The 123529-nt window shown below is 48.5% G+C and overlaps 2 protein-coding genes and 1 long non-coding RNA gene across 11 annotated transcripts; 1 reads left to right on the top strand and 2 right to left on the bottom strand.

The window, feature by feature from the left end:
- The first annotated feature begins 4558 nt into the window (after positions 1-4558).
- Spop (speckle type BTB/POZ protein) lies at positions 4559-78999 on the top strand. 7 transcript variants are annotated; one of them, XM_063251373.1, is made up of 12 exons: positions 4618-4835; positions 15498-15580; positions 24227-24340; positions 59568-59710; positions 60512-60633; positions 62528-62679; positions 62793-62920; positions 69518-69695; positions 71991-72046; positions 72479-72601; positions 76408-76550; positions 77787-78999. In XM_063251373.1, the coding sequence occupies exons 4-12, from the start codon at positions 59633-59635 to the stop codon at positions 77929-77931; spliced, it is 1125 nt and encodes a 374-aa protein (XP_063107443.1). In that variant the 5' UTR covers positions 4618-4835; positions 15498-15580; positions 24227-24340; positions 59568-59632; the 3' UTR covers positions 77932-78999. The 7 variants fall into 7 exon arrangements, with proteins under 7 accessions (XP_063107446.1, XP_063107443.1, XP_013005003.1 ...); XM_013149549.3 differs by lacking the exon at positions 24227-24340; XM_013149550.3 differs by lacking the exon at positions 15498-15580.
- Positions 78781-87301, bottom strand: LOC106027063 (uncharacterized). 2 transcript variants are annotated; one of them, XR_002790468.2, is made up of 3 exons: positions 86348-87191; positions 85114-86234; positions 78781-84366 (listed from the first exon to the last, which is right to left on the bottom strand). It is a non-coding gene; the product is annotated as an uncharacterized LOC106027063 (long non-coding RNA). The 2 variants fall into 2 exon arrangements; XR_001200639.2 differs by having other exon boundaries at positions 85114-87301.
- A 4803-nt stretch (positions 87302-92104) lies between these two features.
- Nxph3 (neurexophilin 3) lies at positions 92105-97929 on the bottom strand. 2 transcript variants are annotated; one of them, XM_063251378.1, is made up of 2 exons: positions 97776-97929; positions 92105-93651 (listed from the first exon to the last, which is right to left on the bottom strand). In XM_063251378.1, exons 1-2 carry the CDS (start codon positions 97797-97799, stop codon positions 92944-92946), a joined length of 732 nt encoding a protein of 243 aa, XP_063107448.1. In that variant the 5' UTR covers positions 97800-97929; the 3' UTR covers positions 92105-92943. The 2 variants fall into 2 exon arrangements, with proteins under 2 accessions (XP_063107448.1, XP_003466929.1); XM_003466881.4 differs by lacking the exon at positions 97776-97929 and adding an exon at positions 95747-96091.
- Between the last annotated feature and the right edge of the window lie 25600 nt (positions 97930-123529).

Raw genomic sequence — 123529 nt, forward strand, 5'->3', positions numbered from 1 at the left:
CAGTTCCGTGGCAGTGCCCAGCAGCTGGACCTTCTTCCCCGATGGTCCTGCTAAGGAAGGTGGTTGTTTTGTCTCTATGAGCTCTTGTTTTCTGGCTGAATTTCCAAGTCTGTCACTGCTGGGAGTCAGCAATACAGTATTTCTTCAGAAAATTCTAGTTCTTCTGGGTGTGGTGGAACATGCCTGTCATACCAGCACTCGGGGAGCTGAGACAGGAGGGTTGTTGCGAGATCGAGGCCAACCTGGGCTACAAAGTGAGCTCAAGACCAGCCAGAACTGCACAGTGAGACCCTGTCTCAAAAAAACAAAAAAGAAAGGAAAAAATTCTAGTTCTGGTTGTGATAACCAGACTTGGTGTAGTTCTGCCACCAGGAACCTTGGTGGGAAACTGGCTCAGAGAAGAAGAGCTTGTTGGGGGCCATGGCCAGCGAGGGGTGGTGCTGGGGATAAGGAGTTTGTGAGGTTTCCTTGACTTCATGCATCCTGCAGAGTCCTAAAGAACACAGAGCTGGGGAGTGAGCACAGTGAGGGGTTAGAGTGGAGTTCGAAGACCAGAGGGGTTCTGAACCCTATCCCCAAACCCATAACTTCACAATATATTTTTTTTTCTTTTTGTCTTTTTGAGACAGGGTCTCACTATGCAGTGCAGGCTGGCCTTGAGCTCACTTTATAGCCCAGGCTGATCTTGAACTCACAAGGATCCTCCTGCCTCAGCCTCCTGAGTGCTGGGATTATAGGTGTGTGCCACTATGCCTGGCTTTCACAATGAAATTTTTTTTAAAGCCTTTTTTTCCTTTATTATTTATTTAACTTAGACATCTTTTTTTTTTTTTTTTTTTTTTTTTGGTCTTTTGATCGGTACCGGGGATCAAACTCACGACTGCCTGCTTGCAAGGCAGGTGCTTATGCTGCTGAGCTAAATCCCCAGCCCCTTTCACAATGAAATTTAATCAATCAATAAAGGTTTCTCCACTGCCAATTTTTTTTTTTTTTTTTTTTTTTTGTCTGTTTGAGACAGGGTCTTGCTATGCAGTTTGGGCTGGCTTTGGGCTCACTTTGTAGCCCAAGCTGGTCTTGACTGTGCAAGGATCCTCCTGCCTCAGCCTCCTAAATGCTGGGATTACAGATATGAGCCACCACCGTGCCCAGCTCTACTGCCAATTTTTTTTTATTTGTATTTTTTTTTATTTCTTTGAGACAAAGGCCTTGCCATGTAATTCAGACTGGCCTTGAACTCACTGTGTAGTAGGCTGGCCTTAGACTCTCAGCGATCCTCCTGCCTCATCCTTCTGAGTGCTGGGGTTATAGATGTGCACCAGCACACCTGGCTCTCCTGCCAGTTTTCTCTTACCCTCACCTCGGCTCCAGCGTAACCTCATCCATGTGTTCTTGGGGTATCTCTGTGTACGCCTCTGTCTGGAGCACGTCATCTGCCTCCCTCCCTGGAGGCTGTACCCAGGACTGTACTCCCACCTGGCAGCTTTCTTCCTGTCTGCCCATCTCCAGTGCCCACCAAGGTTTTCCAAAGCCACCGGGTTGGTGTCCAATTGAAAGCTGGTCATTGATTGACCCATGAAAACCCTGTACAGAGAAGAAAGACTTATCCTCCCTACAGAGCTGAGGACACAAACCAGGGTTTGTTCTTATCTTTTATTCTGTCCAGACTGTCTCACCACCCCTATAGCTTCAAAAGAGGCTTCGATTTAGACTTTATCATCATTATCAGCAAACTTCACTCCACTGCGCCTTGGCTTACTGGACTACAAAATGAGCCGAAGATCTTCATTGGCAGAATAAATAAGTACCAGACATCTCACGGGTTTGGGGACAGATCCCTTGCCCAGATCTGGCTCATGATGGCCAGTGAACACTTTGTCATTTGTGTTTTGGATTAGGAAAATGGGTTCTGCCTGTCTCCTACCGTTATGAGGAGCAGGGAATTGAATTGGTGCCATTGTAGGCTTGATTGTTGTTGCATAGATAAAAGCCTCATTAAGTCCCTCATGAGGAGAAAAGAATTTTATTCTGAGGAGAGAGGGGCGAAGAGGGCTTCTGGCTTGTTGTGGTTATAACAACAAAACATTAAATGGAGGAAATAATTAAATAACTGCAATTTTTTTTTTCTTACCCAAACCTTCTCAAGAGGCTGCATGAGTTTTTAATTAGTGCTGCATTTTCAATAAATCCGTATCTGTACGTGGGGCCCGATTCTTTCCTGGATAAGGAAAAGATATAATGAGAATCCTATTTTTCAGTCCCACACTAAAGGGATGCCTGGTATAGTTAATCATGCTGTAGAAATCCTGGCAGCTTTCTCTGAGCCCGGCCTCTGCTCTAATTACATTTCTAGATTTTAGTAAATTGAAAGGGAAAATGTAGGAACAAAATAATTAAAACCGAAGAGGAAGTGCATATTAAAAAGGAGAAGCTGTTTAAAATTCTTCCACATAGTGTTCCAAGGACATCTACAATCATTTAATCAGCTCCACACCAAATCAAAGTCCTTTGTACAGAGACTGGGAGGGTCACCTCTCAGGTGGGCAGGCCGGTCCCTCCAGGAACACAGCCTTAGTGCGCAGATGGGCCTGGGACCTCTTTGCCTTCCCAGGCTGCTGGAGGATTCAGGGCCAGCCTGGACCAGCTGCTGGCACAGAGCTCCCTGTGCTGAGGAGTCCCCTCCCAGATCCTCGGCAGAATCTGGCTAACCCGAGAAGATTAGTCTCTCTGGTAAGGAAGCTAAAGCAGGGCGGCCCTGCCAGTGATTCCCCTTCTCTTTTTCTTTCTTTCTTCCTGACAGGATTTCACTGTGCAGTACAGGCTGGGCTTGAACTCACCTTTGCAGCAATCCTCCTGCCTCAGCTTCCCGAGTGCTGGGATGACAGGCTTGCACCACCACTCCCAGCTAATTCCCTCTTCCTGCACCTCTTCCCCAACCCTATTGCCGAAACTGTCTTTTCCTTCCTTCCCTGCTCTCCTGTGAAACCTCAGGGGAGGGGAACAAGTAACTGAACAGCCTCAGTGAGGCCAGGAGCCTAACTGGTTAGGGTTATGGGTGCACCTCTGAGGCATTCAGAATTTCCACTAGAACTCTACACCGTGCTGGCTTCAGTGAAAGGCGTGAATGTTAAAGTTTGCAGTAAAGATGATAAACTCTAACCGGATAGCTTCATGCATCTACTTAGCAGGTTACTCAAGTTCTTTCTGTTTGGAAGTAGGGCCAGGCACACTATTATTGTAGAATTTAGGATTTCCATTAGAAAAAAATCTGTATCTAAATATATCATTTTGGCTGAAATATAGGTCATGTAATCTCTAGGAGTTGGGCATGTTTTGTTTCCAATTCCTAGAAAATTTTAAACTCGGGGATCCTAGGGTCCACCTCTGCCACTGAGAGCCTGGAGAGTCAGCCTGGCACTGCTGGGGCCGGGGGAGTCTCTCCAAAACCCCGCGGCTTTGGTGGTGGCTGCCAGGCTTCCCTGCTGAACTGGCTCACCAGCCACCTGGCGCCAGGACACATGTGGCAGGGGACAGGGCGCGCTCTGTCTCCTGGAGACGGTCCCACAGGCCTGGCAGGCAGCAGGCTCCTGGAAGCTGCTCCCCAGGCGGGGGGCACATGCTCACCCCAGAGCCCGCGGGCGCATGGCAGGGCTGTTCTTGAGCCCCCAGTGCCCGGCGCCACTGCCTCTGGATTATTCTACTCCATTCAGGAGTAAGTTTTAAAAATTTAAGCTAAAGCTTAAGAGTCATAGATAGCAACGACAGATATGTCGTCACTGACATTATTACTCCCAACACAGGGACAACTTTTTTTTGGTTGTTTTTCCACTTAGGTCCAAGCTGTTTTGAGACTTTCACTCAACACAGGAAATCTCTTAATGGCCTACGGGAGTTCAGATGTGAGGCAGACTGGGGACTCAGGTGTCCAAGACAACAAATTGTCACCAAATCAGTTTCCTTTTGGTTAGACCACCTATATACCCTGCCTTCTCTGGAAAGAAAGAGTTTTATTTCTGAATACTAACTTTTATTTTTTTCAAATACTAATTTTTTAAATGGCACTTTAAAAAGAGTCTCTAGCATTTGAAAGTTAAAAATGTATGTACTTTTGAGACAAGTCGGGCTGGCCTTGAGTGTAACCCAGTCCGCTTTCAAACTCGCGGCGATCCTCCTGCCTTAGCCTCAGAGTGCTGGGATCAGAGATGTCAAACCACCACGGCTGGCTAAATTCAAAAATTCGTATGTAACTGCTGAGATTGTTTTTAAAAGGAAATGCATATAAAAGTTGTTAGTCACCTATAAACGGCCCTTCAACATAAGCTCCTGCAACAAAACATCTTTATTGCTGCGCTGCCCGCCGGGACCCACGACTCGGCGCGTTCGTTGGGTCCTCGCACCTCCGCGCAGCCTCCGGAGCCCTGCACGCGTCCCCTTCCGAGTTCCCGCCTCTTTCCCTCAGGCCCCTCTCTCCCCTCCAATCCCCAGTTCCTGGCTGGGCCCTGGGACGCCTGCGCAGTAGGGAAGGTGGGCGGGGTGTTGGGGCGGAGGGAGGAGGGGCAGGAGCTCTCGGAGAGGGGGGCGGAGAGGAGGAGGTCGCGCGGGGTGGGGCCGGCGGGTACGCGCTCGCTGCGTCGACGTGCTGACGCCAGGACGCCGGCCGGTGTGTCGGGGTGTGTGTGTGTATGTGTGTGAGTGTATGTGTGTGAGTGTATGTGTGTGAGTGTGCGCGCTCCGAGTGTGTATTTGTGTATCGGCGGTCCCGCAGGTCCCGGATGTTGCGGACAGTATGAGGCGAGCGCAGGGGGACGGGGACCAGCAGCTGTCGCCGCCGCTCTCAGGTGAGTTGGGGGGAGGAGAGTCGATGGCGGAGGATGTCCTGTCGGGTTGGGGGGCGCCTCCCGTGAGAGGTGACTGACCCCACTGCCCCCCTTCTCTGTCCCATTTCCTACACCCGGACTACGTGGCCTGCGAATGCCACAACCTAGTCCACCGTCCCTTCTCCCTACCCCAAGCATTCAGCAGACACAAACGCGCCCCCTGCCCCTAGCCCCCCCCCCATCTCGCCCAGCCCCATCCCCCTTGCCAAATAGTGAGCTGTCGCCTGCGGCGAGATGGGTGACTGCGCATGCGTGAGTGTGAACGCGCTCAGGTTGCCTCCTCGGTGCCCTCGGGGCGCATGCGCATCGGCGTGTTGCAGGGACCTGCGGGATAAAGAGCTCCAGCGCGCCCGCCTCCTTACCAGGCAGTGGGCTAGGCTTGCTGCCTGCCCAGCAGCAGCCCTTCAGCTCCTGCACCGCGAGGGAGGTTTTAAATGATGTGAGGGCCTTAAGGACCAAGTATCCGTGAGTGCGGTGGTGTCCTGGAGACTCCCAGCTACCAACATCTCCCAGAGTCGGCGCGTCCCACGCTGACCCTTTTTTTGAAGCTGTCACTACAACTTGTAGCTCCGTGATTACTTTTCCGTTCCTCCAACTATCTTTGTCACGCTGTACATTTAGCACAAACTTCGCTGAAATTTAGGAGTAGGTGCCCAGCCTGTTTATTTTGGCAAGGGGTTGGTAGGGACTAAGGGGCATAGAAAAAAAACTTAAGGAGGACAATTCCTTTTAGTAAAATTCTTACTCTCGGGGCTGGGGATTTAGCTCAGCGGCATAAGTAAGTACCTGCCTTGCAAGCAGGCAGTCGTGGGTTCGATCCCTGTTACCTATAAAAACGAAGAAGACAAAAGAAAAAAAAAATTTCTTATTCTCCTGGCACTGGGTGAGGAGGAGATAAACAGTGGACACAATTAAGGCGGAAGGTTGTAAACTGTGAATCCAGACGTCAAGATTTTTCATGAACCAGGCTTCCAATTTTGTGTGACCTATTTGCCTAACTTCTTCCTTAGCGCTTTCATTCTAGCTGTGTGTTGTTGATGTCTGTGACTATGCGTGAAAACAAAGGCAATTTAATGAACAATGCCTTGTCTGGTGAATTTTTGTCTTTTTTTGAGACAGGGTCTCACTGTGCAGTTCAGCTACACAGTTTGAGCTCACTTTGTAGCCCAGTCTGGTCTCGAACTCGCAACAATCCTCCTACCTCAGCCTCCCGAGTGCTGGGATTACAGGCGTGAGCCACCACGCCCGGAGTCTGGTGAATTTTTTAAATCATGAGATTTATGTCTTACTTCTGCCATCAGAAAGAAAAGATAAACGCTTATTAGCAAAAAGTTCGCAGAAGAGTGTTGAATAGCTTATTCTTGTAGGTGGCGCACAGAGGGGGAAGGGGGAACATTTTCTTATTTTTCAGTTATCCTTGCTACCCTTATCTTCCAACTCATTGACTGGGAATTTCCCATTTTCAGTTTCTCCCTTTGTGTTCTACTTTCCTTTTCTACATCTGAGGTTTTTGTTTTGTTTTTGGCTACTATTTCTTTCTTTCTTTTTGTTTTTTTTTTGGCCTTTATTAGGGTCTTGCTGTGCAGTTCTCACTTTTTAGCCTGAGCTGGTCTCCAACTTGCATTGATCCTCCTGCCTCAGCCTTCTAAGTGCTGGGATTAGTTGGCTACTGTTCTTAGCCCTAAGACTGTAATGGTAAACCTTTTTGAGCTTTCTGTGATGACAAATAGCCCACTAAGTTTGCCACTGCTGCTTTGGGACCACGTGCTCTTGGGCCTAAAATAAATAGACAGACATGTTTTTTCATTAACTCTGGCCTTTAAATGGTTCCGCTATCTTTTGTGATGTTGTTGCCATGTTACAGGTGGAGCTAAAACATGATAGGAAGCATAAGGATTTGGGATGCATATATCATTCTGTGAGAGTTGGCGACTTTTCCTTGTGTGAAGACTTGTTACTGCAACCACTGGGGCAGTTGGTGTCCATTTGTTAGTTTGGTGGCTTCTCCTTTTAGAGCAATCTTTACAATAGCTGATTTGGTAACTGATAATATTGAATGTTGCCTGATGTTCAACTGGATCAAGATTCTGGTAAAATGTAGACGTGAGACTATTATGATAATAAATGCCTGTCTTTTCTGTTGGCTTCTGTGGTCTAGGCCACTTTGTTCGTATCTGGAAACCTTTCAGCTAGCTGAATTCACTGAAGCCTCATTTAAAATTTTGATGGTACAAAGGCATGGAATGTTTTTGGGATTAAGATAAGTATTGTTAATTACTCGCATTGATGTAAGAGCCTTGTTTAAAATCACTCTTTAAAGTGGGTAACACATGTGCATACATATGAAACAGAGCTGGAAGGTGCACAGTGAGAGGGAAGAGTGTCCTGGCGCACTCCTTCCACCCATCTCGGGCCCTTGCAAAGGAGCATCTTGTTTATCCTTCCCGAGAGCGGCTGCAGCCACCAGCGCAAAGCCTGTGTCTTCTTCACTGGTTTTTGTTTCTGTTTGTTTGCTTTACACAGATGGTGGACACTGTGCCTTTCATTAACTTGGTGGTCATTCTATATATTATACATAGTTTCTCCACTTTTTTGAAAGATGGCAGGTATTTTTGTAGTTGTACCATTAAGTCAGCCAACCTAGTCTGTCTGTTGGTCTCTATTTATTTATTTGGGGGGGGGGTTGAGACAGGGTTTCACTATGTAGTTTAGGCTGCCCTTGAACTCTTGATGTAACCCTGTTAGCCTCAAATTTGCAGCGATCCTCCTGCCTCAGCCTCAGACCTTTAAAGAGCTGTGGAGGAGGAGAGAATGGAAAGATGTGTGTATCTAAAGGAGCTCACAGTCTTACTAGAAAACCAGTTGATCAGATGTGTAAGAGAAGACCTTGCAAAGGCATGATCAGGAGCATTCCCTTCAGAAGCCTTCCTGGAACAAGTACATTTTGAGGTTGCCTCTCCCCCTTTTGGCAGTACTGAAGATGAACCCAGGGCCTTGCATATGTTAGGCAAGCTTTCTACTACTGATCTATATCCTCAGTGCTAATTTATTTTGTTATTGGAAGTTGGACACAGGGCCTTTGCACTGAGTAACATCCCCAGCTCCTTTTTTATTTTTTTAGATGGGTTTTTCTTTTTCTTTTTTTGTTTTTTTGAGACAGGGTCTCTATGCAGTTCAGGCTAGCCTTGAGCTTGCTTTGTAGCCTAGGCTGGTCTCAAACTCGCAATGATCCTCCTGCTTCAGACTCCTGAGTGCTGGAATCACGGGTATGAGCCACCACACCCAGCTCAGACAGGGTTTTTCTAAGTCACTAAGTTGCCGATGCTAGGTTCAAATTTGGGATGGTCTTGTCTCAGCCTCTCAGAATGATGGAAACATAGGCATGTGCTAGAACTCTTGGTTGTTTATTTTGAGATAAGGTCTCACTAAAGTTCCCAGGCTAGCTTTAAACTGTGATCCTTTTGCTTCAGCCTCCTAAGTACAAGTATGTGCTATTATTAGCAGCTTTTTTTCTTTTAATTAAAAACAGAAAAGCTGGGCATGGTGGCACTCTGGCGCCTGAGGCAGGAGGATCCGATGTGAGTTTAAGACCAGCCTGGGCTACAAAGTGAGCTCGAGGCCAGCCTGAACTGCACAGTGAGACTCTGTCTCAGAAAGACAAAAACAAAAACAACTGGCCATAGTGGCACACACCTGTAATCCCAGCTTTGGGGAGGTTAAGGCAGGAGGATTGCTCTGTGTTTGAGGCCAGCCAGGACAACAAAGTGAGTTCAAAGCCAGCCTGAACTATATAGTGAAACCCTCGCTCCAAAAGACAAAAAAAAAGAATAGTACAATTATACCCTGTAATCATCACTTAGATTCAGTAGCTGTTCATATTTTGTGTTTGCTTTATATTTATATGTACAGATGGGTTTATTTTATGTACACCTTTATTTTTGGTACTAGTAATCAAACTCAGGATCTTATGCTTGCCGGGTAGGCGCCTGTGCTGCTGAGCCAAATCCCCAGCTACATATGGATTTAGATATGTAATATATAAATTTTTATATTGCTGGTCAACAACAGTGCTGCCATACATACTTTAGATGCATCCTCTTGAAATAGTCATTATTTTACTTAATTGTTATTATAATATTGTCACAGTTAAGACAATTAACAGCAGTCCTAATACTCTCTAGTATTCAATTCATGGTCACCTTTTTCAGTTGCCTTGAAGGTGACTCTCTTTTAGCTGTTTGTAGTTTTTTCTTCAAACATATCTCTTTAGTCTTTTAAGAAATCTCAGTTTAAAACTCATACAACATTGTTTTTTCCAAGAGACCAGACCATTTGTATTATAACCTGTATTACTTCTGGAATTTTCTGGTTGTTTCCTCACACAATTTCATTTAAATTGTTCCTTTATCTCTGTGTTACACAGATGCTTTTTTTTTTTAAAGACCTGATCTTGCCGTGTACTTCAGACTGGCCTTGAGTTCACTCAGTATCCCAGGCTGGTCTCAAACTCAGTGATCCTCCTGCCTCAGCCTTCTGAGTGTTGGGGATTACAAGTTTGTGTTAACTCACCAAGCAAAATTTAGATTCTGATGAAACATTTTTGCTAAGAGTACTGTTCCCCATTCTCATACTATGAGAAATATGTCACAACCCTCTCTCTACTAATGATGCTGTTGGTTTGATCGTGTGTTTTGGTGACAAATACGAGCTCTTTTCATCTAGAGGCGTTGTTTTCTCTTTGTAGTTAGCAGCGTTATACTTTATACTTTTTATCCTTTTCCAGGAGCGTTTCACCAAAGGATGATGGTCCTTGCCTGAATCAGTTAATTCACTGGTCGTTCCAAAAATGATTTTTTTTTTTTTTTTTTTTTGGTACCAGGGATTGAACTCACAACCAGGCAAGTGCTTGAGCCACTGAGCTAAATCCCCAGGGCCAAAAATGATTTTCTGATTTTTTTCCACACTTTGAGTATTGATTAGTTTTCAGTCTCCTATGAAGATTTCCTCATCTGTTAAGAATAAATTATAATTCCTGTTAAAAAGTTGGGACTGCTGAGCATGGTGACATGTGTAATTCTAGCACTCAGGAGGCTGAGGCAGGAGGATCACTGCAAGTTTGAGGCCAGCCTGGGCTACATAATGAACTGAAGATCAGGCAGGCCAGGGGTTTAGCTCAGTGGCACAAGCGTCTGCCTAGCAAGCACGAGGTTACAAGTTTGATCCCTGTTACCAAAAAAAAAAAAGTTGGGAGAACTTAATTTTTTCCCTTTTCTATTTTCTGAGAGAGGAAATGGTGTAATGGTCATCTTTAATGGAAGTAAATGAATCATCTCTTTTTTTTTCCTTTAGTAGTATCATGAACTGATGGATTTTAATTTATTGTGCTTTACCAGCAATTACAGGCAGTCTTTGCGGTGCACAAGATGTTCCATATTTGGCTGTGGGAGCCCTGTCAGCTCAGTGTATGTATGAGTGCTTCCTTGCTTTCTGGCACAAGAAGTTCCTGGGTCGCTTTGTACTTTCCTGTCCCAGATGTGGAGCCCTTGCTTTACTTTTATATCTGTCTTCGTTTTCAGTAAATTAGGTTGTTCATCTTCATTGCAGAGCTTCTGGAATCAAATTCTAGAAGCTGCAGCTGCCTTTATCTTGGCCCAGTGGACCTGGTGCTTGGCTCACTTCCATGCCACTGGCCTTGCTGGTTTCTTGACCTTAGAACTCGGTTTCTCGGTGGAGCAGAGGTGGTGAATCTGGAGATAGCGTGGCTCTTACTCCCCCTAACAGAGAGTAGCTGTAGAAGAGGTGGAGAATTTTTTTTCCTCATGAAGAAAATCTGTTTTTTCTGGAATGAAAAATACACTAAATGAAACTTAGAGAAGGACATTGTGTGTTTACAAAGCTCTGCTGGGGATTTGGCATTTATTGTTATATAAAAACATTTTTGTGTGTATCTGCACCGGTGTGTTTTTCTTCTCTTTTCCTCATTTACACGCATTTCTTACACAGTTGGAGTGTTATGTAAGATTAGCTGTAATAGCATATTTTTTTTCATTATCACTAGATTTTCATCATAAAAAGGGAGGCAGATGAATTGTTCTTAATGAGGAGAATTTTCAGCTAGGCCGTGAACTCTCATATCCAGCAACTCAGAATTTTGAACAGTGCTGAATCCTGTGAATTTCTGTGCTGTGCTGGGCGCTCAGGAGAGGCGCTGTGCTTCCCAGGTTTTTGAAATCCACCCCACTAATGAAGGTTGCACAAAGGATTGATGCAGTAGGATTGCATTCTACAGCTGCTTTCAGGGCTGGACTAATTCCTGTCCTAGTGAAAATGCGAGACTCTTGCATGCACACTGGTATTTTGACTAAGCTTACTGATTTCAGGTGACATAAAGCCATACAACAGCATTCCAATACTTACCAAAAATTCATTTTTTGTTTTCTTTTTACAGTGCTGTCATATTTACAGAATTATTAATGTCAACCTGGTTTCATAACGATATTGGCTCCATATTAATTGTGGTTGTTTTTCTGGGGAAGCACACCTGTTTCTTGTGTTTGTTTTCAGGTATGGGGAAATCACCTCAAAAGGCCATGCTGACATATTTTCTAATAAGATCTAGTAACTTATTTTAGTTTCTGTAAAGCTCACATTACAGGGAAAAAATTCTAAAGTATAAACTCTTTATGACATGCTGGGGTGATCACTTTTCTTCTTTTTTTAATCTTTTTGAGACAGAGTTTTCCGTGAAGTTCAGGCTGGCCTTGAAGTCACTTTGTAGCCCAGGCTGGACTCATTAAACTCCCAGCACCCTCCTGCCTCAGCCTCCTGAGTGCTGGGATTATAGTAATGTGCTACCTTGCCTGGCTTGGGGTGATCACTCTTAAAACCATAGGCACGTTTAGATCGAACTGGTGAGGTGTACCCACTGCTCCATATGGCAGAGCTGGCCCTGCAGCTGTGGGAAAGTTGGAGGCAGGCCTCGCAGTGGAAATGAAACCGTTTTCACAGTCAGTACCTCTTGCCCACGGAGACCTTTGTACATGGCTAGTTCCAGGCAGCTCTTGGCGTGAATCTTCTTGCAGGGCAGGTATACCAGAGAAGTACTTGGCAGTTGTTTTTTGAAATTTCTTTAGTTTCTCCTATTTGGGTATCTATTTATTTGTAAGAAGAAAAATGTATGTGTAATAATTCATCTTAAATTGAGATTTGTATACTCTGTTATTTGACATGCAGAAACATCATGTAGAAGTTTGTTGTAAAAAAAAAAACCCAGGGGCTGGGGATTTAGCTCAGTGGCATAAGCGCCTGCCTTGCAAGCAGGCAGTCATGAGTTCAATCCCCGGTACCGATAAAAAAGAAAAAGACAAAAAATAAAACCCAAAAAACTAAGTTCAGGGTTGGGATGAGGGCTGAAAAAGCCCCCCAAAACTAAGTTCTTCAGTGTAGAACATCATTTATGCTGTCTTAGGTTTTAAAGTATGAAATATTTTAAACATACAGAAACATATAAAGACAAGTCATATACCTATCACCCAGCTAGAATAAATTTTCACGTTTGTTACATTTGGTCTTAGATTTTTTTTTTTTTTTTGTCTTCTTCCTTTTTATCAGTACCAGGGATCGAACTCACGACCACCTGCTTACAAGGCAGGCGTTTATGCCGCTGAGCTAAATCCCCAGCCCCTTGGTCTTAGATATTTTGATAAGTAAAACATGAAGCAAAGAAACCTTGCTGTAACCCTGTTCTCTCCCTCCTGAGAGATAACACCTGTCCTGAATTTTTTTAATTTTTAATTTTATTTTTTGTCTTTTTTTGAGACGGGGTCTCACTATGCAGTTCAGGCTGGCCTTGAGCTCACTTTGTAGCCCAGGCTGGTCTCGAACTCGCAACAATCCTCCCACCTCAGCCTCCCGAGTGCTGAGATTACAGGCGTGAGCCACCATGCCTGGCTGTCCTGTCCTGAATTTGATGTTCATCATTTTCCAACTGTGCTATGATCCAATAAGTGCTATAATCCTATATGTAATTAATATTGTGTTTGAGATTTACTTAGGTTGATACACATGACTTGAGTCTATGTTAATTATATAGTATTTTATCACATAAATAGTAAGTGTTATTATTTATCTATTTTGTGCTGTCATTTGAGATAGTTCCAATTTTTTTATTACTTATAGATTATAGCATATTATACCTGCTAAACAGCTGGTACCCCTTTACTTTGTATCTCTAGGAGTCTGATCATTCTGGCATCTCAGCCAAGTGGAATCATACAAAATTTGGCTTTTTTGTATGGTTGTTTCACTTAGCATAGTAACCTAAACATTCATGGTATAGCATGTGTCAAAATTCCTTTCATTTTAAAGGCTGGCTAATGGTTCATTTTGTTGGTCTGTTCATCTATTGATGACTGCTTGGGTGGTTTTCACCTTTTGGGTATTTGAGTAATTCTGCTGTAAATGTGGGTGTCCAGCATTTTTCCAGACCCTGCTTTCAGTTCTTCCAGATACATTCCCAGAGTTGGCAGTTCCCACACCACACAGACTGTCTCCCTTCCTTTCTCTGCCTTTCTCTTTTCTTTCGCAGTGCTGGGGTCAAACTCAGGGCCTAACATGTGCTAGGCCTGCCTGAGCTACATCCCTCACCCCTATTTATAGTTGTTTCAGGGTCCTCCAATCTCTTTTCCACAATGACTGTACCATTTTATATTCCCTATCTCCAGCATGTGTAAGGTTCCAAATTCTCCACATTTTCACCAGCACTTAATATATGGTATTGTTTTGTTTGTAGTAGTCATTCTAATGGGTGTGTTTTAATTTGCTTATCTTTTATTGAATTTGAATTTAAAACGTTAACATAATTAGATTATGTTTCCCTTTGTGGTTTGTTTTTTGTGTCCTGATGAAGGAAATCTCTCCTGTATAGTACTGTGGTAATAGTTATGTCTTATATTTTCTTCTAAAAGCTTTATAGTTTAGATTTTCACATTTAGGTCTCTAATCCACTGGAATTTGTTTGGATAGTTGATACGAAGTAAGAATCACAACTTTTCTTCTGTGCCAGGCATGGTGGCACATTCCTGTAATCCCAGCACTTCGGAGGCTGAAGCAGGAGGATCACTGCAAGTTCAAGGCCAGCCTGAACTGCATAATGAAACCCTGTCTCAGACAAAACACAAAACAAAACAAAAACAAAAACCAAACAAAAAACCCCACTTTTCTTCTCTCAGGATAATCCTGAAGTATGTATCTAATTTTCTTTTTAGTTTTCCATAAGGAAAACCTAATGGCCCAGCATCATGGTTTGAATAGTTCACATGCTCCATACTGCTTTGTGTGTTTTCATGTAGATGAAGGTTTTTGTCTTTGCTTTGTCTATTATATTCTGTTGGACTGTTTAGCTCTCTTACACTGGTACTATACTGCTTTAATTATCAGAACTTTGCAATAATTGTTCTTATCTGAAGGAGCAAGACTCAGTACCTTTTTCTATTCATCAGGCTCCCTGAGAAACCTGGTCAACTTGGTGCATGCTACTGAAGCCATTTGCTGCCTAAATGCATTCATGGGATGTATGTACAATCTGCTGGTCTCCGAGAGAGACAGACAGACAAAAAACCTTCCTTATCTAGCAACTGATTACTTACACTGAGTCTATAATTTCCATTTAAGTATGAGTTTTGCCAGGTGGTATTTAGTTTTATCTAGGGGTGCAATGTTCAAATGGAAGGGCCGCATTGTGTAATGGTGTCTTGAATAAAGACACCAAACAGAATAGTTTTTGTAAAGACATTGAAGTTCCATTTCCTCAAGAGATTTCTGGCCATAGGGTAAGGAAAAGCTAAACAGCCAGCCTTCACAGAGGGCTGGAAACAAGGCTGACCCAGGAACCTGAGTAACAGCGGTTAATGGGCTCTCCTTGTTTGCAGTAAGTACAGTCTGGTCTCCAGGAAGATTCATTCAGATTCCTGGGGAGGTCTGCACTGTCAGGCTAAGGCGTGATTTCCCCGGGGCAGCTCTCTGCCCCAGTGGGAACTCCAGTTGTAGGTGGTGGAAGAAAGTTTGGTACACAGCAGTTTTGGGCATGGCTGAGAGCAGATACAAATAGATTTTCTTAAAGCAGTGATGCTCAAATGTTGCTTTTAGGATTCTCTGTGCATGCCCTAAAGATCGTGGTTTATGTGGGGCACATGTTGATATTGATACTTACAAATCAGAATTAAAGCACAAAACATTTTAAGAATATTACTTTAAAAATACAATAAACTCAACTGGGGGTGGTGTCACATGCCTGTAACCCTAGCACTTGAGAGGCCGAGAAAGGAAGATTGCCTCGAGTTCTAGGCCAGTTTGGACTACATAGCAAGTTAAACCAAGAAGACCCCCAACAAAACCTATCCTGATGTCCACCCCAAAGCCTCATGGGGTCATTGGTGGGGTTTTGGGGAGGTAATTGGATCCTGGGGGATGTTCTCATCAGTGGGTTCTCCACTGCAAATGGACGGCTAAGTGGGATTTGGGAGGGGAAGCCTGATTTGAAGAGGTCCAGGGATTTAGCTCAGTGGCAAAAGCACCTGCCTAAAGAGGTGGTTCATTGAGGTTCATTGGCTCTGCCTCTTCCAGCTCCCACCTTGGTCTCTCCCTCTACTCCCTGATTGCTGTGCCACCAACCTTGGAGCCTTGGACTCGACTGAAACCTACAAACTGTGAGCCTAAAAACCTTTCCTCCGAGCACTGTGGGTGTTGGAGACTGTGTTCCAGTGATAAGAAAGTAACCCAACACATCATCTCATATTAGCGAAGTGTATGTGTGTGTGTGTCTTTTTAAGACAGGGTCTATGCAGTTCAGACCAGCCTTGAGGTCACTTTGTAGCCTAGGCTGGTCTCAAACTCACAATGATCCTCCTGCCTCAGCCTTCCGAGTGCTGGGATTACAGGTGTACGCCACCATTCCTGGCTAACGATATATTTTTTATGAAAAAACATCTTGAAAAAAAAACTAGTGGGAAGAGTGCCTTTTTTTTTTTTTTTTTTTTTTTGGTACATTTTTGCAAATTAGGTATCCAGCTTACTGGAAGACAGATTCTCATGTCTGCTTCAAATCTAGTCTGATGTGATCGATTTAATTGACGTATAAAGAAAATATGGCTTCAAAGGCTGTGTAAAGGGTATGTGAAAAAAATATAAAAGATAATTGGACAACTTTATAGCCTTTTAAGACATTGTGCCCATTCTCTGATACTGTACCAAAACTTGACAAGTGTTAGTTTCTTGTAAGTTGCAGTGTAGACTCTGACATTATTTTAACGTAAGGTATCATAGTGAAATCAACATGTCTGTCTTACGCTTGAACGGATTATTTTGCTTAAGGAACAGGGTCCTGCTGCGTTGCTCATGTTGGCTCCACTACTGAGAACCAGTGGCCCTCCCGCTTCACACTCGCGAGTGGCTGGCACTACAGGCACCTGACTGAGTGGGTCTTTTATGGTGGACAGTACAGGCTCAGGCAATAGTCATTTAGAAAGTATTGGTTCATGGAGGTTAGCAGATCTTCCAAATGTTTACACATTTCATAATACAAGGTCAAAACCCTACGTTAGTTAGTATCATCACCCATTCCATGAAAAAAGTCTGGCAGTGCTGCGAAGCTGTCAGGAAGCTACAAGTTTTCCAAAATTGTAAATTTTTTCATTAAAACCTTGAATTTTATCATTGGCAACAAATACTGTCAGTTGTTTTCCCTGATGTGACAGACTTACTCCGTTTTCAAGAAAATGTCTCTTAAATATTCATGTCTGAGTAAGTCGTTTGTCCTTTGTTCTAAGAAAAAGTAGAGTTCCATGGAAAAGTAGCAGGTTGAGCTGGCAGCATAGTGCTTTTCCTCGAAACCATTGTGCTGGAGCACTCTGCGGAGTGCTTTGCGCTGAATTTCATTACACAGAACACTTAAAAGCCCTGTAGTGAAGAGCTCAGATTTAGTAGAATAAGTCTTGTTTCATCAAGAGCGTGATCACTGCAGACGACTCTTTCTCTGCCCTCTCTGCGTGGTGGTGAAAGACGGTGACCACTCAGCTCGGTGCGTTACCTGGCTTTATGCTAAAGCCCCTGCAGATTGACTCGTTGTCAGTCATGTTTACGTCGTCAGAGCAGAGGTCACACAATCAAAACGGCACAGTTTCTTAAGAAGTGCTGTGAAGGTGGTTTTGCTTCCCAGATCCTTTACAGGCACTCAGGGCTTTGTGGGGCACACGCAGAACTGAAGTCCTAGAGAAGGAGGTGGGGTAGATGGGGCCCCGAGGCCTGCATGGGAGGGACCATGGCTGCCGCATGGTTTGATTGACCTGATTGCTAGCACAGTCGCTTAACATCCCTTAATGTGATGTCAGGATGAATGGAAGATTTTAGAAGAGCTAACAGTTTCAAGTTTCTAGTAGAACAGAAATGTACCCTCAGGGTCTACTATTTCCAAACCTCACAGTTTAGACTTGAGATTTTCAACCAGGTTTTCAAATACATAGTAGTCCTAGCATAAACTATTTTAGTAAAACTCACGGCATTTGTGTCATGCAGTAATACACACTATTATAATTTTTCAAGTTTTATTTTGAAGTAGGGTCTTGCTATGAGGTTTACCTTGAGTTCCTGGTGTCAGACTGCCCTCCTGTCTCCACCTTCTGAGTGATTGGAACTAGAGGTGTGCTCCCCTTACCTGGCAATTGGATGTATTTTAAAAATTGCCATTTGAGCTGTGCACAATGGTGCATACTTGTTATCCTAGCTTCTTGAAAGGCTGGGGCAGGAAGACTCCAAATTCTAGGTCCTCCTGGCCAATTAAGCAAGACTGCAGGGCTTGGGCTGGGGGATGTTGCTCTGTGGTAAAGTGCCCCAGTGTGTAATTTCTAGCACCCCGCTCCCCAAATTGTATTTGGGAAAATTTGGTCTAAAATTTGAATATGGATAGGTCTTGCCTTTCCAAAAGAGGCATAGAAAAAGAAAGATAGTGGGAAGCCTGGCAGTTCCTTCCACTTTATGCTTTTTGGACGTTAAAGGGTCTTGCTAAAGAACAACAGCCCCCTCCATGAGAATGTAAGTATGATTTATAGTAGGAAGGAAGTAGTGATATTAACTGACTTCATTTCGGCAAATATCTCAGGAACAGCTGACAGCAGATGGCCTCCACGGTCAGGAAGGGGCACTTCTGAGGGGAGTGCAGTGCGAGACAAGTATATATATTTAGTGCCTAAAAAGAGATGACTTAATTAGGGAAGCTGAGGTGTTTATATGGGCTTCCAAAGGTTGGAATTTTGACTGGCAGAAATGAGAAAGGGAATTCAGACACAAGGTATGTTGTGAGCAACATTGTTAAGGTCAGAGTTGTTGTTTGGCTGGGGATATAGCTCAGTGGCATAGCACCTCCTTGCCAAATGGGAGGTCGTGAGTTCATTTCCTGGTCCCGCCCCCCACCAAAAGAAAAGGAGTTGGCGAGTTTACTAGGACAGGGTGTGTATGAAGAGCACCCACAAAGAGCATGGTGTCACAGAAGCAGAAGAAGTGTAGGGTGTTGGGAGACAAGGCTGGAAAGTCAATGGGCTCAAAACTTGCAAAGTTTTCTTCTGTACGAGACATAGTGACCAACTGGTAAGTCGTGGCGAGACATTGAGAATTCTTGGTTGAAGAAATAATGTGATTGGAGTGTACTTTCAGAGCATTTATTTGACCTCGTTCATTAATTCCTTCACTGATTAGATTTTGAATAGGTGCTCTGTGCTCTGTAAGTATAAGGCAGGGTGCAGAATGGCTGACCAAATCCAAAGTCTGTACCCTCCTAGAGCCTGCGGTCTAGGAAGGGAGTTTCAACAAGAAAGCACAATGACAAACAGAAGTGTACGAAGGAAAGGCATGAACTGCTGTTAGAATAGTGGAGTCACAGTGCCTGCCTGGCAAACACAAGGTCCTGAGTTTGATTCCCCCCAAAAAATTATAGAATAGCGGAGAGACTGGATTTCTTTGGGGAGCCAGGGGAGACCTTCTGGGTCACAAGTGTTGAGCGCCTGCTGTGCATCAGGTGCTGGTCTTGGCCCTGGGGATGGAGTTAAAGGGCAGAGCAGGCAAATGCGCCGACTGTGGGGCTCGTATTGAGCAGCAGCAGGGTGGATAGCATGTACATTGTGGTGACAAGACCCAGAGGAAACGGAGCCCAGAATAGGTGAGGGCTCGGGGCGGAAGTGGGGCTGCGGTGTCGGTACGTGCAGGCCTGTGAAATCCCTGCAGCAGCACTGTCTGACTACACGTCTGCCGGAGGAGGAGTGAGCTTCCGTCCAGGTGGAAGTGTTGGCAGGGCAAAGCCGTGAGGTGCCTATGGGCCTGGCGCACTCAGGCCTCCAGGAGGCCAGTGTGGCCGGAGTGACATGAACAAGGAAGAGGTCACGGACGCAAGCCAAAAATTAAAAGTACAGATCTGGTAGAGCAGAGCCTGCAGAGCAGTTTGTGAAGTCCAGATTCTGTGGTGCTAGCATCGCCTGCGGAGTTTTTAGAACTCTTGATGCCTGGGCTGCACCTGTACTGCAGAAATAGGAATCTTTGCAGGTGGGATTCAGTGGCAGAGGAGATGGAGAGAAGTGGATGGATTTGAAAAGTATGTTAGGAAAGAATCTGTTTAATTATAGATTGAATGTGGGGGTTGAGGGAGAAGAAAGTGTCAAGAATGACTCCCAGGTTTCTGGCTTAAGCAGCTGGATGGGTAGAGGTGTCACTTACTTAGATGAGGGTGGGAGACGAAGAGGAATAGGAAAAGTAGGTGTGGGATCGGAGGGAAGATCAGAACTCAGGAGTTCAATTTTAGACATGTTAAATTTGAGATGGGAATGAGGCTAAGTATAAATATGTTCAGTAGGCAGATATAGGAGTGGAGCTTCGAGTAAATCAGTTTGAGGTTATAGATTGATATATAATCAGCTTATTGGGGGCTTTAAAGTACCTAAATGACATAGGATGAATCTGATGGGGGAAGAGCTGGAGGTGTGGAAACTAGTTAGCCTGTTCCAGTGATGTACACAAAAATTGATGTTATTGTGAACTAGGGTAGAGGTAGTGGGACTAGAGAAGAGAAAAGCAGGCTGGAGTTCTGAGGGTCTGTGGCGCCTGAATCAGAGGAGGTGGACAGAAGGCAAGGAATTAAAGCTGACACTGAGATATCACACTGGGGTGCATCCACATCCAGTGGCAGATACAAATCAGAAGGAGCTGGCCTGGGAAACACGAATGTTCAGCCTGGGGTGTGTTGTGTTTAGGAGAGGTTCCCCCTTCCCCCACGCAGGCCATCGGATCTTTCATGTTGGGTGATGAGAGAGGAGGTGAAGTTGGAAATACAGATTTAGAAATTCATTTTCATACATTGAGAATGAAACTAATTTATAGGAAATCGATGCACCTGGGAGCAGCAGAATTTACAGTGTTTACTGTGGCTTGGGAGCCCTGTGTGCTGTGTCTCTGACTGTCTAGTGTAGCACAGTGTTTTCCTTTGGACGCCGTGCTTCATCTGCACTCCTGTCTTCAGTGTACCCAGCTGGGTCCTCTCTCAAAGGGCTTTTGCACTATTCGTTCTCTCATTTTGACGCTGCCTTTTCTGTTGGAGGAAGGGGAGAGATGCAGAGAGAATTCAGAAGTTAGTGTCTGGGAAGTGGAAGAGGTTCTGAGATAATGGAGTAAGAATGTGTATCTGAAGTGGAAGGATTCTGGGAGCCCGTGAAGTTGAACTCCTGCCAACACAGTGATCTAGTACCATGTTGGTCTTAGTGTACCCCTGAAATGCCAAACAGTAATTTGTGATAGCAGTGGTGATCTTTTTGGCCTGTTCTGTTTTTTTTTTTTTTTTTTTGTCTTTTGCTTTTTTATCGGTACCGGGGATCAAACTCACGACCACACACTTGCAAGGCAGGCGCTTATGCCGCTGAGCTCAATCCCCAGCCCCTGGCGTGTTCTTTTTGTTTGTCTTTGGTTGAGACTGTTCTCCTATGTAGTTCAGACAGACCTTAACTCAGTGTGTAGCCCAGGCTGCCTTGGACTTGGGGCAGTCCTGTCCCAGCTTTCCCAGTGCGGGAGGCGGTAAGCTTCTGGAGGGTAACTTGTCTTGGTGGTGACTTGATATGCTGCCATTCTTCCTGTTAGTGCTAATAGAAACATCTGGATAAGTGAGAAACTTTATTTAGTGAAAATTATGTCAGTTTGCTTAAACTTCTAGCTTGAAAAAGCAAAATGAAGACAGTAGGGAATTTAGTTATGTACCAACCGATACATTGTTAGGGATGACTGCTTTTTATGGGCGATGTCTGCCCTTCAGTGGTGGTGATAAATGAATGGAAATAATATACTTACTTTAAAAGTGTTGCATGCAATTTAAAAATCTGGCCTGTAGCCAGTCATGGTGGTACATACTGTAATTCCAGCATCTGGGAGGCAAGGCAGGAGGATCACAAGTTCAAGGCCAGCCTGGGCTACATAGTGAGGCCCTAGATCAAAACAAAATCTACACTCTCTATATATTTTGAAGTATTTGCTTTTTTATTATAAAATTAAGGAAAATAATAAAATTACACAAGATCCCATTACATGGTGTTTATTAAAATTAACTTTTTTTTTTTTTCTGAGACAGGGAGACAGTCTCACTAAGTAGCTCATATTGGGCTTGGACTCATTGTATAGCCCAGAATGACCTAGGATCTGCAATAATCTTCCTGCCTTAACCTCTCGAATGCAGGGATTAACAGAAAGGTGCCATCATGCCTAGTTTACAATTAACATTGCTTAAAATCTTACTGGAAATTTCTCTAAATATATATATGTACGTGTGTTATATATTTGTATGATGAGATACCATTACTGGGTTATATGTGTTTTTTTTTTTTTTTTAATCGGTACCGGGGATTGAACTCACGACTGCCTAATTGCAAGGCAGGCACTTTATGCCACTGAGCTAAATCCTCAGCCCCTATATGTGTTGTTTTAAAACTTGCTTTAAACATTCAGTGTATTGTGTGACGCTGAAAAATTTTAAAGCAACTATGACCAGGTGTGATGGCACACGCCTGTAATCCCAGCACTTAGGAGCCTGAGGCAGAAGGATCTTTGTGAGTTTGAGGCTTATATAGCCGGGGCTATATAAGCCAATCCAAGGCCAGCCCACACTATGTAGCAAGACCTTGTCTCAACACCTCCCCCCCAAAAAAGCAGTATTTAGAAATCTGTTACATGGATATGTTATTTTATTTTGCTAATTCTCTACCAATTAACTTCTTCCTTCTCCAGTTTTGTGCTTATTATTGGAATGGTTGTCCTTGCATATAAATCTTTATATACTGATCAAATTGACTCCATAGGATCAATATCAAAGGTGGTATTACTATATTAAAGAGTGTGCAAGTGATAATTACATTTTTTCTAAATATTCCTTAAACATTTTCCTACTTGAAAAGATAGCAGTAAAAACATTTTTTTTTCCCATTTTCTCTGAGATAGGGTCTCTCTATGTGGCCAAGCCTGGCCTCAAACTCAGCAGTCCTTCTGTCTCAGCCTTCCAAGTGCTAAGGTTTTCAGGTGTGTCCTATGGCACCCAACAGTAAAGACGTTTTAATAAAAGAAAAAAATCAGGGTTGGGGACTTAGCTCAGTGGTAAGGGCTTGCTTGGCAAGTACAAGGTCCTGAGTTTGAGCCTTGGTACCAATAAATAAATAGAAGAATTTTTAAAAAATCAATTCATTCTTTTTTTTTTTTTTTTTTTTGTCTTTTTAGCATATTTTAAGTTGTGCAGGGTGGAACTATAAAATAAAGCAGATAGGTAAATGTATCTTAATCTTAAACATACTGTGTACTTTGAAATAACTTTTTATGAGAAATATAAAAGGGTTGATTATATGTGAATTACTTAAATAATGAACTTCCCAGTGATAAATTTATTTTATTATTTGATAGCCACGTGGCAAATTTTGTGGATCTTAATTTCTTCTATAAAATCATATGGTTTAATCAAGAATGGTGGCATATGCCTGTAGTTCCAGCACTTGGAGGCTGAGGCAAAGATTGCTGTGAGTTTGAGGCCAGCCTGGGCTACATAATGAGTTTGAGGCAGCCTGCACTACATAGCGGAACCCTGTCTTTAAAAAAAAGGTGGGGGTTAGACAAAGGTTTCTGAAGTTCTTTTTGGATGTTGAGATTATTGCATAATCTTTGAAGAATAATACCTTGATTTTATGAAACAAGTTGACCTGAGTCTGTTTAGTATGCACTTGTAGCTCTGTAGGTGTGTTATACCCTCGTACCTTTGGGAGCAAGATCCTATTTGGATGTTCTCTAATGGCCTGATAGACATGGGCTGACACCTTAGGAAATTCTGTCTTTCTTCTTCTCACTCTTCCTTTTTGTTTTTCCTTCAGCACTGGGGTCTTGTGCAAACTAGGCAAGCACTCTCCCACTTACCTACAACCCCACCCATTTTTATTTTGAACACAGGGCCTCGCTAAGTTGCTCAGGTTATCTGGATGTGGTGGTGTATACCTGCAGTTCTAAGACGCAGGAGGCTGAGAGAGTTTGGGGCCAGCCTGGACTACATAGTGAGTTCAAGGCCAGTGTGAACTATGTAGTGAGACCCTGTCTAAACCTCTTTCCTCCCACCTCCCAGTTGCTCAGGCTGGCCTTGAATTTGTGATCCTCCTGTCTCAGCCTCCCAAGTAGCTGAGATTATTGTTTTGTGTGGCACCTGGTTTATCTTTTAGTTCTAAGTCTCATCTTACAGATTTTCATTCGATTTTTTTTTGGTGCTGGGGATTGAACTCATGACCTCGAGTTTGCCAAACAGGCATTATGCCACTTGAGCTAAACCCCCAGCCATTCGAAATAATTTTGTAACTAAGATTACAGCAAGAGGATGCCATGAGGTCAAGAGGAATTTTATTTGTTTTGTTTTTTGAGACAAGGTCTCTCTATGTAGCCCGGGTTAGCCTTGAACTTGTGGAGATCTTCCCACCTCTCAAGTGCTGGGATTGTATTCATAGTCCATCATGCCTGACCTTCAAGAGGAATTATCATATGATAGTTTAATTTATTCTTGTGAAATCATCCATCAAAATTTATCCATGCTGAACCAGATGTGGTAGTGCACACACATCTTAGCTCTGGGGAGGTTGAGGCAGGAGGATTGCCATGAGCTTGAGGCCAGCCTGGGCTATGTGGTGAGTTCAAAGCTAGTCTGAGGTATATAATAAGACACTATCTCAGAACACAAAACAAAAACAAAGAGACTAATGCTGGCTTTCTATCTTCTTTTTCTTTTTCGTTTTTTTGGGTTTTTTTGAATGCAGGGTCTTGCTATGTAGTTTATGCTGGCCTTGAACTCACCTTGTAGCCCAAGTTGGCCTTCCTTGTGGTTGTCTTCCTGCCTCAGCCTCCTGAGGTCCTGAGCACTGGTACTACAGGTATGTGCTGCCATGCCTGGCTTTTTCTATCTTTTTTGAATTTACACCTATGGTGTCTTTAATGTGTGTCTAGGCTGTGTACATCTTTTTGTTGTTGTTGTTGTTAGTATAGCCAAAAGATAATTTTGAATGTAAATCTTTAGGGAAAATGACACAGTGCATTTAAAAGCAAAATTTAGCTGGTATGGTGATCCATGCCTATAATCCCAGCACATAGGAGGCTGAGGCAGGAGGATCACTGTGAGTTCAAGGCCACCCTGGGGTGGATAGTTCAAAGACCAGCTTGAACTACATAGTGAGACTTGGTCTTACAAAACAAAACAAAATAAAACCAAAACCAAACAAACAAAAAAAAGAACTTAGTTTTTGCTTTTTCAAATTATTTATGTATTCTTTTTTACCTCCTGGATAATTGAGGATTAGTTCTTTCTGAAATTTAAGAGCTTTCTCTTTAAATGCATAGTCATGTTCATGAATGCTAATAAGTAGCATACTTTAAGTGTTTCTCTTCTAGTACCATGTTCTTTGACTAAATTCTACTGTTTTTGACCAAAACAGTGCATTTTAAGAATTAATGTAAGGCATCCTAAGGTGACAACAAGGCCTCCCGACAGGTGCCCTTACGGTGCTATTAACAGAGGGTCTTTTAGGTTCAGCCTTCAAGCCTCAGTTTGTTGGTAATAGTTTCTTCATTGCCACTAGAATTGATAGGTATCAGGTAGAGTAAGTGACTGAACTCATAAGATAAACCAGAATGCCATTTTAAAATGTATTTTGAGGCGTGTTCTTCTCCATGACAGGGAAGACATATCTGATGTCCGTTCCCTTCCTAGAGTCAGGATATTACTCAGAAATGAGGGCCACCTGATGTTTACTGAGTGTCGCCGTGGCAGACAGTGTGGTAGACATTTCCCAAATTCCTAACCCCTGTTTCCATGTCTGCATTATAGACAGGGGTTTACAGCACAGGCTGGTCCTTAGGGACTTGCCTGAGAGCCAGCTAGCAGACACTCTGCAGCACCAATCAGAAGTCCCTTCAAGGGCCGAGATGCGTGGCTCAGAGGAAGTGATACTAGCATGCATAGGGGCCTGGGTACAGTCCCCAGCACAGGCCACATTGTTCGGTCAGTGGGAGTCTTAGCAAAGGGAGGTAAAGTCCGGCAGGCCGTTTTGTCCACGTTTAGTCACTCATCCCGTTTTCAGATACTTGGTAAGCATCTGTTATTTGCTAGACATGGCCACACATCAGTGAGCTTAGTGAGGTTATTATAAGGTAGCAAGGGCTCTCCAGGGACTCTCAAATCTCTTGGGAAAGAAAAATAATTACAACAGCAAGGGATTTACACGATGAGAGTGAGGAGGAAGCATTTAATTCTATTTGGAGAAGTTAGAAGAGCTGTTTGCGAAGGTGAAGCAGAGGCATTCTGGGTAGATGAAACATATACAAAGCTGTCACGGTGAAAAACAGTCCACCGGGCAGGAATGGACAAGGAGGGTATTGCATTTCATATAATGTGGGAGTTTATTAATAAAGTCATCACCTGGGCTGGTCATTGGGTGTAGGGACCAAAACAGATGAGTTTGGGATATGTTTCTGAGGTGAGATTGATGAGATGTGCTTACTGAATGGGGGGACAGTGGAGGTGGAGTAGCGACAGAGAATGGGGAGTTCAGGCTGCCTTCTAGGTTTCTTATTTGAACACTTGCATGAATGGTAGCATCACTGGAAGATAATCAGGTTTGTGGAGGAAGATGGAGTTTTGTTTTGGACTTGTGGAGTTTGAGATGTCTGTGGGGTAACCTGCAGAGGCTGAAACAGGAGAATGGCTGTGAATTTGAGGCCAGCATGGGCTACGTCGGGAGTTCAAGGTCATAACAAGACCCTGTCTCAAAAATCCAAAACAAAACAAAAAAATTAAGTAAATGCTTTAGATAACTCAATATTATGATGGTTTCCTAAAATTCAGCCCAAACTGTTTTGTATCTTGATGGTGGTGGTGGTGATATATGTAATACTTCATTTACAGAACTGCATACCAAAAAAAGTACATTTTACTGTATTAAAAGTTAGGAAAGGAAAATGTGTCTGTAGTGTATACTAGAATTCAGGGACACTCTACTTTTTGTGCCCTTTTTAAAAGTTATGGTTAGCCCTTTTTATAATGAAAAAAAATCTCCTTTTAACAAATTTGTCTAATTTTGTCACCAGCCTATGTCCAATTTGGCAAATAAAAGAACAGGCGAATTTGAATATATCTTTTCTCTTTCTGCTTGGTGGTACATAAGAGAGGCAAGCTCGGAAGGACCTTTAAGTCCACAAACTGTAGGCACCGTTCAAACTCCAGCCTTTCTTTACAAATAAACTGTGAATTTTTAACATAGATACCTGTAGCTTGTTTTTGTTTTGTTTTGTTTTTTTTGTCTTTATCGTTTTTTATCGGTACCAGGGATCAAACTCAAGACCGTCTGCTTGGATGCAGAGAACATGGCGGACAGACAACAGCAACTTCTGAACGCTCTCTAAAGACTCGGCTCAGAGGCCAGAAATGATGCGGACTAAGGAGATACGAACCAGTAGAGATATGCTCTGCTGACTCAGGAAGGAACTGGGCTGAGAGAATCCAACTTGGAATACAGTCCTGGCGCTAAAATAGGAACAGAAAAATCTCGGTGTGGAGGCTCGACTCCGCGCCATCGGAAACCGCGGTTTCGATTTCCCGCCGTGCGGCGGCCGGCTACCTCCACAGCGGCTCAGCAAGGAGAGAAGCGACCGCTGAGCTCTGGGAACGGGCGTCTGGGAACGGACTCTGAAACGCGACGGACAGGAAGGAAGGCTGACTGGTGGCGAGGTGAGCGAGGAACTGACTTCCTACCGCAGTCTGACTCCAGCGGAGGATTTTCTGGGCGCGGGCAGTCCTGTAAGAGCAGGGCGCGGTGGTAACTGCAGCCGCGCATTTTCCTCTCGGGCGGGATTGGTGAAAGGTGCCTGGCTGGAGAGACGCTGCTCGCGGACTCCCTAGGCTGGCCTAGCCCAGATCCCAGAGCCTGACGGGGGCCCGGGAAGCGACCGACTTCCGCGTAGGCTGGCTCCTCCGCAACTCCCTGGGGCGCAGCGGTGAGCTGGAACAACTAGCCAGCGCAATTCGATCAAGCTGTAGCTGACAGGCAGGGAAGCCGGGCCTCCTGTGTAAGATTACAATTTATAAGGAACAGAAAATATGGGGAAAGGAAGCAACAAAAAAGGCTCCTCGACCCCCAATCCTGAGAATCAGGCAATAGCGGACACTGTACCAATATACATTAAGCGCCATTTAGAGAGCCTCATAGACCAATTCAGGAATGAAGTTATCAATGACCTGAAGCTAGAAGTATGCAGAATAGTTAGAGAAATGCTAAGCACCACCCAGGAAAAAGCAGATGGTGGAGTGGAAGAACAGAAAAAGAGGGGAGAATTGCTTGATGGAGAAAACAGAGAAAGCATTGAGTATGTGAAGCAGGTGCAAAGGGACTATCAAGAAATCAAGAGGTCTACCCAAGACTGGCATAACAGCTTGAAAGAAACTAAGGACAGACTATCTGAATTGGAGGGCAGACTTGAAACATGGGAGAATGAAATGAAAAACGTCTTAAAAATAACAAAGAAACACACAGCAATAATACAAAGACAAGAAGATGATAAGAGGAGCCATAACTTAAGGATTAAGAACATAAAAGAAGAAGTAGGGACACAAACAAGTGAACTACAAAAGCTACTCACAGAAATAATCCAGGAGAATTTTCCTAATTTAGCAAAAGGTAAAGATACTCAAATGTATGAGGCATACAGGACCCCAGCTACCTACAACCCTAGCAGAGAAACACCCAGGCATATAATAATAAAAATTCCAGAAATTCAATACAAGAACAGAATATTAAAAGCTGTAAGAGACAAGAAACAGATCACTTACAAGGGAAGACCCATCAAAATTACAGCAGATTTCTCTTCACAAACCATCAAATCACGAAGAGCATGGGGAGAAATAATTCAAGCTTTGAAAGATAATAATCTACAACCAAGATTGAGATATCCTGCACAACTGTCCCTGGAAATTGATGGAAAAACGAGGTGCTTCCAAGATAAAGAGGAACTGGGGGAATTTGCAACCACCAATTCAACCCTACAGAAAGTATTGCAGGATATTCTAAAAAAAGAAAAATGCAAAGAACCCAGAAATAGGGGCGGGGAGGCCACAACGATTAGAGCAGAGAACAAAACGAAGAAGACAAACTGACAGCTACTGACAGAAAAAGAGCTCAACAGAAATGAGACAGAGAAGATTGGATGATAGGAACAGCTTTTTTTGGAGAAAATGACATCTTAATAGGTAATGCTGATCTAGTACCATCTTGTTTTGAAGTCTCATCTAGCTTTTATTCTTCTGTCTCCAATGGTCTAAACAGGTTATATCTTATTGGATTTTACTATGTACGATAGTATAAGGAAAAACCTTTTAGAGACAAGGAGATTATACAGAGACCATTGTTCATTTTCTGTTAGTCGATTCTAAATACTCTATAATGCTGTCATTCTCTTAAATGGATTTACATGGTTTTGATATACTTAATGCTACAGTATATGAAGTTATACTCAAGGACTTCAGGGAGGGAGTCAATATGGTAACTATTTTTGGGTCAGGATTAGCTGGTGGTGAAACACTATTCTGCTTAAATAGTTATGTTTTGATCTGCCCTGTTTCGCTGTTATGCCCTCTTTTTTTTTTTTTTTTTTTTTTTCTCAATCTCCACTCCATTATTTACTTTTTTATTTTTATCCATTTAATTACAGGGAAAAATATAGCAGGATATAATATAGTAACCCACTTTGACTTTCTATTATCTCGATTTGAAGCCCTGTATTACTCTCACCATCTTGTTTTTGACTGAGGTTCCTATATTCTGTTTTGCTGGATAGTATCAGGTTCGAAAGTTTAGGCATCAGCTGAGAAGATCATGAGATTCATTATAACGCCCATTCTCGTTGACTTTTATCTGCTTCTGAGGACCTACAATGTCTCCAATATTTTGGTTTTGTCGGTTTTATTCTTTACGGTTTTGTTCAATTGTATTACAACTAATGATATAGGCAATTCTATTAGAAATAGCGGGAGGCATTATGGTGGCCATTGTTGATCACCTTGTATTATGTTTTTATATTATCTATTATGTCCACCCTTTTGACTTGACCGATTCTGTTCTGTTATGTCACATTTGGTTTTACTCTCTTCCAAAAAAGCAATAAGAACCGTGGGAGCAATGAAACCCAAAATGTGTAATAGTCATTGTACAAAAGAGAGGAAAAGAAAGTGCTCTAAACTATATAACTGCATGTATATTTAAAAGTATAAGATAGAAAATGATATCACAGAGTTTTATTGGATCATTGAACAGAACTGTTTGCAGTATCATTGATGGAATGTCCACTTTACAAGCTTTAATTTTGTGACTTGAACAATTATTTCTAAGATGGCAATATGTAATCCATTAACTAGTGATTTCCTACTGCGCATTTTTTTATTCTGTAAATCTGTATAACTTGTACCCCTTCAATGTTTTTTTTCCTTTCTTTTCTTTTCTCCTTAAATAAAAATTAAAAAAAAAAAAAAAAAAAAAAAAAAAAAAAAAAAAAAAAAAAAAAGACCGTCTGCTTGCAAGACAGGTGCTTATGCCGCTGAGCTAAATCCCCAGCCCCTCCTGTAGCTTGTTTTAAAATAATTTTTTTGAAATTTCTTTTTAGGTAAGATTTCATCTCCCTCAGCTATGCTAAGAATTGAAATAAAGATCATAATTTTGTTTCAAAATAAAGAATGAGAATGGCACTGTCATCTTTATTGCCAACTACAATATAGAGATGCTTTGAATTAGGCAATACATTAGCCTCCGCTGTGAGAGTCATAGTTTATATATAGATCTATAGATGTGACTGGGCTAATTAAAAATAATATGAGGGGCTGGGGATTTAGCTCAGTGGCATAAGCACCTTCCTTGCAAGTGTGCAGTCCTGAGTTCGATCCCTGGTACCGATAAAAACAAAAAAGACAAAAGAAAAAAATAATAATATGAAATTCACAAGGACATTGGACATCAATATTAAAGCTTCAGACAACTTTTGGAAGTTACTTGCATCCATGGTAGACTTTGCTGGCAGCTGTGGTCAGTAACCAATAAACACTTTGGTTCCCAGCTGTCGGTGGCCGATTATGATGTACTTCCTTTTATGTCATAGTAATTTGCATTTAGCATAGCAGCCCAAGCAGACGTTGCTTAGTTTGTTCTGGACAGTATCAGCAAGCTGTTGTTAAATTGAATGTCTTTGGTTTGGATTTTGAATTAGTTTCTTGTAGTCTTTTATTTTTCTCTCCTTGATCCATTGCCACTTCTTTTTTTTTTTTTTTTTTTTTTTTTACCGGTACCAGGGATTGAACTCACTACCACGCACTTGCAAGGCAGGCACTTATGCCACTGAGCTAAGTCCCCAGCCCTGATCCATTGCCACCTAACACCAGTCTGAAGCCCATGAAACAGATTTTTTTTCCCTTGAAACAAGAGTTTTGTATGTCTTGGAAACAGTAGATGGTATGGGGTATAATTACTTCATTCATTTCAGGCCTGCCTCTTTATCATATGACTAGGATATTTGTTTTTCTTTGAATTTAAAATTTTTATTTGAAAACTCTTAGCCTTAACGTTTTTATCTGTTAATCTGGAATTCAGTCTGATAGATGAGATGTTGAATCTTAATAGGGTAAAATTTGCCAGCTCCTAGAAGACTTTGATTTTTGCTTGAACTGCACCCAGTCTGAAAGGGCTCACCCATCTCAGATACCTGCAGGTAAGGGTTTATTAGTAATAGAGTTTGGAGACCTCCCAGTGTTTTGAACCAAGTAACCCTTACTTGTCATTTCACTAGTGCTCTTGTTTGTCTGCTGGTGCCCCGCTGGATGCCTACAGCTCTCTGTTGTGAGCCTGGTATCTGCAGTTGGGCTCTGACATTAACCCATGGGGTAGTCACGGCCAGTTCTAGAAGACCAGGCTCATTTTGAAAAGAGATTTTTCGGCCTTGTTTTGGTTAGTTTTGATTTTTGCAGTGCTAGGGATTGAACCTAGGAAGTGCTGAGCTACATCTCCAGACCTTTTTAACATTGTATTTTGAGGTGAAATGTCAAATTTGCAATCCTTCTGCCTCAGCCTCTGGGGTAACTGGCATCATGGGTGCGCATGTCATCCCCAGCTTGCTTGGCTAGGTTTAGGTGTAGTGCATGTAGGGTTGGACTTTTGAGCGCTTCCTGTGAACGCCTAAAATTGTGAAGCCTGGGCTTTAATGAGCGTCTGATAAAATAAGCTGTGGTGGTGTGTTGTATGTAGTTTTTAAAAGAGATTTGATGTTGTATGGAGTAGGCTTAGTTGGGTGAGGAAGGACGTGGTAGGAATAGTCTTATACTGAGTCCTTGTGAATTACATATATTTTCTCACTTTCCTCTTTTTTTTTTCCTTGTATTTTTGAGACAGAGTCTCCCTATGCAGTTCAGGCTGGCTGGAACTCACTTTGTAGCCCAGGCTGGCCTTGAACTCACAGCAGTCATCCTGCTTCAGCCTCCCCAGTGCTGGGAACAGGTGTGTCTTACTTACCACACCCACTTAATTTTCTTAAAAATTGAGAGGGAGCGTCTGCTAAAACAGGTATACTACTTTAAATGTGTCATGGTTCCTAGATTCTAAAATGAAATTTTACTTTAACATTTCAGTGTAAATTTTTAAATTTTCCCTCCAAAATTTGGTACCATGCTACAGTTGAAGATGTGACAAATATTTGCTGTTGCAAGTTACAGGAAAGTAAACTGGAACTGTGTATATTTGTTTTGTCTTTAAGAACTTATGTGTCCCCTTCCTCCAACACACACACACACACACACACACACACACGCACACACTCACATACACAGAATTTCTAGAGTTGCTTGATGGTTACGTGGTTTTTTGCCAATACTTCCTTTTGGAATGTAAGTGGTGATTTCTAAATGGATACCACAAGTTAATTTAACTACTGAGTATCTGCTACCCAGTGCTGGACATTGTACTGATTATTTAATTCAAAAACTAAAGATAGTCCACGTTGCTTTCATTTGCTTTCTTAGCATATTTATCACCTCTGGAACTGGGCACTATCCCATTTTAATTTGAAGGTAAACCACGGAATTAAGAAGGATCCTTCATTGTGACAAGAATAAGAAACTAAATTTACTTTTCTTAGTGGTAAGAACCAGCTCTGGGAGTAGTAGATGATGTGGAGAGGAATTTGACCAGAATCTTTTAAAAATTGTTTTGTAATGCTAGGATTGAGTGAATGCTAGGTAAGTGCTTAGGTACTGAGCCACCCCCTAGCCTGCCGTACGCCCCTTTTTCTGTGAATGTGGTCCTACTAGTGCAGTTTGAGATGCTGGAGAGTCCTTCTACAGATGCTTTTAGGTCCTTACTGTCCTAAACAAAGAACTGATCAAAACAAGCAAAAACAGTAGCATGGTTTTAAATTTATTAAAGGTAGGAAAAGAAACACCTGCTGCAGAGCAAGTGTGGGGCAATTAAAAGTCAGAGAAGGTGAGTGGACCACTGAAAGGAAGAGCTGATGGGGCAGCAAGGTTATTGGCCACCACTTTTTTTTTTTTTTTAATCTCTTCCCCTCCTCTGACTGACAACAGATCTGTGCCATCTTTGCAAAAACCTGTGTAGTTTCTGGTGGGAAGAGTTGAAAATAGCACTTTCTGATTGGTCCCAGGTACAGGGCTTGTAACCTCTGTGTGTATCCTGGATTTCTGTTTGGTGGGTCATTCATGCCCACTTGCCCAAACAACTGGCCACACTAATCTCCTGCCTCAGTGCTGGGATTGAACTCAGAGCCTATGCCCTGAGCTCCCCAATTCTTGTTTTTACTTTTCTTTGGGGGTGGGGTACCTAGTGTTTTTACTTTTTATTTTGAGACAGGGTCTTGCTATGTCTCTAAATTGCCCTAGCTGGACCCTTGGATCCTCTTATCTCAGCCTCCCAGAGGGCTGGGAATATAGGTGTGTGCCACCATACCTGGCCCATGTACTTTACTAGATCTACCTTTGGCGCTAAGACAGAATTGCACTTTTTGGAGAATCAATAGACTTTGCAATATAATACCTATTTTGAATAGAAATTTATTTTCTGTCAATATCCTCTGTAAACACCAAGCACTACAAGAAAACATCTACACTTAAGTCTTAGAAACAACAAATACCATTTCATGTATGCTATAGGTTTGATTAGAGTTTATCCATTTAATTTGTATAAGATATTTCTGGTCTTTTTTTTCTTTTGGTACCGGAGCTCAAACTCACGACCTTGTACTTGCCAGACAGGCACGTATGCCACTGAGCTAAACCCCCAGCCCTCTGGTCTTTTTTTTTTTTTAATTTTTTTAAAGTCTAAATCTCACTGACTCTTCTACTTAAAGGATTTTTGGTATCTTTTTTTGGGGACTGTCCCTGGCTTCCTTTATGGAAAGTACTAAAGAGCTGATGCTCAATGAAGAATTACCCTGGAAGTTCTATATATCTTGATACATTTAGGAGGGCAACTTGACAGTAGCTATTAAAATAATTAGTATGCATGCTCTTGGGCTTTGGGTACTTATGTTTAGATATACTTACTTGTTACAGTGTTTGTAGTAGCAAAATGATGGAACCCTCACAGCTGGGTAAATGGAATCTTGTAAAACCATTAAAAAGAATAGATATGGGCCATATTTATTTGACGGTATATAACTGTTAGGGCTTGTATCTAGAGGTCCCCGCAAAGCCTCATGTGCTCATAGATAGAGTTTTGGGAGGTGGCTAGATCACTATGTGGCAGATTTTACAGAAGACAGATTTTGGTACTGAGAAGTGGGGTCATTGTTGTGACACTCTGTGGCCATGTGGTTCAGGAGCCTTTGGACTGACTTGTGAGAAGAATTTAGAAATGCCAGCTGGAGAAGCAGCCCTGGAATGTACTAAGCCAAACTGACAGGAGACTCAGAGCTCAGAAGACCAGAATGCTGATAGAAATGCAGCTGGTAAAGACGGGCTCAGGAGGTCTCAGCTGACTATTGGACTGACTATTGGACTCCAGGCCATGTGTCTTATGCCTTGGCAGAAAATTTGTCTGCATTTTGCTGTTGTCCAGAGACTTTGCAAGAGACTTAAAGTGCGGTGGGCTAGTCAATCTGATGGAAGAAATTTCAAGGCAGTCTAATATTGAGACAGTGGCATGATAACTGTTGGGGACTTTTAGCCAGATCTGTGTTGAGAATCAAGAGCAAAGAGCCCCAGCAGAATAATTTTAAAAGTTTTGAGTTTGGCAAGAAAAAAAGCTCTAGTAAAGTTGTGGCCTACACAGATGAAACCAAGAACTTGGTTGCTAAAAAGATAAGCAGTAAAAGCCAAGTATTTTGGAACATCACTGTAGAAAAGATGACCTGAGGGTATCACTGGGCAGGACTCCCCCTGTGCAGCCCTGAAATTGCAAACCTGAAAGACTTTGCCTTGAGAAGAGAACCCCAGGGCAACATGTTCTAGAATAGCAGTGGCCTGGGGAAGTTGTTCTCTGGGTGGGCTCATAGCACTCAGCCATCCAGGCACTTAGCTGCTATAGTCAAGAGAGAAGGCCTGGCCTAGTGCTCCAGCTGGCAGTAGACTTCGGCACCATGCACATGCTGCTGGTTTTAGGGTATCCAGGATATGAGGGTGTGGGATCAAAAAGGTGGACCCAGATTTCAGAAGAAGACCTGGATGTGAAGCTATGAGGGTGAAGTCAGAAGTGCAGCGGAGACCCCAGAAATTTGGAGAAGTCACAAACTTGGATTATCCAAGGAAAGCTGCAAAGAGGGAGCAGAGCTAGACAGAGAGAAGCCAGGAAGGCTGCCACCACCGCATGCAGTAGTGTGAGCCTTCTGGAGTTCATGTTTTACCAGCAGTTGCCTTGAGTGCTGGACGTGGAGCTCCAGATCCAGGCGTTGCCTTATTGGATCTTAGTTTTGCTTTGACTCCATTCCTTTCTATCCCCTATTTGTACCTTTTGGAGTGGGAATGCTTTTCATGTGCCATTATATGTTGAGAGAATTTAATTTTCTTTTCACCTATACAGGGGCTTGAAACTTAAGAGTTTGCCTTAACTCTCAGTTGGACTTGGACTTTTCAGTAATGCTGAAACTGTTAGGATTTTGGCAAATCTTAGAGATGGGCTAAATGCCATTTTACATAATGGGATGTGCCATGAGTCTTTTAGGGGGCCAGAGGCAGAATGTGTCTAGATATCCCCCCAAGGCCTCATGTACTCATAGCTGGGGACTTTTCAGAGGGCGCTGGATGATGGGTGTGTGGTGCTGGGATTAAGGATGTCTGATAACTAAGTTAACCTACTGATTGGTTTAACAAAATTCTGGGTGTGGGTGCTGGAGGCCCTGCCCTGGCTGTAGATTAGGCAACAGTTAAGCTTGGTGCTAACTCAGAGGAAGCTGAGTGCCCTGCTCCCTGCCGCCTGCTGACTGTGAACTTGTACTGAACCCTTCAGACTCTGAACTGAAGTAAACCTTTTCTCTTTTGTCTTGTGGGTGTTGGCTATTTCATCCCAGCACTGAGAAAAGTAAGGCAGCGCCTTTGTGTTTTGAAGATGTAAAACGGTGATTGGTTTTGGTTTAGAGAAGGGTTTGGGAGTTAAGAAGGAAACTGACTTTTCCCCTAGCGGTTCCTGTAACTTTGTGATTATTGTTATGTGTTTTGGTTTTAATTTTAAAAGCATTCATGTATTTCCAAGGACAGTAGAATTTTAACACTGGAAGAGACCCCTGTACAGTTACTTATAATTTAAAGATAAGAAAATTGAGATTTAGAAAAATGTGCACTAGAACTCAGGTCCCAAGAGTAGCAGTAGTTTATGAATACATTGACTTGTCCCATTCTTATCTGAGTTGATTTAACTGATGTGTGTTTCTCACTGTGAAAAATTGATTTTGGAAGACCCAATAAAATTTGATCTTTGTAAGACAATTTATTTTTCCTGTTTTTGAGACAGGGTTTCACTGTGCAGTTCAGGCTGGCCTTGAACTCACTGTGTAGCCCAGGCTGGCCTCAAATTTGTAGTGACCCTCTACCTCAGCCTCCAGAATACTGGAATTGTAGGCTTGTGCCACCATGCCTGACTTATAAGACAATTTTTTTTTTTTCTGTCTTTTTGAGACAGGGTCTCCTGTGCAGTTCAGACTGGCCTTGAGCTCACTTTGTGACCCAGGCTGGTCTCGAACTCGAAACAATCTTCCTGCCTCAGCCTCCATAGTGCTGGGATTACAGACATGAGCCATGATGTCTGACTATAAGACAATTCTTAAAGTGACTGTCTCAGGCCATAGAGATAAAATGGTCTGGGTATCTAGTGTGACTCATGTGTAATACCAGCAAGATGGGAGGCTGATGCAGGATTATAAATTTATTTTCCCAGCTTGCACAGTCTGTGATTCAGCAACTCTATCTCAGAAAATATAAAGAGGGCTGGGGAAAGTGAAGGGAGAGGGAATAGCTGTTTAACTTTCCCTCACATTTTTTTTTAAACTCTGAAGAATCCCTAAAGAGTGAATCTGAAGTCTTAAGTATTATTTGAAGTGAACTTGTATCCCAGGTTCAGAACTTCTGTTTGACTGACTAGTCTAGATTCTTAAAATTGGTTTACTGTATTTTTATTTCATCTGGGGGCCCCCAAAATGGAAAGAGAGTCTTTGTGACTTCTAACTGGCTTGCTGTTTAAAGGCCACATTTGCTGTAGGGGATAGTAGGAAATCATCTAGAGATAGACATTTGTGTATGGAGGGGATACTCTCACTTCTTGAAAATGTGGGTAGTTCTTTTAATTATAAGTTTACTTTTTTCCTGGCTTCTTTTTTTTTGGTACTGGGAATCGAACTCCTGACCTCACACTTGCCAGACTGGCCTTTGTACCACTGACCTAAACCCCTGGTCCCTTTTTTTTCTTGGCTCTTTAAGGCCAGAAACATTTTCTGCTTATTGAAATGAGGCAAACAAATTGGTGATGGTGAGACTGGCAGTTCATGGTGAGACCCAACATTCAGACTGCATTCAGTAAATGTTTCTCAAGGTTGACTGGCTTTCAGGCTCAAGCAGTAAGCACATTTACTAATGTTACCATTTGCTGTTAAGATTTAGGATTAAAAATTTACTTGTGACTGTCATATAGTTGGGAAAACATGCTTTTCCAAAATTTAAGGGATTTCTAGGCCTATCTCAAAATGAATACTATAAATAATTGATCATTTTATTAGGCTGATAGGATGGATCTTTGCTGTGAAGCAAAAAGTTTGCAGGCAATAAAGAAGCCCTTTAAATCTTATATGTTAAGGTCAAATTATGTCTGTGTTGCTTTAGTCAATAAAGATTTGGTTAAATTGAAAGGGAGAAAAGGTTAAAAGGGCCAGGAATAAGTAGATTCACAGATACTTCTCTGTAGTTCTGTATCCATAGGGGGAAATCCAGTTTGTATAGCCACTCTGGTTGGTTTTGTTCTGAATGTGGTGGAGCAGTGGAGTGGGCAGCTTAGCAGTTGAATCCGAGCGGTGACCTAAGGTAAGCATGGGGAGCCAGGCACGTGTTTTCTGTTTGTTTCTAGTATCCTTGCTGGTGAAGGAGCATGCGGTCCATTTAGATTCCATGGTAATTGCAGTGCCTCACGGGTCTTTCTTGCAATATTTCAATTAATCAATCATTGTCGAACTTGCTGTTGGTACAGTCTGATTGTGTTTCATAAATGTGTTTTCTTTCAAAAGTGAAAGTGAAGACTTAGCATTGAAACTCTGGAGCCCAGCATCTCCTTTTCCTGACATAACTGGGCTGAGAGTGGGGTGGTAGTGCAGTAGCCGGAGTCCTGCTCACAGTCCTGGTGTTGGCCTTCTGTGTATCAGGCGTCACCTCAGGCAAGCCGCTGAGCTGCTTTTGAGTTTCAGGTTTCTGATCTGCAAAGTAGAATCATGTGGCTGCCTCTGTAGAGTTATTTTATGCATTTATTCATCAGTTATGAAACACCTTCTGTGTGCTGTGCACAATACAGGTTGCTCTAAGTACAGAAGTACAGCCACGGTAATCACTTTGTTCAGATGATCTTACTCTTTGACTCCGGAGATTGAGGGTTAGTAGATTTTTTCAAGTTTTGGTATCAATCCATATAGTATGGATGTATGAACGTGCTTTTTGGGTACTGAAACTCAAACTCACGACCTCGCACTTGCCAGGCAGGTGCTTGTGCTGCTGAGCTAAATTCCTTAGTATTTATTTAAGTGGTTGGAATTTTTTAGATCTACAGCTCCAAAAAATACTCATAATTCTACCTTTTATTTACCTATTTGTAGACTAGATTCGTATCCTAGAAAACAGATCCCAACACTCTGCCCCCAGTTTGATCAATTGTTTTCTTTAATTGAATACAAAAAAATTTATAGCGTATGCAGTAAGTTTGAGTCATCAGAAAAATGATACATTCCCTCTGTCTTGCAGAGCTTGAGCCTAGGGACTGGCACATGGCAGAAAGAAGCACTCTACCCCCTGAGCTGTACTCAGGCCCTAACCTAGGGACTTGAGGCAAATGCACAATACCATCTAGAGGTGTGATGTGATTTTAGTAGAAAACCTAAACAACATTGTAAGAATATTTTCTGAGATTAAGTATAGTTTGCTTAAAGTTTTAATGTCCAGAGAAAAAGAAAGCTTAGTAGAGTTCTCCTGTGTTAAAAAGAAGGACCAAGAGGCTGCTCCTGTCTAGGTGTGGGCTTTACCTCAGCAAGCTCAATATGAGGTCTGGTTCTCAGCTCTGCAAGAACAAAACCATTTTTATAGGTGGCCCCATTGATGACCAGGCTGCACACTTGAGATCAGAGTGGCTTAATTCACACGAAAGAATTCATAGAAGGGTAGATGTCAGTTGCTACTTTTGATTGTAGTCAGAGAAGCCCACCAAGAGGTGACTTTTAGACCTGAGACTTAAATAACAAGCAACTAGCAATGTGAGGATGTAGGAGAAATGTCTTCCAGGCTGAGGGAAGAACAAGGAAAGCCCTGAGAGGAAGCTGTGCTCAGCCGTCCCCAGGAGGCTGCCCGTGTTTGGAGTTCGGTATGTGGTAAGGGCAGGGTGTTTGGTGGGTCAGCTCTTACTTAAGGACCCTGTGAGGTCAGATAGGGAGGGTGAGCTTTACTCTAAGGGGTTAGATAGAGGAGTGACATTATTTGGTTGACATTTTAAAAGTTTGCTGTGGCTGCTATGTGGAGAGTAGATTGGGCTACAGAGGAAGCCGAGAGATCTGTTAGGAACTGGTGACCACTGCCCGTGGGAGAGACTGGTGTGCGCAGGACTGGGTAGTACTGTGTGAGGTGTGTCGGAAAGCAGAGCAGCTGACAGGGCATGGAAGGCTTTTGGCTTGAACACTGGGTTTGAAGATGGTGCCAGCCAGTATTTCAGTCATATTAGACATCTCCAGAGAATGTAATTAAGGAATTGTGGGGATAGTGATTTTTAATCCTGTACACTTGTGGCAGAAGACAAGTGAAACCTGCTGGAAGGAAGAGCAGTGATTTCCTGGAACCTGAGATTAGAAGATTACTTGGGCTTGTTAAAACTATAGACATTTTATTTTAAAAAATTAAGGCTGGTGTGCCAATGTATGAAAAGTCACTGGGAATTAGGCCATGGGCTCTGCTCCCTGAGTCTAGCCCGGGAAGTAGCGTGAGCCCCTCTGGAACTCACTGAGGGCTCATTCATAGTGGTGCTCAGAATGCAAAGAACCAAAGCGCTTGCTTTTCCACCACGCTGCTGCTCAAAATGGAATGAGAATTAGAAGCTAGGGTATATCAGTGGTCTTTTCTCAGATACTTACATATTGATTAAGATTGTCAGATTAAGAATCAGGGTATCAGAGGATTACTGTGTATTGGATTAGTAGTTAAAAGCCTAGGATTCTAATAACTCAAACCCCTTAGTAGCCATGTGACCCCAACAAATAGGATCCTCTGCAGTCGTTTCCTTATTTGTAAAATATTTGTTTGCCTGCCTCACAAAGCTGTTAAAAATCCCAACTAAGATCATGAGCAGTGCTCTGAAGGTGTAGAAGCACTGAGTACACAGCTGCTTTTGAGAGTTATGTAACCCTAGAGCGATTGGTTTAACTCCAGAGGTCCCAGGAAGGCCTTGCAGGAGGACGTGTGCAGGCAGCGGCTTGCTCCGGGAGTGTTGAGGTGATGTTTGCAGTCGCAGTCCTCCCTGTGCAGGCCTGTTCTAAGTGATGTGCGGTGCTCAACGAAGTGACTGAGGAAACAGATGACCCTGGATAAATTTTAGGTTGATAAATGTACAAAGAAGTTTGACTTTTTCTTTCATTTGATAAATCCAACTTTACTTCTAGCCATAATACTAAAATGAAAGGCAACCAAATATGGTTAGTAGCCAGCTCTGTAATCTTAGCACTTGGGAGGTTGAGGCAGGAGGATCTCTGAAAATTTGAGACCAGCCTGGGCTATGTAGTGAGTTCAAGGCAGCCTGAACTATTTAGTGAGACCCTGCTCAAAAAAACAAAAATAAACAGTATTTGTTTACTTTTCAAGTATTCCCCCTTTTATGTTACCTTTGGGCCATGGAATGAAGTTTTGTTTGATTTACTTGAGAGTATCTTTTCCTCCAAGGGAAGAGTACAAACTCACTGGAAGCTTGCTGTAAGTTGAAACAATGGAAGGAAAAAAAGTGTTTGGAGATTGAGAGCAGAAAGAAAGGTGGGGACAGACTTACCTGAAGAGGAGAAAAGGCTGAAATTATTTTAAGGAAGCAAAAGAAGTCTCAAGTCTTCTTGACACTAAAATTTGAGGTTACTAAAGAAGAAGGGATTAGTTCTTGGAGGGGAATGAAGGAAGGAAGGAGAGATGGATGAGTTTCTTCAGGAAGTTAGCGTGAAAGAGAAGATGCCCTGTGGCAGCAGATTCCATGTAAGGGTTCACAGACTTGAAGAACACAGATTGTTGTGAACATTTTTATTTCACAAATACTTCCTTACTCACGTGTGTGAAAATCAGTCTTTACTCCCTTTGGTTAAGTGCTGTGCTGTATAATTCCCATCAACTATGGGAAAAATATGTTACCAACATAGGGTTTTCATTAAGAGATCTGGACTAAATTCAGTGGCTTTTGGGGCTTGATTCAAATTACATTATCTATGTAAAATGCTCTGGCTTGGGCATAGTGGCCAGCGCTTATAGTCTCAGTTACTCTTGAGGCTGAGGCAGGAGGATCACTTGAGCCCCCAAGAGTTCAAGGCCAGCCTGGTTATGTGGTAATATTTTAATCCCCTCCAAAACACAAACAAACCAAACAAGCAAAAACAACCTTGATGTTGTTTTGTTTTTGGCTTTTCTAGTTTACCATTTTCCCTGAGTTTACTGTTTTAAAAGACTTTTATAAAAAGTCAAACAAAAAGAAATTATGATAAATACTGTCAGCTGAAGTTTTCTTTATTTACTTTCCTCATTCTGTTTCCCAGAATGCCTGGCAAGTGCAAGGTCCTGAGTTTGAGGGTTGGTTGCCCCCCCCCATTAATACTGTTTCCCACTGTGGCTCTGCAGACAAAATCTGCTGTTACAGTTATGATGGTGTGTGTCTTTCAGTGCAGCGTAGAAGTATGTGTAAAGGTGGATTACTTTATTTATTTTTATTGTTTATTTACTTTTTATTTATTTATTATTTATTATTTAATTTTCCTATATGCTGTACTTTTATTTTGGCTTACTTACCGGCTTTTTTTTTTTGTACAAGGATTGAACTCATGATGTTGCACTTACCAGGCAGGCACCTGAGCCGCTGAGCTAAATCCCAGGCCCAGCGTATTACTTTATGTCTTTAAACTTTGCATAATAAATTAGACTTATACATGTGAATATGTGTGCGTATCTATCTGTCTATATATCTATATGTGGATAAATTCTATAGTGGTTTTGTTTTGAGACAGGGTCTCGCTCAGTTCTCCAGGCTCTGGCCCCAAACTTCTGGATTCAAGCTATCTCCCTGCCTCAGCCTCCCAAGTAGCTTGGAACTACTACAGGCAGGCTACTGTACCTGGCTCATTTATTTTTGTATTCTAAAGTCTGTCCATGTTGGTACACATAGACTAGGTCTCCCATTTTAATTGATGTAGTTTTATTTTGCAGTATCAGTATTTTAGCTTTTCTCCAACTTCTTGGATGAATAAATTGTTTTCATTTCTTTGTTTTTCTAGACAAGACCAAGAAACAACTTTGTATGCTCCCACTTTGATTTTCTTCTTCCATCCCCTCCCCCCACTGGTGACTTGATTTTTGTCTTAAATATCTTAGTGTTGAATTCCCCCACTTGGTCCACCACTTTGTTATTTGAGAGGAAGAAGGATGAGGAAAACCTTTATAATTCGAAATATCAGTCCTCTTTCACCAGGGAGTAAGAGGCTCTGAAGTTTTGTCCTTAAAGACTTTAGAATGTGATAAATGTAACCACTTTTCACTTAAGCATTTTGCATGTATGTCCCATATCTAATAGCTATCTTTCATCAACTTCAATAACTATTCATTTTTTCTTCCCCTCCCCTTTTTAATGTTTAAACTCCTAGGATTCCTTGACCCACTAAATGTAGAACTAGTTAGTGATTGCTGGTCTAGTTTATATAATTTTCATGTTACATTAGCAATTTAGTATGATCTGGACTTAGCTATTTAACAATTTATTGGGGCATTCTTAGCCAAAAGAAGCATTTTAGCTGGATGTGGCACACACCTGTAATCTCAGCACTCGGGAGGCTGAAGCAGGAGGATTGCTGCAAGTTTGAGACCAGCCTGGGCTACAAAGTGCGCTCAAGGCCAGCCTGAACTACATAGTGAAATCCTGTCTCAAAAAGACCAAAAAAAAAAAAAAAAAAAGCCTTTAAAAATGCCTTTCTGTTGATACCTTTCATACCTTATAGCAGCTGCCCGCGTGGAAGGAAAAACAAAACTCATGTCATTTGTGTTCTAATAAGAATGTAATCTTTATCTTCTGAAATTTCAGGTAAGAGTGTACCCTCAAAGGACAGTGTGTTTCAATGGCCAGTGGCTTTCATTTCGAGAATTTCCTCTAGAGACCTTAAATCTCCGGTGCTTCCTTCTTTATTGTGAGGATGAGTATATTTTTTATTTTCACGCTCCCATGTTTTTTCGCCTTTAAACCTGGATCCTGTTCAGAGTTTCTAGCACTTGGAATGCTGAAGTGTTACAAACGAAAACTGTTACTCCTGGCTAATAACACACTGCCGGCCTCGAGGAGGCCTTCCTTCCTTAGCAACTATTTAGGCAGCCACTATCTCAGGAACATATGAACTGTCTGTAAGAATGTGAGGAGAATTTGTATATTGGTGTTTTTTTAACCACTAAGAGCTTAAAATGGAAATCAGAAACAATGTAACTCCAATTTCAAATGTCTGTATGTTTTTCTATCAGATCTGTTCTCAGATCCTAAGCATTGGCTGGAGATCGCCTTTGAGCTCGGATCCTGAGCCTTGTGGCTGGAGAGCACCTTTGCATCTAGGCCAGCTCTGATTTTAACATGCGTGCAGTGGCCCAGCAGGAGTACGCATGTCGTCTCCCTGCTTGGACCTCTGTACTGGTTCTGTCACCCTGGGGGAATCTTACATGGCACACTGTCTTCCGTATGCTATTGGAATCACTAGTTTGAACGGAGTTGGTAACCTGCTCTTTATCACATCTTCCCCACATTTTATGTGGCAGAGAATATCCTACCTGAAATCTTCCTTTAAAAGAATATTATGTTCTTATTTGGAACACTATACCATGGAGTTTCTTTTTCCTTCTACTCTGGAAACTGCTATAAACTTTTTTTAGTTCTTCAGTCAAAAGTAATTTTTTTCTAACTGTAGTTACCCTCTTAGGGTATTTCATCTGGATACATAACAGAAGACTTTTGCTTCTATGGAAGTTGAAATATAATGTGAAAATTTTTCTTCTTGAAATTATTTTTTGTTGACATTCATTCATCCTTCTTTGTTTTTCTTTAAAACAGAAAAAAAAAAATAACCTGTGTTATTAGGCTGACGTTGAACTCACTGTGTAGCCCAGGCTGGCCTTGACCTTGGGACAAGCCCCTCTGCCTCAACCTAAGTTTTGGGATTACAGCCTCCTCAGATGAAGCACCATGTCTGGCTTGATTCTTTCTTTTAGAAACATTTTTTCTGTTTATAAAAGTAAAATGTACCCATTTATTACACACTTTGAAAGTAACATAAAGTATAGAGGAAGCGGCACATGGTCTTAATGTTCTGTATTACCAAGTAGCTTCCATAATAGGCCAATTTACACTGCGCCAACAATACGTAAGTTCCTGTTTCTTTTTGCCTTCAACAGCTTGTTGTAATTAAAAACAGACGTTCCACCTTTATTAGGGAAAAATAGAATTATGTTTATATCAGCTTTTTCGATGTCTTAATTGTAGCTCAATAATAAGATAAACTTGAAACTTGCTGGTAAAGTTTGTTAAATTGACTTCCAGAGGGAGGAAACATTAGTAATTTTGTTTTGCTTTGAGACAGGGTCTTGTTGTGTATTCCAGGCTGCCCTCAGACTCAGGGATCCTCATGCCTCAGCCTCCAGAATGCTGGCAGTACAGATGTGCACCGCCACACCTGGCTGGTTTTTGGTTTTTTGGAGGTTTTTTTGGTTTGTTTTTTGAACACGTAGAGTTACTATCTAATCTTTCAAGGATGGAATCCAAAAACAAAGATTAATTCAATAATTTATTAAGTTTGGGTTTCCAGCCTTCCATGTGTCAGACGGTGTCCAAGTACAGCACAAAACCCAAGACTCTGCCTTTATGGAGCTTATTTTTCAGTTAGAGGAAGCACTGTAAGAAAGAGAGTAGAGTAGATAACTTCGTGTGGAATAGAAAGAAATAATGAGGTGGAAATAGGATTGTGGCTGCAGCAGGAGGGGACTGTATTCTGAGGGTATTGGGGTGCTACACAGGGGTGACCCTCCCTGAGAACACCTGGGAGGCAGAAGGCGGCCCGGGCGGAAACTGGCCATCTGGGCTGAAGCAGGAGTGGCCAGTTCTGTGTGAGGGGCCAGGAGGCCAGTGTTGGGGGGGCCTGTCCACCATGGCACCAGTGAGACTTTACTTCAGAACAAGACAGGAAGTTACTGAGGCCCCAGCAGAGGCCTGAACTCATAAAACTAAAAAACACTTAGGTTTGGCTCTACTTTTTCAGAGGCTGTTTTCTTCTGCTGTAATCTGAGTATTAACTGGTGCTTCTTGGTGATGCATAAACTTGGCAGTAAGAAAAGTTTCCGGAAATACAGATCTTAGGTTTACCAGTAGGAAGTATGATAGGGTAGCCTGTCTGTCGGCATTAATTCTTACTACTCTGGTCCATCCTGAGTGGACACAGAAAAATGCATAAAATATAACTGTAGTTTAAAGAGGAACTTTGAAAGCACATACCCATAACAGTCGTTGGCTAGACTTAGAAGCCTGTCCCTCCCAGCTCTAAGACCTTCGTGTGTGTGTCCTGTGGCCCCTAACCCTGCCGTTGCTCAGAGGTAACCGCTGTTCTGACACTTTTGGTAATACAGTCTTTATGATTTTACCACATAGATTTCATTTCAGACTACTGCAGTTTAATTTTTTACCTGTTTTTGAACTTTGTGTAAGTAGATGAAACAGTATGTGGTTCCTGCTTTAAGAAGCACATATTCGGAGCATTTTCGTTTGTTGGAGTTGGCTGTCTTTTCCCCAGCAGTAATTCCTCATAAGGTCCTGAAGGCATTTCTCTATCTCCCTCAGAGGGTCAGGAAACTTGTCTGTGTCTTTGGCCACTTTGTCTCAAAAAATGCCTGCACAGTTAGTGCTCAGCAAATTCCTGTGGGGTGCATTTGACCTGACTCTTCCTCTTACCTGAAGTCCCTGGGATTTCTGTAGGCTTGGTTTTATGGTATCTGATCACGATGGCCTTTTCATGCTAGTGGTTCAGCAGTTGTTGGTGTTCACTCTTTCCGTTGCTGATAGTAACCAGATTTGGTTTGCCAAACTCTAGTGTAGCCTTATTGGAATGCTATACCACGAAACTTACTTGTACCTATGTACTATAGTTGATGTTTACATTTTCAGAAGATTTTTTTTTCAGGTAAGTCTCAGTGGTCCAGGCTTCAAACCCAGGATCCTTCTGTCTCAGCTTCCCAAGTACTGGGATTACAGACAGGTACCACCACCTCTGGCTATAGAGGCTGTTTTCAAAGATCACTTTCCAGTGGCTTATGGACTGCTTCATTTTCCCAGGGAAGATCGTACCAGAATTTTTTCCTTAATTAGTTTCCTGGAAGCCTTCCTGGAGGATATGTTAGACCATTAGAGTGGTGAAGTTGCTTAGTCAAACTATTTCACAGTTATCAATAAGAATTTTTGCAGGCTGGGTGTGGTGATGTACACCTGTAATCCCAGCCTTTGGGAGGCTGAGGCAGAAGGGTCCTTGCAAGTTCAAGGCCAAACTGGGTTACATAGTGAGTTAAGGCTAGTCTGAATTACACAATGAGACCCTGTCTCCAAAAAAATTTTTTTCTCCATGCATAATTTGAACCCAGACTTTGTTGGACATCCCCTGCATACACACACACCTTAATTAGTGTTGCTGCTGTTTCTTAAGACTGTAAGATACATGTCTTCGTTTAAATGTGTCTTGCTTTGGAGTATTTTAACTACAGCACTTTTTTTTTTCTTGGTCTGTTGAGACAGAGTCTTGTTAAACAGTTCAGGCTGGCCATGCTCTTGAACTTGGGAGGATCCTCCAACCTCAGCCTCCCAAGTGTTGGGATTACAGGTGTGCACCACCACACTCGGCCACACAGCACTTTTTAAAAAGGATATTTTACAAAAATACTTCATCGTAATTCTTGTATCTTGTTAGGAAGCTGGACAGAAGTAATCACTCCTTTCATAAATATTGACAGGCCACTTATTTCATTTCTTTCTTTCTTTTTTTTTTTTTTTTTTGGTACCAGGGTTTGAACTCATAACCTCATGCTTGCAAGGAAGGCGCTTATGCCGCTGAGCTAAATCCCCAGCTCACCTATTTCATTTTTGCTGCACTTACAGACCAGTTCATTAGAAGAAATAATTTGGATTTTTCTAACTTTCACTTTTAAGTATACTTTTTCCAACCATAACTAAAACTGTCATTCATAGGAACTAATAAATATAAGAAAGGTAATTTTATTTTGTTTTTGTCTCACGGTATAGTTTAGGCCAGCCTTGAGGTCACTAGGTAGTCCAGGCTGGCCTTGAACTTGCAGTGCTCCTCTTGCCTCAACCTCCAGAGTGCTGAGATTTTAGGCATGCACCACCACGCCTGGTTTGAATATCGTTTTAACCAGTCAATTTTTTTTTTTTTTTTTTTGCAAATTTACCAGATTGTTGCCTTTTAAGAATAGCCAAAGTGCAGAGCTTGATGGCTGACCCTTGTAGTTGCAGCACTTTTGGGGCTGATGTAGAAGGATGGCCGTGAGTTAAAGGCCAGCATGGGCTACATAGTGAGTTGAAAACCAGCCTGAACGATTTAGCCAGACACTGTCTTCTAAAGCAAAAGAAAGCCAAAGTAAGAACCCTGTCACAGTCTAGTTAAGTATGATTCATCATCTTTTCCTGCAGAATTTTCCTGTTAGACTAGACAAAATAGTTTTTCTCCTTCTTGAGTAGTAGAAAGTAGTTTTCTACTGATACGGTAAGTTTTTAGGTAGTTTTATTTTAAACATAGTTTAATTGTGAAGGAAAAAACAAAGTGAGATATTTACCATGGCTTTAAAAATGCTTATCTTGACTGCAATTTATTGTTTCATTTCAGTTCAAATGGTATGTCAGGCACAAGTAAGTGTGTGATATTTTTAAAAAATAATGAGCATTATAGTGGGTTTTTTTTTTTAATAAGTTTCTGCAAACCAGTTTTAAATATCTGTATCTGGAGGAAAGCAGAACTTTATTCAGACCTTTTCTGGACACACACACACACACACACACACACACACACACACTAGGGTAAGGCTGTATCCTGGTGGTGGAGGGAAGTAAAGATATTTGGGTTTACGTTTTTAGTGAGTGATTGATCATATATGATATGGAGATCCTAGAGTAAGATTATTTTTCTCAATAGAAGCCTTTTCCAGAGAAGTTACAATTAAAATTTCTAAAAAGATAATTTATAGGCTCCATTTTAATGTATAAAAGAAGCTTAGTTTTGAGCAGATTGTCTTTGTGCTTTGTACCTTAAAGATCATCTCTTTATAGGTAACTTAAAAAAGTTTCTTTTTCTTTCAACATGGTACTATCTTAAAATTTTTACTTTGCAGGTTGAGAATTTTACTATGTGATATGAGAGTTTCACTCAAGTGCTTATGTGTGTTTTTGTAGTCTTGTCGGGTGAAATAGGTGTTACTGTATTTTCATCTTTTAAATTCTGGCAGCTCATTAGGAGTCAGGGAAGTCTGTTAAGATAGACTTCCTGTCTCACTCTCTCCTGTTTTGTTTGCCTGTGAGGTTTTCACTTTCTCCTTGAGTTATGAATTTTGGAATGAACATTTAAAACAGAGAGCTTCCTGTCCAGCCTTTGTTACATTTAGTTTACTTAGAACCTTAACATTAAGATAGAGTTTGGCTTATTTTTAATAACTGTAGAAGAGGGCATTTATTTTCTGCATATGACTGCCAGGTTAGCCACATGGGCCCAGATAAACAATAGTTAGATTAACTTCAGTTAAGGACATAACAGGAAAGATGAAAAGTGTACTTAAACTTCTGTCTCTGTCCTAGAGGGAAGAAGTTCTTGTCCTCTTTTATTTAAAAAAAAAAAAAAAAAGTCTCCAAAGCATACTGTGTTCTGGACTGCTGGAGAGTAGTTAATGCCCAGAATAATTGGTTGCCTTTATATAATATTAAATTCTCTAGACCAGGTAGGCCTTTTTAGTATCCAAATTAATGAACTTATTCCAAATTGTATACCCTAAGACTAATTTTAGACTTTGCCTTTGAAATCCTGTCCTTGGACCCCATTAGTAGCCAAATAGTGTTAGCAAAAAATATTCTTTAAAAGTTTCTTTGCAGTGTTGGCAAACCTATGGCATGGGTACTGCATGGGCTGTTGGTATCATTGAAAGCTCTAGAAGTTTGCCGTCACTGGACTGAAGCTTATTGGCCAAAGGGAAACATCTATTGAATTTCACATCTGTAAGCGGCTGGGCCCTGTGAGATGATGCAGCCTCTGCTTGTTTCATGAAATGACTCTTCTGGTTTTTAATTCCTTGCAGCTTGGACGTGCTTAAAAAGTATTTCCATGTTTGCCATTTAGATGTTATAGTGTTCATAGTCATAGTAAGGGAGATGATAAGACCTTGGCTTCTCAAATCTCGTAGGGGATTTTGGGGATATTAACTATACATTAGACTAACTGAATAAGTAAATAATAACAATAAATAGCAATAGCATTAACCATAAGATTTTCCTCCTTTTTTCTTTCTTTTCTTTTTTAAGAATTCTTTTTCTAGATCTTGTTTAGAGTAAGTAATTTTTCTCAACCTAGAGAAATCTTTGACAGCATGTGGGATGTGTTGAAATCTTCACCTCCCCGTGGTTTGCTCTTTGTGGCCCTAGAGACTTCTGCCTAAGCCGTCCAGCGAGACCAGCAGGATTCTAAGTTTTGAAAATGGAGGCCCCACAGATTGTTTATTTTTGCCTTTCTAACTTCATTTCTAAAGCTGTTTTCTTTTGGAATTGAGAAGTGAAACAGCCCCTTTATAATCAAGTTTGTTTCTTGATTTGAATTCATGTTCATTTCAGACATCTCCCAGATGATAGATTTTGAAAATGATGTGGAGATGAACCCTATCTGTTTGCCTTTTTTTAAAAGCAGCTGGTAGAGTTGTTCTCCCCAGCAGGGTTTCAGTAATTAGCAGTTGCAGCAGCTCATCACCTGATGGTGTTAACCCAGACCCGTGCCTGTTGCAGCCCGGCTTGTTCTGCCAGTTCCTCTGTCCAGGTGGAAACAGAAGTTTCCTTGTGCTGTTCCATGGATGTATTTAGCTAAGTAGTCATCTGTGCCTAAACTGTAGTTGTTCTGTTTGTTTGTTTGTTTGAGACAGGGTCTCAACAGTTCAGGCTGGCCTTGAGCTCACTTTGTAGCCCAGGCTGGTCTCAAATTTGCAATGATCCTTCTGTTGCAGCCTCGTCCTGGGATTACAGGCGTGAGCCACCACGCCCAGCTTGTGCCTAAACTATTTTTAACCTCTGTGGAGTTGCCACTGTCGATAGATTTTAGGGGAAGGGAATGGTTCTCCACCCTTTAAATTAAGTTGGTAATAAATTATTCTGACTTTTTAAAAATTTTCACCACCTGGACAGATTGCATCCGAAGTGAGAATTATTCCATGTTTTAACCTTTGAGCTGAGTGCTAGCTCTCCTTGGGGACAGGGGCAGTTTGTGGTTATTTATAACCTGTGAGAAGGGCAGCACGGCTGTAAACAGCCGGCACACACCAGGACTGGGGAGCCAGTGGCATTGCTCTGTGGCTCAGAGACTTGTGTGTGGCTTCCTGTGATCTGCAGCCCAGCTTCATCTGCAGGAGCCTCAGCAGCCAGCGTGTTTCTGGAGAACTCTGTCTGATGTGACAGCTCAGATGGCAAAGGAGGAGGAGCGGCTTTAATGTACAACAGCACATCTGGTCCTCACAATCATTTCACAACCTGTACTTGCCCAGGAACTGTGTGCCAGCTGGGAAGATCTTTAAGTGCTGACCTATAAACTTAGTGGTACTTGTTTCTGAGTTTGCTTTTTATAAAATAGTGGCAAGGACAATTTAACCAACTTTCTTTTCTTTCAAAATAGGGTTCTGCTAAGTTGCCCAGGCTGACCTCTCAAGCTCTTCTGCCTCGGTGCCCAGATAGCTGGGACTGTAGATGTGCCCCCACCATACTCAGCTTTAAGTCTTAGAGAACTATTTGGCTACGCCAGAAATATGTCTGACATCTTAGCCCAGTCTAGGGGAAGACTTAGTTATGTGCCTGCATGTATTTTTAAGATGTATCTACATACATACATATTTACATGTATATGTATTTAAATGTTTTAAGGGAATTAACTGAGTGTCCAGTATTAAAATTACAGATCAAATTTAAGTAAATGCAAAGGATCTGCCACAATTTGCTCTGTATGTTAGAATTTTACAGAATTTAACTTGAAGAAACTTAGAGGTTTAGTCCCTGGCAGCTGCCATAATGCTACTTTCTGTGACAGAATTGACTTACACTGGGGAAATGTGCTTCTCTAAGCCTCGTCTTGTGGATTTAGAAACTCCCCACCATATCCTTGCAGGTTTCCCTTTTGTCCTAATTGTTTCTGGAATTAAAAAATTTTTTTCCATCAAGAAGTATAAATAATTTTGGGACTTCATGGGATTCCTTAAAATAGGAGTGAGACGAACTGGTAGTTTTCCTTTTCGGATGTTTTATTGTATGAAAGTATGCCTAGGTTTCCATAGCTCCATATGTTCAGCGTCTTCTAACCTTTAACAGATTAGCTGGAACTCACGAAGGAGAACCATGTCCCATGGAGAAAGAGCCCACCTGACGAGGCACTGGGAATGCTGTGCTTCCATAGATGGAAACTTCCAGTGGGGAAGATGCAGACTAGTGAGAGGATAGAAACCATTTCAGGGAAGGGGAGAAAGAAGGAAGGAAGAAGAGTGCAGAGAGGACCAGACAGGAAAGGAGGGCACCCTACTAAGGGAGAGAGCTCTAAGGGTATTACCCTGACAGGAGACCTCAGAGACAGTGACTGTGAGCAGATCTGAGGAAACACCGAGCTTCACGGTCTGCCAAGGGGCCTGTGTGCTCTCGTGGGCCAAAGCCACTGCTTGGCACTTGGTGACCGCCCACTGAGGCCACTGAGCGGTACGTGGTTTGTCTCATATATGTTCATCTGTGAGCCTTCTTGCAACGTGGGAAAATTAATTGTAAAGGGCTGTTAATTCTCTTTTAAAGTTCTTAATATACGTGGGTCAAATTCAGAAAGTACCAAAAGTAATACAGTAGGAATTCTTCCCTGTTAGATACTTGTTTTCCTTCCTTGAAAGCCAATGCCCCAGTCTTGTGTAGCTTTTTAGAGATGTTCTGTATAGTTTAAATAAGTGGGTGTTTGCTATTAAAAATTTTTTACAAGGGGGCTGGGGATTTAGCTCAGCGGCATAAGTGTCTGCCTTGCAAGCTGGCAGTCGTGAGTTCGATCCCCGGTACCGATAAAAAGGAAAAAAAGACAAAAAAAAAATTTTTTTTTTACAAGCATTTATTATTACATCATATATCTGTATCATAATTTAATCCACTGCTTGTGGACTTTTAGATTATGACCGTTTTCTGTGTGTTTACAAATAATGCCACAATGAGAACCTTTGTGCTGTTAATCATTTTAAATATGCCAGTGTGGGAAATGTCAGGAGTGAACTGCTAGGTCAAAGGGCATTTACACTTCTTATCCACACTGCCTTTCACAGAAATTGTAGCAATTCGTGCTCCAACCAGAAGTGTTCTCCTTGCTTTGGGCAAGTGCTGTCAAACGTTTTGATGTTTGCCAATTCAGTGGGCGAATCAATGTGTAGTTTAATTTGCATTTATCTTGATGTGAATGAGAGTTGAGCATCTTTACATATATTTGAGAATCACTGGTATTTCCAATTCTATAAACCATTTGGTTTTGGTTTCGTTTTAGTTTTTGCTCATTTTTGTTTTAAGCTATTGGCTTTTTTCTTGGTCTCTACATTCACTGACTATTGCTAAATCTTTCTATAAGTATATTGACTAAGGATTTTTAAAAATGAAAACAACCAATTATCTTTAACTTGTAAAATTTTATAAAGCGTGAATCCAATAAAAGACAAGAGAATCCCCATTCTTCCCTTTGCTTATCAAGATCTCTGTATTCCCCTTTGTTTCATTTTTCTTTTCTTTTTTTTTTTTTTTTTTTTTTGTCTTTTTCCTTTTTATCGGTACCGGGGATCAAACTCACGATTGCCTGCTTGCAAGGCAAGCGCTTATGCCGCCGAGCTAAATTCCCAGCCCCCCTTTGTTTCATTTTTAAGAAATGTCTCTAAATTTAAAGAAAATAATGTTTTGTTAGATTAGATTGAACTACAGAAAGTTTACTCATAACAAATGTTCAAAAGTCATTCAAAGCTTGCAGCAAAAGAAGTCAGTCTGACCCGTAATAGCTGACCGTGGAGTAATGAGAAAGAAATTACCTCCTGGGCTGTGTGTGATGAGTGCCCTGTAACAGAAGAAACGGAGAGCGCCATCCGGGTCACTCTGGTTTCTCAGAAATAACTATGCCCAGGTCTTTTATAGTTTCTTTAATCAGCAATCTTTGGCATCATCTGTTTTAGAAAATGCAAATGTCTCTCGGGTTTAAAATAGATAGGACACTGGGATTTTTCTTTACTTGGAAACTGTACAAGGGTTTCAACAGACAGAGAACAGATGAGGGAGTGAGAGCACTGTAACCGCCCCTCACAAGCCTCGCTCTGGGAGTACCTGTTTCCTCTCATGCACAGGCAAGTTTTTATGTCTTACTGTGAAAGAATTCTGATTATATATGAGTTTCACCCAAACCAGTTACCGATTTGTGTTTTTAGAATGAAGGAAATTATAACTAGTCTTTTCCTCCCTTATAGAATAAAAATGTACTTAATGCTGGGTGAAAAGCTCATTTTCAGGCCAGGAATTTAGCTTAGTGGCACAGCGCCTGCCTGGCAAGCACGAGGTCCTGAGTTCGATTCCCAGTACCAAAAAAAAAGAACCAGAAAAATTTATTTCCAGCAGAGCTAATATTTGAAGTGCTAGGCTAAGTTCGGGGCTTTGTATATAATTTATCTAAAAGATCAAGTTAATGGTTCTTGTTACATTGCAAATTTGTTCAGCATTGCTCAGAAGGCTGCTTTACAGGTACATGAAATAACAACAACAAAGTAATAAAAGTTAAATTTGAATGCAATTAGATAAGTGTTTTAGTCATCAAAGTATTTTTACTGGGTACCTTTGGTGTGGGCAGTCTTTTCTAGGCAGTGAAGGTACAGACACAAAGAACAGTTCCAAGTTCTGCTTAAATAGCTTAAAGTCTACTGGAGCTGGAAGAGTTCATAGGTGTAAAAGAAGTGTATATTCAGCTTCGACATTATTTGTACCTTGGGATGATGGAAGCAAAAATATCACAAGTTTGAGCCCAGTCGGGGCAACTTAGTGATTTAATGAGACCCTCTCTCAAAATAAAAAGTACTGGGGATGTAGCTTAGTACGAAGACCCTGGACTTAATTCCCAGCGCTGAAGAGGAAGAAGAAGAAGGGAAGAAAAAAAAAAAGCAGTATGTGTGCATCACGACAGCATTAATACATATTATTCTTTGCCCTCCAAAGCATAACCTTCTAGTTAGAAATCAAAGGAAGTGATTGATTTAAATCTCTTGCTGAAGATGGTTTGGAGTTCACGGTCTCGACAGTGTCTGCTAGGAAGCATTCCGTTGGTGTTCGCCCAGGCTGCCTGTGTAGGGGCTGACAGTTGACACTGATGTTTTCAGTACATTTCTTGATATGACTCGGAGGAAGTCTTCCTTACAGGTCAGGGCTGATACAACAAGCAGGAAACTAGATGGAGTATGTAATAGGAATGTTCAGCCTCATTTGTCAGCATTCTATAAAGTTTAGTAAGCGCTGGAAAAAATGTCTCATTAGAGAACCTGGACAGTCTTCTCTTTACTTGTTTGAAGCTACAGGCAATATATTTTGGCTCTGACTGTCTCCTGCAAAGATCCCCAAACTCTGACCCTCAAATAGCGCTCCTTTTTTCCAAACTTTTTCTGCTGGGCATCTATAGCAGTCTACATGAAATGCTAGAGTGCTCAGGTAGCACCAGCTACTTTGCTGATGAACACCTTGCCAGAGGCACCTGCTGCAAGGGAAATTCATTAGACTTCTGCTCTCCTGGTCAGTTTCTCCCAGCAGGGCCCGTGCTTAGAGCACCTCAGAGTCTGAGTCTTAGTTCTACTGGGTGGACATTTTTAAAAATTTGAAGACAGGTGGTAGTACATAGTTTTAAAAAAGAGAAAGACTTGGCTGTAAAATAAGTCAGAAAGCCAGGCATGGTGGTGTTTGCTTGTATGCCTCGCACTCAGGAGGCTGAGGCTGGAGGATTGCCATGGGTTCCAGGCTATTCTGTGCTACATAGTGAGTTCAAGGCCAGCATCCACTGTATAGTGCAACCCTGTCCAAAAAAATTAAAAAGTAAAAAATAAAAAAAGATCAGAAGCAGAAAGGATGGGAAACAATGGCCAAGACCAAAATAACATTTTCACCCCTTGGTTTTAATAAGGGATCAAGAATCAGTAACAGCAGTTAGGGGATTAAAATTATCTAGTTTTAAAACTTTGACCTTTTGGGGGTCTTAAAAAATTTATAAACTGTTGTTAGAAAACTTTGGAGTTTTTTTTTTTTTTTTAACTTTAAAATAAGCTCAGATTAGTATTCTGTGCTGGCTGCAATATACAAACTCCAAAGCCAAATTTTATGCTCTGAAAACTAATGTGTAAAATTCACATCTTTATTTCTACCCTGCCCAAAAGTAAGAATTTTGAAATTTAATTCTGGCCAATAATGTTAACTGAGATTTGTAAAACTGGTATATTTACTTGTTACTGGGCAAATAAACAGTTTTTGGGAGAATGTTTTCTGTCAAATGTAAGCCTGTTTGGGAGGGGACCAGGGTAGCGTTTGATCTCTTTTCTTGATGTTATAATGGAATCAGGAACTGCATGAACCAAAGCATCGCAATGCGATTGCAGCGCTTAGGCTGCTAGTGTGAGATAGCACACCATGTGTGTGAGGCTGTTACCTCATCTGTGCTCGAGAGACGCTTCGGTCGTAAGTGCTCATGGACAGATGCTCATGACCAATGGGAACAACAGTTAATTCCATTCATCAGCAGTTTTACTTTTTAAAGGTGCGAGTGTAACTTATTAGTCCGTGTGAAGACTTGTTGTTAAGTAGTCAACAGATACTTGTGAGTTGAGCTATTGTTGAGTAACTTATTTATACCTCTTTATACCAGAGATTGGAGGCAGATTTCAGAAATAGGTCACATAAGAAAATAACAGTTCAGGGAATTATAGCGAATGAGATAATGAAGAAACTCATCAAACTGATACGGAGAATAGCAGATGAGCCTGTAGTTTTTGTTTGTTTGTTTGTTTGCTGTTTGTTTTTAAAGCACTGTAACTCTTCACTTCTGCGTCAGTGCATAGACCCAGCAGACATCACAGGCCAATTCGTCCACAGCTCCCCAGTGCACTTCCTCCTCGTTGATGCACGGGATGCTCCTTAGGAGGCACTGTGTGCTGGGACACACAGCGGGTATCACAAGTTAAAAAGAATCAGAATCATACCAAATGTCTTCTTGGACAGTAATGAAATAAGTATAGAAAGAAATAATAGAAAGTAACTTTAGAAAACATACCAGTATTGCAAACTAAACAACATACTATTGAATTAACAATAATTTATTGAATAAACTTAAAGGAAACTTTTGTAATTTCTTAAAACAAATTAGAGCCTATAGTTTTAAGAGATGAGCCACAGATTTGTTTTAGGGATTCCTAGTAGCCAAGTAAAGAGGGCAACAGGATCAGTTATAAGATTTATGCATCGCCGGCATGGTGGCTCACACCTATAATCCCAGCACTCGGGAGGCTGAGGTGGGAGGATCCTTGCAAGTTCGAGACCAGCCTGAGCTACAAAGCAAGCTCAAGGCCTGCCTGAACTGCATAGTGAGACCGGGTCTCAAAAAACACACACACACACCAAAAAAAGATTTATGTATCTATTCACAATTGAAAACAAATATTCAAGAAAGAGAATTCTCCCTTGGTTGTTATATATAAACCAAGTAATGTGTGATAACCTGGAACATATCCTTACAGTGTTGCTAGAATATATATAAAAGCAGAGCAGTGCAAAGAGTAGTATTTACCCAGGTACCTGTTATCTGCAGTTAGCAGATACTTGCATTGTCACTTTGCTTCATCTTTATTTTAAAGCATACATGAGAGATAAAGTGTCTTACATTCTTTTCTTAGTTCTGTTCTTCCCTTCTCTGATCATAAAACTGCTACGTAGCATGTCACAGTTTTTTGATTTTTAATTTTTTTAATTTTATTTTTTCTTCTACTGCATCCATATATCTGTAATAATATTACATCTTTTTAAATGTAACTTTGAAGTTGTAAATATTACATCTTAAAATGTACGTGATAATGTGCTACACGTGTCATCTAAAATTTCTTAATTAGTCTTACATTTGACATCCATGGTGCTATAATCTAGTTCATTAATTTTAAATCTTGAAATATAGTTTTCTATTATATGGAAATAATCTAATTTACTTATCTGTTCCCCAACTATTATATTTTTACTTGTTTTAGTATTTTGCTGGCACAGATTGTCACATTGAACACTCCTATTTATGTTTTAGGTCTTAAGTTCAGGATTTCGCTAGGGCAGTGATCTACCCTAACCATCATGTGGTTCAGGACCAGCATGTCAGGCTTCCGTGGGGTTTTGTTAGGAACGCAGCCTCTTGGGCCCGTCCCACTCCTCTAAATGAGCAGCTCCGAGGATGGGGCAGCAGTCAGGTTGGTGAAGAGGTGGTTCCAGTGCCCTCAGCCTGGAGGCCCTGCTCTATGCGTGCCAGTTCACGGTGGGATTAGCAAGTTTTAGGATTCTCATTGTTTTAAGCTTTGCTAGACATGATCAGATTCCTGTTCATAGAATACTTAATGACTTACAGCTTTACCACGGTGTACAAGAGTTCCTATTTTCTCATACCTGAGATGTAAAGTGTTTAAGAGCTATTTTATATCTTTTCTTCATTGAGCAATGCTTTTTATAGGATAGTTGACCTTTTTCCTATTGGTTTTTGTAGGAACAACATATAACGTCTTTATATATTAATAAAATTATCCCTTTGTCTTTTTGGGTTTATGGTGCTTAAAAATTGTTATCAGATGCACCAGTTTTTAAAATTGTGTATGTTGAAGGTTACAACATGTTTTCATATAAATTACATAGTGAAGTGATTGCTGCAGGCAAGCCAGTTCCCATACTAATCTGATATGGTTCCGAACACATGCGCCTGTGTGTGGTAAGAGCACCTCTCCTCAGCAGTACTGTGCAATACCGTATTACTAAGTGTAGCGCTCACGGGATACACCAGATACCCTGCGTCACTCATCCTACTCATCTGCAGTTTGTACCCTTTGACCTGTATTCCCTGTTCCCTCCTCCCCAGATTCTTCATCAGTCTTGAATGGCCTTTTATTTAGAAAGGCGCTGGGAAAAAAAAAGAAAGGCGTTAAAAGAGAGAATTTTGAGTTGGATTTGATTTGCTACTGGGACACCCCATTGAGCCATATAGCAGCTATTTGGGGCTTATGAAAGAGATGAGAGTTAGAGATTTGGGAAATATTTCTGGGAGGGCAGAAATTTGACACTGCTGAGATGCATAAAATTGCCATAAAAAGTACAGTGAGAAGATGAGGATTAAGCTGTGGGAAGCAGCAGTGGAAAAGGAGACAGGAGAACGAGAGCAAGCAGGAGAATCTGGAGTCCAGCAGTGTTGCGAGGGGCTGTGGGGAGATGCTGATGGAGCAGAAGTCCCCCAGAAGGTATAAAGGCATTCAGGGAGCAGAGGCATGGTGCACAGGAGGCACCTCCTGCAGGTGCCGTGAAGCATGGGAGGAGACGAAAGTTTGGAGGCTGACCAGAGTCCTAGAGCATTTGCCTCCTAAGGGAGGGAGGCAAGGTTGGGACTGCTCCTTCTCTGGCAGCCGTTGGCTAAGTCCATTTGAGCATTGTGCAGGGCAATGTAATTGTGAGTAAGAGGCTATCAAGGTGAATGAAATTGGTATGGTGTTACCAGGTTAGAGCGTTCCAGGTAGGCCACAAAGATCCCAAACTAAGAATAGTAAGCCAGAACCCTTAATAAATCTTGCTTGTTGGGTCTGACCAGGGTGAAGAAAAACAGAAATCTTTGCCCCGTGACTTTGGAAACCTTGTTTAACTTTCAAACTGGCGATGTCAAGGGTTCCAAGTCCTCCACCTCCGGCAGAAATGTCGAGTGGCCCTGTAGCTGAAAGCTGGTGCTACACACAGGTAAGTTCATGTTTTCACCCTGTAAAGTTTTGCATTTTAGAAGGATTTCATGGATAAATAGAAAAGAATTATTGGAAGCCAGGTGTAGTGGTGCACGCCTATAATCCCAAGCATTTGGGAGACTGAGGCAGAAGGATTGTTGCAAGTTTGAGACCAGCCTGGGCTACAGAGTGAGCCCAAGGCCAGCCTGAACTGCATAGAGAGACCCTGTCTCAAAACACCCCCATCATGTTTTTCAATATTGGATTTCCTCTTTCTCTGAGCCATAACTGCCAAATAGCCTGGCATTACTTGGATTTTCACATGGCATCAGAGTCCCTATGACTAGTCTTTTTCAGTGGTTGCTGAAGAGGGGAATCTTCAAAACTAGATCCTGTAGTAGCCACCTTGACAGAGCCCTATGCTAAGCTTCCTCTTTGGAGCAAAGTCTGGCATTTGCAGCCTTCAACCGTGGCATTGGTATGTCAGTTGCAGACTCTTTTAGGTATACTCGCATCATTTGCTTTCCTACCCTGTGCTGTTTTGTTGTTTTTTTTGTTTTCCTGTCCATATTTTTCTCACTTCATCAGTATTTCTCAGAAACCAAAAAAAGCTGTAAAAGTAGTTGGTGAGGGTGAGATTTCTTAAAATCATGAATGAGGAACCTGAGGCAGGAAAAAATTGAACTTCATGCTAGCCAAACAGCACTGGTCCTGTGGGATTAGACCGAGGGAGGAAGGAAGAAAAAGCTCTTCTGATCTACAGCCCGTTTTTTCAGGTTGCCACTTCCTGTATAATCACTTCCTGGTTTTCTATCAACAGATCAAAGTAGTGAAATTCTCCTACATGTGGACCATCAATAACTTTAGCTTTTGCCGAGAGGAAATGGGTGAAGTCATTAAAAGTTCAACCTTTTCGTCAGGAGCCAATGATAAGCTGAAATGGTGAGGAAGAACACCTAGCTTTAAACACTTTTCCATGAAAATTTTTGCCTGTTTGGGTTATGGCACATGGACAAGAATATCAGTCCCTTGAAGGCAGGGATTTTGTTTTATTTTTATTATATCCCTAGCACCTGACACAGAGTAGGTACTCACTAAAACTTTGAATTAATTCAGTGAGTATTGGGACTCAGCAAACTCAGTCCTGTAGGGCAGTTTAAATGAAATGAGAGCCTGTTAGAAACGGTGCCCATATACGTTGTATGGTGGCTGTGTGACACTTGGCAGATATCCTTCTAGAAGAAGTGGCTGCTAAGCTCACCACAGCTACTCATAACACCTGACCGTTGCCAGATTTTCTGGTTTTTCAAGAAAAGCACAAAACTTAGATTTTCACATAAAAGTTGAGCTTTTAAATTGCCTGCTTTTGAGCAGAAAGGGGGATTTATTTGCTCGTGTAACCGCACAGACCAGCCTGCAGAATGGGCCTCAGCAGGCCAGTGGTGAGAACAAGGCCCCTCTCGCCGCTGTCTCCATGCTGTTGCACGGCTCAGCACTGGCCTCCCTGGTGCTGGCGAGGGCCATCACCCACTGCCTGCCAATGAAAGGCTATGCGCTATCTCGGAACTGACTGCGACCGGGGTGGCCTGACAGCTGCTCAGGCACTTAGGTCCAGGCCCCAGGAGCTAATCCCTGCACCAGGGAGTGTGGTCCCCTCTAAACTGTGTGTCCTCCTGAAGAGGGGCAGGCATTAAAGGGTGTACCCCTGTGCCCACCCCACAGACCATATCATGGCTCTGGCCTCTGCTTTGTCTCCTGATTCTGCGGCTTGAACTCAGGGCCTTATGCATGCAAGGCAAGCGTGCTGCCCCAGCACTGCACCCCAAGCTGAAAACTTGTGTCTGACTCGCCAGTGTGGATCCTGGTAACTGGCTATTCATTCACTTATGTTTTTTCACTGTGTGTCTTAAGCAGCATGCCTACTACATGTTGAGAGAAGTGTTTATTCCCAGGCATTGTATTTAAACCCACAGTTTTAGCATATTGTGCTGTGATGTGTGTGACACCTGCATCCCCCAGAGCAGCGCTGGATGTGGCCACCTGTCTGAGAAAGGTGCCACGACACTGGCAAGGCCTGAGGGTGCAGATGGCCTGTGGATTTGGGTGGCAGAAGCAGTGTCTCAACCACATGCGTTCAGCTAATGACATTTATAGTTTAACTCAGTTGAACCTGTTCATTCTGTCTGGGTTTTGTTTTGACTCATCTATAACAGATTGGCATCTCTAATTCTGCTTAGAAGCCTGGCTTGGAACTCTGCAGCGTGTCAGAGGGTTTACTTTGTCTGAGCTTCCTCCATACTGCCTCCTTTATTTAAATCTGAGATCACTGCCAGATTCATATAGTGTCTATAAAAACTTACTATTGACATACTTGTTTAGAATATTTTTTTCTCTCAATGTTGGTATTAAAGGACCTTATGCTTGCCAGGCAGGTGCTTTGGCCGCTAACTCCCCGCCCCTATGATCTTTTTTATTCATGGTTTTGCCATAGTCCCAACAAAATGAAGAGCTTCCTTTTTTGAGAAAGAAGATTGTAATATAACAAGACATGCTGAATTTTCCAGTATTTGAGGAGAAAGAGGGTGAATTGGGAGGCTAGGAGAAAGAAAGAGATGCAAGGGGTGTTTTATTGATTCTAGAATGCTCTTTATTTTGCTGTAAAAGGTGACCCAGGTCACTCTAGAGAAGTGGTTCCCTTTCTACTGAGCCATAACCTTGTGGCATGGGCCTGGGCCCTTATTTTTTTGACATCTCCTAATTCTGATGTTATATCTATACTGTCACTTCACTTATGTCTAAGGGTATTTTTAACCCGTTTTCCTATCTGTTCTGACAGGTGTTTGCGAGTAAACCCAAAAGGGCTTGATGAAGAAAGCAAAGATTACCTGTCCCTCTATCTTTTACTGGTCAGCTGTCCAAAGAGTGAAGTACGGGCAAAATTCAAATTTTCCATTCTGAACGCCAAGGGAGAGGAAACCAAAGCTATGGGTAAACGTCCTTTTCTCTTGTCTCCTTTCACGTCCAGCAGGCTTATACCTGGACAGGTTGTGGATTTGAACCAGTTTTGAGTAACCCTAAACATTACTTTCTTTTCATCCCAGAGAGTCAACGAGCTTATAGATTTGTGCAAGGCAAAGACTGGGGATTCAAAAAATTCATCCGTAGAGATTTTCTTTTGGATGAGGCCAACGGGCTTCTACCTGATGACAAACTTACCCTCTTCTGCGAGGTGAGTGCTTTACCCTGCCGAGAGACTGGCCATTCCCACACTTGGTGGGCATCGGCAGCCTTGGTGGTGCTGCGAGTCGGGGATGTGGAAGGGAGCAGAGTCCCGAACGGCTAGCGATTTCAAGGTTTGGGGCGGTTCACCTTTCCGCTTGTTGCTGTTCATCACAATGGAGATTGTGTGCCATTTTAGTGTGTGTCAGTTTTGAATAGCTTGGCTTGGGATTCTTGCTTTTTTCCTTTAGCATTTTTTCATTTTTTAGCATTTGGAAGAGCTGTCGCTTCAAGCTTAGGAAAGTGACCAGCAACTAAATGTGTCTGTTCCTTCAACTTCCTTTCCCCTCCAGTGGGAAGGGTTTGTGTGTTTGACAGTGGATCTCTTTCCTTTTCCACCTTTCGGATTTCGTGACCCCATCAGCAGCTGAGTTCTAGTTTGTCTTGCTGGAGCCATCGTGAAACAGGAAAGTGGGGTGAGAGCTGTGTGAAGCTTGCTGCCTCAGAGCTAGCTAGGAGTTGGCTGCAGTCAGGAAGGAAGAGTCCCCTGTCTCTCAGAGCCTCGAGCCTTTCCAGGTTTACAGGCAAAGTCCCGAGACAGTGAACTGGAAAGAGAGTTCTTGCGCAAGGACTGTACATACTAATCAGGTGTCTCCTGCTGTCTCCTATATGTGCAGACATCTGCAGTCACGTTATGATAAAGGAATAGAACCTCCCGCCCACAGCGTGTCCCTGTGTGCAGATGGGCAGGGTCACGTTGTGCTCAACTCCGTGTGGCAAGGAAGAGCTTTGTACCAGGGGAGGGCGCAGGCCTTCCCTGATGCCAGCCTGCCTGTTGGAAAACAGGCTCACTCTGCGCGCTCATAGCGGTTCAGGAGTGCCCCGAGGGTTCCTGCCCTTCCGCAGAAGAAGCCTGGTCAGCAGTAGCAGCCTTCTGTATTTCAGCAGAACAAATAATCGCTAATGATTATAAAGCAAGCAGGTATGGGGTATAAAGATGCCATGCGAAATACATGCAGGAGCATGGGTTGCATGGTAGCTGTTCCCTCTTCCTTTTAATTGCTAAGTAAAGAATGGGCAGATCTGTAGTGACAGGTAAAACGGGGCAGTGGTTTCATGTGTGATGAACTTGAATTTGGTGTAAGCTGTAGTCACAGGTCAAGCCCGGTGCCAGAGTGAAGAAATAATAATTAGCTGGTTTTGTGTGATGGGAGGCATTACATAAACAGCATCCATTTTAGTCTTCACCTGTCTCAGAGGCTTGTATTTCAAGAAAAACTTTAAAATAGTGGAAAATTCTAATTTCGCTGGGAACGAAAGTCAGTCTTCAAAGTGTTTTCCAAAGAAAATCTCCTCTAAATAGCATCTGGCATTTTAGGAAGTGTCGCTGCCTTTCCTGCAGCACTTCTGGGCCGCAGCCCCTGTCCCTAGTGCATTCCACTGCCCTGACCCCCACGCCAACCCTCCTGTTGCGGAAGCCAGCCCGCCCGTGCCAGCCCGATCCCCACTGAGGTCTGAGGCTGGGTTCCAGCGCGCTCCTCACTTTCCCATCTGAGCTCTCAGGAGAAATCCTGTGGTTAAGTTTAGAGCTGCCTTACTGACTTAGAAGGGAAGTGAGATGACACGTTGGAACGAGGAGATGTTGAACAGGGAAGCGTCTGCTGGGTTCTGCTGATGCCATCGGTTTCTTACCACCGAACCAGGTGTGCCATCTGTTCCTCTCACTTCTCGCTTGGCCACAGGTGCTGAGTGTTGCTTCTCATACTTGGGCCGGTGCCTAGTGAGACTCGTTTCTGTTCCAAGCTCTCTGTGGACTTAGTAGCATTCAGCTTCGCAAGACGGTTGCGTGGGGTGTGTATTGGATGTGTGGGTTTCAAAAATGTCTGCAGCTCATCTAAGTTCTTCGCGCTTTTCATAGCTGCATCCTTTTTTTTGTACAAGTTCTATCCCTTTGGCCTGTTTCTTTCGCCTTTATCAATGGAACATTTGTAAACAAGTTGTTTTAATCATCTTTACGTCTTAACTACCATTGATTTATTACTGAGAGGCATCTGTGAGGTTCTTGCACATGGACCTTCAGGATATCAGTGCATTGTGCGCTGTCCACCCTCAGCTGTGGCCTGTGCACTTCTGTTCTGTCCTGGTGCAGTAAGTTCACTTGTCTCAAGGGCTTTTTGGTGTTCCCAGAAGCCACAAGAGGGAATTCCAAGGTGAAAGACAGAGTGATGTGCTAGCTGTTTGGGCTGTATCTCAGTGGTATTATCATCATTGCACTTGGATACAATTGGATTGTAAGTTGGAAATATTAAATGTGTGGCACAGTTTGCAGTGGGCCACACTGGGTTCACTTTCAGTCCTCCTGATGCTTTGTTTTATTAGGAATTCTTTCTAAATGGCAGTTCTTTGGTTTTTGTTTCTCTTTTTGTCTTTTTGAGATGATATTGCTACGTAGTTTCAACTGGCCTTGAGCTCACTGTGTAGCACAGGCTGGCCTTGAGCTCACAGTGGTCCTCCTGCCTCAGCCTCCTAAATGCTGGAATTACAGACATGTGCCACCACATCTGGCAATGTGGCAACTCTTGCAAGTTGATTTTGTCCAGTTAACTTGCATGAAGCATTTTCAAGCATTTCCTGAGGTGTCCCATGCCACAATCCTTTGAGCCAGACTAGCTAGCTGCTTTTTCATTTCATGTTACAGGGAGAGACGCAGTGCCTCGGGAGGTCAGGTAATTTTCCCTGACATTGTGCAGCAAATTAATATCATGGCTGTGTCAACCTCGCCCATCTCCTGTCCGCTGATTACCTGTGTGGGCCACATGCCACTCACCCAGGAGAGGAAGCAGGCTCTGCCAAGTGCTCCTGACAGTGCTCCTTCAAGAATGACAAGAATGACAGAGACACGAGAGCAAGTGTCAGTGGCACTTTTAATTTTCTCTAAATAACTGGGACCACAGAAAATCTTCATGTAAATTTTCAGTTCCTATTGAACTATCTCACTTATTTAGTGCTGTTAGCACTAAAGATGCTTGTGTTTTCCCTTCACTATGCTCCCGACAAGTAGAAGATTCCAGTGCCTCTTTGTGACATTACAGTTAAAGATGAAACAGGAATCCCCTTATGCAATAGGAAATTCCAGTTATAAAATATCCAGACACGTTTATTCTTTTAAAACATCCATTCTTAAGCACAGATTAGTCCTCATGGCCCAGGAATGTGTATTTTTGTCAAATTTTAAATAAGTAAGTCTCATTAAATTTTTCCTTTTTTATTAGTGAATTGTTGTATTATTTTTACACTGTATGGAAGTGCCAATATTTGATTATTTTTTGCCTACAAAAGTGCTGATTTCCCCACACTTGTAGTTTCACCACTCTGGGAGACAAAGGCAGAAGTCCGAGCCCAGGCACTTAGTGATTTAGCAAGACCTTGTCTCAGAATTTAAAAACTGATCTTGGATTCACTGTGTATCGCAGGCTGACCTTGAACTCATGGCAGTCCTCCAGCCTCAGCTTCTCACATGCTGAGATTATAGGCATGAGCCACTATGCCTGGCTCACAGAATTTAAAAATGTTTAAAAATTTAAAATGTTTTTTTAAAAAATTGGGAGTTGGAGATTTAGCTCAGTGGCACGAGTGCCTGTCTGGCAAGTGTGAGGTCATGAGTTCAATTTCTGGTACCAAAAAAAAAAAAAAACAAAAAGGGATGGGGGATAGGTCAGTGACAAGGCTCTGGGTTCAGTCCGCAATACTGAGGGGGAAAATTGATTGAATGTGTAACATTGTAGCTTATAAATCATACTAATGTAGGGAACCTACCAACTAACATGTGATCACCAATAAGTTAGAACTAATAATACATTATTCTCCCTTGTCCCCAAGACTTTTCTATTTAGATAATGAAAAATAACTATGTTGAATTTTATGCTATCATCCTCATTTTTAGGTCTGAATAATACAGTTAAGATTTGTTTTTGAACTTTATAAAAATCATGTCATTTAATGTTTCTAAAATTTACTTTGTGAAAATAATTATTTTTTAGTGCAGTATAATAACCTGTGGTGTAAATGTACATTTTACTTATTTTCTTATTGATCAACATTTAGAGTAAGAAATGGTGATGCTGGTATAAACAATTCCCAGTGTCTGTCTGTTTTCTTAATTTTTCTCTCTAGTGCTTGGGATTGAACCAGGTCCTCACACAGTCCTCTGCCACTAGCTGTGTCTCCACCTCCTGTTGAGACAGGCTCTCCCTAAGTTACTGAGCTGGCCTCCAATTTGTGATCCTCCTGCCTCCTGTGCCACCACGTGTGGCTTGATTCTCTTAATTGTATTGAAGTTAAAAATACACTTCCAAGGGTTTTACTCTGACTGAATGTGTAGATGAGATGTGCAAGAATTGGCACAATCTTTAGTCTTCCATGAAATTTTCTTTCTTAAAAAAGGAGTTGATTTTAAAAGTGAGACCCTTTTACATTTTGAGATTTAGGGGATTATGCAGCCTTCCTGAAACATTTTCATGCATTCATTTATAAGATGACATAAATGTCACAGTCACATCGTAGTCACAGCTGCAATTCTGAATGAGTCTCCATAGTCAACTTTATAGACATTAAAAAAATCTTTAGTTTTTCTGAAAATGGTCTCATTTTAGCAGCATCATTTGCAGAGGAAAACAATTCCTTTCTAGGCTAAAGTTTGGGCTCTGAAGACTCATTTGTAAATGCCATTTAAAATTTATTTTTAATTAAGCGTATTTAATGTTGGTAAGAGGTGCCAGACACTGGGAGCTCTGGAGACTGCAGGCATCTATATATCTGCAGAACAAGCCGAGCTCAGACAGGAAAGGTACATTCTCCTTCCTGCTGTGTTCCTGTCTGTGTCTGGAGAGAGAAATGGCCCCACGGAGAGGTGTCCCAGTCTCTGGGCCCCACTCATTTCCAAGCTTGCATCTCGCCAGCAGAAGGTCCGGTGGTAACTGTAGTCTATGTGAAACTCAGCTCGGCTTTTGCCAATTCATTTTACCCAGTCTACTAAATTGCCATCAAGTGTTAATGACTTTGGGCTTCTGTCAGCCTGGCTTCATCCGAGCTGGAAACACAGTGCCAAGAGCGTTCCTCCACTCCCTTCATTGGCCATCTCTGGAGGTTCCTGCCTTTTCCTATGAGGAAGTTGGATTTAATTGATCTTTTCCTTTTCCTTTTCCTTCCCCACCTCCTTTTAATCAGTGTTTTAGAGCTGTAACTAGCAGTGGGTAACTCTACTTTTGGTATTAATATTATATCAAAAGAAATGAAGATATTAATGTGAGAAATATCTGAGTCAAATTAGAAATCTTACTGAGGACAAGAGAACCTCTGTGGGGTGATTTGTGCTAGGTCCTGGGCTATTAAAATAATGTTGTAATCTGCCTCTGATAAATGTGCTGCTAATGCTCAGCACATTCATAATTGATTAACTCGGCTGCCTCATTGCTAAGACAGTAACAGTCAGCTTTAAACAAGTAAGTTTCTCCGCCTGATAGTAAATATCAGACTTGTGCACAGACAGCTTGCAAGTCGTTTGGGTGGGGCATTAACTGCGCTGCTAGGTTCCAGGCTACAGCTGAGGGTGACTTGCACGTTGAAGGGTAAAAGAAATCTGGGTCATTAAGGGTCTTCTAAGTCTGCCTTCTTGCCAGATTCAGGAGTGGCAAGCAAAGAAAGGGAGCTCTGCTCAGATCGAAGTTTTCTAACCTGGTGTGATAGAGGTGATCAATCCTCTTTGCAGGGTCTCATCTTTCATTCAGTAACTGACACTTTATAATATTGTGTGATTTTTGTATATCCTTGTACTTGGGACCCCAAAAGTTTATCTGAATTTCACTGACCCTCCTAGAAGTTAGCTTGCTTTGTCTCTAGACTGAACAGTCAGTTCAGCCGAAGCCATGTGGACCTGGATCCCTGCACTAACCTGGCATCACCATTGTGTTCCAAAGCTCTGCATGCACATACAGCTGGGGCCAGCCATCTTTAGGTCAGTGTCACAGATGACTTCCCTGTGTAAAGTCATGGTGTCCCCACTTTACTATCCCGCCTAGAAAGATCTTCCAAGCCCAGTCCTCACTGGTCAGTAGTGTCATGTTCGTGAGACTCACATTTTTAGGTGCGCAGTTACTCTACAGGCCTGCCTGAAATCAGGGGAGCACTTTGGGGCTGAGCTTAGGAGATTCTTTTCTCTGCTGAGTTTCAGTGGTATTTTTGTAAGAGTTCTCTGTATTTAGCTTTCTATCTAAGGGAGAATAAGATAAATACTTGAGGTTTAATGTGTGTTTCTGGCAGAGTCCCCTCTGGTGGCTTTGCCAGGTCTAGTGCAGAGAGGTGAAACTTAATAGAAACTGGAGAAGAATTTGTGGGACATTCTTGCCATTGTTCTGGAAAGGTGAAAAGTAAGTAGGAGTGTGATAAGTAGGAAATTACTTGCTTCAGAGGGAAAAGCCTGATTTGTAGAGGTGGTTTCAAGAGAAGGTGTATCTGAATGTTCTGCTGCATCAAGGAAGAGGTCACCCTCACCTGCCGGGAGGGAAATCTCTGCCATCAAAAGCTTTGGGTTGTCCCCTGTATTCCATAGGTGAGTGTGGTCCAAGATTCCGTCAACATTTCCGGCCAGAACACTATGAACATGGTGAAGGTTCCCGAGTGCCGGTTGGCAGACGAGCTAGGAGGGCTGTGGGAGAACTCCCGGTTCACAGACTGCTGCCTGTGCGTTGCTGGCCAGGAGTTCCAGGCTCACAAAGCCATCTTAGCAGGTAGGTGTCTCTTCATGGCTCACGGGGATACTGGTGAGACAAGCAGCAGCAGAGGCTGTGTGATTACCTTTGTGCCGTAAGTTAGCTGCACATGCGCATGCGAGCGTGTGCGCGCACACACACAGACACACACACCCTGCAACTACATGGCCTTTACAGTGTGAGGATATTAGGGCTACCCTTCATAAGAATATATTTCTGTTTTTCTTTTGAGCCCCCATGTCAAGAAATGGATAAGGATTTGCAAAGGTTTTAAGAGCCTTTACACCAGAGAGTAGATGCCACGGCAGCAGTGAGCAGGAACTTCGAACACAGGGAGCAGATCTTGGACTTGGGACTGAATAGCATCTAGCCAAGTCCCCAGCCCCGGAAGGCTCCGCCCGGCCCTCTCTGCGGTAGAGGAACCGTTGCCACTGATGTGCAGGGTCAGGTCTGGGCTATAGAGAGGCACAGCCTGACGCAGAGGGGGGTCCCTGTGTGAGGGCTGACTTGAGCTCCCAGGAAAGGGTGGCAGAAGCAGCCTGTAGTAACATGCAGCACGCTCCTCTCCACCCTCCCATTCCCTGGCCAGCTAGGCGCTGCGGAGGCCAGGACCTAGCCCTAACCAGGCCCTCAGCGCCGCCAGCGCTTCCTCCTGCCTCCAGGCCCTGACTCGCTCCCCGCCACAGTGGCTGAGGAGCCCCTCTGCGTATGCCAGCGGATGCCTCTGCTTCACTTCTGTCCACCTCAGCCTGCTTGTCCAGAAACCGTTCAGGCAGCTCCCATCCCGCACGTCCGCTCTGCCTCTGCAGAGCTGAAGTCCTTGAGCAGACACATTCACTACTTCTTTCCCCCACTTATCCTCAGCTCACCTCCATGCTACAAAGGCAGTTTTCCAGAGTTACATAGATGACCTGCCACTTGTTAAATTTTAGAGACTCTTTAGTTTATGCATCACTTGACTCCTCTCTCTGGTCTTCTACTTCTCTGGCTATGTCTAGTATGTGGCCAGCCTGTCCCTTCACTTGTCCTTTCAAACATGGGTGAGCACCTGCGCTGTCACTGGGTGATTGTACTTATCCCATTACATCAGCCCCTGTCTACCACTGAGAGTCCCTGAGACACACAGCCTGCTGCAGTGGGCCCTTCCCTACCAGGGACAAAGCCTGCAGTCTTGAGAGTAGTAGCATGTGTTTAGTGCCTTAGAGCTTTGTGACTTGTAAGAACAGTGAGAATTAATATCCTTTTGGTATAGATTAAAATTCTGACCTTCGGAAGGTTAAGTGATTTGCCCAAGAATACATGTAGAAAATGGCAGAGCTAAAATTAGTTCTTTCTGACATAAACTATAGGCCAAAAGTGCCAGTTCCTTGCCAGCATGTGGCCCTCCTACATGGTCCATCTGTTCTTCCAGTCTTACATAGTGGCTGGTAGTCTCAACTTTGACCCAGACCCCCAATTTATTCAACAATATGAACAAATTTGTGCTCTTAGCCATTTTACTACTTTTCACATTTGAAATTAAGTTGATTTCTTTTTCATGGTATTCATTAAAGTAGAATGTGCCTGGGTTAGAAGACCAGTTCTCAGGCTTGTTTTTCAAGCCTCTATCCCCATCTCTAAAGAGGAAAACTAAATTTAAATTACCCCTAATGAGAGAAATTACCTAATAAGGAAGATGACTTTATCAGGTAGGGTGAGCTTTGCAGAGTCACAAACCATTGCACTGAGGCTCTCCACCCCAGGGTTTGTCATCTGTCTTAAGAGTGCACAGCCCATCTGGTCACTGCCTGCTAGCAAGTCCAAAGCGGGAGCTTTTTGCTGTGTGGTCGATAGCGATGGAGGAAACACGGCGAGGTTCCAGCCAGCACCCGGGTACTAGGACACTGTGCTCAGACTGTGAGGAACCTCCCATTGGAACCCCCAGATCTATACAGAAGATCTGGCATATTCCAACTCCACTAGAGTCATCCTTAAAAATGGGTGGGGGCCAGGGGTACAGCTCAGCGGCACAAGCACCTGCATGGTAAGCACGAGGTCATGTGTTCAATCCCCAGTACCAAAAACAAAAACAAGAAAAGGGGTAGTTGGAGTAGAGCTCATAAATCATTTTTAAAGTAATGACCTTTTCTTTTCCATTATGTATTACAATTTTTTTCTCATCAGTATGATATATGAAGAAAGGAATTTGGTAATTCTGGCGTAGGCTGAGGCTAAGACCCTCTCAGCAGTAGATCAGAAAGTGATCTTGTAACTGTGGCAAGTTGAGATCCCCATGTGATAACCTCGTCTCCTTGTTTCCCTTTTGCCTTGTAGCTCGTTCTCCAGTCTTCAGTGCCATGTTTGAACATGAAATGGAGGAGAGCAAAAAGGTGTGTAAGGTCGGGATGTTTCTGCGGGCCAGGTGAGCAGTCAGGTGGCTCCCCAGTTGGCAGCAGATTGATTTCCCTAATTATTCTTCCTCATTGTGCTATTACAACAGTAAAATCCCCCAACAGACACCTTCCCAGTTCAGTGAGCAGTGGTCTATTAACATTTCAGGTAAAGCAGGTCCTCTGAATTCCTAGGCAGTCATCCAGATGGTCCTGAGTGGGCACATTAGACCCTTGTTCCTGTTGGAGCAGGCCAAGGTGGTCTGTGTGCAGGAGGGAGGCTGCAGCCCTCAGGGCTGAAGAGAAGGTTTCCAGGGATGGGAGGTCTTCAGTGAGGCAAGCTTCTCTTCTGGCTGGAGCTTAAAATCGTGAAAATAGTTTAGGAATTTTGTTCTGTTGCAATATTTCTCATTTTCAGTTTTTCTGGCATAGAATCGAGTTGAAATCAATGATGTGGAGCCTGAAGTTTTTAAGGAAATGATGTGCTTCATTTACACGGGGAAGGCGCCAAACCTTGACAAAATGGCGGATGACTTGCTGGCAGCTGCTGACAAGGTGAAGTAAGGATAGAAAAGTAATCACAGGACTAGGAGCTACCGTGACCTCCTGAATTTTGTGAATGGGCTTTCATATTGCGTCTCGGGTAAATGAGTGTGTGCCCTTGGGCAGCCAGGACACGCTGCCATCATTCTGACCCAAGTGTTAGTGGTGGCTCCCTTTTTGTTCTCACAAGCATCCTGCTCTGAATGATGCAGTCTCCCTAACTGTGGGAAAGGATTAGCTTGGCTTTTACTTCTCTGCCTCATCTCGTATTGAGCCATAATGAGAGTAAAGATCCAAGTAATACCAACATTTGAATTGTGCTTTAAGGTTTACAAAATGTATTTTAGCTCATTAACAAACTGTGTTGTTTACTTGGTTCATATTTTCAGCTTTCATTAAGTAGTGACTGAAATACACTATAGTTCTTCAAAATGATGACAATAGCCCTTTGGAGAAACGGAGATCCTGAATTTATCCAAGTGAAATATTTGCCATTTTCACTACAGGATTTCTTAGAACCTGTAGCATGTTACACGCTGAGGGTTTTCTAAAAGGGAATAGGTAGGCAGCATCTCTCCAGTTTGGAATCCGTTTCTCAAGGATCACCCCTAAAGATCAGTGGTCCTCAGAACACTCACTGGAAAACTCATGTTTATTATATAGGGACATCAGCTGGAGCTTGAGGCACGGTGTGTCCAGGCTCCTCCGCCTGTGTTAACCCCGTGGATGCCTTTCTTGTGTGGGAGTGAGGACAGTTGATGTGAGGGTGACCGGTGTGAAAGAAAGTGCTTTGCCTAAGGGTACCCCTTCTTTGTCATGATGCCACACCCTCTGCTAAAAGTAGATTCCAACCAAAGGCCCAGAGCCATCCTTCCCAGGGTGAGCTCAGGGTGATCGGCTCCTGCCTGCCTTCTGCCAGGGGGCAACGGAAGACACCTGGGCGCGCAGCAGACTGTCACCACTCGGGAGTGCTTGTAGAGGACGTGGCCTGTGTACCTAATCACTGCTCCTGATGATCAGAATAATAACTGGGTCCTTATTTTCCTGTTTCAGTACCTCATGCATACAGTCAGCAGTGTGGAAAGTCTGTATCTTCCAGTTTACCTCAGTTTTAGCAGGGGAAGCTTGTTTTCAGGGATGACAATAGCAATGTATTCATTGCAAGCTCTAGGAAAGTAGAAGACACAGCCTAGGGGCTGGGGATATTTAGCTCAGCGGCATAAGCACCTGCCTTGCAAGCAGGCAGTCATGAGTTCGATCCCCGGTACCAATAAAAACGAAAAAGACAAAAAAAAAGAGGCAGCCTGGTGCCTGCTTTTCTTATAGTTCATATGGTTTTGTCTGCCCTGCCCTCTGGTTTTCAACAAAGTGGTCACTTGTACACATAAAAGATTTACTTATTCCCCTCATCTTCCAGATTCCATTGAGGATAAATAGTGCTTTATTTTTAAGGTGTTACAATAAAAATCTTTATTTAGGTTTGGTCAGTACAGGTAAGATACGCAGGAGTCAGGAAGGACTAACAGGATACAGCAGTTCATAAAAATATTAATTATTGGCTGGGTGTGGTGGCTTACGCCTGTAATCCCAGCACTCTGGAGGCTGAGGCAGGAGGATCCTTGCAAGTTCGAGTTCAAGACCAGCCTGGGCTACAAAGTGAGCTCAAGGCCAGCCTGACCTGTGTAGAGAGACCCTGTCTCAAAAAGACCAAAAAAAATGAATTATGCATCCAAATTTCTTCAGCATTCAGTCACCTAAGGAAAAATGCACAGGCTGTGGTAGGAAACTGTAACTGAAACTACTGCAGGACTCCATCAGCAAGTCCAGCTTTTAGTGGCTAAAACTACTGTGCAAGGCAGACTTGGCAGTCATAAAGTTCCATCTCCCAAACCCGAGTCAGTGTAAGAGCATAGGTGAGAACGCCCCACAGCGCAGGTTTGTGCAGACACCATGGCGTCACACTTTAATGAATGATTTCTGTGTACAACTTATGTTAAGTCTTAAAAACAAGGACAAATAAGATGGCAAGATCCACCTTAGAAACGCTGAGGCCCAAGCCAGGGTTAGGCTTCCATGTGTATCTGGGGTCTCCTCCAGTACTGTAATGGGCTGGGGATCAGCTTGAGCCAGCGGGTAGAGCGGGGTGAGGCAGGGCAGGGCTTCCACCGACAGATCCCTCACTGGACTAGAGCAGCCCAGGCGGCAGGGCTTGCGATCTATGAATGAGGAAGATCTGAAGAGTGCATTTTGAGGCCCCATTGGGAATTTCCTGCCAGTCCTTGCTCTAAGCTTATTTGAAAACATTTTTTCTTTTATCCTTCCCTGTGCATTTTAGGGAAGTAGAGTAAGAATTCTTTCATAGAAGGATCTAAACACCTAGGCTTTTCTCAGGAGGCTGAAACAGCGTCTTCTGAGCTTTTCAGTCTCCTGGGGATATGTGTAATTAGACCAAAAACAAAACAAAACACGTTGCCCAGGCCTGGGAGACACAATTTCAATCTCTCGGGTAAGTATTGCCATTAGGAAGGTTTTCCAGAAGCATAATTAAGAAAAAAACTTTGTCCCACAAGGGACAAGAATGGCTACTTTTGTCTAATTATGCAGTAGGGATCAGAGCTATTCACAGTGAAAGTTCTTTTAAAAGAACGTATTAGAGAGGATAAGAGAAGTAGTCTGGGCAGCGCTGTCTCAAGATGGAACATTGACACAACCTTTCCAGCTTCCAACACAGAAACGGCAATCTCATTTCTTGCCTGTCTAGTGTCATTGCTGTGTTCCATGGAAACTGCTTTCCTATTACTCAAATGTAAAAAATTAAAGCTACACCACAACCAATACAACTCTCCTTTGGCTGCAGGCGATTGAGTGCCAACAGAAAGGCCCCCAGCCAGGCCCCGGGAGAGCCCTGCCGCCCAGGCACTCCCGACGCACCCGTGCGGAGGCTGAGGGGGCCTCAGAGCATCTGCTGTCCTGTGAACTGATGAATGCCATTTTTATTTTGTGTGGTCTTTTATTTCCTTCCTCTTCCTTAGCCCTGAAGTTTCTTAGTAAGTTCCTAATCTCATACCAGAGAACCAGTAGTAGCATTACATCAAACCCAGTCTGCTAGGCAAACATGCCTAGCAGTAACCTAGTCATTCTGTTTCCAGGACATCTTTGCCCTTTCCTTAGAAAATAAAAGTTTCCAGGGTCTCTGGTGCTGTATTCTTTTATTCCCAGAAGCTTGACCTTAACCCCAGTAAAGTAGAATGTTGTTTATCTTTTCCTATGGGAAAGGAGGCCCCCAGCTGCCCTCACTCAGGGAGGCTGAGTGGCAGTGATGCTGGTGAAAGTCACCACAGGGCTCCTTTTCAGCACCTGAGGGTCCGTTGGGATGCCCTGCTGGGCAGTGACAAAGCCCAAGTAGGAAGGACTGTGCTTCACCTAGTCTCCTTAACAAAGGGGTGCGGGAAGCTTACAGTGTTCTGTCCCCTGCAGCAGGCCGCCACCATGGCTGAGGGTGAGGGTGACAGTCTAAGGAAGAGTTTAGCCCTGGTCAGGAGATGCCTAGACCTAGGGTGGGCTTCTGCCGCCGCGCTCTCACTTCTCTAACGCGTGGGCTTAGAGGTGGAAGGCAGCCCCTGGGTGGTTTTAGCTGCCCCTCTTTCAGGCTGTAGCGGCTTCCTTCACAGACTGGTCATGTGCTATTGTTGCAGCGGTAGCTGCTCGTACTGCGTGTGGTTCTGGTGAGTGTCCGGTTACACAGTGGCACCCTAAGCACACGGTTTGGGTGCAGTCTGCCCAGCTCTGCCCTCTGACGCAGCTGCCCTGCCTTGCAGTATGCCCTGGAGCGCCTGAAGGTCATGTGTGAGGACGCCCTGTGCAGCAGCCTCTCAGTGGAGAACGCAGCAGAGATCCTCATCCTGGCTGACCTCCACAGCGCAGACCAGCTGAAGACACAGGCAGTGGATTTCATCAACTAGTGAGTTGCATCTTCAGGCGCCTAGGGGTCACTGGAGTAGCTAAGGAAAGGGGGCACACTTTGAGTTAGTGTGCGAGGCAGGCGAGTGGCTTCATTAGCCTTTTGGTGGTCAGTGTGGAAGTCTCCTCTCTCTCCAGCTCCACAGCATGGAACGTGGCATCTCCTGCACGGTGGGTGAAGAGCTGTGCTTCCAGATGGTGATCGGCATTGATGAGACAGGCAGCCGGCTGTCCTGGAGAAGTTGTGTCCCCCAAATGATAGTATCCTCACTTCACTGTCACTGTCTCCTTAAGGACACAGAGATTTCTTGGAAAATAGAAGTAAATTTTAAAAACATACTGAGCTAGTGAAATATATCTGACAGCTTGTGGTTCAGTGGGAAACGGAGCTGTGGCTGGGAGCTGAGATGGCTCAGTATTCTGTTTTGAGAAAGACGCATTCCACCCAATCTGTTCCCTTACCCGAAGTGACAGGTGACCTGGCCTTGGTACTCCTAAATACCTCGAAGGGGCCAAACGAGCGGTGGCCACACACCTGCTCCCCACGGTGTGGTCTCCTCCCCTGCTGATGGGGAGCAGAAGTAGGGAAATCAGCCCCCTAAAACATCTGTCTCACAGTGGGTTTGGGGAAGATAGGGCCAACATGCTTCAGGTGGACAAGTGCCGGATTTTAAGAACCCAAGCCAGGGGCGGATGTCCCGAAATCTAGTGGTGAGCTGATTTCTGGCAGTGACTAGTTGAGGCAGGAGAGGGAGGGCAGGGGCTGTGCTTTTTAGCTCTTCTGAGTGCCCACTCTGTGCTGGCTGCTTGCATGGTACTTTCTGCAAATTAACTGCAGAGAGTGTCCTGTTGGGCCCTTCTTGGACATTCATGTAGATGCTAGACAGTGACCCTGCCTGAGGTTAGAGGACTGAGAAATGGCCAGGGCAGGTAGGAGCTCAGAGCTGTCTGCCCGAGGAGCCCCGGCACCACCGCCTCAGCACACCAGTGAGTGTGAAGTGCTGGCGTTGAGAGGAACTGAGGAACGTTCCAGTTTTCACTGCGGAGAGAGAGGTGGCTCAAAGTCCTGGTCTTCAGGATTACAGCAGCCGTGGCCCGGGCACTGGTTTCTGCCTGCGAAGGGTTCTCAGTGTCTCTTGCATTAATGTCCCCTGTGCCACACCCTGGGAGGTTAGGCTGCCCAGGCCACTGGTCAGGCCGTCTCCTGATCACTATTCTCTCTCCACTTTCCTCCTAGTCATGCTTCGGACGTCCTGGAGACCTCTGGGTGGAAGTCCATGGTGGTGTCACACCCTCACTTGGTGGCCGAAGCCTACCGCTCTCTGGCTTCAGCACAGTGCCCTTTCCTGGGGCCCCCACGCAAGCGCCTGAAGCAGTCCTAAGACCCTGCCGGTCATAAGACTCCATTTATTTTCCAAAAGCAGCGGCCATGCAGCTGCCACTGGACACCAGGTAGACGGCGCAATCTATGGAGCTTCACTCTGTCATGGGGAAAGACTGCATTGTGCCCCAGACTTTAAATGGCACTAAATCACTTAGGGGATGGGGGGAGGGAAGGGCCCAGGACTCAAGGCTGCTGGACCGGAGGGGAGCCCTGTGCCGCCTCTCCATGCTCCTGCTGGCCTGGCCCAGTCTGACACCAGATGCAGTTTCAGCACTGGCCCAGCAAACATCCCGGCAGTGGTGCCCGAAAGACTGCCTGCTCCAACAAGCCGACCCATTGTCAGGCACCTGGAGTGATCAGAGGGTAAAAGAAAAAGATGCTTAGTTTTAAGAGACAGGGAAAGGAAAGAAGAAAGGATTTTTGCAGAATCAGTTTGTGGCTTCCAGTAGTATTTATGTTGAGAAGCAAATTTTAGTCCTTCCAACTGTGCTAGGACTTGGATGTTTGTGAAGATGCCTCGTCACCCACCGAACAAGCACCAAAAGAGCTCTCTCGGCACTTAGTGCTCACAAGGACAGAAGCCACCCTGTATCTTCTTAGGAAAAGCAGCAAGTGAAGGCAGAGGGGAAGGAGGCGATTCATCTGGAAGATGAGTGTTCTGATGGTCGTGGCTTTTGCAGAAATCTTTATTGGTATTGAAAACTGGAAAAAATAATTCACCCAGAATTCATACTGTCTTGACAAGAACTGTGGTTCTCTGTTTTTAGATATTGTGGAAAATGTTTTTTGACATTTTTCTCTGGTTTTATTTCTCATCCCTTCCCTCCTCCCCTTTTCTAAAGTGAAAAACACAAAACAAAGGCAAAAAAGAGAGAAGAATGGAAATTTTATTATTAAATGCTGTATGAAAACAAACCACAGCCCAGATTGCTCAGCCTTCTGTACCTGACTTGCCGCCTGCATAGGAGCCAGCCCTGTTCCTTCCGATCAGCCTCTCTTCCTACAGGGAAGAGCTTCCAAATGTTAATTTTTTCTTTTTGAAAATATAAATAATTACTATTTTGTACTGTGTGGTATCTGTGGTCTTTTGTTTCATTTATCTGGCTCGTCTCTTGAGTCTGAGTTCCTTGCTTAAGGGATTTTGAAGGCTTGGTTTGATCCTTCCTCTTGCAGGGATTATGTCTGAAATGTCTAATAAGCAGAGGGATTGATTTATTTTCCATCATCTCAAGTTTCCTTTGTGAACCACCAGCATCTGCCAGTCTTTTGTCCTCCACGAGTGTGACAGTCACATGTTTGGGAGGTACCAAGCCCCTACCTCAACCGAGGCTTTTAGGACCCAGTCCCAGTCTCTGTTCCTAACTCTACCCCGAAAGATCCAGGAAGCAAAGGGAATCCCTGTCTGTCTGGCCTGTCACTAGTTTGCTGTGCTGCCCTTCCTGGACAGGCTGTGCTCCAGCCTGCCTGCAGCTGTCACTGGCGCTGGAGGACATCGTGGGATGCTGGAAGTGCCCTGGCCATCTAGTTCACCTTCCTTCCACTTCCCCTCAACGGGCTGAGCCTTTGTACGTCCCCACGTCATGTCTCACTGTGCCCACAGCGGGCCCGATCCATTCACAGGACAGTTCCAGGTGGGAGTTTCAAGAAAGCACTCCATTGCCCTTCCCACTGCCACTCTGGTGTGGCCAGCGGTGGTCCTGTACCTCCGAGGTCCTCACTTTCCAGGTCAGCCCCAGACCTGGAGGCCGGGGCAGGCACAGGGTCCTGCTGCAGAGGTGCATGCGCAGTGCAGTCCTTAGTCCCAGCCAGCCACCTTCTCCAGGCTGTCCTTGAGCCTCCTGGCACTGGCGAGCCTGGTGGCACCCATTACATAGCTGGTACAAGGCGAGCCCAGGGAAGGAGCGTGCCTGAGGTCACGGCTGTTGGGTGCAGATCTCACATCGTATCCTGAGGATTACATAACGAAGGGAGGAAGTTCCATTTCTGGAAAGTATAGGTACAGAATTGGAAGTGAAGCTGCTTCCTCCGGGAATAGCAGGAGCAGGACTCTGGGCAGGCGCCTCTGCTGCTCCGCTCTAGAGGCTCTGGGAGGCCAGGCCAGATTGGCTTTCCTCTTCCTGCATAGAGCATTCAAGGTGGAGACTGACGCTTCCAGGGAGGTGGCAACCCTGGTGCCCAGCTTCCGGGATGACAGAGGGTTTATGGGATTTCCAGCATGGGCTTTACTATGGGTACATGGCTGTGAGTCGGCCAGGCGCAAGTGAGGCTGCGGGGTTCCCGCGTGGTATTATTTCCGGACATGTTTGTTTCTGTTGTCAGTGGTACAGCTGAAGCCATCTGGTCATGACGGTATCAGAGCCCCAGCATACTGTTCCTAAGCCTCCCCTGCCACCGCCCCTTCCCCTTAGCTCCCCCACATCTGAAACGTAGTTCAAGTCAATGCTACAATCTGGGGCGTGTACTGTCACTGCAGAGACATCCATGCCAGTGGAACAGTTGGAGATGGCAGTTCCACAAGGATATGGCTTATTTATCAAAACAGTGCTGCAGGCAGGCAGCTTCGCAGAACCTTTGCAGTTGCATTTTCAGGTCCATGCAGAGTATCTGGCATGCGTGGCCCGCACCCCTGCCTCCCCTGCCGCCAGTTCCCGCACTGATCTGCTGTCCACAGCATTTTCCCACTCCTCACGTGGAGATGAAGTTCAGTGTTATTAGGTGGCTGAGATATCTTGATAGGCTTTGAAAGTGTGGGCAAGAGATGTCCTCTCTGCTGTCACTGGAGCGGCTGCTGGCCTTTTAGCTCTCCCAGTGCTGCCGCTGCTACATTTACCATGCTGTAGCAAGGGCCATGAAGACAGCCTCTTCGGCCAGGGGCTTGGCCGCTGTGCATCTCCTCCAATCCGGTGTAACGGCGTTGTGGATCTCCATATTGCACAGGCTGTAAGGCTGAAGGGAAACAGCTTGTATGTTTATGAGCAGAACAACAAACAGAGGGGGCGTAGCCGCACTCTCAAACTGACCACTGCTTTGTTCTGGCCTTCCACTCAAAAGAGCAGCTAAATTCCCCCAACGGGACTGCACTGGATTGTCTGGTTTATCTTTGTCAAAGACAAATGCTTGGCTTGAGCCCAACCTTATTTTCCACAACTAATTATCTTTTTAATCAGCCGGGCGTTGTGTTTTCTGTGTCTCGTGACTCTCCGCCGTACTCTGCCCTCCATCACTTCATTTTGTCTGGCATTCAGGTGAGCGTGGCTGGGCTGCTGCCTTCTGCGGACGTGAGTGTGCAAGGTCGATGTGCTTCCTGTGCGCTTCCGAGGCGACCGTACCACCACGGTGCCTTTGACACCACGCGCAGACCCCTCCGGACCCCTGAGCAGGAAATCAGGGGCAGGGCGAGCTGCCTTCGGCTGATGAACTGGGAAAACCGGAAGCTTCACCTCCAGATGAGAACGGGAGACCAGTGCTGTTGACCGATGGGATCTTTGGCCGCCCCTCCCCCCCAGGCCCCGTTCCGCCTGCAGAGAAAGAGGCAGAGGCATCTGGAGCGCTGTTTGGTGCTGATTTCTGCAGCTCTAATGGAAAAAGTTGGAGGCTTGAGGGAATTTAGTGCAAGCAACAGAAATGACTCAGGAGTTGAAGGGGAAGACAGGAAGATGAGACAGCAGCGCTCCGGCAGCACCAGTCCCTGTAGTTGACAGATGTCACGGGCACTCTGAGCACTTGCCACTTGCCGTGCAGCACCTGTCCATTCCTGGTGTACGTGTGTGGCTTGGGAAGGTGAGGCTGGGACTCCCACAAGGTCACTGTGTCTGGGCCAGAGCAAGAGAGAGGGCAGCTACATCGCTTTTGGGCTAGGGCCCAAGGGGAAGCGGAGACGCAGGAGTTCACAAGGCAGTGCCGTGGTCATGTGTGCTCCTCCTGGCGCTTGGGCAAAGTGGGGGTCACATCTGCTCCTCCTGACATGGGAAGTGGGAGAGCTGCTCAAGACCCTCAGAGACGAGCTCCGCACAACCAAAGGAGGCATGGCGTCCCACACAGTTCATCTCATGTCGGTGTCACCGAGGTTAAAACTCAAAGCACAGACTGAGTGGACAATCGTGCATCATCTAAGGGACCCTGACATGGTGCAAGGTTAGGTCTAGGACAGGGTGACTGCTCTGCTTAGTCCTACGCAGTATGGTGGCACACACTGTAACCCCAGCACTCAGGAGGCTGAGGCAGGAAGATCAAGAGTTTGAGGCCAGCCAGGGCAGTTCCTCAAGTCTGTGTCTCAAGAACAACAAACATAAGCCTCAGTGCTACAGAGAAGGCAGAAAAGCCAGAGAGGCCACAGAACTGGGGCCTTGGTAAAAGCTATTAAACTTAGCAGTGAAGGATCAGCTGTTACCTTAAAGAATTTCCAGTCAAATGGTGGAGGCAGAAGCCAAGACAGACAAGACGTAAATAGAACCTTCACGTTTTGACTTTGAAGGCTGTGTCAGGCTGGTTGTTCAGTACCCTTGCTTTTGTCTGAAAGTGTGAGGTCCAAGTTATTGAATAAACTACACTGCATCAGCCACACTGGTGACTGATGTGACGTGCATAGAACAATCGTTACTGGCATTCACCCTCAAGCCACCTGCCACTCTGAGGATGGCTTTCCTGAAGATGCGCTCTGTACTTCTTCCCTCTGTCCCTCTGCCACGTGAGCGTTGTGTCACGCGTCTGATGTTTTCAGAGGCCAGGAGCTGGGTTTGGTGAGGAGCTACGACAGGCAAAGCATTGGCCTCCAGTGTGGCAGCTCCGGGCAGGAGCCTCTGCCAGTTCCCGTGGTGTCAGTGTGCCCGCCATGCCGCCTCCAGACCCCATGGCGAGCTCACCTGGAGTGGCACTTGGGGCGCTGTTACCCAATGCTTGGCCACTTGTGCACTGGACCACGAATAACCTCTGAGACACAGGCACAGGAAACCTACCCTAACCCTAACCTACATAAGGAAGAACTATCTCTACTAATTACATGGCAATACCATGTAATCAGTACATTTTTGATAATGGCTGGCTAACAACCCACCCCCCAAAACTCCTGAGACCTGAGCAGTTGGCCGGAGCCCCTGTGTGGAGCAGGTTAGGGTTCATTCCTCCTCCGGTGCTCACTGCTTCCTGCTGTCCCATTGTGCTTTCAACTGCACCACGTAGCTGACGGCACAGTGGCGTCCTGCCTTTTACTCTTCTGTAGATACAGTGACAATGGCACAGGAACCAGTAGCCATATTACACATTTTAATCTCTCTGGGTGAATTAACTCATTTTTACTCCTGTTACCCGTGTTGGAAGTGCATCTTCATGAGAACCCTAATGAAAGCCGGCCTTACAGAGACGCCATGCACCATGACCCACCGTCCTGCCAGGGCACAGGGTTCTGCCCCATTACCTCTGAATGTGCTTCTAGAGAAGAAAGAAAATCCCCTTTCTCTTGTTTATTGGATTTCTAGGTTGTTTTGGGAGTTCGCTGTACTGGGGAGTGGGCCCAGGGCTGGATGCATGCCAGGCAAACACTCTGCCTTGAGCTGCACCCCATCTGGCAGAGGAGGGCGCTGGGCATAGCAAAGGGCGACCAGGCTCCCTCACTGCACCAAAGGTGAAGAATCGCCTGCCTTGCCTCGGGCCCGTAAGAATGAATTCTGAAGCCTTTCTGTGTCTTCCTAGTTCACCAATGCTCAACGCGCAGCGTGCAAGGGCTGCTCTAGTCTTCAGGAACACAGTGGGGAGTAAACCAGGCTGCGCTCGGAGTCGATGGGGAACGTTTACAACAACCCTGTAAAAGTAGCCCGGCCAGCCCCCGTGGGTGCCCGGAAGGAGGCAGCCAGGGCATCGTGAAGAAAGCAGCTTTGGGAGCAGGAAGTGGGGAGCTGCTAGCTTGCTAAAGTCCCACAGTGGCACGCAAACAGCCCTGAAGACAGAGGAAACTGGGGTGTCCCCGGGGCTTCGAGGCTGGGATGCAGGCAGTAGGAGGTCAGGTCCTTTCTAGGACTTCGTGCTTATACTGAGAGCGCAGGAAAGCCACGGAGGAGCGCAGCAGGAGGGCGTGGGCCACTGCTGCTCCCACTGCTGTGTGGGAGCTGGAAGGGGCAGGCCGAGGGAGTAAATGCATCTAAGGGGCGCTTAGGGGTCCAACGGGACAGACTTGTTGATGGGTTGGACAGAGGCAGGACGGGAGGTTTCTGCCTTACAGGCTCAGATGAATTCACCAGAACTGAGACCGTGGAGGCAAGCAGGCTTGGGGCAATTAGACCATGGGCTTCATTTTATTTGTTGATTGTGAGTTGGAAACTCCAGAGAGAGACACCACAGAGATGACTGGATTATGTGCCTGGAGCTCCGGGGATGGGGACAGCATGAGACTGGGAGTGAGTTCCTAGATGTCCTCAGCCACAGGGTGTGGCAGGTCACCCTACAGGAGTAGAGCAAGGAGAGGGCTAGGAACTAAACCTTGAGGGCTGTGACATTCAAAGGCCAGTATGGGCTGGGGTCACTCAGCAAGCAGTACATGCCAGGTTAAAGCTGCCAGGCCCCATAGGGGATGCACTCTTCTGTGAGGCTCCCCTCTAGGTCCCGGGAGCCCCTATGGAACCAGCAGGTTCCTCCCATCTAGGGCAGGTGGCTGGTGTGCTCTTCAGCCTGTGCACCCTGGGCAGTGATCCTAGCCATAGCACTGGGCTGGGAAAGCCTTGGCTTTCTCATCTGTGAAATGGGCGTATCTGAGTTCTGGAGAAGTCACACCCTCAACATGGTTCCTCCAGGCAGGGAAACTGCCAACAGCGTCTCTGGTATCACTGTATAGTTACAGCTGTTCCCCACCCTCGCCAGGCGTGGCCTTTATGTGCCCTTCCATCTGGGGCTTCCGTGAGGAGAGCTCAGTCCACAGGGAGACCCCGAAGTGGCAGGGCCATGTGGGGATTTTCAGCGGCAGGAGCCCAGCTCGACACTGCCCCTTGGGGAAGAGATGGAGCTGTGGTCCCAGGGCAGAGCCTGTACCCGGAAATCACCCTTCCTCCTCATGTGCGGTCACCATCACCGTCAACATGGCGTCCAGAGCTCGGGAGAGTGGCCTTCCGAGAGGAAGCTGCAGGGCAGGGAGAGCCCCGAGTGTGGGGCAGGGAGAGGAAGGGAGTGGCGCCCGCAGCCGCCTCGGGCTTACCCGCTTTTCTGCCTGTGCCGCCTGGCCGGGAGGGACGGAGATCTGCTGCGTCAGACGCCTCCCCGCAGGCTTCCTCCCTTCGCATCTCCGCTTCCTTCCTTTTTTGCCTGCTGTTCCTCCCTCCTCCTGGCGCGTGGAAGCTTCCACTCATGTCTCTCCTGCTTTCCTAGACATTCCTCTCCCTGTCTCAGGTCTCACTCACTGGAGTGACATCTTGAGCCTGATCCTCTCGCCTGAAAATAAAATGCCACACAGAACCTGCCCCCAGCGTGCTCCTGCTCCAGCTCTGCGGGCCATGGCAGATGGCAGTGCCCAGCCCGGTTGTGCACAGCCAGGATGGGCACGGGGCTCTCGGGGACTACCACCCACCCCCTACTCAGGGTTCCCCGAGCCGGGAGCCAGGACGGTTCTCACACACTTCCCCGAGGCTGTGGGGAGCTTCCACGCTGCCAGAGTTCAGAGTTCATCTGAGTCAGGGCTCACGGGCCGAGGGCTGTGGACACCCAGCCACATGTGTGTCCTCTGTTGCGGGGACGAGCCACCCTAGGCCTGTCTGTGGGGAACTCGCCACATCATAGAATGGACACAGGACAGAGTCACGCCCACCCTCGGGTCCTGGCAAGGGAACCCCAGCCCTGCAGGCTGGTGAGAGACTGAGCCGGGGGTGAAGAAGGTGAAGGCAAGGAAGGAAAGGCTGGCTTGGACCAGGGCATGGTGGGGAGGGGGACAGGAAGGCACCTGAAGCCTGGACAGTACCTTCTGGGCGCCCCTGAATAAAGACCCTCGGGGTACCCCATTCTCAGATCTGGGTGCACATTGTAGGTAGAGGGCAGATGAAGCCAGCCATGCGCCTGACGGAGCTTCTGAGGTAAAGAGGCAGGGATCTGTGGCAGGACAAAGAGCTGCCTGCCCTTTATCCACAGCCGAGGCAACCAGGGGAGTCACCGTGCACAGAGGAGACCCACGCTGACCTTCCCAGTTTCTTCCTGCAGCAGGGACGGGGGAACCGGGCATTCACCTCGCTCCTCCACCAAGGGCCAGCCAGGCTGGGGGCAGGCGTGCAGGGCTGTCATCTCTCGAGCGTTGCCTCTCGGTCAACACAGCGGCTGCTCACAGCGGGCCTTAGGGACACAGAATCCCCACTGTACACATGAGGAACTGGAGACACAAAGGTGCCGGTCACCCCAAGCTCTGTGCCAGCTGGGGAAAGCCACGAGCCACGGGCTGGACACACCTGGAATGAGAAAGTGCAAGGGCAAGGACTTGAAGCCTAGCCAGCATGGTGGCACTCGCCCTAATCCCAGCATTCAGGAGGCTGAGGCCGGAGCATTGCAATTTTGAGGACAGTCTGCGCTACACAGCAAGACCCTGTCTCAATAAACAAAGGCAGTAACAAGGAAAACAGGATTTGACTCTAGGCGACTCGGCTTCCGGCATCCCTCCCATCAGCTTCTGTTCTACACAGCAGGCCCCAGACAGGAAGAGGAAGAGAGGTCAGTCCTCTCCACCTTCCTTCCCCAGGGTGCCCAGGAGACCAGGCGGAAGGGGGGCACTACGTGGCCATAACCCACACTGACAGAGCCAGTCTGTCCCTGTCCGTAACCAAGCGGACAGGTGCCACCTCCCTGCCCACTAGAAGGATGCAGGCTGAGCATCCAGGGAGGCACAGCAGGGACCTTGGTGTGCCAGGTGCTGTGTTCAGGGGAGGTCATGGACCGTGCCCAGGGAGGCCCGCCCAGCCCAACCAGCCAGTCCTGCCCTCAGGGAGCTTCAGTCTGAGGGAGAGATGGCTTGGTGAATCCAGAGATGCAGAGGCGACCTAGGGGAGGGGGCAGAAGGCCAGATGCACCCAGGCCTCAGTCCTGGAGAGCTCTCCCTGTAAAGCAAAGCACAGCGGCTCTTCAGCTGTGGCTGGGACAGGGAATCGGGGGTACAGAAGGGCTGGTGCTCCCCGTGGCCTACAGCTTCTCCTTCTACTGGGGTTTGTTGTTCTACTTCCGGCCCCGGGTCCCCCATGGACCCCAGCAAAACCTCTGCTGTAAGGTGGAGGTTCCAGTGGAAGCCAGCACCTTCTCTGCTGGGCCCCCTGGCCTGGTGGAGACCAGCTGGAACTTCCGGAGGCTTTATTAAACAATATTTACCGAGCCAACAAGGACTAAGGGAGGACAGAAGGGGTATTAACGGATGATGTCCACAGGGCCTAAAAATAGCCAGTTGCGGGCCTGGATTGCCGTGTCAGTCCGTGCCAGGCCTTGGCACACTCTGGCCTGGCTGGGGCTCCTCCTGTGTTCCTGGGGAGGAGCCGCCGAAGCCCAGCACTGTGGTGGGAGCCTTTATGGGTCCCTTCTGCAGCCCACACAAGTCATGCCTGGACCCTCCCTGCCCAGCCTTGAGGAAAGACCAGCTCTAGGGCCACAGCTCTCCTTGGTTGGGTAAACAGGTGGCCCTGGCATTTAACCCAGGGCACTGGGCAGACATTGGAGCCAGGCCCACTCCTCCCTAGCATGCCTTGGGCAGGGCCAGGGTTTCAGGAGGCTCAGGCTTGACCTGAAACGGCCTGTGCTGGTCTCACCTCAGCTTGAAACCAACACTGACAGCTTTGGGCCTGAGAGCCTGGCACTGGGCTTCTAAGGGCTGGCAGGCCCCGCCCCCACCCCTCTGCCATGCCCTGTGGATCAAGCCAGAAGCCGGGCCAAGCTGGCTCTTGCTTCCTGATGGCTCGGGCTCATTGGTGGGACCAGCACCTCGCAACCCCAGGCTCCCAAGGCCTGGAAGGGCAGCCCCTCCCACCCGGGCCCCCTTCTGCCTTGGCTTTCCAAAGCTGTATTGTTGCAGGTAATTAAAGGGTTTTAATTAAATTAGGATCCCATCTGGCTGGGATCAGTCAGGCCCTTAACGAGGATTGTGTGTCACCAACATCAGACTATGGGTGGGGACTCAGATGTTCGGGGCTGCATTTGGGGACGGGAGGCCCCTAGGGCTGAGGAAGAAGATGCTTCTGAGCCCCCTGGGGTCCCCACAATCAAGCAGCTGTTGCACCTCGAAAAATGGAGGCCACAGAGCGGAGGAGGACCAAGCTTCCCAAGTCCGTCCTGGCCTCTGATGCCTCGCCTGGTGTGTGGCAACTCTGTGGGCATCAACTCAGTCCCGCAAATGAGGATGCAGGTCCACAAGAGGAAGCTCCAACATTCGACCAAATCAGGTGGCACCAGAATTGCAGACCCAGGACACAGCAGCTTAAATAAGGTTTCTCCAGCTTGCCGTTCTGCCACTTCTCATCTAAGATGGCAAGTGACAGAGCAGAGAATGGAATAAAGGAGCAGAGGTTTCTGAGCCAGGTGCACTGGCATATCCATTAATCTCAGCAATTTTGGAGGTCGAGGCAGGAAGGTCTCAAATTCAAGCCCAGCCTGGGCAATTTAGTGAGACCCTGTGTCAAAAAATAGAATGGGCTGGGGATAGAGCCTAGTGGTAGAGCATCTCTGGGTTCATCACACTAGCTCTGCAAGAAATAAACTAATTCTATGCCTTCCCATATTGTCACTTGGCTTAAATGTCATTAACCAGATTTTAGGCAATGATTCCTTCTCCGTGAGGAGAGGCAGAGAAATGTGTATTAATTCCAGGCAGCCGTGTGGCCAGCTAAGAGTGGAGGACCCCATCATGCAGGAGAAAGGGGAAGCAGATTTCATGGGGCACTCGGTGACTGCCACATGCATCGATGGCACAGAACCAGAACAGCAGCCCAGGATGCCTGCCACCAGTCTGGGCCCCTGTACCTCTCCACAGCAGTGCGAGCCTCAATTTCAGTGACCCGGTCTCCAAAGGAGAGGGGGAAGTAGCGTTGTTTGGTTTGGTTTGGTTTGGGTTTTGGGTTTTGGGTTTCTTTGAGACAGGGTCTGGCTATGCAGTTTGGGCTGTCCTCAAACTCACGCAATCTTCCTGCTTCAGCCTCCTGAGTGCTGGGATGACAGTTGTATGTGCCACCACACCAGAGGGAGGCAGCATTTGGTGAAGGACGCATGAATTTTCCCAACAGTGCTTCTGGGCAAGTAGAATGTTCTCCATGAGAGGAAGTTCCAGGAGATTGTGTTGTTACTAGCCACCCAGCTAGTAAATGACAGGGCTGGGTGGAACAAGCAGAGCTTCTCTCACACCTGTGTTGTCACCGTGAGCCACCTATCGGGATTAAACCCACAGCCTTCTGAGGTGCATCCCCCCACCATCTTTTTTATTTTTGAGACCATGTCACTGAGTTGCTGAAATGGCCAGGCTGAGCTCAAATCTGTGATCCTCCTGCCTCAGCCTCCCCAAATGCTAGGATTACAGCCAGGTGCCACCACACCCAGCTCTGCAATGCCATTCTAATGGTTCAAGAAGAGCCAGCTTGTCCCTTGAGGCCCCTGGGCAGCGTCCTGAGTCAGGCGTCTTCTGCCTGACTTACCATAAGCTCAGCCTGAGCCTGGCGGCGGCCACAAGAACCCAAAGCCTGCCAGAGCGAGCTCCCAGCCCCCAGCTGCATTTGTGCCTTGGAGGCAGGACTTTAGCATCATCAGCAGGTGGCGCCCCCACCCCACCTAGTAGAGCGGATGGTGCCTCCTGTCACACGTGCCCCCTGCCCTCTCCTGGCAGCACCACAGGAATTGGAGCCTTTGGAAGTCACATTTCTCTCCCTCTCCCGGCCATTACATTGGATCGCTTCTTACGGGGCGGCTGGCTCACAGGATCTCCCTCCACCCCTGCACACCCCCTGCAACATCCCTGTCCCCATCCTGTGACCTTCAGCTGTCCCCCAGGTCCCCACCCCCAGCTTCCCTACCCACCTACCCCGTGCGGCTCTGAGCAATGGACTCGCCGCAGGAGTCTGCCACACGCAAGGTCACTGGCAGCCCTGCCAAGGATGGGGAAAGGGGTGACTCAGTTCCCGCCAGCTCGGCTGCCGGGAGGGGGAGGAGGGGAGGAGGACAGGCCTCGTGGAGAAGGGAGACTCAGCTGTGATCCGCTGCCAGCTGACCTGACACACATTCCCTCTCACAGACTCGGGACACTGTGTCCCCAGAGACCCAGGGACGCTGAGCCCAGGCAGTGTACACAGAGTGGGGGACAGGCGGCCTGCAGCTGTCCTGGGGCTTGTCAAAGTACAAGGCATCCCCTTCCTGTGGGGAACCAGTCTTGGCCTCAGGAAGGCTCTGGTCTGATGAGGGAGGCCTGTCCTCTGCCCCAGGGCCACCCAGTGATTTCCCAGCCTAAGGACGCAAGAAAGCCCCTGGCAGGCTGGGTGCAGGCTCTGACTGCCCTGAAACACAGTATCGGGCAGCCAAAGAATTGGGGTGAGGCTCAGACCCCAATTTTCTCCTGGGAGGAGTTGGGGTACTTTGAGAGAGTCTGCTACAAGGGGAGGGATGGTGTGGCAGGGGTAGAGGTTGGAGTCCTTGGGGTACCCAGTCTTGGTCCCAGCGGTACACATAGATGCATTAGCTGCAGGAGTGGGCGTCTTCTTGAGGACCAAGGGGCTCAGGAAGTATCTGGGAAGCGTCATAGGGACCCAGCGGGCCATGCCACAGGAGGAGGACTTGGAGGAAATCTGTTAGCAGAGCAGGAGCTGAGAGCAGCAGCCTGGTTACTGGGGCGGGCGGGGAAGCAGGAAGGAGGCGCGGGGTGTGCACGCGGGCGCAATGAAGTTATTAAAATGAACCCCCCTCCCTGCGCAGGCAGACGCGTGTGCCAGGAAGGCCGGGCCCTCCAGCTGTCTGCAGCATCTGGCTCTCTGTGGGGGAGGAGGAGGAGGGGTCACGGTGCCCCAAGTCCGCAGGCGAGGAGGCCTGGCCAGCCCCACTGCTTGTTCTCTCTCTCCCTAGACCCCACAGGCCAGGGGAGCTGCTCCAGGATGCTGTTGGGGTGTCCGCAGGGGCCTGTGCCGTCCACCACAGGGCGAGACCCCAAGACCCCTGTACAGAGGGAGAGAGGCATGGAGGGCTGGGTGTGTCTCCAGGATGCTCAGAAGTGGCCCAGGAAGTGGGGTGCAGGGAACGTTGGAGCAGAAACAGGTGCTCAAGATGCCCTTCCTGGGTTACTTTACCTACAGGGAAGCAGGTCCCAAGCCACTCAGCTCTGTGTGGCAGAGGTCATGGGGGCATGGGGGACAGCCAGTTCAGTGCCCGGGCAAAGGCTGGAGGTGGCCTCTAACCTGCACGATAGGACCAACCGTCCCACCACTCGACCCTGCCAAAAGGACCAGAGAGCCTCAGGCCCTGCCGGGAGGGCTCGGCCAAACCCTAGGGAGGACGCTCACACAGCTGTCCATTCCTCAGGCCTCCTAACAGCTGGAGGAAGCAGGGGCCGCTTCAAGGCCCCCTCATCCCCATGACACCCCAGAAGGTTAGGCGCTGGGAGAGGACCCTGCCCCACAACAAACACATGGGATTTAACTAGGTTCGAGCTCAGAGGACGTCCTTCATCCTATGGAGCCAGAGCCAGAGCCAGAAAGGAGCCTGGGGGTCATGGGTGACTTTGGGGGTCTCCCCCACCTACTCCGGTATGGACACCCAGAAATCTGCGGGGTTTTGAGGTTCCCCCCACTGAGAATCTGTGCACTGGGCAAGGCCCTTGGTTAGAGGACAACTTGGCCAAGACCACATAGAAAAGAAAGGCAGAGCTAAGATAGCCCCAGGTGCCCACCCCCACCCCTGAGGGGCCTAGGGACACCACCAGAATAGCAGCTCCCTGCCCAGGCCGCACCCACTCCTGCACCCCACCAACCCACTCCTGGAGACAGACGCTGCCCCAGCCCCAGCAGGCACCGAGCACCGAGCACGGGGCCTGGATCAGACAGCCCCGCAAAGGGACCGGGAAGGCATCAGAGAAGCCTTTCTCAGCACCAGTTCCAAGCCCCTAGTATTCTGGCCCCCAGTGATGTCCAGCTGCCATCAGAGAAATACAGGCAAGGAGGCCCAGGGGACCTGGGCCCTCCCCCATGGACAACTCAGCAGGCTGAGGCCTGGGCAAAGCTTTATTCCCTGCTCCAAGGACAAGATTCTGCACACAGAAGTGGACAGTCAGGTGGCTGCACAAGACTTCCCGCCCCTCCCCCACCCACAGACAGACACGAGGGAGTGGACCCAGCCATCTCACGGGGCAGCTCCGTGGCCCCTGGACAGGGAGGGAGGACCCCCGTCGGACAGGCAGGCACACTACAGAGGGACCACTCTCAGCAGGGGGTGTGGTAGCAGAGGGATGCATGGCGTCTGGGTGGGCGTCCACCCGTGGCCTTGGTGCTAGGAGGACCAGCATTGTCCTGTCTTGGCCTAAGGACAGATGTGGTAGCAAAAGGGCAGGGAGAAATGCCAGCGGGAGGGAGGGTTGTGGGAAGGGGTGGCCTGGCTGGAGACCGATAGACAATTTGTCACAACAAAGACCTCAAGGGTCAGCATGTCACCTCATGACGAGTGTGGGGCAGGAAAGGGGCTCGGGGCTGCCCACCGCGGTCCCCTGGGAGGCCCTGTCTCAGCCGTGACCCTATGCTGACTCCTGAAACCCCCTCTGCGCTCAGGAGGGCTGGTAGGGAGCCAAGGGTTCAGGGTCTCCTCCGGGACTTGACCTGGGGCCACCATGATCTGCCTGCCCAGGGCGACTCCAGGAGGAGGCTGGGAGAACCCTGTCTTCCACCCAGGGCTCCTACTTTCTAGGGGCTGCTCAGCCTCGGGCTGAGGCCAGCTGGGACTCTGCCCCTGCTCTGCCACTGAGGCTCAGCCCACCTGGCATCTCCCTGCCTGGCGCCCTCCCACCCCCTCCCTGCCGGGTGTCCAGGCGATGGCACCCGCCTGGGTGGGGTCAGCCCGAAGGGTAGTAGGGGGTGTCGCTGTGGTAGTTGTAGTCTGGGCACACCTTCTGGACCAGCCGATAGTCCGTGCTGTAGAAGGCGATGTAGACGCAGACGACCTTGAAGGGCTGCGAGCAGCTCCAGGTGGCCGAGCTCTGGGAGTGGTCACGGGAGCAGACCTTGGCTGGGTCGTGAGTGCACAGCGAGGTCCGGCGGCCCCGCTCCACCTTCTCCCACTCCATGCGGCAGTTGAAGATTTTGGAGGCCTTGGCTTCAATGAAGATCTGCTGCTCCTGGTGGAATTCGACGGCTTTGCTGGGCGGCACCAGGCTGATGGAGATGTTGCCCTGGCCCGTGGCGTTGTGGCGGAAGTGGACGCTGAAGGTCCCGTTGCCGTGGTCCACGATCTTCCCTGTGACCAGCAGGTTCAGGGCCACCGTCTTGATGTTGGAGTAGAAGTCGCCCCAGCCAAAAATTTTCTTCACCTTGGCCGAAGGTGGGGGGCTGTGGTTCGGGCGGTTGGGGGGCTGCCCGAGGACACCCCAAGCTTCGGACCCAGGTGGAGCCAGCAGCCCTAGCAGAGTGGCGTTGGCCAGGGGACGGGACTTTGGCGAGATGTGGCCCCGCTTCCGAGGGACCCGGGGCCGGGGCTGGCTCTCATGGTCATCATGCTCAGGCTCCTCGGAGCCATGGGGACCGTCGTCCTGGCCACAGATGACCTACAGAGGGAGGCAGGAAGAGTGAGCAGCCTGTGTCCAGAGGACCAGGTACAACTCCCCGCCACCCGGGTTCCCCGTCCCTGTCCTTTCTCTGCTGACTCAGGGCCGAGGGCTCTTGTGTCTGTACTTACTCTGGGGTCAGGGCTGTGTCCCTTGCATCTTGTCCTTATACTTGGGGCATCCCCAGGTACTTTCCTTACTATCCTGCCTCTGGCAGAGCATGTTCAGGAATTCTCACCAGCAGACCTTGGCTCCAGAGACACACAGCCCCTGCCTCCCAGGTGGTCCCCAGTCCGATGGGGACAGCTCAGCCCCATTTGATGGCAGAAGCCCCAGTGTGATGGAAGAGGTCGAGCCTAACTCACCTATCCATTGGTGCAATACCAGGCTGCCTGGAGAGGCACAAATTCTGCCTCCAAAGAGCCCCAAGTTAGCAAGTAGACTGACTGGAGGTCCCTGTCAACAGGAACTCCTGACTTGAGGACTTCCTTAGATGCAAAGGAAACCATAATGAGACCAGAGCGCAGGACCGAGCCTAGCTCAGTCAAGTACAAACACAGCACAGGCTTTGGCAGGAGGGGGGGGGGCGCACAGGGGGATGGGGGTGCCACCCAGGACGGCCCAGGGGGAGGAAAACACAGGCTTCTTAGCCAGAGGCTGGTGGATGGTGACATGCCAAGGTGTCATCTGCATTGTGAGGCAGCAGTCCTGTGACTCCATTTCTCAGGTGAGGGCACCACAGCTCGGAGGTTGCATCACTCCAGGCTAAGGTCCCTGGGGCCAGGCCTTCCACCAACCCACACCCCCCAGCCTCACGGGTCAGATGTGTCTTTTAGAAGGAATTTGGGCCAAGCCCCATCCCCACCCAAAATACTCTGAGACTCTGCCCCGGCTTGGCCAGGGCCGCAGGGAGGACTGCTGAGGTGCAGCGGGGACCAGGCAGCACCACAGGGCGTGCAGAGGGGAGGTCACCAGGTTTCCTGAGGGCAGTGGCCCTCTGGAGTTTGTTTAGCTTTGGAAAGAGAATTCTTGCCCGGGTGAGCTCACTGGGCACCGGGTCAGCTGGCAGCACTGGCAGCGATTCTGGGCTAGGGAAGGAGATTGCCCGAGCCAGTGAGCCGGCTGAGATGCAGAGGGGTCTGGGGTCCCTGCGCCTGGGCGGTGCCCACAGCTGGCTGAAGTGGCCAAGTTGCCTCTGCCCAGGAGTCACAGCTGCCTCCCGGTATCCTGAGGGTAACAGGGACTCTGGTGAGGACAGCTCCTGGGTTTGGGCTCAGGGCTGCCCACCTGTATGGACTGGGCCCTGGGGGTAACAGCTAAAGGGCAGGGGACACAGGAGAGGGCCACAGGAAAGGACTGGTCAGGGAAGGAGATTTCTTTAGTGGCCTGGAGATGCCGGCAAAGGGGATCATTGTCTAGAGGAAAGGAAGCTTCGCTAGGACAGGGGCGGGGTGCGCGCGCGGCGGCGAGGAGTCGCAAGGGAGTTGGGGCCGGGGCTGGGGTCCCTCGCGTGCTGATGAGCGGCCGCGAGCGCCCGGGGCGGGAGCCGCCTGCCCAGGTCCTGTGGGGCTCGGGCCGCGCGCAGCCGGGAGAGGAGAGGAAAACAACAGGCGGGGAGGGCGGGCGGAGCGGGGACGCGGGCTGCAGGCGGCGGGCGCGGGGACGCGGGGCCGCCCCTTGCCTGCACTGGCTCCGCGCGCAAGGGGCTCTCCAGTGCCAGGACCCTCGGGGGTCGCGCGCGGACGTCCCCCGAGCTGGCGGGTCCCCAGCTCCACACCCCTCTGCACCCTTACCCGTGCGTCCTGGGGTGCGGGGTCCCAGAGCCCAGGGCGACCTGGCTCGGGGGGCCTTGGCCCCAGCGCGGGTCGCACCTCCCGCCACCCGCCCGGAGTGGGTGGCTCGGCCCGGCGCCCTCTCCCCGCCCCTATTAACCCTTCCCGTGCGGCCTCCGGCCCGGCCCGCCCTCTGCCCCCGTCGCCCGTCGCCCGTCGCCCCTCCGAGCCCGGCTGCCGGGGGCAGGAGAAAGTTTCCGGGCGCGGGAGCTTCGCGCGCTCCCCGGCCCCGGGCCCCCGCGCGGCTCCCCGCGGATGCTCACCAGGTAGAGGCTGCCCTGCACCAGGAACACGAAGCAGCAGCGGGTCAGCTGCATCCTCCTCCCGCTCGCGTCCCCTCCTCGCCGTCCCTGGCGGGGTCCCCCGCCGCGTGCTCCCGCTGTCCCCTCAGGCGCGCCGTCCCATGCTCGGTCCCCGGCGCCCCGGGGCCCTCGGCTCCGCCAATCGCCCAGGACCGACCCCGCCCCCTCGGTCCGGCGGTGCCGCCGCCGCCCCCTCCCCGGCCCGGCCGCGCGACGCGAGGCTCCCGCTCGGGCCCCAGGTGCGCGCCTCGAGGGGCTCCAGCTGCGCGGGGCCCCGCCGCTCCCCTGCCGCCCGCGCCCCTCCGCTCCAGCGGCTCCGAGCTCGCCCAGATGTGCGGACCTGCGCGCGCGCCCGGCCCCGTGCGAATTCCCCGGCCCAGACGCCCCGCCCGCCCCGTCGCGGCGCGCCCCCTGGCGGACGCCCCGGCCGCCCGCGCCCCGCGCCGCGCCGCGCCCCGCCGGACTGAGCGCTCCGGCGCCGGGCGGCTCCGCTTCCTCGTCCCTCCCACTGGCGGCGGCGGCGGCGGCGGCGGCAGCGGCAGGTACGGTGAGCCCAGCCGGTGCCTCCGGAGTTAACTCCTCCCCTGCCGGCCCGCAGCTCGGGGACCTGGGCGCTGGCTCCCCAGGAAGAGGTCACAGTGACCCACGAGGGGGGTCGAGAGGGTCGCCAGGGGACAGGGCGCTGCGGCGTCCAGCTGGGCTGACCCTGGGGATCCGCGGCCCTACCCCCAACCCAGGAGTCCAGGAATTTGGAGAGCCTTTTCACAGCCTGCCCTAGGGGCCAGAGCCTGGCCCTCACTGCAGCCAGTGACGCTGCCACGGCCCCTGTGTGGGGGAAGAACTCTCAAGTGTCTGGCCTGCTCCCTTTTGCTATCAGGACCCTTCCTTCTCCCTCCCTCTACTCTGAGGGCTGCGAGGGCCCTCTGACCTCAGTCTGTCACTAAGCACTACCCACAAGTCCTTGGCTGCGAAGCCTGGTAGGTGCCAGGCTGGGTTCAGGGCTGTGGCCCAGCCCGGGGTCTGGGAGCGAGGCAAGGAGTTGGGAAGAGGGGTGGGTGAGGCCTCCCGAGTTGTCCCCCTTCCTGTACTCCTCCCCCTTCCTGTGACACAGGGTCACCAGGCTGAGAGGGGTCCTCTCCCAAGCCGGGCTCAGCACCCCTCCAGGACAAGAAGGGAAAAGGGAACCCAGGGTCTCAGAGGCAGGTGCCCACCCTCTGTCCCTCCGGGCCTCCTGCCTGGCATTCAAGGCCTCTGCAGTCTTTAAAGAGAAAAGGTCAGGTCCGAGCCCCCCTTGGAGGCTGCGGGGATGAGAGGCATCAGGGATTTGGAGTCGCCCCCACACAGGGGGCACAGTGCGCAGTGCCCCGTGGCCCCCTTGAGTCCACTCCGTTCATGGCTGCAGCCCCCAGCTCACACCGGCCTCCTCCCCCGCCATCTGCCAGCCGGGCGCACGGGGAATGCAGATGAGGAGTCGGGGATCAGTCTGGGCCAAGTGCGCAGAAGGAGGCCGGCTGCGGCGCTCAGGCAGGGCCCCGGGTCCCCCCCAGGTCACAGCAGCTCTCCCTCTGGATGGTGGCGAGGGGCTGAGTGTGTCCCGCCAGAGACCCCCAAAGCCAGGGGTGGAAGGACAGGTAAATAAACACCCGGCCTTGGAGCCTTCAGTCCAGCTGCGAGGAGGTGCCGGGGCTCACTAGACACAGGCATCACAGCCCACTCCTTGTCCCTTCCACAAGGTCCCAGACAGTCCCAAGTCCACTCCGGCCCGTGTGACCTTGGGCAGGTTACTCTGGTTCTCTGATGCCAGCTTCCTGATGTGCCCGGGTAAGAACCAGATGAGACAGAGTATGCAGGCAGAGGGTAGCCGCTGGCCGGCAGGCAGCCGTGGGAGGGTGGCCGCGGCCTTTCCAGCTCTGCCACCTCCCACACAGTGGCTCGGCTGCCCCTCCTGCCAGGCTCGCCTTCGCTCCCTCTTGGTCATCCTGGCTCTTACCTCCTTCAAGTTTCGGCTCTGCATTCATCCATCAGCCACTGGCCGAGCCTGTGCTTGGTGCCAGGTACCAGGCCAGGGCCTCGAGTCAGAGATGAACGGGGCTCTGTCCCTGCCCTCTAGGATCGCATGGTCACTGTGAGCAGCCGAGAAAATCGGTGATTATGGCTGGCCAGGCTGGAGCCTGCAGAGCCTCGGTCCAGTCATTGTGGATGCAGGGGGGAGGGAGGACTGGGCAGGGCTGGGATGACTTTCTGGGGGAGGTGACGTGCAGGGGTGGGGTCCGACAGGCAAGTGCCCCTCTTCAGGGCACTGTGTGGGCACAGGTGTGGAGGCAGGAAGTGGGTCCTGCTTGCTGTTCCTTGAGCTCAGAGGAGGGGAGAAGGTGAGGAACCCGCAGTGGAAGTGCTGGCTCCTGTGTAGTCTGGGGTTTAGACCCTTGTCTCTGGGGACCCTCTGAAAGGTGTTTGGGAGCTAGTGACAACAGTCAGATTTACCTTTAGAAAGCTGCTGGAGCCCGGCATGGTAGCTCACACCTATAATCCCAGCACTTGGGAGGCTGGGGCAGGAAGATCTCTGTTAGTTCAAGGCCAGCTTGAACTACACTGTGAGACCCTGTCTCACCAGGAGCGAGAACCTCTTGGGAAATGCACTAGGAAGAGGGGAGTCCTGAGGGAGCCAGAAGGGGAGGGGACCCGCTAGAACCTAGTATTGGAGAACATCTAGGGTGTGGGAGAAGCGGTCAGAAGGTGGCTGCTGTTGATGTAGGCAGGGCGAAGGAAGGAGGCCAGCGTGGGTGGCAGGCTGCATGGTCCGCTGGGGCCTGTGGAGACCGAGCTGGGGGCAGCTACCCCAAGTCTGGCCGCTATTTTTCCCTTGGGCAGGACCAGGTGGATGCCCTGGACACAGTGGCTCCTGAGTGTGGGCAGAGGCAGAGGCAGGGAACCCCAAAAGATCCCAGAGAGCCCAGGCTGGGGGGCTGCAGACGGAAGTGGCTCTGCACCACACCGAGAAGCCCGGGCTCGGGCAGCATCAGGGAGGATGGACTCGGCCACGCACCAGGGCCAGAGCCCTGACGAGGAAGGGACAGAAAGGCGACCCCTGGCTTTGGTGCAGACCCGACCGTGTTCCCTCCGGCCGCTCCAGGGCGGAAGATGGACCACAGAGTGCACTCTGCACACGGTGACAGCCACACTGGCGGTGACGTCGGGGCGCGTCGGCCCGGCAGTCTGCAGTTTGAAGCGGCTCTGCAGGGAAACCCTGTGCAGAGGAGGGCGCGGCATCTGAGCTGTGAGCACAGAGGAGGGATGCGGGCCGTCGGGGGGGGGGGGACTTCCGGGCAGAGCCCGCGATGAAAGAAGCCGGGGAGGGTTCTGAGGACGATGAAAGGCCCATCTGTTCCCCAAATAATGCTCGGCGCCCGCTTTTATGTCCGGCCTCGGGCTGGCTGTGGGGCGAGGCTGTGAAGGGGAATCCGCCTCCCTGGGCAGCACGGAGAATCCGTGTCGCGAGGGAGCCAGAGATGAAACAACCACGCACGGGAAGCCGGGTGCAAGGGCCTCGGGGTGGCGCAGAGGGAGGAGGGGAGGCGGGGGGCCCAGGGCGGGGCTGGGGCACAGGGGCCAGCAGGTTCGGGGCCCTGAATTCAGGAAACCTCGGTGTCCCAACAGCAGAGGAGGCTCAGTGTGGGGACATTGGAGAGGACACAGGGCCCCCAGAGAGGGCAGGGCAGGGCTGGGTGACACAGGGCTTTAGAGGTCTGGCTACTGGTACATGTTTTTATTCTATGCTGTCACTATGTAGTCCAGCCTGGCCTTGAACTCGCTGTGATCCCAGCCTGGCCTCGAACTTGCGGTGATCCTCCTGCCTCAGCCTCCCAAGTGCTGCTCCCAGCATGTGCCACCTCGCCCGGCTTGAGAGTTTTAAGCAGGGTCAGGTGTGAGCCCAGGGAACTCAGCAGGAAGGTCATCCATCGGCGGCAGTGGGGAGTGGTTCTGAAAGAGTGGGTCAAATGGGCTGGGGCTGGCTCCGAGGTCCTCCGGGTGGTCTCAGGGAACAGGGGTCTCCTGCGGTCTCAGGAGCGAGCCAGGCCGCCCGGCTGGGAGCAGGTGCTTTGCAGCTTCCGAGCCATGCTCTGCTCAGAAGCTGCGTGCCGCACGGGGTGGGGGCGGTGAGAGGCCAGGGGGTGGACACAGGGCCTGAGCGAGGCCACCAGACTGCAGGGCACCTGATGAGGAGCCAGCACCTGGCACCAAGTCAGTGGCCGCCTGCCCGGCCACCTGTCAGCTGGCCCCGGGTCGCTGCGGTCCGCGGCAGCTCCGCCAGGGGCGATGGAGAGGCGACGCGGGCGTGGTGGGTACAAGCGCGTGGGCTCCGCGCGCCCCCTGGTGGGCACTCGGGGAAAGAGCGTGCGCTCGCGCCGCCTGCCGAGCCCACCAGGCGCTTCAAGACTAGATAGAAAGGTGTGCGCGACCCTGGGCTTGTTGGTCATTTGGGCTCTGGAGCGAAATCTCCTGATCCCCGTCCTGGATTTGCCTCTTGTCTTGGGCAACTGTCCTCACCCGTCTGTGCCTCTGCGTCATGGGATTCATAATAGCATCTGCTCCTGGCACAAAGTAAGTGCTCAATAAATGCCGCCCACTGTTATAGGCGCATCATTTACTCATCCAAGCAAGACTTCCAGGTGTCGCGCGGGGAGCTCCCAAGAAGACAGCTCTCTCGGGGGCAATGGGTTTGGCTCGAGGGGGACCCGGGCTCATGCAGCTCGAGGCACGAAACGGAGCCCACAGGTCCTCATTTGTGAGACGGGTCACTCTAGGACCTGCTGTGCAAGTTCCCGCTCCCCGTGCAAGGAGGGGCGCAGGATGGGTAGAGACAAGGGCGCCAGGATTCTTTGGGGGCCCTGTGCCTGCCTTTGGGTGGGGCAGCCACACTGGTCGTTATTCGGGGGCTCACGTCCCTTTGCACCCCACTGAGGAACATTGAGGCCAGAGTGAATAGTGGGAATCACTTCCAGAGAAGTCGAGTCTCCCCTTCTCGGGCCCCCACTAGGCTGCCTGAGTGCTGTCCAGTCCCCCATCCCCTGAGGAGGTCGAGGCGTCTGCAATCCGCGGGCTGCTGTTCCATTCCCAGGCCAGTAGCGACGCCTGGCGGCCGAGGCAGGGATAACGGCGACTCCACCTGTCCTGCGCCCCTCCTGGCGCGGACCTGCTGCACAGCTCTTCCGCGCGGACACCACTGGCCACTCTTGGGTGGTGATGGGGGTGGGCGGAGCAGCCGCCTCTGCTGAGGGTGGGGCGCAGGAGGTAGACCGGGATTGTACATCCGATCAGAGATGAGGTTCAGGAAGAGGCCCGGGCGCCAGATGGCCAGAGAGAGCCTCTACCTTCACGCCGCTTGGTAGTGTCACTGCTTCCCAGCATTTCAACGGCCAGGAGGCGAGGCACAAGGGAATGTGTGGGCGCAGCCACAGCCTGCAGGGGCTCCCGGGGGATCAGCTGCGGTCACCAGCCTGAGGAATGGGAGGAGAGGTCAAGGGAGGAGGAAGAGGCCACCTGGACAGCGACCTGTCCCCCGGGTCACCAGTGCAGCTGTTCACACCCGCTGTATGCGAGCACCGCAGCTGTCCGCACCCTCCAGCTGGTGGCGCTGGACCTTGGCAGGAGGCCGAAACTGTGGGTTCGAGTCCCCACACAAGGCATGTTTGTCACACTGGTCCCACAAATCTGTGGCCTCTTGTTCTGCCCCCACAAAAGCCCCCATGACATTTGTGAGAATCTTTGTGGCCCCTTGGCCTTTGGTCTCTCTTCCCAGTGCTCGGCTGCGCCTCTGCTCCACCCTGTGGCAGCCGCAGGACGTTGTCGCCGGTTACAGGGGCCACAGCTGTCCCTGACCCCCTCCTGCTTCCCTCGGTCGGGGCCTCTAAGCATGTGCAGCTTCTGCCTGGGCCTCCGTGCTTTGCATATGCTGTTCCCTACCTGTTCTCCCTTCCTGCTTGGGGGCCACCCGAGGTGGGTGTCCCTTTCTCCCAGGGCTTTTTTGAGATGGAATGGACACCCCCTTCCATCACTGTACCCCAGAATTACCTGTCCCCAAGCATAATCTGAGAAGAACTCCGAGAAGGGCAGGGTGGGCTTCTCTGGTTCAGTGCCTGAGTCCCAGGGCGGCACCGTGATTTCCGCGTGTGAAGGATGCCTTGGGTGACAAAGGGTTAGGTGGTTCCTGCGGAGACTGGAGGCAGTGGGCACCACTTCTAAGGAGAACGGGCTCTGGGTTGTCTTGGGACATAGGGTGTCACCATGTAGCCCAGGCTGGCCTTGAACTCTGGGTGATCCTCCTGCCTCAGCCTCCCACCGGTGGGCACCGGTGTCCCCCCAGGAAGCCGCACCCTTTAAGCTGGGATCCTAGGAGACAGCTCTTGTCAAATGGGAAACTTGAGAAGCCATAAAAAGGGAGAAAGGAGGACAGAGATATTGGGTTTTGAAAAATTAATGTTCCCTAAACAAAGAGATAAATAGACTGAAAAATATTTCCAACATGTGTAACAAATAATTAATATTTCCCTGTAAAAATAGAAGAGAAACCAGTGAGAGGCAGGAAAATAAAACCAGTCAGAGGCAGAAACAGTCACAGAAGACGCATGGAGCGCGAGGACGCTTCGTTGGGAGCCGGGGAAACACAATTTAGAACCATGCAGAGATGTGTATTTTTAAAAAATTAATGGGTTATATTTTTTAGAACAGTTCTACTTTTATGGGAAAAAAACCAAAAAAGCAACCTCAGTGGCCGGCACAGAGCGCTCTGCGCCCCCAGCCCCGTCCGTGTCCCTGCGGCTCGCACAGCGAGGTGCTCAGGTCACAGTGGACGCCCGAGGTCCACAGTATCCGTCTTTTCTTAGGTTTTTATTTTAATCTAGTGTCCCCGTCTGTCCCAGGCACCTCACTGTGCTCAGCCATTGTGTCCCCTGCAGCTCAGCTTGGCTGTGGCCTTGTCTCAGACGCCTTTTGGTTTGGGCTGCCCTGATAGTCCGAGGGGTCCCGCCTGGCTCCCCATGGGTGGGGCTTGGGCTGGGGGTTTCCTCAGGGTCACAGTGCCGGCCTGGCTCGTGCAGGTGGCCTGGACACCCGGGTGAGGAAGGCGTCACCTTTCTCTGCCGTGAAGTCACCGCCCCCTCCCACGCTGCCCTCTGAAGGAGATGGCCCCGTGCAGCCCGCAGCCAGGAAGTGGGCAGCTGCGTGCCCTCCTGTCAATGGGCATCTGCAGGGCAGCTTTCTGTCCTCCCACTTACGGGCGGAGCCGGTCATGTGTCACCCCTAGGGACTCGGCTATGCTTGGGTTTGTGTTGGCTGCTTTCATTTTGGTGATGTCTTTTTTTTTAACCCTTCAGATTGGGAAAAGAAAAAAATGAATTACAGCCGGGGCTGCGACCTAGAGTGTGCCCATCTGGCCCTTTGGGGCTGGACCTGGAAGTTCTGGAAGGAAAAAGAACAAGGGTGAGCAATGTGCGAAATCTGCCTGTCTGGTAGCCGCACTGCCCTGGTCCCTCTCTGTTCTCCCAACGGACACCCGAATGTCCTTGGGCCACGCATATCCGAGGGGACCCCTGCCGACCCACAGTGGCTTTCTTGTGGCCTTAGAGTAAGGTTCAAACTCCTGTGGTGGCTGCAGTGCCCTCTACAGGGCCTCCACTGAAATGTCCCTCCTCAAAGCCCTCCCGGGAGGAGGCGACCTGGTCCCTGCCCCGGGCAGGGTCCCCTGGGCCCGCGGTTCCCCAGAGAACCATCCGGGCTCCCTCCAGCCCAGGGTCCCCCTGCACCCCGTTTGCGGCTGCAGCCCAGGCCTGAGCCCAGAGAAGGGAGGATGGGCTTGGTCTTCCTCCTCCCACACCTCGGTCTACGCGGCTGCAAAGGACACCTAGAACCATGGCTTGTAATTAAAAAGAATCCAATAAAGTTAATAAAAAACGAAAAGAAAGAAATTAAAGTTTTCATTTCTTAGGAGCAAACAAGCAGAAGGGTTGGGGAGAGAGGCCGGCGGGTGAGGAGTGCAGCGGGGTTGCTGGGGGCCCAGAGCCCTGGAGGGGGCGGGGGAGGGTGTTGGGGAGACAGGAGCCCCCGCGAATTGTTAGAGAACGGCGGGGAGGGGCAGAGATGGAAGGAAGGACAGAGGTGGGGGAGGAAACCGCAGAGGCTGTGTTTGTGCTGTCAGCTCCACGCATATTTATTTGGGGTGCAGCTGGCTAGGACCCCACCCCCACTCCCTAGCGCCTTTAGGGCCCAATCCTCGATCCTCCCTTGACTTCAGTTTTCCCAGGATAAAGTTGGGGTCGATAGAAAGTCCCCAAGGTCCCCCCATCTGGAATGACCACCTCAGGGGGCAATGACTCCTGGGACGCGTGGAAACCCGAAGTGAGCCGGGTCCTGCGGCCCCTGGGGTGCCCCCACTCGCATCCAGGGCTCGGAATGGGCAGCTCCGCATCTGAACGCCAGAGGGCGATGGCGCTCCGCAGTCCTGGCTCTGCGCGCTGGAGCAGGGGTGGGGGCGCCCCGGGTCCGGGAACAGAACTCCCTATCCCAGGGGACGCAGAGAGAGCCGAAGGGGCGGCTGGTGCGCTGGTGCTGCCCAGCGGGTCCTGGGAGCGGCAGTCTGGGCTCGGGCTCCCCGGACTCTGCTCCCCACCCCCGGGGGGCGCAATCCTCCCCGCGTCCAGTGCTCGCGGGGGACCCTGGAGGGAAGGCCTGTCCCCACCCTGGACGCCTGTCCTGAGCCTCACCCCAGGCCCATAGTGGAAAATCCTGTCACGCGATGTTCAAGCCCTCAGAAGGCCAGGGGGTGATGTGCGACTGGGGGGGGGGGGGCAGTGCGGCGCCGGTCTCGCTATGTGCCCTGGAACGGAAAGGGGCAGGCGGCGACTGTGTGCTGGGAGAGGTGGGGCTCAAGGACCAGCGCCCCCTCCAGTGCGCACCAAGGCCCGGTCCAGCTCCCCTCCCGTCCGGGGTACTGAATGCTGTTGGCCTGGCGGGAGGGGGGGGGGGGGAATCAGGACATCGGGCAGCTGCGTCCCAGGAGGCTGAGTCAGGAGCAGCATGAGCCACCACGCTGTGCTGGCGAGTCCTGGGCTGGACATCTGGTTTTGTCCAAAACTGACCTCATGTCTGGGAGACCGGAGGGCGTACTGACGAGGACTCTGCCTGCTTCAGGTCTGAGTTTTATTTTATGTTAATATTTTATTCTGTGTCGCTTAGGCTGGCCTTGAACTCACTATGTAGCCCAGGTGGGCCTCGAACTCGCAGCGATCATCCTGCCTCAGCTTAAGGAAGGCTGGAGGATCAGGGTCGGGAGCTGAGTTCCAGCTCTTGCTCCCCCCTGCAGCTTGGTGCCGCCTCCAGAGCCTGGTCTTCCACTCTGGGAGGCAGGAAACAGTTTCCCGTCCTCTTACCCCATCTTGTATTTAAGGAAGACCTTGCCTTCCCTCAGGGAATCTCCAGTCTAGGTGGGCACAGTGGCACAAGCCTGCCATCCCAGCACTCTGGAGGCTGAGGCAGGAGAATCACTGTGAGTTCGAGGCCAGCCTGGGCTACAAAGTGAGATCCTGCCTCAAACATAAATAAATAAATAAATAAAGGACCCTCCAGTCCAGCGGGGAGGACCAGAATGAACAAAACCTTGAGCCATGTTAGCTTTGTCTACTCAGGGACAACTCACATGCATGCAAGCTGAGGGGCCCTGTAACCTGTCACAGCATGCCCACGGCACAGACAGGCAGTAGGGTTCTGAGAGGCTATGACACTCACCCGAAGGCACACAGCAGGAGGGTGGGGCAGCATTTTCTGTCTCTAGGGCCTGTAACTGTGTTTATATGTCTGCTTTTTGAAGACAGGGTCTTGCTATGCAGTTCAGGTTTGCTTTGAACTCACTGTGTAGCCCAGGCTGGCCTCGAACTCACAGTGATCCTCCTGCCTCAGCCTCCAGAGTGCTGGGATGACAGGAGGACCACTGTCCCCGGAGAGGGCCCATAATAATACCCAAAATAAACACAAAATATAATTTAAACAAAGCCCTTGGCTCCTCCCTACAAATGGAGAATTGAGGCCAGGAGCCCCTTGAAAAATACAAGGGCCACCGTTGTCTTTCCTGGCACTCTGAATGCAGTCTGAAGAATGATTGGTTGCGGTTTTTGGGTACAGGGAATGGAACTCAGAACTTGCATTTGCCAGGCAGGCACTGGAGAATGATTACTTTTGCTTAGTAAAAAGAGTTCACAGAGGAGGTGGGGTTTGAAACATGGTAGGGGAACATGTGTAAAGGTGAAGAGGTGTGTTTACGGCGTCCGGGAGGCCTGAGAGGCGAAGCTGAGGGAGGGTGGACACTAATTGTGAGATAGGGGGCCACCTCCAGCATCATAAACCAAAATTCCAGGGTTGCTTAGAAATGACTAATCAGGAGGTATATGCAAATCAGATGTTAATAATATGCAAATAGAAGACTCCTTTTCCTGGTCTGGCCCTTGGGATTCTCCCAGAGCAGCTAGGCGGTGCACAGTAGGGTTAGGGTTAGGGCAGCTCCTTGTCACCGTGGTCCCTTCCAGCTTGCAGTTAAGTTCCAAGCCCACGAGACCCCATGGCTTCCAGGAGACACTGTTTCCGGTTGCCTCAGAGCCTCATTCTTGGGGTGGGGGTGGGGAGGGGGCAGGCACTCGGGAGGGGGTGGTGCTCCCCCTGCCCCCACCGCGGAGAATGGATGTCACAGTGACAGCTGGCCCAGCTTCATTCTCTGGTCGGGCCCAGTTGTTGGGGCGCCAGGGCGAGGGATCAAGGGCAGACGGAAGGCCTGGGGACCGGCTGGGAAGGGCCCTGGGGGAGTTTTGCTCAGAGCTCAGCCCCCCACGTTGGAGATGCTTCGCAGCCCTCTGGGCCCCCGTCAGCCTGCGGGGACCCAAGAAGCCTGGCATGGACTTTCGGAGCCACCCCTGTGCCCGGCTGCCTTCTCAGGGCTTGTCCACTTGTGGTTCACAGGTGCTTGGGGGTACAGCTGCCCCAGGCTGGGGTTTGGTGCTTGCTGGCTCTGGGCTCTGTGTGCCTGGTCTCTCCTGAGGGGAAGGACTGGCCCTGCTGTTCCTGGGGACATAGGTGGCCTGGGACAAAACCCTGTCGAGGGCCCCAAAGCACTGAAGATCCCACTCTGCCACCTCCACGCAGGCCCCGCCAGCCCAGCCAGGGCCGGAAATGGGTAACTTGGGGCGTCCAGGGCTCTCGCCCTGCCGCGGACTCCCCCCCCACACACACCGTGTCTGGGCCATTCCTTCTCCTGGGCTTCCAGGGTCTCCCCTGGGCTCCGACCTTTCTGTTTCTGGTTGAATCAAAAACAAACCCAAGGATCAGAAAAGCCTGCAGTGACCCCAGGCCATCAGGTGAACTGAAGCCGATGGGAAGGACACAGCTGCAGGGACACTGGTTCCTGGACGCTGCCTCCCAAATCTCTGCCCCAGCAGCTGCGGCCCAGGGCCGGGCCGGGAGAGGACCCTGGCTCAGGGGCCATCTCACCTGCCACACCCAAGAGGTGCTTCTGGGCTAGAGCCGGTGGGTGCCCCTGCCACTCGCAGTGGGAACTCAGTGCCAGAAATGACAGGTGGCTGGTAGGATGTCACTGTGCCACCTCAGGCTGCAGGCCCCGAACTGGCAGGAGACAGAGGCTCCCTGGGGCGCCTTCTCTGGGAGTGCACAGTGCCCGACCTCAGGCAGCACCGTGCAGGGTGGAGATGCAGTGCCTGCCCTCACAGCCCCGTCCCCCTTTCTTTAATGAATCATAAGCAAAGCCCTCGTGGCAACCACAGGTTGGATATGTGTCTGTCCCACCCACCTGGGGCCTCCGAGAGGCTTCTCTGGCTCATTCCTAGCCAGAGCAGGGCCCAGGCGTGTAGAGGTGACAACAGTCCACTTCCAGGGGAATCGGGTCTCCTCCTCCATGGGGCTGCAATTTTTCTCCTCCACATGGCCACCCTCTCTCTGGGCTCCCTGCTTGGAGTGGGGGACCCCTTCCTTGCCTTCTCTGGCAGTCACAGTGATTCCCTCCAAGCCCACGGGAATAGCCACCTCTGGCCTTAGCCCCCATGGCTCCCACAGCCCCTGGCATTGCCCCTGGGGGAGCCTTTGCCCCTGCCCCATGGAGCTACCCCACCACCACCCCAGCCTCAGCCTCCCCAACAGCCCCAGGCTCTGTCCTTCTTCCCCTCCCCCGAGAAGGGACGCAGGACCTCTGCCCTGCGCGCTGTCACCCCGTGTGTCCCCGGCGATTGTCAGGGCTTTGAGGTCCTGGGCCCGATGCCTGCATCCCCGGATCTTCCCTGCCCCTGGCAGATCTGGGCCAGCGCTGCCCTCTGGACGTCCACCTTTCCTGCTGTCTCCTCCCAGCCCTTTTCCGTGTCCTTCTGTCCACCTGTCACACAGGGTGGGCTTGTCTGCCGAGCGGCACCTGTGCTCAGCCTTGCCGACCACAGCGCGGGTCCAGGCTCCAACTTCACCACCACTTGATGGCTCCTGGCACCTGCTTGGGGTCCTAATGCCAGCTGGTGGCACTTGAGCAGCTCTCAGCTGGCAGCAGGTGCCACCTCCTTTCATCCAGCCTGGATCCACATGGGCAGCTGCCAAGCACCGTTGTCTTGGAGCGTGGAGGTGGGGACCATGTGTGGTCAGAGAGTAGGGAGGGTGGCAGGCGCCGGGGCACAGGCTGGGGCCTTGGGACATGACAGTGCCCTATTTCCCCCAGGCCTCGCCACGGCCATTTCTCCTGGGCCCACTATGCCCCACTTCCTGTTTCTCTGGGGAGGTCCCAGGGGAGGCCCCTGGCTGGTGGAGTGTGGACAGCAGTGCCCACCACAGTGGATCAAGCAGTGGGGTCAGAGAGTGACAGGAGAAAGGTCAGGTGACATCAGAACCCCAGGACCTCGACACACTGAGGACAAGGTCTGTGTCCTCCTTGTTTATGTATGAGTGAAGCCGGGTGTGGTGGTGCAAGTCTGTGACCCCAAGCCCTCGGAAGGCTGAGGCAGGAGGATGCTGAGTTTGAGACCAGCTTGGGCTACATAGTGAGACCTTGTTTCAAAAACAATTTAAAAATGTGTCAGTAAACTGGAAGCAAGGAGGGGCCTTCTGCAGCCTCACAGAGGAGGGGGACACTCTGGGGACTGGGCTGGGGAGGGCTGAGCCACCCCCACCAGGCTGCTTGCTCAGACCTCCGACCGTGGAGGCTCAGGCTGGGGTGGGGGTTGAGTCTGCTTGTCTGAGGATTCGTCCCCTGGTCCCCTTGCTGCCCCCTTCCCGGCTGCTGCCCCACAGGCGAGCTGGCCAGCTGCGCGGCTGTCTGGGGCTGCGTCTGGCTCGAGGCAGGGAAGCACATCTGGGGCGCCATGCAGAGCCGGAGACGACGGGTGGGGGGCCTGGGGCTGCAGAGCCCAGCCACCCGGGAGCCCCTGCCGCCTGGCATATGCCATGGTACCCTCTGGCCACCCCAGGGTCGCCTGGCCATGTGGAAGGAAGCTGGCTCAAAGCCGAGTGGCTGTCGCCTGTAGAGAGGCTGGGAACCTGGGCCGAGGGGGGTTTCCAGGCTGAGCGGACAGGTGGGGGAGCTTTCTGTTTTCCTTTCCGGGTTCCCTTCTGTTACCCTACTTCTGGAACTCAGGGGCGTGGCAGGCTAGCTCAGACACCCAGTTCTTTACTCTTAAAAGACTCCATTCGTAGTCAGGCATGGTGGTGGGCGCTTGTGATCCCAGCACTCGGGAGGCTGAGGCAGGAGGATTGCTGAGTTTGAGGCCAGCCTGGGCTGCACAATGAGCTCAAGGCCAGGGTGAACTACATAGCGAGACCCTGTCTCAAATACAAAACAAGACAGAGGAGCCCCTGCTCTTTTGCTGGATGACTGGGCTCCTGGGAGACCCCGAGGCCCCCTTCCTGCCCACCCAGTGTTGCTCTCCCAGGGTCTGGTCTGTGCTGGGAGAAGGAAGAGAGAGATGGAGACAAGGTTCTCTCTCGGGAGGAGTCAGGGGCAAGATCCCATCCTGTCCTTCCCCATTCACAAATGCCCCTCGTCATCTGCTCTCTGGTCACCTCTCTAAAGCTGGAATCAACAGCCACACTGTCCCCGCCTTTGTCCCTTCCCCTCCTTCCATCTGGGTCATTGTCAAAACCCCACCAGGCAGGGCTTGAAGCCCCCCAGCTCTTCCAGGTGTTCCCGGACTCCCCTTGGATCTGTGTTTTGGTTTTTGAGACACGGTCTTGCTATGGAGCCCAGGCTGCCCTGAACTCATGGTGATCCTCCTGCCTCGGCCTCCTGAGTGCTGGATTACAGGCCGGCCCCGCCATGCCCAGTGATTTTGAGTTGTCAGAAGGGATAGCTCTGGGGTGGCCTGGTTTAATCAGGTCAGAGACCTAAAAAAAGAACCGAGGGCCTTCCTGACGTTCAGGGTCCTGCTAGGAGAAAGGCTTGGTGGCAGGCAAGGGTCGTGGGGGGACAGCAGCGACCCCAGCGAAGAGACCGGAACCTCAGGCCTACACAGCCACAAGTGAGTTGTCCCTGCAGCCACCCAGCCTTGGCCGGGGACCCTGCACTCCAGAAAGAGACGGAGTCTGTGTGACTGAGCAGAGAACCCCAGGCCCACAGAGACTGCAGGGCACCATCTCGGGCGCTGGTTTAAGCAGCCACATTTGGGGGATCTGGCCCTCAGCTGTGGATGTGGGTTTGGGGGCTTGGAGAGCAAAGATGGCCCCGGGTCCTGGGTCTCAGCACACCTGCCTGCTCCCGGCCTTTCTCACCGAACCCCAGCACCAGGCCGGACTGGTGGGACCCAGTTCGTCACAGTAGGTGACCTGAGGGTACCTGGTTTGGGGGTCCCAGCTCTGATGTCCTTGAGCTGAGATCAGCATTGGGATGGATACTGCAAACCTGTCCTGCCCCCAACTCTAGCACCAACTGCAACTGCACAGCCCCAGAGGACCATCGAGGCAGGTGACGCACGGATCCCCCACTCCCTATGGAGCCCGGCGCCTGAGACAGCCCCGGGCAGACAGCTGCTCCCCTCGATCCTGGGGGAAGAGGCCACAGCTGCCTGGCGGTCAGCAGCTGGGCCTCCAGATGTGGGGGAGCCCGGGGTAAGATTACACCCAAGCGGCTGTGCTGCTCTCCCGGGAGGGCTGGGGTGGGGTGTGGGGAGCTCGGGGGCAGGGGAGAAGGAATGGGGAGCCACCCCGCCCTCACCAGCTCTGCCCCTGGCCCCTCCTGGCCGCAGTAACCCAGAGTCAGGGGAAGGCGATTTGGAGGTCTCCACCTGCACCCCCACTCCTTCCGGTCCCTTCTGTCTCCACAGAGAACCTGAGCCAGTGTCCCAAGGCTTTCGGGGAGCCCCTCGCCAGCCCCTTCCTTTTGTCCACAGTGAGTGCACGGATTTGGTTTCACCGCTGACCCCCGCCCAACGCCCAGGCCTGGACCGGGCTCCCGTCCTGTCCTGTCAGGGCCCCTCTGGGACACAAAGGAGGCAGCTCAGGTTCCCCTGTCAGGGCGCCTGCCCTTTGATCTGCCCCCTCCTCCTGCTCAGGGGTCCTGGGGTGCGCTGTGGGAAGCTCCATCCAGGGACAGGCACCCAGAGATAAGATCAGGCATGGGAGGAGCCGGTAGGAGGGACTTTACAGGGCTGCCGACAGAAGTCCTGGAGAAGGCCCACTCTGCTGTCCACTCATGGTCTCCCTCAGGCCCTGGACCCCTCTGGGGTAACTCTCAGAGCACTGAGATTTTCTGGCCCTCCATGTTCCCAGGGGCTGCTGGGGCAAAGGTGCCCATTACCCAGAGCAGTAAACTGAGTCCCAGGCCACCCTGGAAGTCAGAGGCAAGAGTCCCATCCACACCCATAGCCCACTGCATGCTCAGCAAGGTGCCAGATGGCATCACTCGGATACTCTTTCCCCACCGCCAAGGAACCTTCCAGGGTACACCAATGATTCCCCACTGGGGCCTGATACCTCAAGAGTGACCAAGACTCCTGCCGGACTCCGGAGCTGAGCCGCCTACCCTGCAAAGCCTCAGCACCTCTGAGGGACATACCTGGGGCACCCGGTTCTGTCTTCTGTTTCTGCCCTTCCCAGGGAACATGAGCCCCAGGCAGAGTCCTGGGCCCTCTCGCCTTCCCTCACCTTCTTTTGAGGTTTGCAGAGCAGGTTGGGGCCGCAGGCAATCCTCCTGCCTCAGCCTCCTAGAGTGCTGGGATTGCAGGCCGCTTCTGAGAGGAGGCAGCTCTCCTCCCCAGGGAGGGTCCCTTCCTCAGAGCGCAGGATGCAGGGGGAGGGAGGGCCCAGGGGACCGGTCAGCATCGCGGTGCTAACCCTGCATGAGGCGGGACAGAATCCAACCCCCCAAGTCCAGTCGTGAGGAGGACCTCAGACCAAGCCCAGGGAAGGAGCCTTGCACCAAACAACCGAACAATACTCCACAGCACTGTCCGGGTCCAGAAGTGAGAGGAATCAAAGAAATCGTCACAGCCAAAGAGGCCCAGGGAGGCAAGAGTACTAAGATATGATACCTCGGGTGGACTAGAAAAAGAACATTGGGTAAAACAAAGGAAATAAGGCCGGGCGTGGTGGCTCATGCCTGTAATCCCAGCACTTGGGAGGCTGAGGCAGGAGGATCCACTGTGAGCTCAAGGCCAGCCTGAATTGTATAGACTCTGCCTCAAAAAGACAAAAAAAAAAAAAAAAAAAAAAAAAGGAAATCTAAACGAAGCACAGACTTTAATGTTAATGTTCCAGTGTTAGATCATTAATTGTGAGAAGTACAAAATATTAATGTCAGGCATTGTTGCTAGGGAAATTGGATGTGGGCTATGTGGGAACTCAGTACTGTCTCTGTAACCTGTAAACCTATTTATCTAAAATGAAAAACTTATTTTAAAAGGGGACAGATTACAGAGTGACAGACGATATTTTAACCGCACATATTTTATCAAGGATTTGCATCCAGACAAACAAGGAATTCTCGAAACACAACAGTCAGCCAGGCGTGGTGGTGCACACCTGTCATCCCAGCCCTCGGGAGGCCGAGGCAGGAGGATCGCTGCAAGTTCAAGGCCAATCAGGGCTCCACAGTGAGCTCAAGACCAGCCTGCACTGCATGGTGAGACCCTGCCTCAAAAAGACAAAACACAAACAAAATAAAATGAAAACCACAACAGGACGACAAACCACACAGGTTAACTGATCTAATAATTTAACAGCGTGCACATGTGCTATCATTGCTGTACACTGGGAATACACAGCTTTCAATTTTCAGTTATACCTTACCAAAGCAGAGAGAGAGAGTAAAATAAAATTAAAACTGAAAGATAATTTTAGTAAAGAACGATTCCATTCAGCGGGGAACAGGTGATACGTACATAACGCATGTCAGTTCTCTCTATTCCCCGTTGTGTTCTTTAATTCTGAAGAAGAAAACAAACCACGATAAGTGGTGGGGAATGGGCTGGGGGTGGAGCTCACCTAACACGCATAAGACCCAGATTCAAGCCGCAGTGGGTGGGAAAGAGACTCCAGCAGACGTTAATTAAAACCACAGCAAGGCTGGGGTTTAGCTCGGAAGCACAAGCTCCTGCCTGGCCAGTGCGAGGTCATGAGTCTGACCCCTGGTACCAAAAACCAAAACCAAAACACAGACAGTGAGATACCACTATGGCTAAAATAAAGGAACTCATTGTACTAAGTCTTGGCAAAAAGTGGAGAAACTGGTACTCTCGTGCACTGTCAGGGTGGGGTAAAGTATGGAACCACCTCTTTGGAAAGCAGCTGGACAGTTTCTTAAAAGATAAACATGTTTCTATTCTAGCCCAGACACTCATTCCTAAGTGTCCATCCAGAAGAAAACACAGGCCCATCAGAAGACTTAACATGACCATCTCACCCATCAACCAGTGAGGGTGTGAACAGGCAGCAGCATCTCCATGTCGGATTAGTTAGGATTCACCAGGGGGACAGAGCTCACATAAAATACAGGTACAATTATCATCATCCAGGGGTTATTAGGCAGGTTGATAGGATCCCAGATCTCTCTCTCTCTCTTTGAGACAGGGTCTCACTCCACAGTTCAGCCTGGGCTAGGGCTCACCTCGTGGCCCAGACTGGTCTTGAATTTGCAATGATCCTCCTGAGTGCTGGGATTACAGGAGTCTTCCACCCAGGTTAGAAGCGTATTAGCTGGTGCCACCCACATCTGGGGTGGGTGTCATCCACAGACATACCCAGGGCTTTATGAGTCTGCCAAGTGATTCATATTCTAGTCAAACCAATAGAGTACGATTAATATCATGCACAGAGTGGAATACTACTCAATGGTAAAAAAGCAATGGCATGGGTGAACCTCTAAGTAATTATACAGAGTGAAAGAAGCTAGATTTTTAAAAGTACATGGTAGATGAGTCAATCATATAAAATGCTATGGTGTTTTGGTGGTGTTGTTGCTTTGGGTCAGGGTGTTGCTATGTAGTTCAGGCTGTCTTTGAACTCCCAGGATCTTCCCGCCTCAGCCTCCCAAGTGCTGGGTGTGCACCACCATGCCTGGCTCAATCGTACCAAATTTTAGAAAACAAAACCCAACCCCTGGTGACAAAGATCAGCTCAGTGGGCTCAGGGGAGGGGAATCACTAGAAAGCACAGGAAAACTGTTGGGGTGACGAATACCACGTTTGCTACCCTGATTGTGGTGACTGTCACAGGTGTATTCAGATTTCAAAATCTTCAAACCAGACGGCTGCAGTGTGGCTCAGCGGGCAGCACTTGTCTGCATGCATAAGGCTCTGGGTTCAATATCTAGTACCAAAAACAGTATCGAACCATCTACTTCAAGTTAAGTGCAGTTCATTATGTCAGTTAACCTCAATAAATGAAAAATAGGGGCTGGGGATTTAGCTCAGCGGCATAAGCAGGTGGTCATGAGTTCGATCCCTGGTACCGACTAAAAAAAAAAATAAATAAATATCTTAAAAGTCAGCTCAAAAAGTCCTCCCATTGAAGCTTCCACTTAAAGCTCTCACTATTCCGCTTAAATAATTTGTAAAATTCTGTAAAAAAAAAAAATTACATAATAGATGCATTTGGAGGCCAGTTGTGGTACACACACCTATAATCCCAGAACCTGGGAGGCTGAGGCAGGAGAAGCATCACAAGTTCAAGGCCAGCCTGGGGTAGGTGTTGCATTCAAGACCGGCATTGTCTCAAAGAACGTAAATAAATAAAATGCATTTGGCTAGAAAAATAAATAGCCCAGAAGAAACCAGAGTACAAAATTTCTCCCTGTTCTATGTGAGGTCCAATTCCCCAGAGACATCTTTTTAAACCACCTGTATTTTTAGATATTCCAATGGTTGGCTTGTCCCAAATGTTTACACTGCTCTCCAGGAGTGTTTTAGTTCCTGCTTCCCTGATTGCCGCCTTTGGACGTTCCTGATGGGCAGCCTTTCAGCACTGATGAGAATGTGGCTCTCCCCATGTTCTTGTCTCCTGTCCCCCAGAGCCTGGGTCCCTCCCTCCCTCATCGGACCCTTTGGTTTTCACCCTCATGACTTGGAGCGCTGCACCTCAGAACCACTGCTTCCTGTTCAGCCCGCCTCGCAAGGGAAGCCCCTGCTGTGAGCTGAGCTTCTGACGATGCTGTCCTCAGGGGTAGTGAGGAGAGTGATCAGAATCAGGACATGGAGTTGTAACATTGTTTTATGGTCACTCAGAGTTAACATAGAAAGTGCAGGGAATCTATCCACAACACTTAAAGACATAGAATATTCAGCCAAGGGCCTGGATCCCACAGCAATGTTCCACGAGTCCAGATGAAAACCTAGAACCCATGACAATGCCTCCCACGAGTCCAACTGGAGGTCCAGAGCCCACAAGAAGGACTCACGCCAGTCTGTTTTACGAATCCGTGCTGGGAAGGCCCAAAGGTCAGCGGTGGAAGCCAGAAAGTCTATGCCAGCGGGGTGAAGGAGCTGTGCTAGTGGGATGAGGGTTCTACACTGGAGCTGAGAAGTCACACTCACAGCAAAGACCAGGGCTGTCCTGAAAGGCACCACAGGTGTCCTCAACGACATGGAGGCCCCGAGCTCCTCTGATGACAAGCACAGTCAGGTACGTGCCAGGAAGCCAGCGTGACGAGTTCATCCTGGAAACCAAGCCGCACACGTCTTCCCCTCCAAAGCCAGGAAGCAACGCTCGATGTGAGGGCCAGGGCTTCTCCAGGAGAACCAACGGTTCAAACAGCAACTCGTAGGAGAACCCACAATGCCTCAAGGCCTCAACACAGTAGCTTCCCCTTCCCCACATCTCTATTTACGCTGGCAACTTTCCTCAGGTGGAACATCTACGCTCACACCATGCTGATGTGATCCAGGTGGTGTTAAGCCGACCACCAGTTCTCAATCCATAACAGACACTAAATCACTAACGCTGACCTTCTAGGCTACCACCGTAGATTCAGCTTCTGCCATTCATCAAAAAGTTGAGCCTTGTGAAAAATAAATGAGGAAAAAGCAGCGTTTGACTATGAATATCACCCACTGGGGAGCCCAGGGGGCCGTGGACAGCCAATGCTGACCCTCTGCAGGAGAAGCATCCAAGAAAGAGATGCTCAGAGCTCACGAGAGGTAGGGACAGGAACACTTTTTGAGCTTTTCCAACCCAGCTTCCAAGGCCCCGTGGAAGGAAGATCACCGAACACAAGGTTACTATTTGGTTTGTAGTTACAGGTAGGACAAAGGTGGACTTGATGGTAGAGGGATTTTAAGCCTGCGTTCATTCTGAGGCAGCATTCCCTAGTCCCAGCAAAGCCAAGAAGAGACAAGTATTCACCCGTATCGCTCATGAACACAGAGAAGAGAATCCTCAGCCTATTATCTTTTTTTTTTTTTTTTTGGTCTTTTTCCTTTTTGTCGGTACCAGGGATCGAACTCACGACTGCCCACCTGCAAGGTAGGCACTTATGCCGCTGAGCTAAATCCCCAGCCCCTCAATCTATTATCAAATGGAGCCCAACTATGTCTGCAGAAAATTACACTCAGCAGTCTAGTAGGTTTTATCCCAGGTCTGCAAGACTGATTTCACATTTAAAAATCAGTTCATGTAACTTGTGACATCACCCAAGGCAGAAGAAACACTTGACCAAATCCAACATCCATTCACAATAAAATATTCTCAGAAAACTAGAACGAGGGAGGAATTCTCTTAACATGAAAAGAAGATCTACAAAACACCTCCAACTAACATCATGCTTACCAGTGAGAAACTCAAGAAACTGGAAAAGAAATCAAACCGACCCTGGGTGTGGAAATGAATTTTTTAGATACTGCACCAAGAGCACTGATACCAGATCAGCTAGCCTTCTTTAAAGCTGAACACTTCTGGTTTTTAGACCAAACAAAATAAAACAGAATTAGGCCAATCAAAACAAAACAGCAAAAACGATACAGAACTTCAAAACAGGATAATAGGAAATCAGCGATGGCTACTTAATGCCTCCTGTTATCTTCAAAATGGCTGCCCAAACCGTCAGACCTAATACAATCAAACAAAACAGAACAGAATAAAAGCAGTCAACACAGAACGCTGAGTGTTTTGAAATTTTGTTTTCCTTTGTTTTCTTTTTTATCTTCTTTGAAATAAAATGGATTTGAAAAAAGGAAACATTGAATAAAGCAAAACAATAAAACAGTGAAAACAATATTGGGTTTCAAAAACAAGACAGAAGGAAATTCCCTGTAGTTGCTATATTGCATACTGCAATCCTCTAAATAGATGCCCAGACTACCGGCTTTAGGTCTGCAAAGTCAATCAAACAATAGAAGCGTAAGTTAGTTTTGTACCTCAGTTGCTAACAGCTCAGTCTGTGCTCTCTGAACGAGCTGGTCGCTTCTGGGGTGGGGATGTTTCTTGTCTCCCAGCCCAAGTGCTGGCCGGCTACCTGGAAGGGCGAACTGGATTCTTGGTTCTCCTCCTGACTCTGAAAACTAAGCACTTCTGCCCGTAAAAGATAGTGTCAAGAAAATGAAAAGACAAGGCAAAAAATGAAGAAGACATGGGAGCAGGGCACACCCGGTGAAGGGCTGTCACACAGATCGCCCAAAGCACTCCTGGACTGAAGAGAGTGAACCACCTGGTTGTAAAGATGAGTAAACACCTGGACAGAAACCCCAAAAAGAAGATACACGAACGGCAGTGAGTAGCCTGTGAAAAGATTGTCCGCATCATGTCATCAGGGAAATGCGAGTTAATACGACGAGATGCCCCTGCACACCCTAAACCAGCCAAACCCAAACGCTGACCTCACCAAGTGTTGGTAAAGACGGGGGCACAGGGAACTCCGGCCCTTTCGGTGAGATGCAAAAGCAGTGCAGTGCTTTGGAAGACAGCCTGGCGGAATCTCACACAACTAAACACGCACAACTCTACTCCTGGGTATTTACCAAGGTTATGGCTTGTGCCCAGTCGTCCCCCACAGCCTCACGCGGCCTCGTGGTGGGGCTTTTTCAGAGGTGGCTGAGGCTAAGCCTGTGATGGATTTGCAGTGCGATGCTGGGTTAAGGGTCTTCCCTGGGCACAGGCGGCCTAGATACAGCATAAGACAGACAAGGCTGCCAGTTCCTTGCGCCTACCACTGTCTCCTGCCTGCCTTGAACTATTTCCCCTCTGCGGTGCCCGTCTGCCTTGGAGTCAGCCTGAAACCTCTACGAGCAGTGAGCTAAATAAATCTTTCCTCCCTTCACTTGGGGGTGTCAGGTATTTTGTCTCAGACGCCCAGTGAACTGGAGACTCGAGTTTACCCCAAACTGCGTGGAGGTTCCCGGCTGTTGTGTTCACAGCTGTCTAAACTTGGAAGCAACAGAGCTGTGTCTCAGTGGGTGAGCGGGTAAACCATGACACATCCAGACAGTGGAATACTACTCATTGCTAGAAAGAAAAAGAGAGAAAGAAAGAAAGAAAGAAAGAAAGAAAGAAAGACAGAACTACCACTCTACGACAAGACCCAGGAGAACCGTAAAGGCATGTTATGAAGGACAGAAGCCCATCTTCAAGGGCTGCCTCACGTCTGATTCCATTATGTGACATTCTGGAAAAACAAGACCGTGGGAGCAAAAAAGGGGTTGCCAGGGGCCGGGGGAGGGAGAGATGAAAAGGATTCAGGTGGCAGTGAAATGATCCTGAAAGCTACCACGCCGTGGACACAACATTTGGTGATGGAGCTGTCAAAATCCAGAGAGTCCAGAGCTCAGAATGACGTCAGCGTAACCGTGGGGTTTTTCGGGGCAGTGGTGTACTGGTGCAGGTCAGTTGCCTACAGGAAAGGCCCCACTGTGGCTCTGCTGTCATCAGGGCGGGGGTGCCTGTGAGGGGACCGCGTGTGTGAACTCTCTACCCTTCCTGCTCAGTGTTGCTGTGACCCTAAAACGGTCCTGAAAAAATAAAGTTTATTAAAACAACGACAGGGGCCAAGACAGTGATGGTTTGGAGAGGGGTGGTGGAGATAAAGGGTGAATTCTCACGGTGTGCAGAACCCACCATGGTGGGGTTGGGGAGGTCAGCAGAGCACGCCACGGGAGACCCAAGTGTATGCAGTGGGGTTCACTCCCCGGCAAGGCAGGATGGGCTAGGCAGAGCGGAGGGCCCAGGAGGCCACAGAGGGCAGAGGGGCAGGGGACAAGTGACTATGTCCCAGGGGCCCCCAAGGAAGCCCCAGTACTCAGGTGCAAGGGCGCCGGGACCCCAAGGCTTGGGGGCCACCCTGGGTCCCACAGGAGCGGGTAGAGGAGGCTGGAGGGGAGCTGGGTGCTGTTGGTGGCTGCTGGGAGGAAGCAGGGGTGAACCTCTTTCCCAGAACCTGAGCTCTGCGGCCAGGGAAAGACAGAAGTCTGAGAGGCGCTGGGCTGGGAAGGTGTTTATGGGGTGAACGGAGGGGGTGTTTATAGCCCGGCCGAGCAGGTGGAAGGAGGAGAGGGCCTTGCATGGGCGGCCCCAGCTTCTCAGAGAAAATGTATCACACTATCAGAAAAAAGAAACGGGATTGAGAAGACCCTTAACTCCCTCTCAGCCTGCGTGGCGGGCGGATTTCTGTCCGATGTCACATTTGCCCTGGCAAAGGGAGGAGGCCGCTTAAGAGGTCTGGTCCCAAGGGCTGTGTCCCCCCAGGGACCAGACACAGGGACGGCCGGGGCGCAGGGAGGACTCCCCACGGCCACCAGGGGTCAACAAGGGAGTCATCAGGAATGGATGCAGAAGCTGTCCTCCTCCTCCTGCCCAGCCTGGCTCTGGGTCCCCTCAGGCCACCGCTTCTCGGGGACCCACCCTGACCCCTGCGTGTGGAGGGGGTGGGAAGCCCCAGTCCCCGGCAAGCTGGGGGGCCAGGCAGTAATTGAATCCAGGGACCTCGAGACAGGCCGAGGCCGATGGCTTTTCCCGGCCTAATTAGGGGGATTTTTTTAAAACCCAGGAAACAGATCCATATGGTCTGCGATTCTTTTCTCAGGCTCTTTACCCTCCTGAAGTCGTAAATGTCGTGGGCTTTTTAGCACCGGGAACTGGGAAGGGGGAGGGCCCGCAGGCTAAGGTTTCTCCGCAGAGCCAGGTCCAGGATCTGGGGCCCCCAGTGCCGGGGTCCTTGCCCCCACCGCAGCGCTTGCTCCCTGGCCAGGCCTGGCAGGCAGCCACACCCCCACCCACGCAAGCCTCCCTCCTCCCCCAGGCGTCTTCTTGGGCCAGAAGTCTGCCCCAGTCCGGTCCTTCTTCCCCATCCGCCCCCACCCTCAGCCGCCTGCCTGTGCTCCCCTCTTTTTCTCCCCTCTCTGTGGGTGACCTGTTTCCACCATCAGACTGGGGGCTGACCAGGGGCAAAATCGGCCTTTCCCATCACTCTGGGGGCTCCCAAAAAGTTGTTCCACTTAATTTTTATCTTCTGTAAATAGAGAGGATAGACCCAAGGTAGACAGGAGGAAGGGTACAGAGTTGTGTTTTGTTCTGTTTTTGGCAGTACAGTACTTGGGCTTGACCCAGGTCCTCTGCACTAAAATTACATCCCCAGCCCTCATTTATTTTGTATTTTGAGACAGGGTCTGTCTAAGCCACTAAATTGTCCAGGCTGGGCTCAAACTTTGCATCCTCCTGCCTCAGCCTCCTCAAGTGCTGGGATTATTACAGGTGTGTGCTAGCATGCCCTGCTCAGAGTTTTGCTATTTCTACAAGAAAGAGTCCTGAGCCCTGCTAGGCCTGCACCCCATCCTGGAATGGGGTCTCCCTCTCTGCAGGACCAGGGGGCAGCCAGAGAAGATGGGGGGGGGGCTGGTCAACAGCTGAGGGGCTGAGTTCCCGGCTGGAGACCTGGCCTGCACACGTGGGTGGGGGGCCTCTTGGTCACTCCAGTGTCCTCCGGAACTAGATGGACCTCTGTTGGTTGTTTGCCGCTGAGACAACCGTCCCCACGCACAGGGGACTGTGAGAAGAGACGGAGGCCAGGGCCCCTTGGGTGGGCACAGAGGATGGGGCCCCAGAACCAGGGTCCTCAGGCCCCCTATAAAATGGTGGCATACAACCCACCTCACCCCACACACACTAAATCATCTCGGGATTCCTCGTGGCACCCAGTACACTGCAGGGAAGCCGAGAATGGGTATTACAGTGCATTCTCCAGGGAACAATGAGATAAAGGTCTAGCTGTTCGGTACATTCATTCACTCATCGATTTACTGTTTTGATTTTTTGAGACAGGATTTCACTGGGTAGTCCAGGCTGAACTTGAACTCACTATGTAGCCCACGCTGACCTCAGACTTAGGAATTCTCCTGCCTCAGTCTCCTGAGTGCTGAAATTACAGGTGTGCACCACTACAACTGACATAATGGTTTTTTCTTGGTTCCGGGATCTGACATAATTTTTAAAGCAGTATTTTCAGACTGTAGTCGGTTGAGTCTGTGGAGGCAGCAGCCGCAGATCCGGTGGACCAACCACCTTGGGGAGCCCAGATTCTCAAGTAAGTCCCCCACCTCTGCTGTGCACCCCTGCTGGGTCCTCAGGAGGGAGGGTGGCTGGGCCTCTGGGACCCAAAATTCCCACATCAGCACAATGGGGCGACTGCTGACAGTGGCCCACCAGCCCCAGTACTTTGGCTGTCCTTCGTCATCAAGGGATTTGCTGTCTAGGCGATGCTCAGGGGTCTCCGTGGGAACCTGACAAGGGTCACAGTGGCTGCACCTGGAGGAGCTACAAGGCGGCAGGCAGGTGCCAGGGCTGCCTGGGTCACGCATCAGCTGCAACTCCCAGGGCAGCCGCCACTCCCCACCCTTCCCTCTGACAGCCTGAAGGCTGTGTCACACATCCATGCCTGTGGGTGGCTCCTCCTACTCCATGTTGGCCCGGTGTGGGGGACGGGCAAATTGTTGGAGTTGCCAGAGCCTGAGGGACCGTGGAGAGTGGCTTTTGCCAAACCGTGTCAGGCCGGATTAAGTCTCAGGCTGGTCCCTGACTTGGCTTCTCTTGCTCTGCCCTCCAGCGTGCTTGGCCTGCCCTTGAGAGGCAGCGCAGAGGCTCCCAGGGCCTGGGGCGTGAAGGTTACAGCGACAGGGAGGACACCAGAGAGGACTGGGCCGTGCTCTGTGTGACAAGCATCCCTGGCTTCTGCGCTGCCCAGCACAGGGCACTGAGGGGGCCACGGGGAGGAGCCAGTGACACAGGACAGGATCTGGGCCCCAGAGTGGAGTAGAATCCTCTCTACACAGGTCCCAGAGGCCATGCTGGAGGAAGACCGGGAAGGCTGCAGAGGGGGGTAGAGGGGGACAGAGGGACCCAAAGGCTGCAGAGGGGGGTGGAGGGGGACAGAGGGACCTGAAGCTCTCAGGAGCACCGGGGACAGAGAGGGCAGCCAGTGCGGCAGAGGCCCATGACAAAGCGTGGGTACAGGGAGGGCAGGGTGGGTCCCTCTGGGCGCCCCTAAAGCCAGGCTGGGAGGACAGTGACTCAGGGTAATTGAAGACAATTATGCCGATAAATACAATCTGCCAGGGCGGTGCCAGGTGCAGCCTCGTACGAGGATCAGAGTGTTTGGTGGCTCCGAGCTTTGCCAAGGGCATCTCGGTTCATCCCCATTTAGAGAAGAGGATTTGGGACCACCCTGTCCCGGCCCCAGTGCTACCAAGTAGCAGATGCTGGCTCTGGGTCCAGGACTTCTGTGGCCGTCAAGCCCACATGCTGTCCTCTGGTGTCTCCAGGAGATAGGGCCAAGCTACGTCCCCAGCAAAGATGGGAGGATTCTGTGGGGCCACCCCGTGGGACCTAGCAGGGCCCCAGAGAGGCAAGGGTGGGTATCTTATAAACACAGAATTTTTTTTTTAAAGAGGGTGTCAGGGTGCCTGGTATGGTGGCAAATGCCCATAATCCTAGCACTCAGGAGGCTAAGACAGGAGGATCATTGCAAATTGGAGACCAGCCTGGGCTACAAAGTGAGCCTAAGGCCAGCCTGAGCTGCATAGCAGGACCCTGCCTCAAAAAACAGGAGTTAGGGGTCCCGAGGAACTGCCGAAGAGGGCAGAGAGGTGGGCAGTTGAGGGTGGTTACGGGGGTCCAGGTGAGGGATCCCCAGGACCCCCAGGGCGTGGCTATGCGGCCCCCCGACCCCAGGTCTGGCCTGCACAGTTCTGAGCCAGGCTCCCAGCGGCACCAGAGGACAGGAGAGGAGTGCAGAGGGGGTGCCAGAGCGGC

The sequence above is a fragment of the Cavia porcellus genome, unplaced genomic scaffold (genome assembly GCF_034190915.1).
Source record: "Cavia porcellus strain 051 isolate PalLab524CR breed Dunkin Hartley unplaced genomic scaffold, mCavPor4.1 scaffold_6, whole genome shotgun sequence".
NCBI lineage: Eukaryota > Metazoa > Chordata > Mammalia > Rodentia > Caviidae > Cavia > Cavia porcellus.

Excerpts from the sequence above, each read along its gene's own strand:
- Spop (XM_063251373.1), top strand. The coding sequence starts at position 59,633 with ATGTCAAGGGTTCCAAGTCCTCCACCTCCGGCAGAAATGTCGAGTGGC. Across the intron at positions 59,711-60,511 it reads AAAGCTGGTGCTACACACAG|ATCAAAGTAGTGAAATTCTC; the intron begins GTAAGTTCATGT and ends TTCTATCAACAG. Across the intron at positions 60,634-62,527 it reads GCCAATGATAAGCTGAAATG|GTGTTTGCGAGTAAACCCAA; the intron begins GTGAGGAAGAAC and ends CTGTTCTGACAG.
- Nxph3 (XM_003466881.4), bottom strand. The coding sequence starts at position 95,800 with ATGCAGCTGACCCGCTGCTGCTTCGTGTTCCTGGTGCAGGGCAGCCTC. Across the intron at positions 93,652-95,746 it reads TGCAGGGCAGCCTCTACCTG|GTCATCTGTGGCCAGGACGA; the intron begins GTGAGCATCCGC and ends CTCCCTCTGTAG.